Source organism: Hyperoodon ampullatus (assembly GCF_949752795.1).
Source record: "Hyperoodon ampullatus genome assembly, chromosome: 9".
Lineage (NCBI taxonomy): Eukaryota > Metazoa > Chordata > Mammalia > Artiodactyla > Ziphiidae > Hyperoodon > Hyperoodon ampullatus.
In genome coordinates, this window is record NC_136922.1 from 49,909,909 (window position 1) to 50,038,795 (window position 128,887).

A 128,887-nucleotide genomic window follows, 5' to 3' on the forward strand; every position below is an offset into this window, starting at 1 on the left:
CCTTTTCTCCACACCCTCTCCAGCATTTATTATTTGTAGTCTTTTTGATGATGGCCATTCTGACTGGTGTGAAGTGATAACTCATCATAGTTTTGATGTGCATTTCTCTAATAATTAGTGATGATGAGCATCTTTTCATGTGCCTGCTGGCCATCTGTATGTCTTATTTGGAGAAATGTCTATTTAGGTCTTCTGTCCATTTTTTGATTGTTTTTTTTTTTTTGATATTGAGCTGTTTGTATATTTTGGAAACTAATCCCTTGTTGGTTGCATCATTTATAAATACTTTCTCCCAGTCTGTAGGTCGTCTTTTTGTTTTGTTTATGGTTTCCTTTGCTGTACAAAAGTTTATAAGTTTGATTAGGTCCCATTTGTTTATTTTTGCTTTTATTTCTTTCGTTTTGTGAGACTGACCTAAGAACACATTGCTACAATTTACATCAGAGAATATTTTGCATATGTTCTCTCCTAGGAGTTTTATGGTGTCATGTCTTGTATTTAAGTCTTCAAGTCATTTTGAATTTATTTTTAGAACTGAGAGCTGCTGGTAGTTCCACTGCTCTGATTCATGGCAGGGAGAAAACTCTCCTACACTGCCTCCTTCAGGCCAAACAGCCAAGAGCAGAGAACCTTTAACGAAGTCAGCCTGGAACAGTTTGCCTCAGAGAGTTTGTACCACAGGAAAAAAATCATTGCAGTTAAAATGCAATTAAAAGCCCATGGTCCATGCCATGCATGTCTTAGAAACTCTATATGTCCTCAGACGTATTCCACACAATGTCTCCCACCCAGCAGACGCATGTACCATCTGAGCATTTATTAAGGTTCAACTATACACAAGACACTTTAGATGCTTTACATGCATCATTTCATTTAGTTCCCAAATCAGGTAGTTAATCACTACTATCCAAATAAAGAAATTGACACGTGGGTTAAGAAACTGGCCCAAGTTCACACAGTTAAGTGGCACAATCAAGATTAAAACCCAACTACTGAATTCCAAAATTCAGATTCTTCCCCCCACCCCCACCCCGTGTCACACTGTATTGCTAATGCACAGGAGCAAAGCTTTGCAGTTTCTTTGTATGTATCTTTATCGTAGAATCAGCCAAAGTTACTTAGAAACAACGCTGCTGCCTAAGCTTTTCTCTGATGGATCATCCTAAGAAGAGGCCTTTCATTGTTCTTCTGACTTCAGCAATACTGGGAGTTCTGGGGCTCCTGAAGGACTGTAATTATGTCAATGCTTCTGTAAACAATCTATCCCTTGAACACTGCTGTGGCGAGAATTACAAACAGCGCTCGAACGCCAAATGTTGCCTCTGTCCCTTCATCCTCTTTTGTCCTGCAAGAAAGGTTTCCTCTTTTTTCTTTCATGCAATTAAAAAAATTCTTTAGTTTTTGTTTGTTTGTTTGTTTTTCTGTATGCGGGCCTCTCACTGCTGTGGCCTCTCCCGTTGCGGAGCACAGGCTCTGGATGCACAGGCTCAGCGGCCATGGCTCACGGGCCCAGCCGCTCCGCAGCATGTGGGATCTTCCCAGACCGGGGCACGAACCTGCGTCCCCTGCATCGGCAGGCGCACTCCCAACCACTGCGCCACCAGGGAAGCCCTCTTTAGCTTTTTGATATTAAAAAATGCAAGGCTATCATTCCTTTTTACTCAAGTAAATTATTTCATTTGATTGGAGTGTTTTACATGGGAAGAAAAGGAATTATTAATCTTTTGTTTAGATTTTTTTGACATCTAAATCTTCAGAATTGTATATATATATATTTTTGGCATGGAAGGAGAGTTGAGGTTAATGGTAAAGGCAGTTATCTGCATTAAGCCTCATAAGATGCTCTGAAAATCATATCATATAAATGTTATGTAGTTGTATCATAATTATTATTACTATAAAAGTTATAGGGTTGCAAAAGAATAATTATGGTAATAATAATATTCCATTGGTTTCCCATGCTGCTTCCCCATGGTTCAAAATGTTTCATAATTTTTTTTTTTTTTTTTTTTGCAGTACGCGGGCCTCTCACCGTTGTGGCCTCTCCCATTGCGGAGCACAGGCTCTGGATGCGCAGGCTCAGCGGCCATGGCTCACAGGCCTAGCCGCTCCGCCGCATGTGGGATCCTCCCGGACCGGGGCACGAACCCACGTCCCCTGCATCGGCAGGCGGACTCTCAACCACTGCACCACCAGGGAAGCCCAAGATGTTTCATAATTTGATCCCACCCAGCCCTGCCAACCTTATTCTCTACTCTCTACAACAGATGTTCATCTTCTACTTGTGTCAAACTTGTCTAATTGGTGACCGTGAATGCTCATTGTATGTTATAGCGTTAACCTTTCACTGAGGCTACTCACCTTAAACTCCACCCCTTCCGCTGTCCTACTTTTACTCAAATTATTACCCAACCCCACCCTTCTTCAGTTCACAGCTCAAGTCCACCTGCCTGACCACTGGTCCACAGTGACCCCTCTCTTCCCTCAACACTGACAGCACTTACTATAACCACCAACTGAGCTCTCATTGACTTATCACAGTCTTATGTGTTTGTGCATTTGTCAAAATCCCTATAGGAAATAAACTGCGTACTCAATAGGGGTGATTGAAGAGAATTTCACCAAGGAATATTTATAGAAATGTAGATAGCAAGGAATGATGAAGCACCTGGGACAGAGGCAACAAGAAGAAGCCTTGACTACCCTAGGTCTGAAGGAAAAAAGTGGAGAACAGTAGCTTAGGAGAAGGGCTCATAACAGGAGCTGAGGCCTTGAGGAAGGAATTCAGCCACCATCAAGAGAAGGCTCATGCATGAGGGAAGGGATGTGGGAACAGATATATATGTATGACTGATTCACTTTGTTATAAAGCAGAAACTAATAAAAAATAAATAAATAAAAGGAAAAAAAAAAAAAAGAGAAGGCTCAGCAGGGAAGGAGCCTGGAAGTGTCCCCATCTCTGTCTCCTCCTGCTCTTTAGTCTACGGCTGGTTTTCCCACTGAACCCACTAAGAAGCCAGGGGAAAGGAGTTTGGCTCATGCAGCCCATGAAAGTCATCCTGCCAGGACCCTGAACAGGGGAGAGAGAGAGAGTTTGTGTTCTGAAAGGCAGCTATGTGTTTTTGTCTTTCTTCCTGAACTAAATTGATTATAATCTCCATTGGTTCCCACCTCTTCTCAATTAAACAGGTTCCCTGAAATCTGATATGGGGCAGTGAATAAATGTCTTCCCTTGTGACTCTGGGCAACGTCTGGGCTCCTGGACCTTAGGAAGACCCCTGGTACCTAACTTCTACTTCAAAATCACCTTAAATGCCCCACGATGATAGTTCTGTTTTGTCAATTCTTCTGTGCTTGATTAAGCACTAAGAACGAATCCACTGGTGTCTTTAATTTAAAAAGTACAAGGTAGCATCATTATTATATTTCCTTAGCTGGATTAGCATATATTTGCATAGTTGTTATACAATATCATTGAGGCATACCTCTATCTGAGAAAACCAATTACTAAAGAAGAAATTTCAGCACACCTAATCTACTTAGTGTCACTAAAATTTAAAAAAAAAAGAAAAAGGAAAAAATAAGAAAAGAAAGAGAATAATCAACTGCCTCTTGAAGGATGTTTTTGCATATTTCATGCATTGATTCTCATCAGTGACAAGTGTGACCAAACACAGGAAGAAGGCAATTTATCAATGAAATACAAATTTTGAAAATCTTTTTTTGTGTGTGTGTGTGGTACGCGGGTCTCACTGCCGCGGCGTCTCCCATTGCGGAGCACAGGCTCCGGACGCGCAGGCTCAGCGGCCATGGCTCACGGGCCCAGCCACTCCGGGGCATGTGGGATCTTCCCGGACCGGGGCACGAACTCGTGTCCCCTGCATCGGCAGGCAGACTCTCAACCACTGCGCCACCAGGGAAGCCCTGAAAATCATTTCTAATCAACCATTTTATGGCAGGCTGACAGAAAAATAGCTCAGTTAGATAGCATCTAATTTTAAAAACCCACTGTATACCTTTTTTTTTTAACATCTTTAATGGAGTATGACTGCTTTACAATGTTGTTAGTTTCTGCTGTATAACAAAATGAATCAGCTATACGTATACATATATCCCCATATCCCTTCCCTCTTATGTCTCCCTCCCACCCTCCCTATCCCACCCCTCTAGGTGGTCACAAAGCACCGAGCTGATCTCTCTCTGCTATGCGGCTGCTTCCCACTAGCTATTTTACATTTTGTAGTGTATATATGTCAGTGCTACTCTCTCACTTCATCCCAGCTTACCCTGCCTCCTCCCTGTGTCCTCAAGTCCATTCTCTAGTACGTCTGTGTCTTTATTCCTGTCTACCCCTAGGTTCATCAGAACCTTTTTTTTTTTTTAGATTCCATATATATGTTAGCATACGGTATTTGTTTTTCTCTTTCTGACTTTCTTCATTCTGCATGACAGACTCTAGGTCCATCCACCTCACTACAAATAATTCAATTTTGTTTCTTTTTATGGCTGACTAATATTCCATTGTATATATGTGCCACATCTTCTTTACCCATTCCTCTGTTGATGGACACTTCGGTTGCTTCCATGTCCTGGCTATTGTAAATAGATGTGCAATGAACATTGTGGTACATGACTCTTTTTGAACTATGGTTTTCTCAGGGTATATGCCCAGTAGTGGGATTGCTGGGTCCTATGGTAGTTCTATTTGTAGTTTTTTAAGGAACCTCCGTACTGTTCTCCATAGTGGCTGTATCAATTTACATTCCCACCAACAGTGCAAGAGCGTTCCCTTTTCTCCACACCCTCTCCAGCATTTATTGTTTCTAGATTTTTTATGATGGTCATTCTGACTGGTGTGAGGTGATACCTCATTGTAGTTTTGATTTGCATTTATCTAATGATTAGTGATGTTGAACATTCTTTCATGTGTTTGTTGGCAATCTGCATATCTTCTTTGGAGAAATGTCTATTTAGGTCTTCTGCCCATTTTTGGGTTGGGTTGTTTGTGTTTTTGATATTGAGCTACATGAGCTGCTTGTAAATTTTGGAGATTAATCCTTTGTCAGTTGCTTCGTTTGCAAATATTTTCTCCCATTCTGAGGGTTGTATTTTGGTCTTTTTTATGTTTTCCTTTGCTGTGCAGAAGCTTTGAAGTTTCATTAGGTCCCATTTGTTTATTTTTGTTTTTATTTCCATTTCTCTAGGAGGTGGGTCAAAAAGGATCTTGCTGTAATTTATGTCAAAGAGTGTTCTTCCTGTGTTTTCCACTGTTACCTTTTATTCTTACTACATAGTAAAAAACAAACAAGCAAACAAAAACTTTGAGCTACTGAAAGTGAATCTTGCCATGAATTGGTACCAACACTCCCCTCTTCCTTCCACATTTTGCACAGAACCACACACATATTAGTACTGAATAAATTATTGAAAGTGAAAGAATAATTAAATGAAATCCGCCAATCCCCCCTGTTCATTCATTCTGATATGCGGTAACCCTCACTGCTGGGAATCTCATTGCCAATCTATACTCCTCCTGCTACAAAGTTAACCTTCACCTACTCTTCCCTCCATGAAGATGGAAACAGCTGATCAACCCTCTTTATCCACAGGATACATTTTCAAGTGACTCCACCGCCTTCATTAAATAGTAAAAGGAGTGATTGCATCCTTGATATACCCACTTACAGAAGGGCAAAGTTTCACAAATTAATCAATTTGCCTCTTTGCTAATCCTCCACATCAATGTTATTTCCATCTCCATCCTCCACCTCAAAAAAGCCCAGGAAGGTCAGGGACCTGGTTTACCTTGTTCCCCCTTTGATTCCCAGCAGCCAACAAAGTGCCTGGCACATAGAAGAAGCTCAAAAAGTATTTCCCAAAGTGAACAGAAATCCACCACACATCACCTTCAGCTGTAGCTTCACTCTAAGAAAATATTACTCACTGGTAGAAAGCTCTCCCTAAATAATAACGATTATGACAATAACAAAGACAATAATAATATTAAAACGCTTACTGAATGTCATGCTCTGTTCTGTGTGCTTTAATGTACTAACAATTTAACCCTCTGATGGGGTTCCAGACACACTGTTCCCACAGACAGCACCTTGGCATAGTGACTAATTTAAGCTGAAGGAGTTTAAGAAAACAGCAGAAGCAGGAAGATCACTCTGACCATCCCCTCCCCTTCTTCCCTGAAACAAATCATAAAACCCTCCCGTGGGAGGTGCCCTACCTAAATCTGGAGGAAAGGCGCATCCTTATCTTCTAAGACAAAGGAACACCAAGAAGAATCCTAACGAATAGGTCCCAGTTTCCCCCAGTTTACCACACTGACCTCATACTCCTTAACCTATCATATTGCTACACAACTGTCCACTCATCATCAAACCTAGCATAAAAATACTCAAGTCTGTTTCTTCGGGGTCTTCATTTCCTTATGACGGCTCCCATGTCATGTGAAACTTATATTAAGTAAATTTGTATGCTTTCCTCCTGTTAATCTGTCTTTGACCCAGCCAAGGACCCTAAAAGAGTCAAGTAAAACTTCTTCCTCCCCTGCACCTCAAAACAATCGTATAAAAGTTTTATGAAGTAGGTACCATTATCATTCCCAAAATGAGGAAATTGAGGCATGGAGCAAGCATGTCATTTTCTCTAGATAATGGGTCAAATAAGGATGAGAGTCAGGATATAAACCCGGATAGACAGGCACCAGAGCCAAAATTCTTAACATCTAACTGTAATGAATCTGTTTATACTCCAGAGGAAGTGACAATGAATTCCTTCCATATACTAGCTATGGTGTCTGTATTTCAAAGAAAATAAGTCAGTAATTGGATTTTTCACAAAAGTTTTGAAAGTGTGCCGTTTGAAACTTCAAGAGTTCTTCATAAACAATCGGATGAGTAACAAAAATATAAAGCTCAGCTGTTTTTTCCAACATTGATAAGCCACTGCAAATAGTTTGTTACTTTTCTCATCCTTACAATCAGCTTTTTACTGCTGTGTTTTTTATTAGAGGCCGCTGGGTTCAGGATGGAAGGACAAAGTGACAATGTAACACTAGGTGATTAAAAAAATAGAACTCAAGTGTGTCTACCTCCTGAGAAGGGAGAAAACTGGATGGGTGGTCTTTCCCTCATATCAAAGATCCTTCTTCCCATGTAATCTACAGTCATTAAGTGACTATTTACAAAAAGTAACAATGGTATCATGAGGATATAATTTCCTCTGTTTCTCCTGCCCATGGTTGCTTGAATGGTGAGAATGAAAAGAAATTAGAAACCCAGGAGGACAGAGATGGTGACAGATGGAAGAGTAGGATTCAGTACAATTTATTATTATTAAAATACTCTTGTTCCTATAGCAATAGCCTGTGTTTTATTTGTGTTTACCCTTTACTTTCTTTTGAAAGTATTACTTATTTACAGGCACATTTCCTCATTCTCTTTTTCTTTCCCAATGTTGAATAAAGCAATGAATCATGAAGAGTTCTTCAGTCTAACTGCTGAAAAGTCAGCTAGGAAAAAGTCTTATCGGCAAATAACTCACAAAGATGAAAGGAAAGAGAAGAGCTTTATTTAAGTCCTCTAAATGAAAGTTCAAAGATGAGAAGAAATAACTTTAAATCCACAAATAAACCATTCAAAGCAAGTAGTCCTGTATCATATGCTAGATTAACACAGAATGTTTAAGCACAGCAGGCCAACTGAGATATGTTACTTCCCCATGCAAGGAACATCCTCTCCCAGCACCTCTGACTGGCATTCTAGAATGTGTTCTAACACCACTTGCTGCAAGCAAACTGTTTTTTGAAGGATCATACTTTATATGAATAGTTCATACAAATACAGTGTTCTATTCCATAATACAGATCTTATTTTAGTATAAAATATTTCTTCCAAAATATCTGAGTAGAACTGATACTTCAGAAAGATTATTGTATCCACTTATGATTTTTCCTACACGGCACCAGGAATATGCAAATCCCAGTATGGGAAGCAGAGTCTAGGTGTCAGGCTAGTGGAATATTTGACATCATCTCTACTCCAAACTCAAGCATCTAAGGTTAAACAAGATGGAGAACCACACACACACCACAAAAACAACAACAACAATAACAACAACAAAACCCTGCTCATAACTGTCAAATAGATTTGTTTGTGCTTAATTACTTCTGCTGTAACCTCTAAAAGGCAATGCTAAGAGCCAATGAGCTTATCTAAAAGTGATTAGCAAGGACAAAAAGTGAAGCGAAGTTGGCCTCATAAACCATGAGGTCCAGGGGTTAATCGTCTACGTTTCTCTTTCTGCAAACTGCTAACAAACCTGATTAACACACTAGTCTTTCCAAGTTTCTCAAACTTTTACCATTTTCAAAAAGTCTTTCCATGTGCTTTCTGCAGCTGGCCATCGCCAGCAAAGTGCCCCTTATCTTCTAGCTAAAATGCTCTGAAATGTCAGTCTGTTACATAAAAAGACCAAAGTCATCAACCTAAGTCTTTCCCTTCGCACGTTTCCTTGCACACATTTTCCTAAACTTCCTTGTCACACACACATGGGAGCCACTGAGTGTGCAATATTTTCCCCAGGGAGTCTGGGAAAGCACTACACACAAAATCATTCTGAAATAAAAATAAGTACATGTGCCTGGAAACTTAAAATGCATCCATTTACATTTACACTCATAGCAGCCGGAGATCTCTCTACTACACACAATCCCTTCACTCTTTATCATCATGCTTCAAAGAAAACCACACTTCATGTCAGAAACATGACTTTCAAAGGCAAGCACTAAGAATGAATCTGCACCTCTACTCTTGCCCCTGACATCTGACACTGCAGTTCCCTGCTTATATGTCCGGATCCTCTGCTAAATGGTGAGATCCTGGAGGGCAGGAGTCCTCGCTTTGGACTCATCTTTGCATCTCCAGTCTTTGGTTCAATGAGAGTGTTAAAATGTCCATTTTGACTTTCAAGTGGACTGATCTTTGTTTTTCATTTCTAATTTGACTCAAAGATTTCTTTGTTTTGAGTATGCTTGTGCTTTCTTCACTAAAAGTAAGTTGAGGAGCTTAGTATATGGAAAGGAGTTTGCAAAACTAGCCACAGTAATTTCTGCTAAGTGGGAGTGGGTGGAGGACACCAAGATTAAGAGGCCCATCCTAAAGCCTAGCATTTTGCCAACTGAACGGTAATGTAAACTTATTACTGATAAGGGAGAGAATGAAATTGGTTGTAAGAAAACCTGGGTCCCATTTCAAATGAGATAACATATGAAAAATCTTACAAAATTATAGCAGGCACCAAGTAAGAGCACTATACATATTAATTATTATTGTTATGTCAGGATCTTCTGGATATGCTCTTGTTTTTGAGACTACCTTAACTTTACCTCTTGTTTATTTCCCCTCACCGTGATACTCTAGGATTAATGACATAGTGTTTGTAAAGTGTTTTTAAATCCCTGAAGTGTTATAATCAACCCAAGTACCATTTTATTTATGCAAACTGTGTCTACTCAGCGAGTCCACTTAAACATCTAGGATTGGGATCTTCTGTCTCATAAGGCTTAATAAATGATTCCCTCTGGCTCTAAAAGCAAATACTTTTTCAATGACAATGGGAGGGAAAGCAAAGGAATTACTCTGTGACATCTGCTGTGTAACGTTCTTCGAATGGCACATCTTGTTAAATGCATGAGAGTCCTTGGAGAGTTACTGCACACAGTGAAGAGAGAGTGGTAAAAATCCCAGTATCTCTGAAAAGGAAGGCAAGACATGTTAAAGTCAGAAAAGCCTCAGAGTTTACATCAACAGAAATCAATAGTGATGTGTTTAGTCCCTACTTTATACATATGGCAGCTTTCCACGGTCTGTGATGGGGAGGCAAAATTAAACATGAATAATGAAGCTAAGGCAGGTTAAGTGACTTTTTAAAGCTAAGATAGCTAATAACTAGCAGAATAAGGTTGCACCTAAGCCATTAGCCTCTAGGCCCAGCGAGCTTTGTACTCTGTGCCCGACATCTCTCCCGTGCTGGGGACAGCCTGTGACAGCTAAAACCAAGAACATGAGGCTAGGTGGAAGGGCTGGTTCACAGAGGCAGCAAAGTCCATATGCAGCATGAGGACTCAGCTTTGCCAATGGCTTTCTGCATGACTCATCACAAAGTTGTTAATACTCTGTTACCTGCCTATTACAGACTTCAGGTTATTTAAAAGTGAATGAAATAATCTATATAATTAATTAATCTATGTAATTATTAATATTAATTAATCTCTATAAATAATAATAAAGCAATTTTTTAAAGTGAGTGACATAATCTACACAAAACAATTTAATCTTCTGATAAAAATGCTATATGAACAATCCCAAATATTCTTCTTCTTATTAAATTCATCTATATTGATGGGAAGAAAGTAAAACTGTCACCTTTATATAACTGTTCAACTTGCCCTTAGATGGAGAAACTCCCAAGATGCTCCTAAGCACTACCTACTTATTTATTTATTTATTTATTTATTTATTTATTCTCACACCTGCATTTTATAACCCTTTGTCTTGTTGTATTTGAGTAGCATCCTCAAATTCTTAAAAGCATTCTCAAAACCCATTTTTCGAATTAGAATTTCCTGCACTTCCATTGCAGTATGGAAGCACTTTAGAGCAAAACCCACAGGAAGTGAATTGATGCTTTACCTCCAAGTCATCATCAGGGATAGCTCTTTTCCACTTGACGTTCCACCTGATATGTTCATAGGCATTGACGACAACTTCGATTGCTCTGGGACAAGAATGGCAAGCCTGTATCACCTGCAGAGACACCATGGAGTTTCATCTGTTCAATGCACATATGTGATTCATCTTTTCCACGCACAGAGACATCAAGACTTCATGGACCGATAAGCCTCTTTGGAGCCCTGAAATGCTTTTGAGAAGTCTCATGCCTTTGAGTATTCAAACACACTGTCAGCCCCCATGGTGGATGGGAGGATTAATAACATAAGACTAATTTCCTTCATCATCCAGGAGCAAGTGAAAAAGAGGTGCTAACAAAGAGGGTGGGGGCCTGATGAAATGCATCCCCTGCTCGTAAAAGCAATTTTGAGAGAGGCTGGTCTCAAAATACACTTCCAGCTGTCTGGGAAATTCTCCTAGTTCTATAGAAAATTTTATTAGCAAAAAGCTGAATGTTAGTAATCCAAGAATTCAAGCCTACTGGTGACTATGAGGTAAAACAAACTATAGAGTAACATGAACGTTAACCAAAGCTGTCTTCCCAGTGCAGTGCCTGAAGAGGACTAATGTCACGTACCAAATCACCCTCACTGGTATTTTAACCTTCATCAGCAATAAAAGTTCACATGAAGATTAGTTACTTCATTAGCACACTCCGTTCAACAGTTCATTGACCAACCAAAAAAAAACTGGAAAGCCGAGTCAAGGTGGCCAGCATTTCCATCAGGAGGCAGAAAGATTTAGCTTTAGGTTTTAGACTAAACTGGATATTTAGCCAACCTTTGATGTTACCATGAAATCTGGACATATCTGATTAATCAATCATGCAGCCTTTATTAAGTGACAATGGAGGAATATATGAGACATACCCCAAAGTAAAACACACTGGTTTCTGGTGAGAGGCTTACTCTAAGAATGAGAAGCAAAAACACGTAAATGAAACAAGAGAAGATCAATGGAGATGTATGGTTGGTTCACATACATAAGTGTTAGATTATAGGGTTTGAAAAAGAAGAATTATAGAAATTCCAAGAGGGAGAGCTGAGAGAGTTGCGCTAACCAGGAATGATTTCTTGGAGGAGATGAGTTCAACTGTAGATCCTAAATGGTAGAAAGGTGCGTGCGTGTGTGTGTGTTGTGTGCCTGCCCTCATACACTTATAGGCCTGTCTACATGTGCAGCATCAGCAAATGTAACAGTTGTGTTGAAAGAGAGGTACTTCAAAGGGTAAAACAAAAACACAGCTTCATTATCGCTTTCTCCTGCTCACATAAACCCACTGCCTGGAACCCTTCTCCACTCCTGACATGATACCTCAGGCAGGACTCACACCTGTTTCCACTTAATTTTTAATAATAAAAGGTACTCCGGTCACTCTAGATAGGAGAAAAATGTCAGTTCAGTAATAAAAACGTCCATTTTAGTTGAATAATTTTATTTAAAAGTTTCTCCTCTCCCATAGCCTAGGCTTGTTTCAAGCTGCAGTTGAAAAGGAGGTATTTGTGGGTGTGGTATAATAAGAAATACATGTTTGGTCTTTGCCTCTGTTCTTGACAAAGAGCTCCTTTCCACCATTTCAATTATGCTAATGAAGTGAGTCTTAATGGGGCTCCTAGAGAGCTTCAATAGGTGGACTGGTTACTGGAAAGACCAATCCTTCATTAGAGGACTGGAGCTTTTACACACCTTGCCTCCTACCTCCAGGGAAAGAGTTTGACTGAACTCAAACTCCAACATCCAGGGTTGGAGTTTGAGTTCAAACACCAATGGCCAATGATTTCATTAGTCATATCTACATAATAAAAGTCCCTAAAAGATGGGGTTTGGGCAGCTTCTAGGTGGGTGAGCTCATCAAAGTACTAGGAGGGTGACATGCTCCGAAAGGGCATGGAAGCTCTGTGCACCCTCCCCATGCCTTGCCCTATGCATCTCTTTTAATTGTCTATTCCTGAGTTTTATCCGTTATAATAAACCAGTATGCCTACCACTAGAAAGGAGGCATGCCTCCACACTTACACAACTTTCTCCCAAGAAATTTTCTTCCTAATTTCCTGGTCCTTCTCAACCTCCAACCTCCACCTATTGGTATCAGGCAAAAAGTCACAAAACTGGTTTTCCCCACCTCCTTTACAAGTTCTTCTTAGGTGGTCTAGCATTGCATTTTTCAATGTGAGGTGGTAAGTACCCAATGTCTTGGGACTTCAGGCAAAACTGAGACAGAAGGATGAGTATTTTAATACCCAGTTGTGTGTATGTGTGTGTGTGTACCAAGGTCACCTGAATGAAGGGCCCATGTCAGGAAAGAACTAAAGTTAAGAGCAGGTAAGATGGAGTCAGCTGACAGTACACCTGGAAGGCCAGTCTGAAGAGCCTGGGATTAGGCAATAGAAAGCTACTATGTATTCTTAATAAGAAAGGGTTATATTCAATCAATTTATTCCATTGGGAAACCTTTATTGAGCACTGTGTTTAGCACTGTGACAGTAATTCTGAGTTTATGCCCTGCTTTTGTCTTCAAGGAATTTACAACCTAGTTGAAGTTGTAGAACTTCAACCTAGTTGAAGAAAAAAGACATAGGTATTTCAGAGTTCGAGAGCAATATAATTCAGTAAATAATAAGAGGCTACCTTAAAGATCATCAGTGTCCCTTGAGCACCATGAGCAAAAGCACAAAGGGAAAAACAAAGGATATCAAGGGCAGAGAGCCCTGAGGAGGCTGAATGGGAGTGCACCAAACGGCTTCTCAGCTAGCTTCACCATTAGTCACGAGAACTGAAGCTGCAAGAAATAAGTAGGGTTTAATGACTAATCAGATATAGGGAGTAAAGACTGCAACTTTGAAGCCTAAGATCAAGTACAAACAGGGGTACCACGGATGGAAATGAGGAAGTAGGAAGGGCATACTAATTTGAGGATGGTCAGAAAATGAGCAGGAGGATATTTCCTATGTTATGTCCTAATGTCAGTTAAAAATGTGCATGATCGGGGCTTCCCTGGTGGCGCAGTGGTTGAGAGTCCGCCTGCCGATTCAGGGGACACGGGTTTGTGCCCTGGTCCGGGAAGATCCCACATGGCGCACAGCGGCTGGGCCCGTGAGCCATGGCCGCTGAGCCTGCGTGTCCGGAGCCTATGCTGCACAACAAGGAGAGGCCACAACAGTGAGAGGCCCGCATACAGGAAAAAAAAAAATGTGCATGATGGATGCTCTAATGAGAAGGTCAAGATGGAGACGGAGATTTGTGCATCATCAAGGAATGTGCTGGTTAGGGTCAATCATACTCTAAATGGATATAAACAGAAAAGGTAGAGAACCATGGTCTGAAGCTTGATGCATCCTAATGGGCAGGAGAGAGGATGAAGGAAAAAAATTACAGCTACCATTTTTTGAGAACTTATCATGTGCCAGGGCCTATGTTAAATCTTTGTATGTTTAGCTTGCTAAATCTTCAGACAACCTATGAGGTTATTCCTATAATTATCTCCACTTTACAGATTTAAAATCAAAGGGTGAGAGAATTTAAACAAGGGTATTTAGTTAGTAAATGACAGAGATAGGATTCAAACTCAGGACTGTGTGACTCCAAAAGTCAAAAATATGTTGAATAAAAATGGTGAGGGGCTTCCCTGGTGGTGCAGTGGTTAAGAAACCACCTGCCAATGCAGGGGACACAGGTTCGAGCCCTGGTCCAGGAAGATCCCACATGCCATGGAGCAACTAAGCCCATGCGCTACAACTACTGAGCCTGTGCTCTAGAGCCCACCAGCCACAACTACTGAAGCCCGTGTGCCTAGAGCCCATGCTCCGCAACAAGAGAAGCCACCACAATGAGAAGCCCGCGCACCACAACAAAGAGTAGCCCCCGCTTGCCACAGCTAGAGAAAGCCTGCTCACAGCAATGAAGACCCAACACAGCCATAAATAAATAAATAAATAATTTTTTTTAAAAAATGGTGAGAGTGGGCATCCTTCTCTTGTTCCTGATCTTATAGGAAATGCTTTCAGCTTTTCACTGTTGAGTATGATGTTAGCTGTGGGTTTGCCGTATATGGCCTTTATTATGTTGTGGTATGTTCCCACTATGCCCTCTTTCTGGAGAGTTTTTACCATAAATGGATGTTCAATTTTATCAAAGGCTTTTCCTGCATCTATTGAGATGATCATATGGCCTGGCCTCAGGAGACATGGCCTCACCTCAGGAGGCATGGCCTCACCTCAGGAGGCATGGCCTCACCTGAGGACTGTGTCAGCCCCAACAAATAGAGCAAACAGAAGGGGCTCTACCGAATAGAGGTTTGAGTCAATGGTGTACTAGAAAATGTTCAACAAGAGGCATTTTGTAAAAAAAAAAAAAAGACTGTATATATATATATATATGTTTATAAGTTTATTATAAGTTTTGCTAATATAAAGAATGTGAGGCCCACAATTTACAAATAATAAAATACCCAATATAATTTATTTCCTATTCTGTATAGCCAGTTAGTACTCTAAGAATGCTATCACTGATTTTTATATCAATTTTGTATAGATATGAGTTGTATTCATAGCCAACCTGTGTCTGCAACTGAAGCGTGCATGTAGTTCCTATGTTTACGTTGGTTGACATTTTTATTACATTAAGGAGTAACTGTTTCAGAAATGTGAAACAATGAAGACATATATTGGAAATTCACTCACTCATCAATGACGTAAGTGACTTCTATGTGGAAGCGCTTAATAGTTTTTTGAATATTGGAAGCATATTTCTCAATTTTTTGCACTATTCACAATGTAAGAGCTACAGACACCACACACTACAAATATTTAAGTTTAATCTACATTAGTAACATTCTCTCCATCAATTTCTGAAGTCTAGACATCAACAAAGCAATAAGTTAAGGTCTGATTGGTAGCATTTGCTGATTTCTGTGGTGTAAACACTTGCATCATGGCCTATTTGAGGTCCCTGAACGTATGGTGGGGAAGAGATGTATAGTAACATCATTATATAGTGTTTCCACCATATAGATCCAATATATGCAAATAATATCAGGAGCATAGATATGTAGAGTAAAATAATTGGGAGGTAGTGTGTTTTGAATATTTATTAACTTTTTTTTTTTTTCCCGGTATGTGGGCCTCTCACTGTTGTGGCCTCTCCAGTTGCGGAGCACAGGCTCCGGACACGCAGGCTCAGCGGCCATGGCTCACGGGCCCAGCCTCTCCACGGCATGTGGGATCTTCCCGGACCGGGGCACGAACCCGTGTCCCCTGCATCGGCAGGTGGACTCTCAACCACTGCGCCACCAGGGAAGCCCTATTTGACTTAATTTTTAAAAATCGTTGCATTTAACAATCAGCTCACAAAATTCCTGATAATTTAACAATCAGCTCTCGTGAGCTACTGTGAGCCAAATTCTAGCACACAGCTCCTTTTAATTGTCCCCGAATTTAAAAAGTGCAGTCATAAGCCATTGCAGACTAAATGTGTATATTGAAGCTCCAAACCAGTGAAGGTATCAGAACCATCCTGCCCAGTGGCTAGGTCCAAATGGGCACAACATAAATACCTGTTTAAAGAGACGATCCATTCACACACATAGTCTGGGTACAGTGCACAAAGCTGACCTGCTGACAAAGGCTTTTTCAGCCAGGTCTACTTAAATAGAGAGTAATCCCTAAGGGGATAAGCAGGTGGGCTAGAGTTAGACATCCATTGTTGTGGGACCTCTGAAGAGTCAGCATTTCTGAGTATATGGAAAGCATAACGAGAAGGATTTCTCCATGGGTACAAGATTGTCAAGGTGGGCAGGTAATTTTTCCAGGACCTTGGTCTTGGGAAATTGAGGCAAATGGGGCTGCTCTTTTCTCTGCAGTTGGGATGAGGATGGCAGATATGTAGCTCTATGCAAAAGAGACAGACAAAGCCTGAGGCTGACTAATTGCTCTGAACACTAGTTTATAAACTACCATAACAGCATCATAGACTGTTAGGGTTGCAAAGGACCCTAGGAATTATCTAATCCACCTAACTTGGAGATGAGGAAATTGAAACCCAGAGAGGCACACAGTAAGAGAAAGCATGGTTTTAGGTCTTCATCTGAGTTTAGTGCTCTTTCAAATATATTCTGATGATCTTATTTTAATCCTTAAGTAAGGACCAGTGAAATGAATGGTTTAAAGACACAGATCCTATTGTACAGATATTTAGAACAAGAAACACTCTTTACGAAGATATACAGATTGCCAACAAACACATGAAAGAATGCTCAACATCATTAATCATTAGAGAAATGCAAATCAAAACTACAATGAGATATCATCTCACACTGGTCAGAATGGCCATCATCAAAAAATCTAGAAACAATAAATGCTGGAGAGGGTGTGGAGAAAAGGGAACACTCTTGCACTGTTGGTGGGAATGTAAATTGATACAGCTACTATGGAGAACAGTATGGAGGTTCCTTAAAAAACTACAAATAGAACTACCATAGGACCCAGCAATCCCACTACTGGGCATATACCCTGAGAAAACCATAATTCAATAAGAGTCATGTACCACAATGTTCATTGCACATCTATTTACAATAGCCAGGACATGGAAGCAACCAAAGTGTCCATCGACAGATGAATGGATAAAGAAGATGTGGTACATATATACAATGGAATATTACTCAGCCATAAAAAGAAACAAAATTGAGTTATTTGTAGTGAGGTGGATGGACCTAGAGTCTGTCATACAGAGTGAAGTAAGTCAGAAAGAGAAAAACAAATACTGTATGCTAACACATATATATGGAATCTAAGAAAAAAAAAAAGGTCATGAAGAACCTAGGGGTAAGACAGGAATAAAGACACAGACCTACTAGAGCATGGACTTGAGGATATGGGGAGGGGGAAGGGTAAACTGTGACAAAGTGAGAGAGTAGCATGGACATATGTACACTACCAAACGTAAAATAGATAGCTAGTGGGAAGTAGCCGCATAGCACAGGGAGATCAGCTAGGTGGTTTGTGACCACCTAGAGGGGTGGGATAGGGAGGGTGGGAGGGAGAGAGACACAAGAGGGAAGAGATATGGGAACATATGTATATGTATAACTGATTCACTTTGTTATAAAGCAGAAACTAACACACCATTGTAAAGCAATTATACTCCAATTAAGATGTTAAAAAAACACTCTTTACTATAATCATTATAGTAATTATACGCTGGATTTTGTTGAAAGTTTGAAATAATTCCCTTTTTAATGCAAAGATGTTGCTAATAATATGAAAATAGCATCCATCAGACCTCTATACACATCCTTCTCTAAAGACCTCCAGATACATTCTTTCTAGAAGGATGAGCCATGTTGAAAAGTATGCTGGTAATCAGATGAGTAATCCAAAATGAAGATTTAAATTTAAGAGTTACCAGGACAGAGATGACAGCTGACATTAATCCAAGGCCTGAATCAAGAATATACTTGCACTGGAGTTTTGAAAACAGAGAGCATGGGGAAGTCAGAAGCTTGTAATGAGGCTCTGCACATGGTTTAAGTGTCCACTCAGAAAACTGACCTGTGCTCTGCATTAATTCCCGGGCTACACTCACTCTCCATGGAAACCACACTGGTTATGTTTAAAGACACATTGCCCGCCTACCCAATACAGGTAATCTGTCCCAAGGTATTCCTTACCTCCCCCTTCCTGCCAAAGCCTTGTACACAGAGATGTGGCTAAAAGTTACTCTCCTCCTGTAACACATTACTCACCTCTCAACTAGGGTTTCCAGGTTTAGCAAATAATAATAATGTAGGTTACCAGGTAAATTCGAATTTCAGACAGACAACAAATACTTTTTAGTATAAATATGGCCCCAATATTGCATGGGACATATTTATACTAAAAATTACTTATTAGTGATGAATTTCAAATTTAATAGAGCATCCTGTATTTTGTTTGGCAACCCTATTCCCAGCCCCTATTCAGAAACAGTTCAAACTAAGTTATGTATACAGGAATATAATTCATTCATAGTTCAGGAGCCCAACTTCACACATTTGGTGCTTCAATTTGCACCTGGCACACTCCCATATATCACCTGGAGATAACCTTTCATTAGGATAAAAAAAATTGAGTAGTTCTTAACCTTCAGTCTTTAGATGCACAAAGTCCAAAGCTCCCACTGCCACATTAGGTTTTTCTGACACTGACTAGCAAATTTTCTGCTGACAGAAGATGGTTCTCACAGCAGGAAAGGCTCCTTTTAGCCTGACACTCCCAGCTCTCTTAACTGACACGCCTAGCTTCCAGAATGAAGACAGCTGATCACGCCTTCTTTCAGGCCTCAGTAATTATTTCACCAGGCAACAACAAAAAGAGATCCCTTAAGAGAGAGCAAACTCTAAATAATCACTCTATGATGACTCCCAGGAACCTTGACCATCAAATGAGGAAGGACTGGTGGACCCAGAAGGCAGAAGCTTCTGCTTCTTCTTTGTAAACCTGGGAAACAGAAAAGGCTCAGTGACCTTCCTCTGTGCGTCTCTGGGGTCTCTATTCTCCCTTCCTAGAAGAACAATTGGACAAAAGGTAGTGGTGGCAACTGGAGAGACCTTAAGACCCTTCCCCATCATCTGACCCCTAAAAGCATAAATTAGAAAACAGATTCAAGATAAATCTCCCTGCCACCCTTCCAGTACAAGTGCCACCTGTAAGCCACTTCACCAGAGAAAATCTAAAGCTACCTCTGCCCTTTTATATTGATATATTTGTGTGCAGAAAGGTACTTAATGATCAAAGAGACTGCTTATACCCTGGGCTTCATATACAGAACTGTTTAACGGCAGAAATCATCTTTACCTCCCCCGAACTTTCACATACCTTTCCCTCCCCTAGAAAAATGTCTTTCTTGTCCTACAAGAAAACCCAATCTTGGCTCCCTGGGGTGTCACTTCCTTCTGAATTATGCTGAGAGAAAAAAAGTCAAATGTCCTTTTGTACCTTGGAAAGCAATTGCAGACCCTATAATTCTTTTTTTCCCCTTATGTAATTTATACATCAGCTTTCAGTGAAATACACCCTCTACAAATTTGCTTTGTATTTGGAAGACAGCATCTTCAGCTCTGACCTTGTTCCTTGTAAATAAGGAAACTGAATTCCCCATCCACAAGAGAACAAATCACTTTATCTTCTGGATAAATGAGTCAGTCATTTACTTGCGTAAAGATGACTTTCTCTTTGGAAAGTCGGGTTGTGAAGTAGTTGTTCTAAATCACTTTATAGCATCTGCATAGTAAATTGAATAGTTTTTCTTTAGTTTTCCTTTGGAAGGGGGCCAGTTCTGTTATATAGTCTATTGGGTAGCAACAAAAATCTTTAAAGGACCAACCATCCACCAGTAGCCAACTGAATCCTAAATCTCTTTAGCATACAGCCAACCTAGAGGAGCTCAGAGGAGCAAAACAGAACTGAATAAGAAGATGGTAACTGTGGAGAGAGTGTTCCCTGGAACACATAATTGTATACTATTCTACAGGTGAGTAGAGCCACCAAAGTAAGTCTGGTAGGAAAGACTCCTATAACGGACCAAGAGTACATTTTGGGAGGAGGAGGAAAGGAAATGATTTTGTTGAGCACCTACTAGTCTCAATGATTTACATGTCTTACTCACTCCTCAGACAATCCTGAAAAGTTGATATTTTTCTCTTCATTTTCTCTTGGATCTGAGAGATTAAGGGACTTCAAAATCTCACAGCAAGTAAACGGCCAAGCTAGGATTCATATCCATGGTTACTAAGCCCCTCCTTAGGGGCTACCCTAACCCTCCTCGCTGTTATCTCTCAGAGAACTGCCTTTGTGAACAGGACCTGGGACCTTCCTCACATTTGCAAGACTTCTTGCAGGAGAACAGAAAATCCATTTAAAGGCCTATTGCCCCTAGTCTGACACTTCTTTAAAAAGCACTAACTTCAGCTTCAATGCAGTTTTTCATCATAATTGTCCTACAAACCTCAAGAAGTTGCATCTCCAGGGGAGGGGTGTTCTGCTGCCCAGAGCCACAGGGAGGCCAGAATAGCTACCAATCCTTTCTGCACAATAAACTGCAGGGGTTCCAGAAGGCAATGTCTCTAGTTCAGTGCTTTTAGTGAAGTTACATTCCCCAGCTCCACAGATAACATTTTGATAGGATTTCTTTCTAAAAGTAAAATTTTCAAATGCTTGTGCTCTCCGATCCCAGAAGGAAGTGTTTTCATTCTATTATACCAGAGGTCTAGCCAAGTAAGTTTGGCAGTAAGTGAAAGAAATCTTTAGGAATCAGGCAGAGGGCATGTCTTTGAAGAAGCAATTGTTTGAGGTTGGGAACTTTAAAGATCCTTCCTGATTGGTGAAGACCACTTTGACTCTAAAATGGATGAGGAAGAAACGATGAACACCCTTGGGAACGTCTTCGGAAGGGGAGGCAAGTGTGCTCCCAGCCTGACCACTGCTGCTCTCCAGATTGGCAACCCCACGCGGAACCTTGTAGGAGCCACTTCCCTTCACCTGTGAGCCAGGAGGAAGCAATCCTCCGGGACCAGGCTCAGCCTCCACAGTCTGGAGCCACCTGTGGCTCCACCCCACTAGCACCACGCTCCTGGGGAGGATAGCAGCAGCCCAAACCCTAAAGTGGCTCTTACAGGGGAATGGGGAGAAGGTCTTTTACTTACTTTTGCAGAGACCTGTTTCATCCACAGTCAACCACCAGGGGGTTTCAGAGTAAAACTCAACATTTAATCTCTGGGCATTCTCACACATTGTCTCTCCTGGTTGGAAAGGCCCCTGTGGGTAAACCAGGCCCAGGAGCACGGATTCTACTGCTCAACAGATATGTAATGATAACAGTTATAGTCATCTTTTGTTTAAAGGTTGCCATGACCAGAAATGATAAACACTTTCTTTTTTTTTTAAGATTTTTTTTATGTGGACCATTTTTAAAGTCTTTATTGAATTTGTTACAATATTGCTTCTGTTTTATGTTTTTATATTGCTTCTGTTTTATGTTTTGGTTTTTTGGCCATGAGGCATGTGGGATCTTAGCTCCCCAACCAGGGATTGAATCCGCACCCCCTGTGTTGGAAGGTGAAGTCTTAACAACTGGACAGCCAGGGAAGTCATGGTAAACACTTCTTAAATATTATCTTGTTTCATTCTCAAAACAACCTTAGGAGAAGGATATTATTATCTATGCCCTCTGTCCCTCTCTATCCTCTTCCCTGGAAGGAAGGTAGCCTTACAGCATAAATATACACAAAAGTATGCATTATGAAGTGAGCTGTATTAGAAAGAGATCGATTGTTTGTCTTCTAGAAGTCCCACTATGAAGAATGACCACTCTAGTGAGATGTGGGTAGAGAAAAAAGTGGGAGGTAGTCCAAGGAAGAGATATTTATAGATGCAGGATGAAGGCTGGGGTGAGGAATTGGGGGAGAGACTTTGTGAGGACTGACAATGACTCCAGAAAGAGTAAGAAAATGTTTGGCACCATCCTCTGGGCTCTGAGTATATTCGTGGTGTGCTGTAAGATTAATTTCTTTCTAGTGAAGGACTTGGTCTGCATATTATTGCCAAGGCATAAGAGTATAACCATTTCACAGGGCAGGAAATTTAGGCTCAAGAAGCAAGTAATTTATTCAAAATCACACTCTTAGGTGAGTGGCAGGACCCAAATTTGTTTGACAACCCCCCTCCAAATTCCATGCTTCTTTATTCTTGACAGCATAGCATGACATGTCTAGAATGAATGAGTTATGAGTGATAAAGCAGAGGTAAAATTTTTAAATAGGAACCATTTCATATGTAATTTAAAATGCTGGGTTGTATACTCACTCTAGAGATTGTTAATATCTATTGTTTTAGCCAAATCTAGATACCAGTGTGTATGATCCAGAAAATGGATGCAAACTAAGCAGTAGATATTCATAGCTAAAAGCTATGGATCACTGTACTTTAAATAAAAGTTGCTGAATTTTTCATAGAATATAACCATTTGATTTTATTTCTAAGGCTGAAATATGTATAACAGTTCAAGTAAGAAAATATTCCTTCGATCCAGCCTTAGCATGAAAAAGTATTTTAAAATTCCAAAGCCTACTGATCAATGAGAAAATTGCAAGGAAGATGAGAATTAACAACTGAGGTCAAACAACTACCTTCAACAGCAGATTTCATGAATATTTTTTCAGGCCATTTAGGTAGCAGTCTTTCCTCAAAATTCATAGAAAAATTATAAGGGTTAAGCGTTGTCCTAATTCTCGACCTTTTCAGACATACCTTGACCAAGATCCAGAGGCAAAAACAAGTAACAGCTAAAAAAGAAGCCTTAGGTACAAACTGATACAAAGATTTAAGGATTTAATAGGATGCATATGAGTTATTCCAGGTCAGGAATAAGAAGTAGAGGATTAGTTTCGAATATTTACCAAAAAGAAAAAAAAGTGGGAGGGACTCAGGAGGGACTCAGGGGTGGGAGGGGGCGGTGTTCCAAAATCAAAGAGACACCCAAGGAAGGGAGTGCTGTAGAATCTGCCTTCATGGAGATTTGCAAATACAACAAGAGCACTATTTCTGCCTAGAGCCTTGAGAATTAAACAAAATGACCTCTTTAGGTCTTTTCTTGTGTTGTGATCCTTTAGGTTTAAATACATTTCCTGGGCAATATCATAAAACACAGCAGAAACTGCTAAATCTAAGGGCTTAGGTTCAGGAGTCAGACAGACGGCATTCTGAATCAAACATATGACTATTAACTTTTAATGGGCTTGAGCCACCCAGCAATCCTATTACATTTCCCAAGTCCATCTGCTCCCCAAGGTAAACATCTCACACCTTCACCTTTGCCCTTAAGTCTTCAAACCTCTTCTCCAACCACTTCTCATTCTAAATGAGAAAATAGAAGCAATCGTAAGAGTACTTATATAAACTCTTATTAACATATCTACCAACATCCCTGCATCTGGGCACACAGGCGCTGCCTTCCCTCCTGCTATGATGGATGAACTGTCTGTGTTACTAAGACCAACACCTCCATTTGTGCACTAGATCCCATCTTCAAGATGGTGCTCCAGTAATTACCTGCAGCAAATTTTCTCCCCTTCCTAGAACACTCCCATCAGCCAACAAACATATCAGCTATCATTCCCTTCTAGCTACTCTTGCATTACAAGAAAATGCCTCAAAGGCCTCACTGTTTTCACTTGCTTTTATCCCTTTTTCCTTTGAATCCACTTTAACTAACCTTTTCTCACCAGCGATCCACCAAAATAACCCTTGTTGAGGTCCCCAATAAAATCCATGTTGTGTAGTCCAACGGCAACTTCTTAGCCCTCATCTTATTTGAAATGCCACCTATATTCAATACAGCTGATTCCATATCTTCCTTTCTCATGTTCTATCTTGGATTCCAGGAAAACATTCCATCTTGATTCTCCTCCTAGCTCAAGGACTTTCTACGGTTTCCTTCGCTGATTCCTTTTCATCTACCCAAACTCTAATCGGAGTGCCCCATAGCCCAGTCCTCTGGCCACTTCTCCTCTCTCTCTACCCCCATGCTCTGGTTGACCTCATCTGTCCTCATGGGTTTATACATCATATTCACGATGAAGACTCCCAAATTTGTATCTCTGGCCAGGACCTCTCCCTGAACACCAGGGTTATATATCAAACTGCCTACTTGACATCTCCACCTGGATGACTAACAGGCATCTGAAGCACAGCAGAACCCCTGATCTTCTCTTCAAAAGCAGCTCCACCTGCACAGTTACTTTCTCAAGACATGGCTCTTTTATTCTTTCTATTCCCTGGGCAGAAATCCTCAAAGTTATCCTTGATCCCTCTCTTCTTCTCACAGGTCACAAATAATCCATCAGGAAACCTATGGACTCCCTTTCCAGAGCTTGCCCCAAATCTCACCACTTCTCACTACTTTCCCCACTTCCACTGTGGGTCTAAGCCACCCTTATCTCTTATCTAGATAACTGCACTACCTTTGCCCCTCTCCCCCGTAGAGTTATTCTCCAAAAGGCGGTCAAAAGGAACTTTCTGGAACACAAATCAGACATGGTTTTTTTTTTTTTTTTTTTTTTTTTTTGCGGCACGTGGGCCTCTCACTGCTGTGGCCTCTCCCGTCGCAGAGCACAGGCTCCGGACGTGCAGGCTCAGCGGCCATGGCTCACGGGCCCAGCCACTCCGCGGCATGTGGGATCTTCCCGGACTGGGGCACGAACCCGCGTCCCCTGCATCGGCAGGCGGACTCTCAACCACTGCGCCACCAGGGAAGCCCACAAATCAGACATTTTTTTTTCCCTCACTCAAAATCCTTCAGTGACTTACTCTCTCATTCAGAACAAAAAACCAGGGATATCAGCACAGTCTACAGGGTCATATATATGGTCTGCAAATCACCCTCTTATGCTTCTCTGACTTCTCCTCCTCCTTTCTCACCCCACTTCAGGCACTCTGGCTTCCTCAGACATGTTTAGTCCTCTCCTACCTCAGGATCTTTGCACCTGGTTTTCCTTATATCTAGAATGCTCCCCCCACCACCACCCCTGCCCACCCCCAGCTATTCACATGACTTGCTCCTTCACATCCTCATTTTCTCTAATCAGCCTTTGCAAAACAGCACATACATAAACACCAAAGAAAGCCCACATTCTATTATTATCTTTACCTTGCTTTACTTGTCTCCATAGCACTTAACATATCAGAGTATATTTATTAGTTTGTTTTTTTTTTTTTTTTCCTGTCTCCCACTAGAAAGTATCTTCCATGAAGGCCTTTGTTTGGTTCATTGCTCTATCTCCAACTCCTAGAACAGTTCCTGGCACAAAGTAGTGCTCAGTGAATACTTGTTAAATAAATGAATGAATGAACTTGACCACTTACTCTGTGTGACTTTAGGAAAATATCTGAATTCTATCACCTTTTAAATGAGGATAATGCCAGCGCCTACCTCAGAGATTATTATAAAATAAAATTAAATAATATGTATAAGCCTATTTAGAGCTCAACAAAGGACATTATTGTAACATTATTATTTGTTATCCTATTCCTAATCAACATAATCTTTTGAAATTTTCTATAAAATTAAAGTTCCAGGACGTTATGAGTATTACATAAAATTTTAAGGAAAAAGATTACTTGATCTTCCATTAAAACACTGACAACCAAGAGAAAATTCCTTACTGAGATCACATAAATCATTGAACTCATCATGTCTACATTGGAACTTTCTGTGGGTTGTCTATCTGGAATTTTCTGAGTGCACTCCCCTTAAATTCTTTAGTGGAACTTTTCTTTCAACTAAACTTCACACTGCAGGACTTCAGACAAGTCTCTGACATTTTACCAAGGTAGGAGGTAGAACTTGTCCGTGAATTTAGTAAAACTTCTATCAACTAGCTTTCTGTGACCCTACATTAGTTAGCTAGTTTATATATAAAACTCCTCTACTGCGTGTTAATTAATTTTTTTTAAATAAGTGAGATCCTAGGTAAATTATCATTTGATTTCTTTATTTAAGGTGAAATGCATTTTGCTTTTCAAATTAATGACCGTCATCAACCTAATGCAAAACTCTCTCTCTTCCATGTGCCTAGAGAACCCTTTATTCCTCTACCTTGTCATTTACCACAGAATATTAAAGTTATCTCTTTATGTGTTTGCCTCTCTCACTAGATCCTAAGCTAATTGAGGATAGTTACCATGTCTTAGTCATGCTAGTATTGGTAATATCTGATCCCTGCTAGCCCATTATAGATTATCATTAAATACTGTTTAAAATAAAAGCTGTGCAGTGTCATACTATAAAGCTAAACACTAGCACCAAATGAACCAAGGTTGAATACTGGCACTGCCTCTGTGTGAGATCAGACAAATTACTTAACTACTCTGTGCCTCAGTTTCCTCCTCTATAGAATAGGGATGATGATATTATTTACCTTATCAGATTGTTATAGAATTAAATAAATTAAATTAAGAAGTGTAAAATGCTTATAACAGTGTGCTTAATAAATAGAATTCATTATAATAAATATGACTATTAGTTCTTAATAAATGTTAGCTTTCATTAAACTAGAAAACTGAGTGGCCCTTTCATGTCTACAAACTAATTCCAAAGCAGGCTCAATCATCTTTAGAGAAGACATTCTGCTTAAGAGACGGCAGGAGGGTGCCTGTGTCCACACCATTCACCTCTCCTGCAGACGTAAAGTGGCCTTCTGATCTTTTTCACTCAGTCCCCCAGGAAGCCACTACCAGTTCACTGACGTTCACACAAGACATGGAAAATTATCTACTATCTTGCTCTCCTTCTTTGCTCTCAGCCCCAAATTTCAAACAAACTTGGACTAGGACGAGATAGCTAGGATTATATGTGTAAATGGAATGTCAGATTGAGGATCAGAGGCAGCCCAAAGACTCAAGCCTCAAACAAGCTTGAGTTACTTGGAGATTTCAGACCAAGCCACCCTTTGAGTCCCCATTACCCTGCTGACGACCCAGTTCTCCACTTGGCACCCTAGGACTCAGCCTCACCTTGTGGAATTGTGGAGGGTATATTCGAGCTGCCCCATGGTTCAACAGCAGCTGGTAGCAGATCTCAGGCTGGGCGTTAGGTCGCACAGAGGTGACCTTCAGCACATACTGGATGGCAGCACAGCCATTGATATCCATGAGATTGGCTTCTGCGCCAGCTTCCAGCATCATGTGCATGAGCACGTGGTCACAGTTCCAGGCTGCCTTGTGGAGCGGAGTTTTAAAGTCGTCATCCCGGGCGTTGACCTCGGCCTTGTAGTCCAACAGCATGCGGCAGATGAGGTGATGCTCCCTGCTGAACTCCTGCTCTTTAAAGCGGAGGGCCCAGTAGGTGGCGATAGCCAGTGGGGTCTCCATGTGGGCGTTCACACTGTCCACTATGGCCCCGTGCTCCACGTAGAAGGCCACCAGCTCCGGGAGGCCGAAGTGAGCAGCCGTGTGCAAGGGCGTCTCCTCATCCTGATTGTTGGTCTTCATGTTCACGTTCGCCCCTAGAAAGGGAGAATGAGGAAGACAATTATTTAAACACATTTTGTCATTTTCCACAAGATTCATTAAACAGGCCTTTTCTCGCTGCTTCCCCTTCAACCTCTCCTGCTGTATACCACCCATTTTTCCAAGTTCCATTTCTAGACCCCATGGATGCCACTGCTTTGAAACAACAGCGCCACCTCCTGGACAACCAGCAAATGTACTGAGGTGATGGGAGAGTGGGCCTGAGAGCAAAGGATTTCGGCTGGGAGGCTGGAGCACTGTCAGTTGAGTTATAGTTCCTACTCCTAGGTGGATTTGGAAATACAAAGTGATTCCGATAACCAAATAGCTTTTATCAATAGAATAGCAAATATCATTAAAAATGAAGGTTATATCACAATCTTTGAGGTTCATACATGTGGCTTTAAAAGTCTTCAGTTTCTTGATGAGATTTCTTCAAAATCATCTTTTTCTTTTCTTTCAAGGGAACTAAACCTAAATGTTTGGTCCAAGGAACTTCAGTGGTATGGAAATTGCTCAGCCCTCTGACTGAACACTGACAATATTAAGCTGCCGAAGTCTGTGAGGTTCCTTTGGAATACAACTGGGGCAAAAACAAAAAACAAAAAACACTTTGACCACCAAACTAGACTAAGGGTCATATTTTGAAAGGAAAGGGATAGAAGCTAGTAAAATAAAATACTCATTAAAAGAAAGACAATTAAAGACTGTATGTAACATGTCCAATTTATGGTTGACAAATGCTGTTTAGAAATACAGATTGTTAGTGCTTGGAAATCTTAGAAATTATTTAATCCAACCCACTTATCTAACAGACAAGGAAACTGAGTGTATTTTATTTTTTGATAGGGAAGTTAAGTACTAGAATGGTCAACTTGAGAAGCTGAAATTTTCCTTCTCAGCCTAGTTTAATTAGGGTGAGCTAAGTGACCCCAGGGGGCCTATTCTGTGATCAATTTTACTGGAAATTTTTATAGTTACTTCAAGAATAAATCTGGAAATACTTATTATTATTATTATTATTATTATTATGCCAGCAACTAATATTTATTAAGCACTTGCCATGTACAACATTCTGAGCTAAATGCTTTTCACATATTGCCTCATGGAATCTTCCTAGCAACCCTTGGCAGGAGGTGCATTTTTTTCCTAATTTTACAGATGAAGAAATTTGTTTTTAGACTAATAGCTATACCAAGCTAAGAAGCAATAGAACAGAGGTTTGAAAGCAGACAGCCTGGCTTCAAAATCTCTCACCACTGTGCTATTCTACGTCATTATTTTTCTAAAAAAATTTTTTCTGTACTTTGCTCTCGTTGGATATTTGAAAACTTGAAAGTAACAGAAATCATGTTGCATTTTGTTAATTTAAAAAATCTGTTCTCTGTGTGTTGCTCCTTTATGCCCTTTTTTATGGCACCCTCTGATCATATGGAACACATTTAAGAAAGGCAATACTCCTACAAACTTACTCGGTGTCATAAAAAAGCCACCCCTCAGTGAGGTTTCTGAAAGCACATTGCTCTGTAAATTCAGCGACTATCTCTGCTCCTAACTTTCAGGAAGCAGAATTATAAGTAAAAATCATCCCTCACAACAATCTGCCATCTGTGTTCATCAGTATTCTGCCCTGGAGAAGTTCTGGGTCAGATCTCCCTTCAGGTCAGCTCTTCTTTGCTCTGGAGTGAAATGGAATGAATAAGAATGTCTTCCCAGAAGCTAATGCAGGGTCACTTCAGATGCTGGATAATTTCCAGTAAGAAAGGGAATCAAAGGGTCAGGATGAAAATTTTATAGGCTAACTTGGAAGTAACCACGTCCTTTATTTTTTAATGTACTTGGACATTTACAACGGATCCCTGACCTCTTGCTACAACTAGATATACTGCATAGTTTCCTTTTCTGAATAGGAGAGACTTATTTTTTATTTGGATTGTGATTTTGAGTGTAACTTGTCCAGGGACTACATAAAGTAGGATGATTTGACTACTTTTCTATTTTAGATTTTGTGATTCATTCAAGAAATTAGAGACCATAAACATAAATCCTTGGGAACTTAAAAAAATATTTTTTTAATGTGAAAATGCTATGTATTAGTTTCCTAGAGCTGCTGTAACAAAGTACTGCAAAGTAGTACCGCAAACAACAGAAATTTGTTCACGGTTCTAGAGATTGGAAGTGAAATTACAGTGTTGATGAGAGTGGCTACTTCTGAGGGTTTTAAAGGAGAATCTGTCTCATGCCTGCCTCCTAGCTTCTGGTGATGTCCATCAATCCTTGGTGTTCCTTGGCTTGTAGATGTATCACTCCAAGGACTGCCTCTATCTTCACATGGTTCTCTCTGTGTCTCTGTGTCTTCACATGGCTGCCTTCTTATGACACCAATCATACTGCATTAGGGGCCCATCCTGCTCTACTCATCTTAACTAATTACATCTGCAACAACCCTATATCCAAACAAAGTCACATGCTGAGTTGCAGGGGATTAGGACTTCAACATATCTTCTTTTGGGGGGAAGGGAGGGTATACAATTCAACCCATAGTATATAACATGCATTACATAATATATAAAAATATATATGTGCAGTTTAAAAAATATTGTAAAGCCATCACCAATGTAATCACATCCCAGGTCCAGAAATCAAACAATCCCTGACCCGGAAAAGCCCTCTACTGTCCAATCTATCCTTCCACCTCACAACTCCACCATCCTGCTGGAGGTAATATTATTCTGACTTTTATGATAATCATGTCCTTGAATTTCTTTATAGTTTTACCACACTTGTATATACCTCTAAACAAGATAGTTTAGTTTCACTTATTTTTGAACTTTATATAAATGGAATAATCAACACATATTCTTTCATGACTTGCTTCTTTCACTCAACACTATGTTTGTGAAAATGATCTATGTTGCGATGTTTAGCTCTTGTTTGTTCATTTTATTGTGTTCTGTCTCACAGTACAAGTAATACTACTAGTGACAGACATTTACAGTTCAGGCTATTCCAAACACTGCTGCCATGAGTATTCTTGTACATTCTTGTACCCTGGTGCTCATGAGCAGGGTTCACGGGGTTCTATACCTATGAGTGGAATTGCTGGCTCACCGGGTGTGCTTATCTTCAGCGTCATTAGATGGTATCAAATAGGTGTTGTACCAGTCTACACTCCCATAAGCCATGTGTGAGGGTTCTTATTGACATTTGGTATTTTCATTCTATTTAATTTTAGTCAGTCAGATGGGTGCACAGTGATATCTCATTGTTTGAATATTTAGTTCCCTAATTAACAATTAGGTTAGACATATTTTAATATTTTTATTAAACAAATACTGCTTTTTATTTACTATTATAAAGCATTTCCATATTGTTATATTATCATTTAAAATATCATTTAAAAATAACGACATAATATTCCATAGTGAGTTTACCCTCCTGATGGATGTGAAGATTTTTTTCCAAAGTTTTGATCTTATGACTAATGCTACAATTGATACATTTGTGTGTAAATCTTTGGATTATTTCCTTAGCATAAATTCCCCCAAAATAGAGTCATTAAGCTGAAATATCTGAGCTATTTTAAGGGTCTTTATGAATAATTGAGGAAAGTTATATTTATCTATATCTCTATATTTATATACATCTCTCATTGATGTATGAGTGCTATTTTACTCACCAGTATGTAGTTACACAATTTTAAAAAAATCTTTGCTATTTGGAAGTAAAAAATGGTCTTTTTCTTTTCATTTGAATTGATTTGTTTATTAGAGTTTGAACACTTTGTCTGTAATTATTAACTAGTGGCATTTCTTCTTTAGTTATTGTCCAAATTTTTGTCCTTTTATACTTTGAACCCTTTCTGCTTTGTTTACATTTATATGGGTCATTCATTAAAATAATATTTAAGCCTATGCTCTCAGAATTGGTATACATTTTTTAACTAGTTTATTTTGATTTTTAATACATTAATGTTAACTTTATATGGTCAAATTCTCCCTTTGTTTTTTTGTTTTTGCTTTTGTTTTTGGTATTAGAATGTCCTACTCCTGTCAGAGGTTTCATAACTTACCCAGATTAATTATAATTGGATTTTTAATAGATTTTAAGAAATGTTTAACATTTAATTCATGTGGAACTTATTGTGGTGTACTTACCGATTTAGGAAGAATTGATATTCCTATAGCATAGAGTTTTTTCTTGTAGGAACATGGTCTGTTTCTCTAAAAAGTTTTCTTTATATTTCTGTAAACTATGCCCCCACAAAATTTGTAGCAATTTTCATTTTAGGGAAGACGGGTAAATTATTTCTGGGGTAAAGTAAATTTTAGTGAGAGAAGGCCCTTCATGAACCTTCTAATTTATGCAAGATGGACTCCAGAACTAGCCTGAAATGGTTGCAAATTAGATGGAGAAAAATTTGCATTTTCATTGCCTGATAAAGAACAAGAACTTTTCAGATTTAATCTGTGGGCAAAGGAGACAGAGATTTGATTGCACTGAGAATATGATGAAAAGGGGACATAGGATAAGAATTGCACAGAAAGAGTGGATGCTGGCCACAGAAATGGTACTGTGATACTCCGGAAGCCAGGAATATAGGGACACAGTGCCACAGGAGGGACACAGTGCCAGTCAACATTCAATTTTTTCTGTTCTTCCATACTGTATGATAGTATCCATTCATTACCCTCCAACAGAGAGAATCAATTTCATGAATCCTAGTTATGAGACCTCACATTTCCTTACTTTTTTTCCCAAATAAAATTAAACTGCTTCCAAGTGCCTATTTGTTGGCTTGGCTGATCATCCGAGATCAGTCATCATGTGGCTCCCTCTGCTGGGCTTTGTTACTCCCTACATTCTAAGAGTTGGCCCTCAGAGGCATCCTCTCCAAAGTATCCACATTCCCTCACAGTTCTGTCACCTCAAAAGCTACGTGAGAGTGGGGGCAGGTCTCTGTAGAAACTGTCACCTCTCCATCTTCCCAGACTCAAGGAATCCACATCTTTACTTCATCCCTAAGTCCGCCCTGCCTCCCTCCCTGTCCTAATGAACTTGATTTCTCACAGAGCCTGTGTGTAAGTGGGGAGATCAGTGGGGAGATGGAGGACGAGGCCAGGACAGTGCTCTCAACCCTTTCAGGCATGCCCTTCCTATTCCGCAATGAAGTCGAGAAACAATATCATCTACTTCATACACAATCTTTTAAAAATAAACCCAATGCCTAGCTAACATGTAAAGGCAGAATGAAAGTAGTTTCTAATAATTTTAGCTACAGTTATGATTGCCACAAATAATATAAATTGCAATGACATAGTGTACATTTTAATGTGTTATTGACTATACTAGATGACGCAATGAAATGCTTATTTGCTTGAACCCATATGTAGACTCCAAGCAGCTACATCATTGAACTGACACAGGTGTTTTGTATTGTAATTCAAATACCACAGATGTCATTGCCATAATGAATGGTATTCCAAAATGAGGAAATAAATCTTGGTCTGGTTTTGCCTTGATTTGTAGCATAGTTGCATTTCTGGAAATTTCCATATTTATTTACAATTCAAAAGTATTTTGCGTTTATATGTAAAATGCAGTTAGGTTAGAAATCTACTGTGTTACTACATCTAAATATCTGTTATTACATCAGCACTAAATCTAAGATTTTTTACAAATTATGAAAGAATTAAAAAATACAGAAAACCTCAGAAAATATAACAGACATCTATATACGAGTACCCATATTTGACAGATATTAATCTTTGACATATTCTCTTTGGTTTTCTTTTTTCCAAGATAAAATTTTACAGAAAAAAACCAGCCCATTTCTCTTTCCTTCCCTCACTTTCTTTCTCCTCAGACATAATTATTATTCTAAAGTTGACTTTGTCATTCCCTTTAAATTTTTGTTCTTTTATTACTCACATATGCATCCATAAGCAACGTATATACCATTATTTTGTGTTCTTAAAAACCATGTAAGTTGTACTCACTTTTGCAACCTGTTTTTACCAGCCACATTATGTTTTTGAGCAGAGAGCTGATTTTTTCATTTCAACTGCTGAACAGAATTACATTGCATAATTAAACTACAGTTTAGCCGTTCCTCTACTAAAGACAGTTAAGTTATTTTAGCTTTTTCATAATAACAAATACCTTTCAAATCGTGCAGGAGTTTCTTTAGAGAGAGAAACCGAATTAGTGGGTAGTAGTATACAAACATTTTCAATTATATTAAATTATACTCATCAGTGGTTGTGTCAATTCAAATGTCCATTGGTACAGTTTAAAGGTTCAGCATCATTTCCAACACTTTGTATTGTCACACTGTTTAATGTTTGCCAATTAGATGGTATGAAATGATATTGTGATTTAATCTGCATTCCCCTGGTTATCAGTAATGTTTTCTCATATGTCTATATGGGCAACAAGATTTCCACTTGTATGAATTGCCTATTCATAGCCTCTGCCCATTTTTCATTAAATTGTTTGTGTTTTCCATATTTATTTTTTAGGATATAAACAAGATCTTTGTGGAGAAAATGATAAAAACTTTACTGAAGGCAAAGGACTTAAATGGAAAGTTCTGCTATGTTTGTGGATAGAAAGATTCAATAGTATAAGGATGGCAATTCTTCCTGAATTAACCTATAAATTCAATGTAATTCAAACATTTTTTACATAATTTTCAAAGAGTAAAGAACAAATCAATTTTGTAAAAAAAAAAAAGTAAAAGAATGAGAAGGAAAGAAGAATGATGAAGAAGGTGTACTTAGCTTACCCGATATCCAAGCAAACTATAATTAACACCATTGGTGGGAAGGTAAATTGGTTCAGACTTTATGGAAAACAGTACGGAGGTTCCTCAAAAAAGTAAAAATAGAACTACCATATGATCCAGTAATTCCACTCCTGGGTATATATCCAAAGAAAATGAAAACACTAATTTGAAGAGATACATGAGGTCCAATATTCATAGCAGCACTATTTACAATAGCCAGGACATGGAAACAACCTAAATGTCCAACGACAGATGAATGGATAAAGACTGTGGTACATATATACAATGGAATATTACTCAGCCAAAAAAAGGAACGAAATTGGGTCATTTGTAGAGATGTGGATACACCCAGCATCTGTCATACAGAGTGAAGTAAGCCAGAAAGAGAAAAACAAATATCGTATATTAATGCACATATGTGGAATCTAGAAAAATGGTACAGATGAACCTATTTGCAGGGCAGGAATAGAGACGTAGATGTAGAGAATGGACATGTGGACACGTGGAGGGGGAAAGGGAGGGGGGATGAATTGGGAGATTAGGATTGACATATATACTCTACCATGTGTAAAACAGATAGCTAGTGGGAACCTGCTATAAAGCACAGGAAGCTTAGGTTGGTGCTCTGTGACGACCTAGATGGGTGGGATGGGGTGGGGGAGGGAGGTCCAAGAGGGAGGGGATACAGGTATACAGACAGCTGATTGACTTCACTGTACAGCAGAAACTAACACAACATTTTAAAGCAATTATACTCCAATTAAAAAAAGTTTGAATTATTAGCCCTGAATGTTCAACTTTTGAATTGAGACTGACTTGTGAGACTTAAAGTGACTATGTAACTTTTTTTGTACCTAAGAATTACCAGAGAAGACACAGACCCACTTGAGTTTTCCTCCCACAGTAGGGGAGAAACTAGACCCTCTGAATAATTTTAAAAGGCACTGGAAAACAAAAATAACATTGTTTTATGAATACATCCCATGATCCAGTTAATAGTCATGTGTCTAGCAAGTTTTTTAGACAGGGCACCTTTTAGCATATTTTCTAAGAACTCAAATATTGGATACTATTTTTAATTGTCATCACACATTAAAAATAATATTCTTGGGTAGTTTTCTCCAAAATATTCCATACGTCCATTCTACTCTTTTTCTAACACTGAACATCATGGAGAAATGGGAGCCCACCAAGTTTTTTGTTCCTTTATAAGCAATCTACTTTTTGTTTGTTTGTTTTGTTAGTGATAGTGTTAAGTTTCCTTCCTTCCTTTATTTATTGAGGTATACTTGACTTACTATATTATATTAGTTTCAGGTGTACAACGGTGATTCGATATTTCCATAGATTACACACCATACAAAGTTATTATAAAATATTGACCATATTCCCTTTGGTAAACATTACGTCTCTGTGGCTTATTTATTTTATAACTGCAAGCTTGCACCTCTTAATCCCCTTCACCTATTTCGCCCCTTCTCCCCTCCCTCCCCTGTGGTAACCACAAGCTTGTTCTCTGTATCTGTGAGTCTGTTTCTATTTTGTTATATTTGTTTGTTTTGTTTTTTAGATTCCACATGTAAATGAAAGCATACAGTATTTGTCTTTCTCTGTCTGGCTTATTTCACTAAGCATCTCTCTCCCTCTCTTTCTCTCTCTCACACACACACAAACACACACACACACAAAAGAATACTAGTCTGCCATAAAAAATAATGAAATCTTGCCATTTGTGAAAATATGAATGGACCTGGAGGATATTATGCTTAATAAAACAAGCAATCTACTTTTTATTTATTCACCTATTTGTATACTTTTACTATTTTTATTGTTGAAAGTTGATGTCTTATTAAAGATATACCTAGGCTCAGTTTTTTTTTATTGATTTTACCAGGAACCGAACCGACCCATTTCATCTCCACATAATTATCTGTTTTTTTATACAGGAAATTTTTTCTTTATCCTGTTTTTAAGTTTTGGTCATATTCAAAAAGGAAACATTTCTTTATGTATTGAAAGCTATAAAATATTTTTTTGCTTAAAATTTTCATCACCCACTAACTATCAAGTTACAGTCATTGATGAGAAAGCCCCCCTCACAATTTTTTTTTTTGCGGTACGCGGGCCTCTCACTGTTGTGGCCTCTCCCGTTGCGGAGCACAGGCTCCGGACGCGCAGGCTCAGCGGCCATGGCTCACGGGCCCAGCCACTCCACGGCATGTGGGATCTTCCCGGACCGGGGCACGAACCCGTGTCCCCTGCGTTGGCAGGTGGAGTCTCAACCACTGCGCCAGGGAAGCCCCTCCTTCACAATTTTTTTTTTTTTTTTTTTTTTTGCGGTACGCGGGCCTCTCACTGCCGTGGCCTCTCCCGTTGCGGAGCACAGGCTCCGGACGCGCAGGCTCAGCGGCCATGGCTCACGGGCCCAGCCGCTCCGCGGCATGTGGGATCCTCCCGGACTGGGGCACGAACCCATGTCCCCTGCATCGGCAGGCGGACTCTCAACCACCACGCCACAAGGGAAGCCCCCCTCACAATTTTTTAAACCCCAATCCTCAAGTGCATGAGTGAAAAAATGGTAAATTACTTATGGCATTCTTTTTAACATTGCCTTTAAAAATTACACTTTTCTTAGAAAAAGTGCTAAACAGGGTGAACAGTAGTTAGGCTCGCTGATTATAGTGGCCTGCAGTATGCATGAGAACAGAAGGAAACATGGAGAAAACATTATCATGGGTTATAATAGTAAGGATTTAAGATGGAATTTTCTTCAGTTTAACTTCAGGTAGAAATTTAGAATCCTCAGTAGCTACTTGTTTTGTCTGAAATTCCATCACCTCCATCAGCTTAAACTTCACCTGCCTCAGTTCAAAATAATGCTAAGGTTTGCACAGGCTTTTGTGCAGTAAAATCACAGTTGTTCAGTGTTCTTTTATGAAAATATTAATAATGCCTGCTATTTTTCAAGCACTCACTAGGAGTTTTACATATATTGTCTCACTTATGATTAACAGTAAGCATTCTTTAGAAACATCTGTTATTCAAAGATTAGACTTCTTTTTTCATATTCAGGACTTTTTTTTTCCTGCAAGTTCTGCAACTGTTTCTCAAGTCTGCTTCTTTGTCAAGGATGCAATTTTGTGCAGTGTCAAGTTTGTTATTAACTGTCACCAAAGTAGCCTGCTTTGTTCTAGTTTCAATTTTGCCCTTTCAATCTACAATCTTTGGCAAATATATTTTCCTGTATCTTTCATAGTCTTATCTTAAATGAAATCTTAAATGAAACACCATTTCCCCTAAGGCCCCATTCCTATACACCCACATTCTCAAGGTCTGGAGTTGAGGACTACCTTCTAGACCAACAGCGGTGCTTCTGAACCATTACTCTCTCAGTCTTGTGTACAACTCCTCATCAGTTAAGGTTTATGTCACCCAATGAAGTTACTCTTTATCCCTTTTCATCTGTGATCTCACAAATTCCCAGTCACTCTTCCATTTTCAACAAAGACATAGGTATCTGGCTCAGTCTTTATTTTATCTCTGTCCTGACATCACCCTGCAATACCGTCGCAGATGACGCATTCAACACAATTGCACTCACAATTCCTAAATCTTCTGGGGCAGATTGCATTACCGTTACCAAATATCTTATTGGTCCTTCTTGCAGTGGCTTCCCTGCTGAAGGTTCATACACCTCTACCCTGTTGAACTCAGTTTGAAATACTGGTTCTTGTTGCCCAGTTGCATCTCTAGCCTTCCCTTAGTGAAGTTTTTCAACTCTTTCTTGATTGCCCATATATTCTAAATTTTCCTTAGGCTAGGATTTAATCAGGATAGACTAAATTATGGTGGTGTAACAACACTCAAATCTCAGTGGCTGAATGCAATAAAAGTTTATTTCTCACTCTCACACTGTCTACTGTCGTTCCAGAACCAATGTCCTCTATTTGACCTCTCAGAATCCAAGCTACCTTGATCTTCTGCCTTCACCATCTCTACCTGGGGTTTCCTCCAGTATCACAACAGCATGGGGAGAAACAGATTTTAAATATCCTATGTGGGCTTTACATTGCCTAAACCTGGAAGTGGCTCATTTCTTCTGTTCACACTACATTAGGCAGAAAGGATATATGATCCTGCTGAACTGCAAGGGGACTAGACTAGAAAGTCTTCCATGAGCCTGGAGGGGAAGAAAACTAGATATTGATGAGCACTAGTTATTTCTACCGCTGCTGACTTGAGTTTCCGTGAGTAACAGTAAGACAAACAAACAACAGTTCTGACTGATTCAATAGCAATGTTTACCTTCTCCCTTTCACGTTAGGGAAGAGGGATCTCTGCTCAGTTCAAGACAAATAACTCCATCTTTGCGACTGATCATCTTCCCAACAGTCAAATGTTGCTCCACAAATAATATCTCTTTACTCTATATCAAACAGCTCTCTCTCCATCAACTTTTGGTCCTCCTCTTATAAGCATACTTAAGTTTCTCCCAATCCTTTTCTCCTGTTTAACTACCTTCCAATTTCTTTTGATCTCTTTTTAGCCAGACGTCTTGAAAGTGTGGTCTCTGCTTCCTGCACCCACTTCCTTACTACCTGTGATCCCCTCGGTCCATCACAACTTGCCTTCTGTCCCCACCACTACACTGGAACTGCTCTGACAAAGGTCACCAGTGGCTTCCAATTGATCATTCCTATCTACAGTTTTCAATCTTCATCTTACTACACTCCTCTGCTGCATCCAATGGTGTTGACAACTCACTTCTTAAATTCTATTTTTTCAACTTCCCTGGGATGCTTTCTCCTCCCTCTCTGGCTATTCCTTCATTATATTTCTATGATTTCTCTTCTCCTCAATTCCTAAATTGTGTTGTTTCACCTGGGTATCATTCAGTTTCTGCACTTCTTACTGTATGTAACTTCCTTGAGCAGTCATAACTACTCTTTCCACTTTATTTATGAACAGATGACTCTCAAAATTATATGAACAGGGCTCCCCTGGCGGCGCAGTGATTGAGAGTCCACCTGCCGATGCAGGGGACACGGGTTCGTGCCCCGGTCCGGGAAGATCCCACACACCGCGGAGCGGCTAGGCCCATGAGCCATGGCCACTGAGCCTGCGCGTCCGGAGCCTGTGCTCTGCAACGGGAGAGGCCACAACAGTGAGAGGCCCGCGTACCGCAAAAAAAAAAAAAAAAAAAAAAAAAAAATTATATGAACAATCATATATATAACGGACTTGTATGTGGAATATATAACTTACATCTCAATAATAAAAAGAGAAATAACCCAATTTAAAAATAGGCAAAGTATATAAATAGTCATCTCTACAAAGAAGATATATAAATGGTCAATAACCACATGAAAAGATGCTCAGTGTCATTAGCCATCAGGGAAATGCAAATCAAAACCAGAGTTTGATACTACCTTATGCCCACCAGGATGGCTATGATCAGAAAAACAGATAGTATAAGGGGGAGGGGCAATATAAGTGTAGGGGAGTAAGAGGTACAAACTATTAGGTGTAAAATAAGCTACGAGGATATATTGTACAGTATAGGGAATATAGCCAATATTTTATAATAACTATAAAAGAAGTATAACTTTAATAAACTGTGAATCACTATATTATATACCTGTAACATATAATATTGTATAGCAACTATACGTCAATGAAACAAGCAAAAAAGATAGTACCAAGTGTTCGCCAGGATGTGGAGAAATGGGAATTCTCGTACACTGATGGTAGGAATGTAAAATGGTACAGCCACTTTGGAAAACAGTATGGCAGTTCCTCAAAAAGTTAAACACAGAGTTATTACCACATGACACTGCAATTGCATTCCTGGGTATTTACTCAAAGGAAATGAAAACATATGTCCACACAAACATTTGTATGTAACTGTTCATAGCAGCATTATTCATAATAACCAAAACATGGAAACAATCCACACGTCCAGCAACTGGTAAATGGATGAACAAAATGTGGTATATAAATACAATGTAATATCATTCAGCAATAAAAAGGAACAAAGTACTAATACATTGTTTCATTTCATCACTTCAAAAATCATTGAAAACACTATGCTAAGTGAAAGAAGCCAGATATAGAAGACCACATATTGCGTGAAAGAAGCCAGATATAGAAGACCACATATTGCATGATTCCATTTATATGAAAAGTCTAGAATAGGCAAGTTCATAGAAACAGAAAGTAAATTAGTGGTTGCCTAGGACTGAGGTGGTGGGGAATGGGAGTTGAAGGAAAATGGAGGGTGATTGCTAAGGTACAGTTTTCTTGTTGGGTGATGAAATGTTCTAAAACTGTGGTGGTGGTTGCATAATTCTGTGAAAATACTAAAAGCCACTGAATTGCACACTTTAAAATGGATAAATTTTATGTAAGCGAATTATACCACAATAAAGCTGCTAAAAAATATATGACCTGTCTTGGGCTGACCCCTGAGTTTCAGATCTATATCTACAACTGCATTTTGAACAAATTCAGTTGGAGGTCCATTGAGCGCTAAAACTTACCATGTCTTAAACTAAACTCTTTTCCTTCTTATTCCTGTTACTCATATAAGCTATATTTCAATAAATAGCAATGCTATGGCTCCAGCAAATCAAACTGAAAGTCAGAAATTCACCTTCCATTCCTCCTCCTTTCTCATTCCCCTACCCCTTTTCATCAGTCACCAAGTGTTGACACTATAAATTCCTATCCTATTACTACTGCCTAGTTTGTACATTTGTATTTCCCCCATAGGCTACCACATGCACAGATTCATCTTCCAAAATTCTGACAGTAATGTATTTATTTATTTATTTATTTATTTATTTTGACAGTAATGTATTTAAAATGCATACCTGACCATATTGCTCTGTGTCTTAAAATCCTGTAATGGCTTTCCATTTTCTATATGATACAGTCTAAGCTTTTCGCCATGAGAGATAAAGCCATTCAAAATCCAGCTCCTACCTCTCCAGGCTTCTATCCTGCTGTCCTTTGTCTCACACTTTGCTTTAATTACTGAGCATCCCGTAGTTCTGTGCAAACACCTACGTGCCTTTGCTTATGTTGTTTCCTTGACCTGAAATGACTTGAATTTCTTCTTTGACTAATTAACTTTACTCCTCCTTCAAGGTCCTGTGCCATGTCTTCTAGAAAACCTTCCCTTACCCCCCGGCTGTGCTACTTGTCCCTCCTCTGTAAAAAATTTTATCTAGAGTGCTAAGGAACAAGTTTGGGTGTCTTGTTCCTCGATTTAAGATCCGTGAGAACTGATGCAATTTTTACTTGTTTTTGTGTTCCTAGAGCTTGGTACGTTCATTCATTCAGCAAATATTTGTTGAGACACTACTATGTACCAGCTTCTGTTAGAGGCTCTGGGAAGACCATAGTAGATACGACAGTGTCCCTAACTTCATGTACTTTACATGCTAGCGAAGAAGATAGACAAAAAAGTTAACTCATATATATATATGTATATATGTATATATATATATGATAAAATTATAGGTAGTGATATGTTGTGAAGAAAAATAAAGCTGGGTAAAGTGATGGAGAATGATGAGGGAAGAAGGTGAAGCTTTTCACGTAAAGGTTCTGACTTTTGTGCAGCAAAGAAGTAAGCCACCTGAAGATCATGAAGAAAAGCTTTCCTGGCAAAGGGAAAACAGCAAGGGAAAAGGCTCTGAGGTAGGTAAAAACAACCTTGATTTGTTCAGAAAATGCAAAGACAAGCATCAAAAGAGGCGAGTAACGGAGCGGTAGGAACTAGCATTGGTGAGGCAAGCAGGCACAGAAGGTCACAGGAAAGACTTTAACTTACATTCTAAATGTGGGAGGAAGCACTGGGGGTGAAATGATCTGATTCACCTTTTGTAAAGATTACTCAGGCAGGCTGTGTGGAGGGTAGACTATAAAAAAGGAAAATGTAAAAGCAGGAAAATTATTGGAAGTCTGCTACTGTAGCCAAGAAGAAATAATGTGGCTTGGGTTAAGGTGGTCCCATCGTGGGTGGTTTGAAGTGGAGATACCACTTCAGTGGTCAGACCAGAGATATATTTTGATAGCACCAACAGGTCTTCTGGGGTGTGGGGTGTGAGGGAAAGTGAGGCAACACAGATCCCTTCTAGGCTTTTGGCTTGAGCAACTGATAGAACAGAGTTGCCATTTATTAAGACAGAGAGCATTAAGGTGGACTGGAAACACAGTTACAGTCTGGACATGGTCAGCTTGAGATGCTTATTCAATATCCAGTGGAGATGGATTATATATAGTCAGATAGGTGAGCTGACGTTCAGAGGAGCGGGTCAGGCTGGGAGATACAAACCTGGGAGTGAGCACCATTCAATGATCTTATCTAGATAAGATAAGATCACCAAGGTGAGTTTTGATGGGAAAAGTGTGTCTGACTGAGCCCTGGGGCCCCCCAGCTTTTTAAATGTGGAAAGGAGAAACAAATCCAGGAAACAAGACTGAAGAAAGGGCAGTGAAGGAGTAGAAAAACAGCGTGACTTTATAAATGGTCATTAAACCAAGCTATTTATCACACAGTCTGTTCTCATCACGTTTCTTCTTCTTTAACAGCTACCTGTCTTTTTTTAAAAACATACTGAAAACAGGAAGCAAATATCACAAACTATTTCCTTCTGTCTCCTGAAGCGAATCTTCTTCATATCAAAGCTTATCAGCCAACTCCTCCGATTACTGCTTCTCATCCCGTGGGATGCAGACTTCTTTTCATAGAGCCCATGTTTATTTATTCTTCTGTTTATTTTTAATTTACTCAGCCTTAAGGAAAAGATACCTTTCTAGACGTGAACAATCCACCTGCAGGCACTGAGCTCAGTCACCTTATTTTTATTTTGTTTTTTATCTTTTTGATTCCAAGAAAAACATTGATTAAGATTTAGCAAAGTAACCATAGATAAGACTGAATAACTCAGACTTTGAAAAACATACTATTATCATATTATTTTGCTCTAATCTTGTTGTGCTCCTGAAATCAGACCGTATCTTATGATTGGGATAGTGTTTTCACCGAAGGAAATGAATGCTGCTATTGTCATTCAACTGACAAAGAGATTAATCTTGGGGAAGACTGTTGAGGTTTTGCGGGTTTTTTTTTTTAAAGGAGAAAGTGAACAATGACTTCTTCCTCTGTCCAAAGACAAAATTCTGTTTGCTCTGGCCTCAGAACAAGGGGAGGCCTGGATCAGCCTCAGGGGTGGAGGTGAATGGCCCTGGCTACATGGAGGCAGGACTGGAATGAGAAAGGGAGATGGTGATGTATTGATGGGAGTGGTACCCCCACTCCCGAGGCAGAATAAGGTTGGGGGACAGCAAGTGGTGGGTTAGGTTAGCAGAAACCAACTGCATGAGAAAGAATTAGTCAAGAACAATGGGCCTTCCCTTTGCAGTGGCTGCAGGGCAACAAAGCAATGGTGATGAAGCCCTCTCTGGAGCAGCCAGCATACTGGACCATGAGTGAGGATTCCTTTAGTCCAGAGGGAACACCTTTCTACATCCAGTGGCTTACAGAAAGAACAACTGCTTGAACAGAGGTAAGTCACTGCTGGGGAGTCGTACCAGGAGAGGGTATTCAAGGGAGAGACTTCCTGCTAATACAGTCTGTAATGGATTAGAGTTGTTTTACCCTGAGTACATATGTGTGATATTGTCTGTATCCAAGCTGGTGAAACTGGAGGTATGACTACATAAAGGTTTGGAACAGCCCCTGCGGTTGATGGATGGGGGAAATTATTGCCCCCAGCTCCCTTTGCATTTCTGCCTTTATCTCTGCTTAGGTTTCTTAGAGGCCATGTCCCCTTCAAACTTTGGATGGAATTAAGCAGAGGGCTTCAATCTTTCTGTTTCTTGCAGGAAGGCAGTTGCAGAATTATCTTTTCCTGAGTTGTCAGGGTAACGTTCCTTCCCTGTGGGGCAGTGTATTTTTCATAGACCCCCAGTTGGATTCTTGTTACCATCTTCACACTTGAGAGGTCTGTAAGACAGGTAGTGACTAATCATCTGAGAATACAAGATCTTCTCTAATTCCTGACATGTTACATGCTGTGAGTTGCATTCTCAATGGTTACAGACTGATGAAGAAGTTAAGGGGGGAGGAATTTGTGAAGCCAGGTACTGAACATTAGAGTCAACTTCTTTCCCTAACTCTTGGGGGGCCACCTATCCTATTTTGTTTAAGAAGGTATACTATGTAGCATCTCCACAAAAATGTATATCCCAATCCAGTCCCTCTGATGATGTAATTAGTAGAAATTTCATTCATTCTTTGGTTTATAGTTTGCTGTTATATTTAATTTACATAGCTGTGGCTAAATGGTTTTTTGTTTGTTTGTTTTTCTGATAAAAATCATGATTTATTTTACAATCATAGCCCATGAAAGGAAGACAATAGATGTATTTTTCCTAACTCCAAGAGAATCTGAAGAGTCCTTTATACTTGTTGAATTAATTACAGTAAGATCAGTTACAGTTTGATGAGTTAATTCAAATTGAACTTCCTGTAACAAACAATGAGGAAATAAAATTTCTCAAAGCAAACAAGTAAAGCAAGCAGCATTGTCTCAAAATTAAGGATAATATAACAATAAACTATTGTAGTTAAAAATCAAGATGTAACTGATGGGGACTTCTCTGGTGGTCCAGTGGTTAAGACTTCGCCTTCCAATGCAGGGGGTATGGGTTCGATCCCTGGTTGGGGAGCTAAGATTCCCACATGGCTCATGGCCAAAATATCAAGACATAAAAAAAAACAAAAAACAGAAGCAATATTGTAACAAATTCAGTAGAGACTTTAAAAATGGTCCACATCAAAAAGAAATCTTTAAAAAAAAAATGATGTAACTGGTGAACTTTTTTTTTAACATCTTTATTGGAGTATAATTGCTTTACAATGGTGTGTTAGTTTCTTCTTTATAACAAAGTGAATCAGCTATACATATACATATGTTCCCATATCTCCTCCCTCTTGCGTCTCCCTCCCTCCCACCCTCCCTATCCCACCCCTCTAGGTGGTCACAAAGCACCGAGCTGATCTCCCTGTGCTATGCGGCTGCTTCCCACTAGCTATCTATTTTACATTTGGTAGTGTATATATGTCCATGCCACTTTCTGTGTTTTTTTAACTTTATATTTTTTGTAGATAGTTACCAGTAAGCAGGAATTAGGTGTATTAGCTCAGGTCTGTGTTAGCGCAGAAGAACCCTGCTGTGTCAAAGAAGTAATAACGTTGGTGATACAGTAGTACCAGTCATCAACCAGGATGCCCAGTGTGAGGAGGGAAAAAAATGAAGTGAGGAGGGGTTGGGACATCTGGATTGAGAGAGGTGTAAGGACCTGGAGTCACTATGTCAATGAAGATCTGGTAAGGTGTAACTGAGGGGATGACGGCTGAAAAGATAGGAAGTGAAAATAATGGAGCAATGTCAAAAGCCAGGATGCGATAATGAGTGGATGGCTGAACCGGAATGAGATGAAGGTTGTTAGCGTTGAGGAGGTCCAGGAGCTGCGGCTGAGTTTGGCCTGGTAATCTATGTCAGAATTGGAATCCATCCCTGATGATGGAACTAGGGAAATGCACCAGAACTGCAGGACAGATGACCAAGTCCTCAATAGGAAATGACTAGCATTACAGTTGATGGCAATCCTTATAATGGGTAGAAGGTGAATGCATTAGTTCCTGATTGCTACAGTAACAAATTACCACAAATTTAGTGGCCTAAAACAACACAGATTTATTATCTATGGCTCTGTAGGTCAGAAATCTAACATAGGTCTTAGTGGGTAGGATGGTTAATTTTATGTGACAACTTGGTTTGGCCACAGTGCTCAGGTATCTGATCAAACATTATTCTGGATGTTTCTGTGAAGGTGTTTTTTGGGTGAGATTAATCAGTAGACTTTGAGTAAAGCAGGTTACTCTCCACAATGTAGGTGGGCCTCATCCAATCAGCAGAAGGCTTAAGAGAAAGGACTGCAATCCCTAAAGAAGAAGGAATTCTGCTCCAGACTGCCTTTGTCTCAAACTGCAACTTTCCTGTACTTCTGCAATCTCATGAGCCAATTCCTTAAAACAAATCTCTCCTCTCCCTCTCTCTCTCTGTTGGTTCAGTTTTTTTGAAAACTAATACAAGTGTGCAAAGATCAGGAGTCATTGTGATTCTCTTTAGGAGAATCTGCTTTCTTGGGCTTTCCAGCTTCTAGAGCCCAGCCACATTCCTTGGCTCATGCCTCTTCCTCCATCTTCAAAGGCAGCAATGGTGGGTGTAATCTTTTTCACATGAAATCTTTCTGACCTTCCTACCATACTCACATTTCCTCGGACCACAGCCAAAAAAGATTCTCCAGTTTTAAGGAGATGGGCCGATTCAGACAGTCCAATACCATCTCCCCATCTCAAGGTTTTTAATTTTTAATTTAATTTTTTTTTTTTTTTTTTTTTGCAGTACGCGGGCCTCTCAGTGCTGTGGCCTCTCCCGCTGCAGAGCACAGGCTCCGGACACGCAGGCTCAGCGGCCATGGCTCACGGGCCCAGCCGCTCCGCAGCATGTGGGATCCTCCCAGACCGGGGCACGAACCCGTGTCCCCTGCATCAGCAGGCGGACTCTCAACCACTGCGCCACCAGGGAAGCCCTCAAGGTTTTTAATTTAATCACATCTTCAAAATCCCTTTTGCCATATAAGGTAACATATTCATAGATTCCAGGGATTAGCATGTGGACCTCTTTGGAAGGTCATTATTCTGCCTACTGTAGTGAAATAGAATTTGCCCTCAGATGGGAAACTAGAGGGAAGACTGATGTACACAAGGTTAAGTGCAATGCCTGATGCACCAAATGCGAGCTCCCCTTCTAGCTATAAACCCCAATCTCATTCTTCTAAGCCATTATTTCCCAAAGCCTGTGCTGTGGCATATTAGTACTGTAATATTCATTAAAAATAAAAGCTCTGGGGGCTTCCCTGGTGGCGCAGTGGTTGGGGGCCCGCCTGCCGATGCAGGGGGCACGGGTTCGTGCCCCAGTCCGGGAGGATCCCACATGCCGCGGAGCGGCTGGGCCCGTGGGCCGTGGCCGCTGAGCCTGCGCGTCCGGAGCCTGTGCTCCGCAGTGGGAGAGGCCACGGCAGTGCGAGGCCCACATACCCGCAAAAAAAAAAAATAAATAAAATAAAATAAAATAAAATAAAAGCTCTGTAGTTAAATAAATTTGTAAAATTTGTGTCCCTTGGTGTAGTCACAATTCACATTAGCATATGAAGGATTCTGAAAAGTCCTATGGTGAGGAAATCTGTCTAATTTAACATGCATTTTCCCAAACTTATTTGACCTAGAATCAGCTTGGATTATTATCAATATCCCCATTTGGTAAATGAGGGCTGAGATTCAAAGAGGTGAAATCTTGCCCTCCCTCACGTAGGTAGTGAATGGGGAAGGGGGTCAGAATTTGAACCCAGGCGATCTTACCCAAGAACCTACACTCTTAAGACTATACTTGAGTTCATATTTTCGTATCAAGTCATATTTGAGCCCCTTGGCTCGAATACCACCTCTGGTCTAATGGGCTGTGGTGGGGAAGGATCCAGTGCTACAGAACTTAACAACTTAAGCCTTCCCTTCATCAGGGGCTGTGAACAAGGCAGTTCTAGAAGGAGCTGAGGAAGCAGCTGGTTTATTGACTGACATGTCCAGCCTACAGCGGAGAGAGATTCACAGAACTGGGCAACTGGGCAGTCTCAAGATTAAGTTACATTATTGGCAGGATTCTGAGTAGCAAAGGAGAGGCAGCCCCACCTAGTGGAAAAAGCAGTTGCTCTGCATTGAGGTCAACCTGCATTCAAAACCCGGTCTTACCAGTAAGCAACTCGCCTAAAGCTCAGTGCTTTAACCTGCAAATGGAAATAATAGTATTGCTCTCATAGGATAGTTGTGAGGATTAAATGAGAATATGATAAAATGCCAGGCACGCAACAGAAATGCCATATCCAGCTGTTGTTACTATTATTATTACGCTCAAGCGGACCTTCCCCCAGGGCTCTTATTCAGTCTTTTCCTCCTGCCCCAACCCAGGTTAATTCAACTCTGCTTGCAAGAAGTGGATTTACTTCCTGCCTTTACCACTTGGTTCTTTGCTTGGCATGGCCCTCTTAACTGAAGAGAGTTTCAGAGGGCTGCTGGTACTTCTAAGGCACAAGGAACCAAGGCAAAGGACGCTCTAGGGGCCTCCCCGCAAGTATTCAGCCCTCAGTGGCTCTCAGTGGGGGTTGGCTAATACCTCTTCTGACTGCCAGGGAGATGTTTTATCTCAGAAAAGAGGGGATCCACTTTATTCTCTTCCCATTAGCTTTCTAATTAGTAGAAACTTTTTCAGGAAGCTGGCATATGCTAGAATCTTAGCCTCCAGTTCTGATGCTTTTGCCACTTCATCTATTTGGGTGTTTTCTTCGTTAATTTAATAGAAAACTGAGATGGAGGCCCTAGGCTCTTGTTTGACTTAACCATTTTACCTCCAAATCGGCCCTGGGAGTCTCTTATTAATATTGTTTAGATTATCTTCCATAAATTATTACTTATGGAGATTACAAAGAAAACACTTACATTTCTGTTTATAAAGCTGATATCTTTTGCTAAATGGTGTTTAAACTGTTCAGAAGATAATAAGATCCAGCCTCCTCTAAGTAAGAACAAATTAGAGAAGTGATGATAGAAAAAAAATAAAGCAGTGCAAGCCCAAGGAAATTTCATCCTTCAATTTCTGGTTTCAGATGCTGCTAGTTATAAAACAAAGATAAAATATCCAGGCTGAAAACTTACAACTCAGGTCACATATGGCCTTTGATAGGAGAATTTAAAGTAGAGAGAGCCAGTCGGAGAAGGAAACCTATAACACTAATGGGAGAGAGGGCTGGAATTAACACTTTCCTGCTGAAGAAACACTTGGAAATTGTCTGGGGCAGCAGTAAGCAACGCAAATTTAAGAAAATAGACTTAGGATATTCATGTTCATATAGTTGAGACCAAAACAATTAGTATTTGAATTAAAAGAAATTGCTAACAGCTAAGTTTAGTGACAGGGATATTTAACTTGGACCCAGTTGTTTCCATATATTTTAAACCTTGCTATATTAGAAGCAGGAATTAGAAACTGATCAAATTAGAAATTGATCAAATTGCTGTATTAGAAGCAGGAATTAGAAATTTATCTTTTTAATTAAAGAATTTAATTTTAAGGAAAATGAATTAATGGATTTTTAATATATCTTTTTCTATCACTTATCTACACCTTTGTTGGAGCAAAGCCAGAAAACCCAAATAAAGGCATTATACTTAGAAGAAAAATATCAGCTTCTGTGTTAAGGATCTGCTTTGCAACTCTAAACCTTCTTTTTTAAATTTATTTTTTAGCATATATGTAAACATGTATATGCGCATGTACCTTGTATATACTTGCAAATAGCCAGTTTTCTTCTTCACGTCTTTTAATTAAACACACGTTTAATATACCCAGCTATCTTCTCGGGGTTTTTTTCCAAGAAGAGCCTTTAAAATCATCTTGTGATGGTGAAATTTTTTTAAGCTAATGGAATTCTAATACAGCATTTAAACTGCTCTTTTATATAGGTAGTATCACCTTAGCACAATTTTTTCTCCTAATTTTTCAATTAGCCAAAAGTCCCAGAAGAATAAGCAGTATGCAATTTTCAGCAAGGCATTGTAGGACCACCCTGGAGCCCAATTGGTTAGAACGGGGCCTGGTTAAATTCTACCAATTGTGTTAGCTGGGGCCTTATTTAACTACTGAGTTTCCAATTCCTCATCTATAAAATGAAGAGAATAATATGAATAATAAGAACAATCTCACATGGTGGTTGTGAGGATTAAATGAGACATTTTATTTTAAAGTACCTGACATTCCACATCGCAGACACTTATATGTTTCCTTCCTTTCCATTTTCCCCTTCATATGCATATATACCAGCGACATCAATTTCCTTTATATGTAAAGCCAATGCTGTTAACTTTATTAGGCTAGATTTTCCATTAAGCATTTATTCTTATTCATTAGCTAGGAGGACTGATGCACAAAGATATTAAATTATTTACTCAAGTTTAATGAATGAAATTTAAAACCTTTCTCCCCTGCTTAACATGAATGTGCCCTTTTCAGTATGCAGAGCTTTGTTGCGTTTATTCAGAAGCTATTGCTAAGTGCTTAGTTTGGAACACAGGATTCATGAGCCCAGAGACATGGCACTGGTCACCATGACAACCAAAGTAGCTTTGCCCTATTCCAAGCTGAAAGAAGTGATGCGGGATGCTTAACTCTGGCCTGCAGTATACAGCTGGGTGTTCTTTTTTATATCTCTGACTCACCATTGATGCTTCCAATTTTTCCCTAATTCTCTTGAAAAAAAGAAAAAATAAAAAGAATATCATTGCTTCTTTGGGGCTCTGCTTTTTCATCGATACCACCTACCTTCCTTCCTGAATACATTTATCTCCCCATCAGTTTCTGAAGACTTCGGCACCTGACTCACATGATCCCTCTCCACACAAATTCTGGGTGGCTTTAACAATCACTCAGATGACCACTTAATGCCCTGTCTCTCAGTTTCTCGATCTCATTCTCTCCTGTGACTTTCTCCTCCTTTCTGATCTGGTGACTCCCACTTATAGACATACCTGGACTGAGTCATTACCCTGAAACTGATCAGTCTCCAGAAATCACGAATTCCCAAATCCAACTCTCTGAACAAAACTGCCTATCTTTGTACCTTGGTTTCATTAGAACCCCTCTCCGTGATCTCTTTGTCCATTAGACGGTCCTTATACTCCTCCCTTCCCCTTCCTATCCAGCTGAGTTCCATTCTCCATCATTTCAATCACTCTTTTGCCAAAACTTTAAACTATCTCCAACTCTTCATAGCGCCTGCCTAGTGCTATGAATGAACTTAATCCTGAGTGAACCCAATTATCTACTGTCTCAGCACCTGCACCTAAGCAGCTGAGAGCTATATGGCAAAAATCACTACAGATGCAGTGCCACCTGTACAAGACCGGTACCACCATAAAATCAAACATAAAAACTCCATTGGGGGCTTCCCTGGTGGCGCAGTGGTTGAGAGTCTGCCTGCTGATGCAGGGGACACGGGTTCGTGCCCCGGTCCGGGAAGATCCCACATGCCGCGGAGCGGCTGGGCCCGTGAGCCATGGCCGCTGAGCCTGCGCGTCTGGAGCCTGTGCTCCGCAACGGAAGAGGCCACAGCAGTGACAGGCCCGCGTACTGCAAAAAACAAACAAACAAATAAACTCCATTGGGTCCTTGAGACTGCTCAGCAAGCCAATGTTTCTCTACTCAACTTATTTCCCCACCCTCCATAATAATAACTTAAAACCCTTTTAACTTCCTCAATCTTTTAACCCTTTTCCCTCTCTTTTCACTCTCAGATCTCCTCACCTCTACTTTACATAGAAAATACCTTTCAGAGGGAAACTTCCCTAAAGTCTGACTACCCAGTGTCAACTCCCATCCTCTCTCTTTTTTTGCCTCCAACTACAATAGAACAGGTGTTCTTCTCTCTAGAGTCAATCCCTCTGCCTCGTTCTAGATCTCATTCCCCAAACTTCTCAGAATCCTCATACCATAAACTATCTCTCCTCTACACTCTGTCCTCAATGTCTGCCTCACTAGTGAGTTCTGTCATCAGTTTCTTAAATGCTCAGGTTTCTGTTATCTAGAAGAAAAAATTTCTCAGCACCATTTCCCTCTTCATCTGCCTTCTTGCCTCATCTTCACAAACTTTAAGTCTTGTTCACACTCAGACTATCTCTTTTTCATTATCAATCCCCTCTGTTCTGATTTCTGCATCTTCACTCAATTGATTGCTACAGCCTCCTTCCACGTCACTGAATCCAATGGAAAATTTTTAACTCTCAATGTACTAGATTTCTCAGTAGTATTTGACACTTCTGACTTCTCCCTCCATCCCAGCTTGCTCTCTTCATATGGGAAAAGAATAACCCAGAGTTATTTTGACAGTAACAGTCATGGAATTGCCCTGGTTCAAGCACACTTGTCCTCCCTAGTTCTAGTACTTGTTCTTTATTGAACATTCAATAAACATTCAACAATCAACAACCAATATGTATTATGCACGGGCTATGCTGAGAAAAACTCTGTTCTTATGAAACAGAGTTTAGTGAGGGGTGTAACACTAATAAAAGGATTAAGCAAATAAAATATAGGGGCCACAAAGGAAAATTACAATGTGCTATGAGAATACAGAATAACATAGGGACCTAACTTAGTTTAAGGGAATTCAGGAAGAATGATCTTTGGAACTGATGTCTGAACTAAAGCCTTAAGTGGTCTAGAAGTTAGCTCAGCCAGGCAGAGCATTCTAGAATGCATGTATACCACATTTGCATTCCAAGTCCTCTTCCCCACCTGGGAGCCTAGAATACTGGCATCCAGGCCTTGGCCCTCCAGAAAGAAGCCAGGTGGAGATTTCTTTGGAGAATCTGACCAGCCTAAGAAAAAAGATATGAAGATACGATGTCACCAAGTCCTCAAATTACAGGTCCCATTAGATCCCCTAGAGTGAAGTCAACAGTCAACTAACCCCACTCATACACATAGATTCCAAATCAGTGTTTAGTCACTCAATTTTAAATATCAGCAGACAGCCAAAGATTACAAAACATCTAAGGAAAGCCTTTAAGATGGTAGAGACAATAAGCAACTAAGAAAAATAATTGGGAGTAAATCTCCTAGAAAGTAGAGCATTAAGATAAAGCAAAGTAAAACAGGAGAGACAATATAAGACAATTAGAAGAACAGTCCAGAAGGTACAATATCCAAATAATAGCAATTCAAGGAAGAGAGCATACAGGAAACAAAAGAAAAGAATTCAGGTAAGAAATAATTATGGAAGATTTCTCAAAACTGAGAGACCTGCACATTTTGGGGTTGAAAGAACCCAGTACAACAGGTGAAAATCAATCCATCAAGGCACATCATCATGGAATTTCAGAACATCAAAAAACAAAAAGAAAATCCTAAACCTCTCAGAGAGGAAGACAATAAGTCACAAAGAAACCATGAGGAAATAAAATGGTCATGGAGAAATGCCTTCATCATTCTAAAGGAAAATGATTATCAATCTAGAATTCTGTGCCAAGTCAGGGTAAAATAAATGCATGAGCAGTTTCTTGTGCCCCTTCTCAGAAATAACTAATGGAGGCCCAAACAGGCAACAAACCAAGATCTAGAAAGACCCAGGATCCAGGAACAGGAAATCTAACATAGGGAGAGGCAAAGGGACTCTCCAGGATGATGAGAGAATGGAGATTTCAGGATGACAGTGGTTGGAATAGAACTGAAGTCTCCAGAAGGGACTTTTTTCAAGAAAATAAAACTGATTAGATACCTGTTAAATTGAAATATTTTCAGAAAAGATTAAAACTATTGGCAAAAGTTTTGGGGTTAAAATAGTGGTTAAAATAAGTTAAAATAGTGATTCATTAAAAAAATAAGCAAATTAATAAAATAAGACAATTAGCTCCAGGGAAAACAAAATGTTGTACAAAGAAGGAATGGTTATCCTAGTTTAGTACAAGCCTCATAGTTATAATGTCATTATATTGTGAGGATGGAGGATAGGAAAGATACTTGTATGGGGAGGGCAGGGAAGAAAAGGAGCCAGATCCATCTTCCATTATGATAAATCAATAGATTATCAGAAAACTGTTTATGTTGCTACTTATTCTTTTCAATTTTATGCATAAATAAATGGTATTTATTTAGCAATATGGAGATAAATATCCAACTAATCAGCTAAAAGAAATGAAAGTGGTTGCCTCTGAGGAGCAAGTAATCAAGAAATACATTTTTTGTAATAAACCTTGAATGTGGTATCCTCTTAATGTCTTTTAATCAATTTTTATATTTCTTCCACCCTTTGCTGAATACATTTTCTAAGTCCCTTAAATTTCTTGTGGTTTTGTAAATACATCTTTTCTTATTATAATTTCTCACTGCTTGTTTCTGGTATATAGAAATACCAGATTTTTGATTTTTTGATTTTTGTATATTGATCTCAAATGCAGTACCTCTTCTGAATTCAGTTATGAATTCTAACCATTTGACCTTAAATTTTCTTGTTTTTTTTAATCTAGACAAACATATAGTGTGAAATAATGGCTGTTTTGCTTCCTGCTTTCTAATCTTCTTACATCTTATTTTTCTTTTCTCTTTGTGTCAGCTAGGACCTCCAGGACAAAGGTGTGAGATGTGAGAGCAGCAAACTTATTCCACTCCTGATTCTCAAGGGGAGGCTTCTAAAATTCACTACTAAATAGACCATCAACTTTACAAAGCCCTGCTTAAGGCAATGCCTTCCCAAGTGTGCTATGATTTTACATGGGACATTCTTTACTGGGCTGGAGCGCCTGCTGCTTGACTGGACGTGGGAGATGACCTGCAAACAAACTTCAAGTTCATTCATTCAGAGCAGATGAATTGAAGATAATGCTTCTAGAAAAAATAGCAACCAAAAGACGAGGATTTTTAAAGTCATTCTCTGCCATTTGAGAAAAGAAGGTCTCTGGGTTGACAGAGGTCAAGAATTTGATTGCTCATTATTTACTGTTACTATTACCTTCTATGTACAGCAAGGGATTTTGGCCTTTTTTTTTTTTTTTTTTTTTTGGCGGTACGCAGGCCTCTCACTGTTGTGGCCTCTCCCATTGCGGAGCACAGGCTCCGGACGCGCAGGCTCAGTGGCCATGGCTCATGGGCCCAGCCGCTCCGCGGCATGTGGGATCCTCCCGGACCGGGGCACGAACCCGCGTCCCCCGCATCGGCAGGCAGACTCTCAACCACTGCGCCACCAGGGAAGCCCTGCCATATTTTTTATAGTGATGAATTAATTTTTATAGTGATATAAAAGTTCCTTTAAAATTAAATTTAATAAGTAATGTCAATTTAAAGAAAATATTAAATTCTTATTGTACAAGTGTATGTCCCATACAGCATATGGGACAAAAATCCCCAAGGTTATTTGCAAGTGACTAGGAGGGTCAGACTTGTACTATTACAATATATAACCTAAGAGATGGAAAGACAGAGGGTGATGGACTGGTGAGAGAGGTGTCTGTCAAGCAGGCATATCTATTTCTTGGCTAAAGTGAAGTCCAATGACATCTTGCCTTACTGTGTTCACATCATTGAATAGGGAATTTCCTAACGTGCAGGTAACTCGTGCCACTGTCACACCAAGTAGCAGGGGACAGTCTTTTAAAAGCCATGGTCTCCTTTACATTGCCCTCATGCTACATTCTGCTAGGAAACATTTGAATTTTTATGGCTTTCCTGCAGTAACAAATTTTCCTCCAACTGTCAGGATTTGCTTCATGCAGAGAAAAGCAAGCAGCTTTCATTTTCCTCTTACGAAAGGGAGTAGGTAGAAATAATATGCTGCTTTTCGGACAGCTAAACCTGACCTGACTCTCTTTATTTGTAGGGAAATGCAGGATTCACCGAAAGGACATTTTCACTGAGGTAAATAAGCCTTCTCAACTGATGAACACTATTATACTAATACCAAAGGAAACAAAGGCCAGAAGATGGGGGGCATTAAGTAGAAAGGCAAACAAAAAAATAGCAGACAAAATCCAGCCTGAGGACAAAGCAGGCTCTGCAACATTGAAAAAATAGGGGGAAATCCTTTAAGAGAAAATTGCATGCAATTTTTTGGCCTCAATTAGCCTTTTCCACAAAGAGCACTTTTCCACAAAGAGCCCATTAAATAGCAAATGAAATTACATCGGTTTTCAGTTGCCATGGCATTGGTTTTCCTCTAATGGACTTCTCTGGTCCTGAGTTTAATGTTAGCCTGACTTATTTTCCTTGTCTGTGTGCTGTCTCAATTCCCTCTGTCCAGCTACAAAGTGATGTATGTAACTTCTCAAAGTGTCTATCACATAATCCTGGAGAGAGAAAATTCATCCCTCAGCTATCTCCCTAGAGACTGAGAGAGTAAAACTGACCAACAGCAGCATTTAATTAACTGTGAACATAACAGTTTCCATTTACTAGATGGCAGTAGTTCCCTTCCATGCACTCAGGGCTCCTGGAGTCATTCCCAGATCAGTCAGAGACCATTTATTGAGTACTTCCTATGTGCCAAGCACTGTCTAAGAAACTGAAGACATAAAAATGCAAAAGAAAGGCTGCAAGATGCTGACAGTTTTCTAGAATTTCCAGACTAGAAGATTACCTCCAAGCACTTCTCTTCTCCTTTTCTCTTTTTCTCCAATCATAAAATGGGTGAAATTTTACCCAATTACCTGATTTACAGTTTTATTTTGTTTTGAAATATTTTCTAGGTACCACACTTAAAAAAAACACTTATTCTAAGAGTAAGGATCCGACATAACAAATTTGCTTTTTTGAAGTTACTTAGCTACAGCTAAATATTACTTATGCTATCAAGTTTGACTCATAATTCAGATATTATTTTCTGATATGCATAATAATATATAATTTTTAGAAAAATAAGTTTATGCAGTTCATACACTCCTATGAACTTATTTGTAAAAAATCTTTCTATGTCAATAAACATTCTTTTACAATATCATTTTTGACGTCTGTATGGTATGGAGGTAACAGCTTAAATTTTTCTATTATATATAAAAATATTTTTAAGTATTTCAGTAATATAAATGACTCTGAGGGCAAAAAGAAATCAAGCAACTTTTTTGAGACTCTAGGTACATTAAAAAATTAAAAATGCCAATATATATCTTTTAAAATTGTGGTATATTTTAAATGTATTCCTTAACCAAAGCTTTTATTGCAAAAATATAAAACAAAACACACTATAACTACACTATTTTGAAGATTCTCATAGAATTAGGAGAAGTCTCAATTTCTAGTGTACTACAGATCACGTGACCAAGCACAATTCTGTTACATGATAAAAGTCTTTCTTTCTCATCAGTTATCTCTGACTCAGTGTATAACCTTGTTTAGAGATATATCCAAAGTCTGAATTTGAGGCCCTACATCAATGAGAACCCTGAGTCAAAAGGTGCTGAATTAGTCCCTAATCCTAGAGGCAGAATTTCTGAGTTTAAAAAGGTTTTAAGCTTTTGATATTCCCCTCAATCGTATGCATTTTCACTCCATTAAGCCTGTGTGAGAGCACTGCCCCACGTGTTTGTCAACATATGTATTATCATCTTTGATATCTTTGTTAATGTAATAAACACAACAAAACATCTAATTCTTATTTTTAATTGACACTTTACTGATTACAATACAAGTGATCATTATGTTACCTTTATTTGTCGTTTATATGCTCGCCTGTTTTTTTCTGAAATACCTATTCCTGTTCTTGGTCCCTTTGTGCTTTTTTTTCCCTCTTAGCTGTTACCCTCCTAACTTTAATTTTTAAAGTTTCTTTACACAGTAAGGATATGAGCCCTTTGTCATATAGTCCCAAATATTTTTCCCTGTTTTATGACTGCTTTTTTTTTTTTTTTTTTCGGTACGCAGGCCTCTCACTGTTGTGGCCTCTCCCGTTGCGGAGCACAGGTTCCGGACGCACAGGCTCAGCAGCCATGGCTCACGGGCCCAGCCACTCCGCGGCATGTGGGATCCTCCCGGACCGGGGCACGAACCCGCGTCCCCTGCATCGGCAGGTGGGCTCTCAACCACTGCACCACCAGGGAAGCCCTATGACTGCTTTTTAATTTTATAATCTGTTTGCCACACAGATGTTGAAACAAACGTTTTTGTGTTCTCTAATTTATCTTTCTTGTTATGGCTTCAGTCTTTGATGACGTGGTGCTAAAGGGTCAGTTATCTTTAACAGACTTCCTTCTACTCTTCCTCTCCGGTTATCAGTCCAATTCCTTGTGTCAGCCTACAAGGGGTGTTGCTCAGTCTCCTCCTACCTCTTTACTCCTCCCTCTCTAGGTAGGTCTCCCTCTGTCGGCAGGGATAAAGCACATGGGGAATAACTCTGGGAAAGCTGTGTGGTAACACCTCTGAGGAAAGACGAGGTCGGGAGCTCACTGTTAGTCCATGGTTGATGAAAAGGCAGCAATATAAAAGATCAATAACTAAACAAATATATAATTTCTTAACTTTCCAAAAATTTTGAAGATAAACAGCTTAAAAGTTTAAATTAATTAGTTAAAATGTAGATTAAAAAAAACTAAATCTAAAAATAAATGTATAAGTAAATATGAAAGGTGGTGATAGCCCCATGCAGGAAGGTAAAGTGGATAAGCTCCAATGGATGCCTGTCCTTCTCCAAGCATCTCTGCACTAGGCCCTTCCTCCCAGGGCAGGCAAGAAGGAGAAAAAGCTGGGGTGATTTTTTTTTCCCTTTAGTTCTCACAGGTTGAGAAGACCATAGCATCTTCAAGCATGTCCTCCCATTCTTTCCCCATGACCTTTCCATATCTTCCCCTCTCTCATCCAATTTCCAGTCTTTCTGCTCTCATTTTGGCTGATGATTTTGTACCGGATAAGGACTCCCTCATCTTACCACAACCAAATCTACAAGTGCTTTGGCATTAAAACCATCTTTTACTTTGGCTCACCTGCTGAAAAGGAGGATGTGTCTCAAGGTCTCTGGATTTCATCCCATCTCAGCTTCTCTAAGATTTGGACCTTTCAGTCATCCTGTTTCATGCATCTTCAACTGTTTGCTTTCCATAAATCATTTCCTTCAGCGTACAAACATTTCCTTTTTTTTTTTTTTGGTTGCACTGGGTCTTCGTTGCTGCGCAGGGGCCTTCTCTAGTTGCGGCAGGTGGGGGCTACTCTTCGTTGTGGTGCGCGGGCTTCTCATTGCGGTTGCTTCTCTTGTTGCAGAGCACGGGCTCTAGGCGCGCGGGCTTCAGTAGTTGTGGCACACGGGCTCAGTAGTTGTAGCTCACGGGCTCTAGAGCGCAGGCTCAGTAGCTGTGGCGCACGGGCTTAGTTACTCCACGGCACGTGGGATCTTCCTGGACCAGGGCTCGAACCCATGTCCCCTGCATTGGCAGGCGGATTCTTAACCACTGTGCCACCAGAGAAGTCCCCAAACATTTCCTTTTATCTTCAACTGTAGATAATAGTCTCCTGTGACAAACGCCCCCCCCACCCCCAAACCCCCTTCAGCAATCATGCTACTCTTATGTTCACATTTGCAGCCAAATTTCTTTTAACAGTTGTCAGCATATGCCATCTCTAGTTTCTAACCTCCCATTCACATCTTCTGATCTGGCTTCTACACCTACCATTTCACCAAAACTACTTTTGTCAGTGGTAACTCTGTCACTTAATCTAATGAACATCTGATTAAACCTCTCAGTAGCTATCAATACAACTGACCACTCCCCCATTCTTGAACCTGCCTTTTTCTTAGTTTCTCTGATGCCAAAATTGCTCTTGGATTTTCTCCAACTTCATTTATCAATCCATTTCACTCTTTATTTTTTTTTTAGTGTGGAGTATATTTTAACACATTCTTAGAAATAAAGAATTATAGAGGAAAGTGGTTATCACAAGGAAGAGAAATCAAAACCCTAGAATAATTTCACTCTCTTTTATTGCCTCCTCTCCATCCTGCTAACATCGAAACATAAGAATTTGTCAGAGCTTGGTCCTAAGTTCTCTTTTATCTCTCTACACTGTTTATCCAGGTGAGTTAATTGATTTCCTTGGCTTCAAATACAATCTATAGGCCAATGGCTCCTAAACTTACTGCTTTAGTTCAGAGCTCTTTTCTGAAATATATACTTTTATATCAAGTGCATCCTTGACTTACTCACTTTGATGTCTCAAAGAGGTCTGAAACCTCTCATGTTTAAAACTAACCTAGAAGGACTCACCCTATGTGCTTTTGAGACTTGATATAAAGCAACCAAGGCAGTGGAGGATTAGCAAAAAATAGATATATAGATCAATGGACCCATACTTATTTGGCCAATTGACTTTTTTTTAAAGATTTTTTTAATGTAGATCATTTTTAAAGTATTTATTGAATTTGTTACAATACTGCTTCTGCTTTATGTTTTGGTTATTTGGCTGTGAGGCGTGTGGGATCTTAGCTCCCCGACCAGGGATCAAACCTGCACCCTTGGAAGGTGAAGTCTCAACCACTGGACCACCAGGGAAGTCCTGGCCAATTGACTTTTGAGAAAAATATCAAAACAATTCAATGGTGAAAGAATATTCTTTTCAACAAATGATGTTGAAACAACTGGCCATCCATACACGAAAAAGATGAACTTCAACCCGTACCTCACACCATATGCAAGAAATAACTCAAAATGAATCAAAGACATAAAAGTAAAACCTGAAATTATAAAACTTCTAGAAGAAAAACGTAGGAGAAAACCTTTGTTACTTGGGTTAATCAAACATTTCTTAGCTAGAACACAGAAAGCACAAACCATAAGAGGTAAAAATTGATAAACTGAATTTATCAAAATTAAATACTTCTGCTCTTTGTTTTTGTTTTTTTTCTGTGGTGCGCGGGCCACTTACCGCTGTGGCCCCTCCCGTTGCCGAGCACAGGCTCCAGATGCGCAGGCTCAGCGGCCATGGCTCACGGGCCCAGCCGCTCCGCGGCATGTGGGATCCCGGACCAGGGCACGAACCCACGTCCCCTGCATCGGCAGGTGGACTCTCAACCACTGTGCCACCAGGGAAGCCCAATACTTCTGCTCTTTTAAAAACACCGTTAGAAAAATGAAAATCCAAAGAATGAATTAAAATATTTGCAAAACACATATTTGACAAAGGGCTAGTATCCAAAATATATTAAGAACTCTCACAGATCAATAACAAGAAAACAACCATTTAAAAAAAAAACCAAAAAGCAGCAAAAGAATGAACAGATATTTCACCAAAGTGAACACACAGCTGGCAGATAAATACATGAAAACATACTCAATGTCTTTGGTCATTAGAGGAATTCAAATTAAAATCATAATGAGATGCTATTAATACTTATTATAATGGCTAAAACAATTTTTAAAAATCTGACATTACGAAGTTCTCACAAGGATGGAGGATAACAGGAACTCTTACACACTGCTGGCGGAAATGCAAAAGGGTACAAGCACTTTGGAAAACAGTTTGGCAGTTTCTTATAAACTTACCATACAACCCATCTTCCCATTCCTAGGTGTTTACCCATGTGAAATGAAACATGTCCATACAAGAACGTGTATGCAAATGTGTATAGCAGCTTTTTTCAAAATTGTCAAAAACTAGAAGCAATCCAAATGCCCCTCTACTAGGGAGTGAATAAGCTGTGTTACATCTATACACGGAATACTATTCAGCAGTAAAAAGGTCTGATTTACCAGTGAGTGCAGTCACATTGATGAATCTCAAATGCATTATGCTAAACTGGAGAAACCAGCCTCAAAAGGTTACATATTGTATAATTTAATTAATATGACATTCTGAAAAGATGAAACTAAAGGGACAGAAAACAGATCAACAGTTGCCAGGGGTGGGGGGCGAGTGAGGGAATTAACTACCAAGGGCATCGGGGGATTTTTTGAGATAAGTGTGGTGAATGGTTTCATGACTATCTATTACTCAAAAACAGTGAATTTATGGTATATAAATTATACCTCTGTAAACCCAACTTAAAAAAAAATGGTATAATGATCTTCCCCACATACATGCTTTTCCCCCAAGTTTTCCCATCTTAAAAAATGGCATCACTGGGCTTCCCTGGTGGCGCAGTGGTTGAGAGTCCGCCTGCCGATGCAGGGGACGTGGGTTCGTGCCCCGGTCTGGGAGGATCCCACATGCCGCGGAGCGGCTAGGCCCGTGAGCCATGGCCACTGAGCCTGCGCGTCCGGAGCCTGTGCTCCGCAACGGGAGGGGCCACAACAGTGAGAGGCCCGCGTACCGCAAAAAAAAAAAAAAAAAAAAAAAAAAAAAAAAAGGCATCACTATCCAGCCATTTTCTAAAGCCAGAAACCTGGCAATGATTTTTGAAACTTTCTTTTCTGTCACCCAGCCCCACCCCCACCTATATCAAATCCATCTCCAAGTCCCACCAATTCTGCTTCTAAAACATATTGAAAAGCCATTTTCTAATTTTCCTATCCAAGCTTTCCCCTTAGTGCAAATCATCATCCCCCTCACCTACACTATTGCAGGAGTTTCCCTGCTGGTCTCCCTGCTTCCATTCTTGGCCTTCTCCAACCTAGCTTATGAATGACCCCATATTGATGATCTTAAGTGAAAATTAAACCGTGTCATTGCCTTGCTTTAAACTTTTCAGTGGCTCCATTTCTAAACCCCACACTCGGCACCCATCAGGCCATATATGATCTGACACATCCAATGTAATCTGGCGGCACTACCCTCTACCCTCTTATCACTCCCACCCCTCCCCCATGATATTCTGGCCATACTGGCCTTCTTCCATGTGTTGGATATTCCAAGTTTTTTGCTCCCCTAGCAACTTTGCACATGCTATTCCCTATCCCTAGACTCTTCTCGTTTGCTCTTGTTTTTAATGGCCAGCTCCTTCTCATTATAAAGCTTCAGCTTAAATATCGTTATCTTTAGAGAAGTTTTATACATTTTATAATAGTTTACTCCTGACGTTCTCTTTCATAGCACCTTATTTTGCTCCTTTCCCAATTTACAGTTATGTATTTATAATTTATTTCCTCAATATTTATCTCCCCTACTAGAATATAAGCTCCTAGAAGTCAGAAACTATTTTCTCTTTTTACTTTCTTAGCACATTACCTGACATCAGAGAAGCTAATAAATATTTGTTAAATAAATGTGTTAATTACGAGACTCCTGCAATTAAAACAGTAATAAGAATTCAATGTGATCATCACTGAATGACTGGGGCCAACATAACTATCTCTCTACATATGTTTAGGGCCCCCTGAATTAGGCTTAATGAATAGAGATACATACTACATTGCTGGAGGTAAGTAAGGGTCACCATTTTTCAAAACCATGACTGGGCAAGTAGATGACAATGTCAGCCACCCAGAAAGGCTAAACCAATTGCTTGGCACAGAGGATGGAGCTTGGAGTCGTACAGAAGTGTAAAGCTGTGTGTCCACTTAAGGAGTAGCAATTGAGCTTTGCTCCACGGTCACAGAGGATCTTAACACAATCCAAGTTGGCCATTTCACAAGCCACATGAAGAGGGGTTTTCCCATTAGGTCTACAGTTGATTGTAGCATTGTGGTCCAGTAGCACCAGAAGACATTCCACGTGACCAAACAAGACAGAAAGATGCAGGCCCGTGGCCCAGGAAGACTTTAATTTGTAACTAGGCAACCAATAACCTGAAAAAAGAAAGGGAGAGAAAGTTTAACTTCTTGGCCTAGGATTTCTCCCTGTGAGAATTAGTGAGGATTTTTACAAAATATTTTACTTTCGTCACATTTATAAAATTGGGGGATGATTTGGAAGTTGTAAACTAGTGGCTGATGGATCTGCAAATGTTTAGCTTAGTGGTGTATTTGGATTACTTAAATGGGACAGGGGCTCTCTACTATTCTGTATTATCTTGGTCCTTCATTTACTTTACCTTCCTGGCTGTCCAAGGCATTTGTGTTTGAGACCTTCATTTATGTGATTGCATTTTATTTTACGTGATGATTTACATGACATTCTTATTAAAGAATTTTTTTAACTCCCAATCATTGTCTTGAATGATTCCAAAGCTGTTACTTACAAGCTTATAATTTTCATTCCATCACAGTTCTTTTTCCCTCTAGTTGTTGCTATTGTCAAGCTAAGGTATGAATGTATTTGATGTCTTTAGAAAATTTGTCACACCAAGATTTTATTTGCCTATCAGTTTATACAACACCTCTTTCCGAAGAAGAATTAAGAAGAATTTATAGCAGCTTATAAATTTTACACAAGATTTTTTTAATGATCTAGAAAATAAGGGCAAAGGAAAAAATAAGGAAGGAAAATAAAAAGAGGTCCAGGGTCAGATAGATACCCAAAATATAAACTGTGTTGTATATATGCTAGAACCACACTGTAAATTTGCCTTTGAACTTCCCAGCAGCCAAAATAAACAGGAAAACATGATATGCTGCACAATTAACTATGCCCACAAGCTATACACAAATTAATTGGTCAGGAGAAGCATAATTGTTCCTAGAACTGAGATCTTAAATAAAATTTTTCCATTAGTTGTTGGAAATCTCTCTCTCTCCTCCCACCCTCCCTCCCTCTCACCCTCTCTCTTTCTCTTTCCTTTTCCCCTCTTACCTCTGACTTCTAAACACTGAACTAGTCCTTTTTTCCCAAGTGTCCAATGATTGCCATTTTGACAAGCTATAACAAAGATAACTTTATAAATATTTTTTTCAATGTCAATACCCAGAGCCAAGACATTAAGCTCACTATGAGTGGAGAATGGAAACTAGGTTCAGAAAGATGAAATATTTAATGGCAAGATGAAGATGCAGATATAGCTCAACAGCTTAGAAGAGACTCTAGGGTGGAAACAACAATATAAATTTTAACATGGATAAGTCAGAAGTTTGTTTTTACAATAGGTTGTAAAAATTCCACTACGTGAGTACAAAGTAAGCAGATTATGAGTTTCTTTTTTTAGATTTTTTTTTTGAAAGATCGTCTTTATTTATTTATTTATTTAAAATTTTGGCCGCACCGTGTGGGATATGGGATCTTCGTTCCCCAACCAGGGATCGAACACACGTCCCCTGCATTGGAAGTGCGGAGTCTTAACCACTGAACCACCGGGGAAGTCCCAGCAGATTATGATTTAATGGTAATTTATTTGAGGAAAAACCTAAGTATTTGAGTTGACAATAATCTAGAAATGAGCCAACAGTAAGATGAAGCTGCCCAAATGCTGATACAATCTTTAGCTACATTAATAGGGTATAGCACCCAGAACAAGAGAAATAAAAGTTGTATTCTTCACTGATTAGATGAGGTCAGAAAAATCTAAAATATTGTGAATACTTCTGGGCAACAAAAATGAGCATCTGGAGGGCACTCAGAGGATGATGACCACGTTAAAGGTGGGCCTGGTGATCAGGTATTAAAAGTCTCTCATTTAAGTGAAAAGAACTACCTACGCACCACTCCTGGGTATTTATCCTACAAGTACATTCACTCATGTGTGAAATGCCATATAAGGGCCACTGTATTACACAACTCCCAGGAACACTATTTGCACTGAACTCTTTATGAAGAGTATGAAGTTCCCGGGAGTTATAAATCCTGGTAACCTGGCCCAGGACAACAACATGCACTACACTACAGCATTGTTCTTAATGGTTAGTGATTGGAAACAACCTCAATCTTCATCAATAGGAGACTATTTAAATAAAGTATGTACATCCGTACAGTGGAACACTATACAGCCATTACAAAAAAGGGGGCAGTTCTGTGTATACTGGTATGGAAAAAAATCTCAAGATATATTATTGAGTGAGAGAAGCAGGGAGGTGAAGAGTGTGCATAAAGGCTAACATGTAAGAAAATATTTATAAACACCTAACACAAGAAACTGGTTGCACTGGTGGGGACTGGGGGACAAGAACATAGATCTACTTACCCTTCAATGCTCCCCTTGAGCTTTTAAATTTAGTACCCTGTGCATGTATTACTATTTATAAAAATAAATAAAATTAAAATAAACTGTTGTGCTCCTGGCCAGGGGGAAAATAATTTAGTTTTACAAAGGCCATTTAGGGCTTCCCTGGTGTGCAGTGGTTGAGAATCTGTCTGCCAGTGCAGGGGACACGGGTTCAAGCCCTGGTCCAGGAAGATGCCACATGCTGTGGAGCAACTAAGCCTGTGCGCCACAACTACTGAACCTGCATTCTAGAGCCTACAAGCCGCAACTACTGAAGCCCGCGCGTCTAGAGCCTGTGCTCCGCAACAAGAGAAGCTACTGCAATGAGAAACCCGTGCACTGCCAACGAAGAGTAGCCCCCGCTCACCGCAACTAGAGAAAGCCCATGCACAGCAACGAAGACCCAATGCAGCCAAAAATAAATTTATATTTTTTTAAAAAGAGGTTATTTATAGGGTTATGCACAATGCTGATTAATCCTGAGGGAATGAATGCTCCCAACCAGAAGTTTGTTTTTCTATGGCTCACCCTCCAACCTAGACAGACAGACAGACAGACAGACACACACACACACACACACACACTCACACACACTTTAATCTCTTTTCATCTCACTCAGAATTCTAGGGCCATTTTGCTTTCTCGTCCTCCCAACTCTCCCCTTATCCAAAGTTGTTCTTTAAAAAGAAATCCAAAGTTAATTTACACTAAGGTCTAATAGACTGAGGATTATTTAAAGTGTGACCCTCTTAGGATTATCTGAATTTATGTAGGAATCTGTATTCATACAATAGAATTAAGTTCTAAGATACTAATTCCAGACTTCAGACACTGAAAAGGGAAGGTATTTGGTGATATGGATTTTCCCTGGTAGAGACAAATAGTTTCACAGACAGTCTGGACTGGGGAGGATCAACCCTGTGCCTGTGTGTGTGTGTGTGAGTGTGTGTGTAAATAGATATGCACAAACAATACATTTGTATATATCCATATATACATTTCCATTTAGCTGTGCACATTGAATCTGTGTTCCAAGCATAGTTTTTAAGCTATATGGTATGCAACCTGCTTTTGATAAGGAATGAATCACTTAACACCAATACTTAGTCATCTTAATACTCAAATTTCCTCTACAAGCAATTTGCAAAGACAGCCTCTTCTAACTCTCTTGCAAAGAAGCTGGTTCCAGATCTGAAAACTGGAGTGTGTTTTGCTTGCCAATTAACGGCAAAGATTAGGCAGCTCTATGCAGCAACTGATTGGAAACTCAAGTCTGCTTCTGCAGTGGTAAGAAAAATGATTTCAGAAAGGAAGCAGCAGAGAGCTGATTAAGAAAACACCATTTTGATGTAAAATCAAAGAAACACAGAATGTTAGCGCTGGAGGGAAGATTATCCAGTCCAAGCCTTTCATTTTCCAGATGAGAAAACTGCCACTTTTTCAGCCTGTTAGAGCCATAAGTCGTCTGCCTCAGTCCAAGCTAATGGACTCAGAGTATCTGCAATGCAGGGTTTCCATCTGTCTCTGTCTTTGTGGAAGTAGAATAGGTTTAGCGCCAAGCCTGCTTCACAAATCATAAGGAAAGAAAGAAGATCCCGAATTCATCTATGTGTCACATCTCTGATATGGAGATACATTTGCTGGTTGATTTTTTTTTCTTCCTCCTAAATTCCCAGTAGCACTTAGAGAATCTATCCTGCCTGTTTATTACATGAATCGGTTATCCTTGACCTCTCATTCAGTTTCATCTCCATGTCCTATAATCACAATCATTAACCAGCAAATTGGGCTCAGAGATGGCCAGGTGTTGGAATTCAGCCAACCTCATAAATGGAATTGTGCCTACAACTCACCTCTCCTAGAAAGGAATGTGGGTGGTAGGAACGTAGATGGGTGGGTGGCAGCAAGACCCCTTAGCTGGTGCCCCTAGGAAGCTGAGTGGAGAGATAGGAAGAGAATAGATAGTCGATACAGATCAGGGTCTGTCGCAATGTATCTTGAAGCTGCATTGCAGAACTTTGGTGGGGGGTAGTGGGGAGGAGTTTCTGGATAATTCAAGCCCTTGCAAAGCAGGAAAGCCCACTGCAGAGACAGAAGCAGTCCACAGCAAACAGGCCACACACATACAGTCACCACCTTTAAATGACGATACGGCCACAGGTCACTGTGTACCAAGTGTGGAAACAAGCAGGAGTGTCCTTTCCACCACACCTACCCTCACTGAGAACCAAACCTGAGGTAATGCCATTGCCAAAAAACCACAGTGATGCAGCAGCCATTAACACACTTGTGTTGATGCTGGTATGTCAAGAGATCAAAATTTGTCCTGCAAAATGTAACCCCCAATGATCACAGCATGACAGAAATACAGTTAACTAATCAGGCAGATTCATTTTGTACACTCTCCCTTCTTTCCACAGCAATATTGTCCCAGGGCTTCAGAACTCAAAATGTGATTTATTCTTCGCATTTGTCTTTCAAAGGGCCCCCCTCTGCTCACTTCTGCAGAGTCCAGGATGCCCTTTGACTGTGTGCTCAGACTGCACAAAGGACTGTGGGGAGGGAGTAAAACCCCAGAACAAAGCCCTTGATGGGGCCAGAGGTGAGGAAGGCACTGCTTCCCCTAATGTAAACTACTTGGTTCTCACCCCGGGTCTGCAGTTTGTGGGCAGTGATGCCTTCTGCTTGAGCTCTGCTTGAGCAATGAGCTTAACTGAGAAGAAAATACAGATTCTTTCTCCTAGGAAAAAATCCCAGAGAGAACTCTCAAATATAGGCCACACCCATGTGGATTTATAGCATCTACCATTACTTTTTACCTTCCCCAGACCATGACACTTAATCTGTTTATATAATTTCTCCTTCAAAACACTGAAGATTATCAGCATGCAGGAGATCTAGAGGGGGTCTTGACAAAGCCTCCACTTTACAAATGAGGATAAATATCTTGTAGAGATTAAGTAGCAGGAAGTGCCCATGTTTGTATACCTAGTCTCCCCCAAATCTCTAAATAGCCATCAATGATCTGAAAGCTACATGCAGTCCACCTCCAAACCAATATCAATTCTCCACAAAGTTCTAAAGGAATTTAGGAGTTATGCCCCTACAAAAATACACAGACCAACCGTGTGTGTGTGTGTGTGTGTGTGTGTGTGTGTGTGTGTGTGTTTAATTTAAATCTGAATCCAGAGATATGCCTGAGTCACTGAGTAGAAAACCCCCGGCTCAGGAAATATAGTAAGGAGCGAAGTGTTTGGGCCACCTTTTGGAAGAAGGGTTGACTCTGCTCCAGTGTTTGGGGGGATATACACATCTCTGATAAATCTTCAGCTAAGCTCGGCTCTGCCACAGTTATCAGCTGTAATGTTATCTGAGTCCAAAGAACGCCACACACAAGAAGCCTCTGTTATTACAGCCAAAGGTTACACACACTGCTCGTGGCTGGATAAGCAGACATTTGCTCTGCTGTGTCCACGTATTTACACAGTTCTGAAGGATTACATGCTGGAGCACAATTCTTGCCTATTTTTTAATAGCTAATATTTTCAGGATAAATCTCAGAGTTTCCCCAGGAGAGAGGGAAAAAAAAAAAAAAAGCTTGAAATGTAAAATTTTAAAGAAAAAAATTTGAACTAGGAAAGGAAAAGAACCCTGGGATGGCAATAGGAAAGTAGGAGAGTGAATTTCTGGCAAAGAGGAAAATTAGGTGATAACAAGATGACTCATTAAGAGAGTGAAAATAAGAGCTTTCAAGATATTTGGAAGGCAGTTGCTACTTAGTAAAGTAGATAGAGTACCTGCCAGAAAGTTTTCCAGTGAAATCATTCATTGGTTATTTTAATTAAAAATATGACTATCAACCCAAAGAACCTGTGGCTGTGGGCCATAAACGAAGTACTTAAAGTGCATTACGCTGATTAATAAAAGGACTCTGATTAACCTTGCTGACTAGGGAATTCCATACAAAGAGATAAGTATGATATTCTGCCTGTAACATTAATGAGCAAGTATGATATTCTGCCTGTAACTTTAATGAGCCAAGGGTCATGCATCTGAAGGAGAATCAAATGTGTGGTTGAAAAACCTTTGGAAACAGCTTTATGGATATTCACGTTTCCCGTATGGAGATCGCCTAGTGAGAACCAATATGAATAACTTTGCGTTTTCTTAGAGACCCACTTTCACTATAAATACTGTGTGCTTGGCTCATAACAAACTTTATATCATTGACATCCCTTGACTATTCAACTGCTAATTGCATTTGGCAGTTAAAAGTTGTTCGTGTATTTAACTTTTCTTCACTTCATTCCCATTTTAAAGTGGTCAGCTGGTAGATGTAATTTTGCTTACTTGTTTTTACTTTTCAGACCCATGTATCTGCTATTCTCTAGGAGATAATGCAAATGCCAACCAGAATGCTTCTTTTTTTTTTTAAAGAGTGGCTTTCTTTTTTAAAATTTTTATTTTATTATTATTTGGATGCGTCGGGTCTTAGTTGCAGCACGTGGGGGCTTGTCTCTAGTTGTGGCTCGAGGGCTCTATAGTGCGCGGGTTTCGTTCCCCACGGCATGTGGGATCTTAGTTCCCCCACCAGGGACCAAACCTGCGTCCCCTGCATTGGAAGGTGGATTCTTAACCACTGGACCACCAGGGAAGTCCCAACCAGAATGTTTTTAATGTTTGCTTTACAAAGTGTGAGAGAAATATTTTTAATTGATAAAACATAATTTTATCTGAAGATTTGATTATGAAGTTTAAAATAACTTGAAAAAATAGAATGAGATGTCTCAAACTTTAAGAATCATTATTAGGTGCTGGGGCTAGGCAGGGCTTGCCATCTGAACCTGGATGCTGGCTTCTAAATCTGTTCTATGTCTCACAGGTGAGAGAAGTTACTCAATGAGATGGGGAAGCAGAAGTGAATTTCCAGACACTTTGTTTTACCTTCCTCACAAAGTCCATATTTTATATTTGCTTAGGAGGTCAACTTTTGATTATTAGTGTACCATTTAGATTGTGGATTGGGGGTTGCAATGTTTAGATTCCAAGTTGATTTCTTCACCAACAGACTTTTGAGTTGCCTTTACAAAAAGTATAAACTTGCATTCATACTGGCTTAAACATACCATAATTAGGGGAGAAAATGTGGTCACTTTAAAAAATCCTATGTCCTAAAAGAAACAAAAATTATTTGGGATTAAACGTACCACTGTTGATTTTCCACAGGACAATCAAATGTTGAATACAGATTACATTACTAACTACACAAGCAAATTTAAAGGTAGCATAGTATGTTCTAGATTTTACACATTGTCTTGCTTAGTAAGCCCAAAATTACTAAAATCTGAAGATTCCCACACTTTAAAAGTAAATAGGTAATGTTCTATTTCTTTTTCTGGATGCTGGTTGCATATGTTTGTTTATTTTGTGAAAATTAATCAAGCTTCACACTTATGATTTGTGAACTTTTCTGTTGTAGAGATTTTTAAAAGTGCTTAAAAAAATCAAAAACTAATGCATAGCAATTCAACAGCATTCAACATCCAAAAAGTCTGCTGTGATTTAATAAAGTCTCACAAAGTTTAATCTAGTCACATACCCTTCAAGACCACAAAGCGTCTCATTCCTTAGAATTATTCAGAAAGGAAGTAACTAATTCTAACTAACAAACAAATGACCAGTGTAGCCTGCTCAGCTCTACACTAGTCCCTGGGAATTCCTCTGTGACTTAGAAACTGATATAACCACTTAGGTCTACTTTGCTTGGCTAGCAACTAGGATTCTATGCATCACTTCCATTCCTGACTAAAATAAAAAGTTTGATAATTAGGCTGGAAGCCATGTGAAAATATCTGAAGAAACTGAAGAAAATGAGGCTTCAATCTGGGATTAAGATTGAAGAGACAGATTCTTATACCCATATTCATATTAAACAGAGAGTAAGTGTATTTTTTTCTATATGCACATGTGTACGTGCACACACACACACACACACACACACAGATTTCCTGCATAAACCCTGAAGATATGGCCACAAATCCTAACATTTCTTGCATTCATCCACCTAGCATGCATAAGAATGTTACTGTTCTCTTTTTTTTCCCCCAGATCCAGAGAGTGTAATTTGCTTTCTCCCTAATTGAAAGTCCCATCCCACAGTCCTATGAAAACACCCATTTGCATGAATGAAAATTTAGCTCTATGAAGACCATAGGGAGTTGGCTCATATTGACAGAAAGATTTTAAAATGCATTTTTTTCTCATTCAGGGATGATAACACCATTGGAAGCAAGAGAAACAGCACCCTTCTTCTCCAGAAACTGCCACTAAAACTTCCTTTCTCACAACCTCTGAACCTTCGCATGATCTACGCAATTTGGCATGCTCAGATGAGAAAAGGCAGTCTTCACAACTCAGGGTCAAATAAATTACCTGCTGACTTGGACACAAGTATTTTAAGCTAGGCACGAATATAAGTTTTAAAAAATACCTTAAAAATGTATTAAGCATTCAGGCAGTCTTTCACTGAACAAATCCATAAGATGAAAGTAATCTGATCATATAGTATACATTCTTTCTTCTTAACAGAATCTCCACCAACCACTTTTTAAAAAGCAGACCTCTTCTTTATTTCCCAATCAAGATAGCAATGCCAATTTATAATAAAACCCTGAAGTAAAAATCATAAACACAGTAACTGGCCTCAACTATTCCATCCTTCCTTCAGAACTGATAGTAAATTAATGTAGAAATATATACCATTAGTATTCATTTCTGAAAATTGATGGTGCTGATGATTTATATACAAATGGAAAGTATTTTAAACATAAAAAAATGATCTCTCTTTCTCAATGCTGTACACAAGACCTTATCACCTATTTTGTTTAAACAGAAGTGATGTTGAACGTGGTGTTTGTTTGCAGTCCGCTTACCAGATGGCCTCGCTACTCAAATTTCCCATTAACTAGCTGATTTGGGAAATCAGAATCTGCTCACTTCTAATTTATTTCTGACTTATTAAGCATGGGTTCCAGAAAATCCCGTGATAAAAAAAAAAAATTCAGTTCTAATTTTTGCTATCCTTAGTCCTTCATAAGGCAGATACTCTGTGTTAGGTAGATCTACAATTTTGATCTATCACTGTAGTCACGGGAAAAAGTTAACTTTTTGGCTTTTCTGGTTTCAGCTTTTCTGCCTGAACTGAAAACTCATTAAAATGACAAGGATCATAAAGGTGTATCACGGTACAGCCTTACCCATTTATTAACCCTTCAAATAGGGGCAAAAAATCCTCTTCTCCCTCCAGGTGGATGTAGAGATGATATATCTTTAAGTAGCCCTGTTAACAGAGGGCTGGCAGCCTGTTCCCAAGCCAGTCATACTGTCTGGATTAGATCTCAGCAATCTGTTTAGCCATAATCTAGAGATGGTTTCTTTATTCTATGTACTTATAAGAAGAAATAAAGTTAGAAATAGAAGAAAATTGCACTAATAAATATGATTATCCAGAATTTCAAATTCTAGGCACAGGGATACAGAAAGAAAAGAGAAGGAAAGTAAAGAGAAGAAAAAATATATTTATATATATATATACCAGCTCATGATTTTGTCTAGTTTAAAAAGAAAGAAATGATTACATTAGAAATATTTTAAAGTATATATTTAAAGAAATAATAAGAGCTACCAGTTTAGATTGGGTGACTAAGGCTGTGCATTAAAAAAACAAATCCATTTTCTATCGATTTTACAATTACACCTATAATTTTTACCTTGTTTATAAGATGCCAAAACCATATTCTCATCTTCAACTTCAAAAACTGTGTCCACATCTATTTGCCTTTGGATTAAAATGGCCTTCAATTTTCCGAAGTCATTTGACTTTAGAGCCTCAAGGAAATTTCTCTTAACTAACTTGGCAGCTGCAGATTTAGTGATAGGGGCAGCCGTGCTGTCCATCCTTCCTCTCCCTTTGGAAGCTGTGCTGTGGTTTATCAGGAGAGCGGCACCAAGCTAACAGGCACATGCTAGAGAGCCCACAAACTGTCAGCTAATTTTATCCCAAAGTTATGCTGATCCGTTCTATTTATATAGGGATCATTTCAAACTTCAAAATATCCTTCTTGGCTGTCACTGCACTCTCAGGTCTTTTAAACTGGTTCTATACTAACTAATTCATTGAATAACATAGTGTATCAATATGAAGGAAAACCCCCATAATACATTTCAGAGAATGAAATGTCACTATTATTTCTTATACAATCAAAGTAATAATGTAAGATTTAAAAGCTCTTAACTTTTATTTTTTTTCCCTCAGTAAAAACATCTGGTGCCCAACTGAAGATCCAATGTCTTGCTCTGATTAACCAATAGCCACAAATGAAAATTTGTTACAGTTGCTGATACATGTGCTTCTGAAAACCTATAAAATTCTGTAATAAGAGCGTGCAAAATCAAGCATGGTCATACACATTTGAAAACAAACAGAAGGTTATCAAGTGACTTAGACTTGAAAAATTTCAACATCATGAAAGAAAGCAGGGTAGGGTGATGGTGGTAGGGGACTATTTTAGGTAAAAAGAGACTAAAGAGACAAAACAGCTAAATGCAATGACTGAGTAAACTTTATTTAATCTTGTGTTTTAAAAAATCAGTTAGAAAAGACTATATTGGTACAGTTGTGGAAATATGAATATGGACTAGATATTACTTGATAATATAGAGTTATTGTTAATTTTTTAAGGTGTGGTAGAAGTATTGTGGTTATATAGAATAATATTCTTATTCTTAACGGGTAAACTGTCATGATGCCTAAAGCTTCTTTTCAAATAATTCAGAAATACAAAAATAAATGTGTATATATATATGTATACATATATACGTGTATAGATATGTGAGTGAGTGTGTGTGTGTGTGTAAATAGAGAGATAGAGAGAAAGCAAATGTGGCAAAAAATTAAAAGTTGGCAAATCTAATGAGGGATTTATGGATGACCATAAAATTATTTTTTCAGCTTTTCTGTAAGTTTGAAATTTTCCAAGAGAGAAAAATACTCAATTTTTCAATGTACAAATCATTACAAATTAAAAAAATTGTGATAGTAAATGTTAATTTGAACATAAAGAAATTACACTTTATATATTGTCTGTGGGAGTCAAAACTGGTGCAAACTTTCTGCAGAATAATTAGCAACATGAATTTTAAAAAACTAAAAATGATAATAGTATTCAATTCTTAGAATTTACATAAGCATATAGACATGGATGCAAATTGTAACATAGTATTTTAACTTATTTCATTGATGTGTAACACAAATACAAGAAAGTAGAAAGTGACAAGTCATAAGTATACGGCTTGTCCAATTTTTACAAAGTGAACACACCCCTGTAATGAACCCCCAGGTCGAACCACAGAGTAGTTCAGATACACTTGAAACCCCCTTTATGTCACTTTCCAATCCAAACACTCACCTGACCCCCAATGACAACGATTATCTTGACTTCTAATATGGAAGATTAACTTTTTTTAATGTTTAAGATTTTTGTTAATATTCTTAATTTTAAATCTTCAAGAAGATAAATTTTCAAGCTTAACATAGTGTAAAGTATTTGTCCTGAAATAATGGATGGATAAATGAATAAAAATGTATATATAGATGATTATATTGTTAACAATAGTAAAACACATGGAAGCAATCTAAGTGACAATAAAAAATTTGATAAACAAATTATGTCATATCCATGTAATGAAACACCCTTCAGTCATTATGACTAGGTAGATATATACTGATTTTAAAATATCTATGAGAAAGTAATTTATAAAATAGTATATGTAGTATAAATATTCTTTAAAAATACCTATACTTATATAATGTACAAATATATATGTATATATTTACATAATTTGTATCTATCTATATAATGTATAAATATGTGTACTAAATGCACACATAGGAAGAAAAATCTGTATGCATGCATCAATTCCCAAATATCATCAGCTTTTATCTCCTAGTGCTAAGATTACATCTGATTTCTTCTTTATCTCTTTCTTATTTTCTGAAGTCATCTACAATGAGCACAACTTACATTTGTGATAAAAATGTATTTCTGCACTGAACGTATTAATAACGATAACTTGGTAATGCAGCATAAGCACAGAACTGTAGATTCCATAAAGTAAGGAACTAAATCATTCTTCTGCCCTCAGTGCCCAGTATGAATGGATAAATGAATAATGAATGAATAAAGAATTATTCATTGATTATTTACAACGTCCTTAGCACTATGCTTGGTTGAGAATAAGATACTGTTCCTTTTATGTCCACATGCGTGACTCAAGTATAGCAACTATTGATTGATATGTTTTGGCCCTTTTTGACAAACCTAAGAGAAAGAAAGCATTCCCGGTAGAGGAAACAGACATAGAGGAGTTTTACTTTATTGAAGGATAATTAGTCCTGGAAAAGATAACCAAAATTCACACTACCTAAAATTAAGACTGAATTTCACAGTTGGGGGGTGGGGGTGGGGTTCTCTTAATTCATCTTGAAAAAGAAAAGCAAAAATTATAGGGAACATATTTTCATCTAATATTTAACTTGTAGGTTGACAGTTACTTGTATAATTCATAGAACCACAAAATACAATGTTTACTATTTTTGGAGAAAGATATTTAATTCTTCTGATTAAATTTCATAATAACATGAAGCAATATACTTTACCTTTTGAATGGTTTTTGTCAAACTAATATATAAAAAGAATCATATTTACCAACGTACTCAAGAGCTTCAACAGATTTGCCAAGGGCCTTTCTTCATCCTTTGATATTCCAATGACATACAAACTCAATGGCTGGAGTTCCCTCTAAAACACCAATCAAATCCTCATGCTCTCAAACTTTTCTTATTCAATTATTAACAGAAATAACACTGACAAATTGCCATTAGTAAATGGTTTTGTATGTGATTTGGGCAGTTCTCCAACGTTTTCATCAACCTCATGAAATCTTCGCTGATTTACAAAATTTGCAATTTCACTTTGTGATGGACATCAGGAAACCCAAGTGAGATATAGACCCAACAGTCAAGGGTATGTTCTCATATTTGAGTTTACCACCTTGTGACCTGAGGGACTAAGATAATGGGTGATCAGTTAATAGGCTCCATAATTCTTAACAGTAATAAAGTTTTTAATCTAACCTTACCATTCCAAATTTTACATTTTCTGCTTTCAAGGATAAACAATAAGTTGAGAGGGAGGGAGGCAAATACCAATGAATATTGAAAAGAAAATATCAGATAATACATAATTAAATCTCACATTGTGGTTCACAAAGCAATTCATTCCATTATTGGAAAGTAAAAGTCAGAGCTTCTTTGTTGTATTGAGTCAAAATCTGCCTATTCATAATTTCTTCCCATTAAGTCTAATTATGAACATGCAATTATACATTTACAATTATACTCTTTCTAACATTTGGAAATAGCATTCTCTCTCATTAATCACTTTTTTCCTCAGGTAGTGTCAACTGTTCCTTTTTGGGGTGATTTTCAGAATTCTCTTGTCCTGCCTGTTCTCTTCCAGATCCTCTTTAGTTGATTGATAAATGCCCCTCTTAAATTTTGGTGCCTAACATGGAACATAATATTCCTAGAGGGAGGTGAAAACAAAGGATTCTGATGGATGACACCAGGGACACTCTGTTTTTGTTGAAATTGTATTGAGATTCTTAGAGGGCACTTTGCAAGCTTGCCTCGTGTTACAGTTGTAATTCCTTCAATAAATACATACTCAGACCTTCAATATGCCAGACACTTATTCAGAGCACTGCAGTGGACAACAACAAAAAAAATCCCTGCCCATGTGGAATTAAGCTAATGGATTTAAGTAGTAATGAAGTCCCTGATCTTTCCAATCTCCTGTACACTAGAAACTGTCACAAAGTTGTAATTCACTGAATTTCATACAGAAATAATATAGTTTGTTTATATGCAATTAATTGATCTGGTCCCCCTTATGGGTTTTCTACATAACTTAGTGGCAAAGGGAAGGACAACTTAATTTGAGTCCAACTGGATATGCTTAGTCTGATCCAAATATTTAGCAGTCTCTTTAGGTAAATCCTCAGTCTCTTTGGATAAAAGTCTCTATCTTTGAGAATTTTGAATTTCCCTGTAATATGGTCATTTCTAATATGGCTTTCCCTCTGAAAATATGGGATATGTGTAGGAGCAATAATAATTCAAAATACTAATACTTAGCATCCAGAATCAATTAGAAGAGAATTTAGCCATAAATAACCAGTAATGACTAGACCAGTGTACACCAGGTGAAGATCAGTCAGGGGTAGGAATTCAGCTTATATGACCTCATGAGAGGAGAGGCAGTCCTAAGATGAACTCATTGTCCTCTAGACCCTCCCTGATCTTCATAGCAGAGTGGCTCCTCTAAATTGGTCTTGTCTGGGTATATTCAGGTTTCTGGAGTCCACCACTGGAGAATGTGATCCTAGTCATTTGCCTCCAATCTTGAGGTCCTCAAATACCACAGCCTCTGGCTATGTTAGTCCAATATATGCTCTGAAACTCTGTGTCCTCTCTCCAGGCACACTGCCACTCTCTCACACTTCATACAGAGACCATGAAGAACCAGCAGCTTTCTATAGCCACCTTCTTGCCATCTTTTTGGGGCCAAAATGGACATGGACCTAAGCTGAGGGTTGGGGTTGGGGTTGGGGTTCTCCAGGGGGTCTACATTCTCCCTGATGCTGAGCCACTGCTCTCAGCATCTTCAGACCTCCTCAGGCATATCTTGTTACCAAGTCCCCTCTGCTCTCAATGGCTCCACCAACCTTCAACTCTGAAACAAGTGTGTGACTAGGGATGAGAACGTGGCATCTAACCCCTCAATCAACCTGTATCTCTTCTCATAATCCCTCAAGACTTCCAGGCTTCCTGACTAAAAGGGTCCAGTTTTAGACTTCTTATTTCCTCTTTAACTTTTTCTTTGTCTCCCTAGGTCAGCAAGCTTGTTGACCTCCCTCCATAGGTGGAAGAGCTGTCATCCCCATTGTGGAAGAAACTTTGGATCCTGAATCCTTTGAGCATGGTTCTTGATATATTAAAGAAGGAGATACAATGATTTAGAAAACAATCCTCATTTTCTTAAAGCCTGATTTTCACAACTATTGCATTTCTAAAAGTCAGCGCTGAGATTTAAACCTTATCAAAGGCCAATGTATCCTAGGGTGTTCTCATACTTTCTTTCCTTGGGTTGATAAACATCAAGACTTGGCCCTGAAGGCTGAAGGCTACAAAGTACACAATTTAAGAATGAAAATTAAAAGCATTGATTTAATGTTTGGAAACAAATTTATAATTTTGACCTAAAGAAAGGACTTTAAATTTTCCCACAGAAGCTATTTCGGTCCCATCTCATAACTATAAAAATAAATAAATGTAAATTCTGCAGAATATTTTGAGAAAACAAAGCAAATTTCCATGAAGAAATGTAGAAAATTGAGAAAGTCATCTGGATTATTGTGCTAAAAAATCAATTATTGACCAATTTATCTGAGCGGCAGAGGAAAAAACGAAGAGATTATTATTTGCACTTAGAAAACAAATAGCAGCTTAATTAAAGTGCCCCCAAGGTCATTCTAATACATAGGAAGTAAAGTGACCAATGCTAATAAAACACATTTGAGAGCTTTCCACATTATCCAGACCACTGCTTCAAGCCACCATCTCTCTAGGCCTCAAGAGGCAAAATTACACAGAGACTATATTTCACTCTGTCTATTCAGGCGCATCAGAAATTCCTGTCTCCTCTGATCTTAAAAATAAAAATTCCCCACCCCGTAAGAAGAGTTTTTTATTAGCATTTCACAACATGCTCAGGACAGTGTCCTCTCCTCTTGGAGCAAAGTGAAGAACCTTCTAACAAGGTGATGATATTGTGCAAGGGGCCTGGAAGACCCTCTTGTACTCTCTGAGGACCTATAGGGGAGGCAGCAGGCACAGAAGCCCAGCTGCTTGTTTTCTTGATGTCTGTGTACATCATAATCTGACCACTTGGAGTATCTTCTCTGAAACACAAATAGCTCCTTGGTCCCTGAAGGCATTTAAACATGAATTTGATGCTACTAAGCCAGCAACTACCTATCAAAGGCAACCATAGAGAAGAAATCAGAAGCCAAGGCTTCTAAGATATACCTACAGAAACCAAAACTTCTGTGAAAACAGAACCCCTTGGGCCTCCCTGACTTTCCTAGGTAGATGAATTAGGATGTCCTTGCCATCAGCCCACAGAAATTGTTGATAAGGTGGTCTGATATCTTTTTCTTCTTAGCTGCTATATTTAAGTCTACCATGCAGCATCTTACTGATTACATGTCATCTTGTTTTGTTTGTTATTGTGTCATATATGTTAGTGTTAATGTTTTGTATAAAGACTGCTTTTGGTTATAGGTAACACCAACAACTGAAACTGACAAATAATAAAAAAGATTTATCGGTTTACAGAATGGATAATTCCAGTTAAAGTATGGGTTTCAGGAGAGCTCTGATCCAGGGATTTATAAAGTCATCAGGGCACTTTCAGGTTGCTGGTACTGTTAGTGGTATAATTACAATTGTCATCATTATTTCTAGTTTACAGATTAGGAAAACTAAGAACGCAAAGACTGTAAGTGAATTATACAAGGTTAAATGACAAATAAATGACAGATCCAAGATTCAAGCCTACTCCTTGAGACTCCAAACCAATGTTGCTATTGGAGCAAAGGCTTTTTATAGATTTTTGTGAGGCATTGTATTATGATCACTGAGTAACCTAGGAAAAAATCTGCTTAATTTACCTCTTCATTCAATAAACATTGATTAGGAACTTACTATGAGCCAGGCACTATATTAGTCATCTTTTGCTATATAACAAGTAACCCCAAAACGCATGACCTTAAAGCAATAATAATCACTTATTATCTCTCATGGTTTCTGTGGGTCAAGAATTCAGACAAGACACTATGGGAAAGGGATAGGCTTGTCTCTGCTACATGATATTGAGTCCTCTGCTGAAAGACTCAAAGGCTAGGTGTTAAAGGATCCTCTTTCAAAACGGTTTGGTCACTTAGCTAACAAGTTGGTGCAGGTAGTTTGGTTCCTGTCCATGTACTCCACGGGGCTGCTTCAATGTCCTCATGACATGGCAGCTGGCTTCCCCCAGAATGAAGAACCCGTGAGAGAAAGTTGGAAGCTGCAATGCCTTTTATTACCTGACTTAGGAAGTCATACACCACCACTTCCACCATATTTTTTTGGCCACACTGAGCTGCCCTGATTTGATGTGAGATGAAGATAAAAGAAAGGCATGGGGGACTTCCCTGGTGGCCTACTGGTTAGGATTCGGGCTTTCACTTCAGGGGCCCGGGTTATATCCCTGGTCAGGGAAGATCCCACAAGCCACACGGTGTGGCCAAAAAAAGGAAAAGAAAAAGAAAAAGAAAGGCATGAATACCAGGAAATGAGAGTCATTGGGGGTTCATCTTAGCCACTACTAGTGCTCTTCTTAAGCACTGTAAACACATGAAGAAAATTCCTACCTTTATGGAGCTTGTGTACTAGTGAAGGGATCACAGGGGAATCAGACAATTAAAAAAACAGTAAAAAACATAGTTTGTCAGGTGGTAATACATGGCATAGAGAATAATAAACTAGGGAAAGTCTAGGATCCCAGCCAGCCCATAAGTCACCCATGTACAGATCAGAAAAATGTATGTTCCTTTGGACCAATAAGTGAAAAAAAGCATCCTCCACTTCCGGGCTAGTCCTGGGAAGGTGTTATGGCCTTGGAAAGCACGGCAATTTCAAATATATGATCAGAGAAGTCCTCACTTTCCCTGAGCAAAAACTTGAAAGAAGTGTGAGAGCAAGGCATGCTGATATCTAGGGGAAGAGCTTTCTAGGTCATGGGAGCAGGAGATGCTAGTGCCCTGAGATAAGGAAAAGGAGGTGACCCTAAAAGGCCATCCTCATTCAGATACCTCTACCTCTTTTCAGGTATTTTTGAAGCTCAATAAAGTTTAACAGTGGAACTGATGTATGTCATTTATTTAATTTCTTATACTTCTTGAACCCAAGTCCAATTCTCTAAGTTAAGCCTAAAACAGCATTTTTGTATTTGCTGTGTGTCTGGTCTGGTAGTTAAGTTCTCAAAAATGGCTTATCATTGATGATAGTTTTATATTTTCCATAAATAAGCAGAAAAGTACATACTTTATTTTATTTGTGGATATTCAGTATTCAGTGGAGCAAACACAAAAATTTCTCAAACTATATTAGGGTTTCAATTCTCTGTTCTCCACGGTCCCTATATCACCCTTCATGTCGGGGCACGGCAGACGATTTATAACAGAGACCTCGCAAACTAGTACCATTACAGCTATACTTTTGTAACAATGCAGATCAAGTCTGTGTGCTAAGCATACTATTTCATAAGAACACTTTCCATGGTTGAAAGAATCAAACCAAACAATGTATATAAATGTGATTTGTACATTGTAAAGCATTCCAGAAGCATTACAGGATTACTGTTGCTGCCGTTCATATCAGTGAGAGCTAACAGAACATCACAACTCTCCTGAGAAAGAAAACTCTCCTGAGTAGCTCCTGGTGTTACTGTAAAAGAGCACTGGACTGGGAAACCTGGTTGTGTTCCCAGCTCTGGTGATAATTAGCTGTGTGTGTTTCAAATAATTCAAAATACCTCTCAGTGACTCAGTTTCCTCTAAATCAAAATGAGACTTACTAGACCCACTCCTCAGCCTTTAGTTTTTCTTTTTTTCTCTCATTGAATTCGGGGTCTCCTGGATATTGGCAAAGCTTGACAGTGTTTTACAAGGGCAGAAGTCCGTGCCCCATTCTCTGAATGGGCTGCCCATTGCCCTTGCCCGCAGAGAGGGTCAGTTTCTGTCTTCAACCAGTTGGGGGCGCTGGAAGAACTCTTAAAACCGTCTCAATTCTAAAGTTCTTGGTGGAATTACAAACTGGAAGCATGTGTTTAGCATAAAATCTGTTTTTAAAAATCCCACAAATGACTGAAATGATTGCTTTGTAAGCAACAGGGCTCAAAATCCTTCTCAAGCACATCTTCGCTTAGAACTCTATTTGTGGCCTGGCACCCTTCTCTTCGGAATGCTGAAGCCATTCTTTAGCCACTACTACACACTTGGAATTAATATCAGCGAACAAACCAGCTGTCTTCCATGTGAGAGTATTTAGACTGAATTTGTAGTGCATCACTTGGAGCTTTTCTAGAGCTTCTTGGTCGCTGGCACCATGTTACATTGTTCTCTTTCATTTGCTCCCTTAATGAGTGGTGGATGACAGAATGGCTGGATGGACACAAGCAATAACCAAGCTCTGGTCCACCTGAATTTTGACAGACTACATTTAATGTCATCGTTGACTGTGAAAGACAAGGTTTCTTGAGATAAAACATCCCTGCGCACACAGGGGGGCACTGATTCTGTGCTCCAGGTCTCCTAGCAACTGGCCTGCATTTACATGCCCTTCCAGCATGGTTCAAACGCCCAGCGCAGCTTGTATTTCCATCCCTCACCGTTACACCATCACAAAATCAACTCGAGGGAATCATTTACCACAATTTTGTCTCATCAGAACATACGCAGCATTTGCATCCGCTTTTTAATTTTGACAAATTTGCAAAGCAAGAGGGAAGAAAACTGCCCTTCCCTTTCAGGTGTTAAAGACATCAGACTGTTCTGAGTTGTCTTTTCTAACATTCTGGAACATCCGTTAAGACCTACAGCTCTCAGAAGCCAGTAAGCTGTTTACCAATTGCAAAGATTCCTCAACTTTATTTTATGTTTGTGGAGATACTAAGCTGTGAATGCCCACAAAATGCATGAAAGCTGTTTGTGCTGGAGCACTGCTGAACATAATACATAATCTCTGGGTTCTTACAGAGAAAATTTTGCATGATGAGTCATGCAGACAAAGCTTCAGTTACAGGAAAACCATAGGAAAATAATCTACCTAAAGAAAAACAGCATTCTTGCTTTTTCAAGAACTTATTTACTTGTCAAGTAGAATCACAGAATTTTAAACTAGAAAACAGTTTTGACTTAAGTGTATCAAACCTACTTATTTAAGGAAAAAAAGTACTGAGACCAGATAGCTTGTGTGACTTACTCAAGATTCTACAGTTAATCAGTGGCAAAGTGGAGACTCAGACTTAGGGTCAAGCTTCATACTTTAGTTTTTGATGCTGCCTCCCTACAGTTCTCATTTTATACCCCCTCTCGCCGAATGGACTTAGCAGTGTGAAGAAAAAAGAGGCAGCCACTTTAGTGCACACGAGAAAGTCATCCTACTCTCTTTAAAGTGGATAAATTTATGAAAACTTTACAAATTTGTAAAACAAGCAGTGTTCAATTATTATTTTATATATGTGATATTCTGTTGTGGTCGCTATGTATTCAGGGGATTCAAAAGCTGACACAGAGTTCATCCTTTGGCAGATATTTAAGAATGCTCTCTTAGAAAGAAATCCACAAATATAGCTTCTAACAACAAAGCACATTTAAAAGCTGCAAACATTTTTCTGGAGAGAGAATTAAAGCCATGCTGTTAGTTGTCATTTATGTGCTGTCTTTAACACACCAGGCCACATGATGGCAGTGTTCCTCGGTAAATGAACCTGGAAAAACAACTGCAGTATCCCCTGGAAAAAAAAAATCTACGCCAATGCAGATAAAACTTGATCCAGATTAAATCACAAATATGGGTTAAAAATTTGGGGGTTTTATCCACTTAAACCATATCTTTTATGATCATATTTTCCTACAATGAATTTCTCTGTTCAGGATTTGCCATGGGTCTATGATGTTATAGAATGAATTTCAAGATGTGAGTGCTTAGCAAATACATAAATATAAGTTAAACGTTGTTTGGAGGGGGAGGACGGTTGTCGGTCTACTGTTTGTTTTCACTGCGATGGTATTAAGGAGAGCACTTAAAATAATAAACTAAATATGTTTTGTACCGTGTGTCTTTAGATTCTTTCCAGACCGTTATTGTCTTATGAGTCTCTGTCTTTTGGTGTGGGAAAGCAAGGCAAGCTTGCTTCTCATGCTCAGAATTTTCCTCTTAGGCTGAAAATATTCCCTCTAAGACGAGAAGGAGATTTCCTGAGTCTCTTCTAAAAAGGCGTGAAGCCACAGATGGAGGTGAAAGCAGCAGCTACTGTCAGTCAAGGCCCCAGGCAAGACTGTGAAATCAAAGATTTGTTCCCGTTTCCCAGCCCCGGTCCTTTCTAGTGTCTCTTAGGCTGCCCCTTGATAGCGCCAGGGGGTAAAAGAGCTAGGCTTGTCCTCTAGATCTTTATTTCTTGATCCTTCCTAGGTGGATTTTGTATTTGAAACACGGGTTGTGAACTTTCTATAAATCTTACAAGAATGAATGTCAGTTACCTGCACGGGAATATCTGGGGACAGGCATGCAATGTACACCCAACTCATACAGCTAACAGACTTGGCCGGAAGCTGTCAGATGACTCTCTGGGCTTGACGGGCAGTCCGGCCACCGCATACCACAATTCAACAACTATTGACAGAGTTATTATTTATGTGTCTGACACTCTGGTAGAAGTGGCAGCAGGAAGAGTAGCAGGATGCAGCCCCCGATCTCAAGAACTTACAGGAGAATCAAAGAAATGAGAAGTACAGACTACACAACAGGGCAGAATAGAATATACTGTGAGAGTATTATGGAAGGAAGAGCTCACACCTTCTGCTTGAAGGCTCAAAAAGATTTCATAGAGGAAATGATATTTGACATAGGATTTTGATAGAAACCGAAAACATCAGGTGTTTGGTTATACTGTGGCACCACCTAGGAATGCGCTCTCCCCTAAATCTCCACTCACTGAAGGCCCTTCCCAGTCTTAACCTATGTCAACTATCCCTCATGGCAGGGAGTGAGGGCATAGGGAGAGAATGGTAATCCAATTTTACTAAAATAAAAAGAATCTCGGGGCTTCCCTGGTGGCGCAGAGGTTGAGAGTCCGCCTGACAATGCAGGGGACACGGGTTCAAGCCCTGGTCTGGGAAGATCCCACATGCCGCGGAGCAACTAGGCCCATGAGCCACAACTACTGAGCCTGCGCGTCTGGAGCCCGTGCTCCGCAACGAGAGGCCGAGATAGTGAGAGGCCCGTGCACCACGATGAAGAGTGGCCCCCGCTCGCCGCAACTAGAGAAAGCTCTCGCATAGAAACGAAGACCCAACACAGCCAAAAATAAATAAATAAATTTATATAAAAAGAATTTCAACCGGAGAAATAGAAGATAACACTGGACACCTGATTTGGGTCTATAACTATAGGAGGCCTTGAATGCAAATAGAGCATTTCATGTTAAACCCCACCAATAATGGGAATCACTGAGGAATGCCAATACTCTGGGTTGTAATTTTACGTCCAAATTCTGTATCCAGCTGGGCATAGGGAGAACTATGTAAGAAAAGATAGTCATTAAATCTAACTGATGACTTATTCTATTCTATTGGCAGCCTGAATTATGATAAGGGTTCTCAAACTTTAAGGTACTTCAGAATCATCTGGAAAGCTTGTTACATTGCAGACTGCTGGGCCCCAACTCTCAAAGTTCTGATTAAGTTTGGGTGAGACCTGAGAATTTGTTCAGTGCCAATGCTGCTGGTCTGGGAACCACACTTAAAGAACAATTCGTTTATGGGCTCTATAGAATATGTCGGGTTAGAGAAAGTTACCTCGTCCTAAGGATCATACCACAAAAATACCTCCTAAGCCCTTCCCTGATTATGGTTTCTATATTTCAATGATTGGGAACATCAGATAATTTTTATCTTAACCACCCACATGCCTGTTCTGAATTTAAAAAAAAAAATTGCTGTTGAAAACATGGTATGCATATAATATAAAAATGAGTTTTTAGAATTTGTTTTATTTCCATCACAGACCTCATTGATTTGAAACTGTATGTTAAGTGATCATAACCAGCTATTCGGGGCTACAGTAACTTAGAATGTGGAAGAAATATACAAAAACAAAGACCCAAGGAAAGAAATTTAAATGATAATGAGTGAGATGACTGACTATCCCATTTGATAAATCTTATTTCTTTAAAATATCAAAACATATAAGATACTATTAAGTGCTATAGTCTATGTATATCCTATTTTTATATTTTGGCCAAAAAAACAGAGAAAAATACAAATGGCCATTTATATATATAAACGGCTGGGGTAATCATTCAATTGAATAGCCAAGAAAAGCTAATGGGCTACAGTTCAGGACACATATGCTCTTGGGAGCTAACATGAGGTCAGGAAACTGTATCAACCTGATCATGTGATGTACAGTCTGGGCCCTATCTGTTATAGGTGTGCCTCTGCTTTTAGCAAATACCACACATAAAAAGCCAGCTTTACAGAAAAGGTCAGGATTCATTGAAGAATCCTAGAAGAGTCTTTGAGATAATTTATGGCTTTATTTTACAGTTGCTGAAGGTGAAGTATAAAGAGGAAATGTGTCCAAAGCCACCCAGTTTCTTCTTTCCATCCCCCATCCCATCTAACCTGATAGTCAGTGAGTAAACACCTTCCTTTCTTTGATTTCCCACACCCTTTGCTTCCACCAGCCCTTGAGTCTCTCACTATTGTTCCCCATCTGTTGGCTCTGTCTATCCAACAATGATTACAAATGCCTCAAAAACAGGAGCCGCTTCTTCATCCCTCTCCTGAATTCCCTATGGATACATTAAGGGGCTGATTATTCCATTTATTACAAAAAAAAAAAAAAGAAGAAGAAACCTCCAAATTACAAAAGCATTCACAATAGGATCTGTATTCTATAGGCTCTTTCAGGTTGCAAGAGCAATGGAGACCAATCGTGCTTCCCTCATTAATGGGGGTTTATTGTGAGGACAAACAGGACGCAGACTCAGCAGCTGCACACACAGCCGGCCCCACCAGGAACTCCTCACTGCCTGTTATTGTCCTGGATGAACCTGTGGCTCCTACGGCCGAGGCCGCGCAGCTGCTCTCCTGACTTAACTGCTTACCCTCTCTGTGCCTCGGGTCCTTCACCTTTAAAATGGACATCATCATAATACCTACCTCGTTGGCTTGTTGGGAGGATTAACTGGGTTGACATATGTAAAGCTCTTACAAGGGTATCTGGGGCATAGTAAATGCTAGAAGATGTTGGCCATCACTATTAATTCAGCCCCTCCCCAATATCTCCTTGAATATGAGGGTTCTGGCTCCTCTGAAAGATAGAGGCACAAAATTCTCTTTTTGTCTTCTGTGAGAAGTTGGCTTTCCCCCCCCACAGAATTTCTGCTCACTGGTATCATTACTGCCCTGGTGCAGAGAATCAGCTCACTGCCCTTCACTTCACAAAAGGCCTCAGGAGCGACTGATTCCATGGAAACTCGCCACTGGTGAGCAATCATTTATTCTAGTGCCAGACTGCTGGAGGGTTGAGAAAGGAAATGGAGGATTTATCAGATTAGCTTCCTTGTACTGAGGCGGTTTGAATTTTCTCTACAAGTTTTGGCAAATCTTGACTTAACTATAGCATGGCTAAATTCTACAAACACTGTGAGGTGGGAAATAGAAGTTTCCAGGAGGACCTGAGCTGAAACTGTAGAGTTGGACCTGTGTGAGTCTGCAGGAGCACTGCTTGGGGCCGGCTGCAAATCTAGCTGAGGTGTTAATGTTTTATCATTCTGCAAAGAGGCTCTCTTGTAGTTAGCCCCGCTGCTGAATGTGGAGTCTGTCCTGAGCCTTTCTGCTCAAGGCTATGCACGTGGACCTAGGCAGAACATCCTTAAAGGCCCTATTAGTGAGAGCTGACTGCTTTCCCCTGTGAAGACAAGCATTACATTGCAGTAAAATGCAAATCCACTGACAGGCAACTGCAGATTTATAGCACTGCAGTTCCAGAGGAATCACAGGAAATAGAACCTTGTCTCTCCTGGTAAATCGGAGGTACAAACTTCTCCAGATTGCTCAGGACTCCATACAGGAATGGCTACATAATTTGCAAGGCTCAGTGCATAGTGAAAATATGGGATCTCCTGTTTAGAAATTACTACGACTTTCAAGATGGTGACAATAGAGGATTAATACAAGTGCTGGATCTTTCAGAGCACAGGGCTCTGGGCAACTGCCCAAGTCACATGCCTATGAAGCTAGATCTGATTCCAGGTGTCATTGAAAAATGGCACTTACGGTTTAAACACATCATATGGCCTATGGGGGGAGAATATGAGTGCAGGGGTCAACCTTCTTTCCCCACCTCCTGCAGCCCTGGGGGCAGCCACCCCATCAGATGGGGGTAGAATCAAAACGGACCGCATTGCTGAGCCCCGCCTAGTTTTACTAGTGATATTGTGTCATGCTCCCACCACCACACACCACACACCACCCTTTGCTGTGAGTCTGAGGACACTCACACTCCCCCTCTGGTCCTTGTGGTTTCTGCTTTGCATTCAGTAAGAGATGGAGTAGCACAGTGCTTGAAAGTACAGACTCCGTACCATGGCTAGTTGTGCAACCTTGGGCAAGTTATTTAACCTTTCTGTGACTCAGTTTCTTCATGTATAAAAATGTGGATAACAGTAGTAGCTGTCTAAGAAAGCAAACTATGTTAGCACACATAAAATACTTAGAATTGTCCTGGGTACACAGTAAATGCTCTACGGTATTAGCTGTTATTAACCTGCCACCTTTGTCCCAACTGAAATCTTCTGTTGCTACCATCACTGTCCTCTGGACTCCTGAAGTTCATGTTGGGGTAGGGGCATTCCTCCACTGAGGCAAGAGGGTACTGGGCCAGGACTTCAAATTCATTACAGGCCAAAAATCAGACATTTGTTTATATTTCCAAATGAGGTTAGATACATATGTTCACAGAGATACATTAACAGCACTGGAGGGCCTCTGTTCCTCCTACAAAAGTAATTGCTAAGTGTAAATATTTTAAGTTCAGTACAACCCTACTTTGGCATGCCTTCATTTTTAAGTATACCAGAGGCTGTGGAAATAGAGGGGGCTTCCTCAGCGTGTCAAGCAAGGGTCCTTGACACGGCCACTCCTGACCTTCCTCCTCTTTCCAGTAGTTAGAAAAGCAGGAACTGGAATCCACATTATTTTGCAAATGAGGAAGCCCACAGGAAAGAGAAGGGAAAATAACATGGGCCCTGAAGCAGGAGCTCTGGGGATCAAAACTGACTCAAACTCCAGCCCTGTTTTCTGTGAGGCCAGCCACGTTAGTTGAAGGGAGCATCTGTTTCTCTGTAGAATAGATTAAATGTACCTTCTTCCCTAAGTCACAGGGCTGCTGGCATTCGGGCAGGACAGATACTTCAGAAAACACAGTAAGAATGGAGCCAAAGGGGAAAGGAAAAAAGGAGACATTTCAAAGAGGTCATCGAGAACCAAGTCACTCTGGTGTCAATGATGGCTGAAAATGGAAATATGGCATAAAACAGGAGTTGAATTTAAAGCTCTAGACGAAAACAAACAAAAGGTTGAGCTTATTTTGTAAGCAGGGTAATATACTATGAGTTATGTGTGAATTTCTTTCTCTTGTTTGGTGACAGATTAGAAAGGAATTTTAAATAAAACATAAATATCTTTCCTAATTGGGGGGGGGGTGGTGGAGAGGGAAGAAAACCCTACCTTTAGCTTCAAATGAATTAATGGATGGGGAAGTGCAAAAATTATCATCAGTCTTTCTTCTTACCGTCAGTCACCACAGCTGCAATGTCTGTCCACACAGCAAACAAGAAATGAGAAAGTAGCTGCCGATGCAGCCTCTGCAAGGCTTTACTGTCCTCCTGGCGGTGCAGGGGTAGACAGGGAATCTTGAGCAAATCTGTGTACTCTCTGCTTGATAGATAAAAAGAGAATTTTATTGCACAAGGCTTATAAATGTGGCCCTTGCTACACGTGTTTGTTCATTTTTTAAAATTTTTAATGGAAAAACAGTAATTTGCTTAGATCTATGCATTTTAAGAGTCTTAAAAATAAGCGTAAAAGAGCTTTTACTGCAACATAAAGATCAAAGAGAGTCGATTTCCTCCCACAGCTATTTCTTCAGGTGTTTTTTATTCTGAAATGTTATCTTCTTCTTTTCAAAATGGTGCCCAGAATGAAAAAGCGATCTGTATTTAAATATTTGCATTATATTTCCTTCGCTTTTCAAGAAACTGTGTGCGCAGACATTTAATGGTCAGATTACACTTATAACGAAACTAGAACAAAAATTCAGAAATTGTATACCTGTAATTTGGGGGAATGTGTTTAAAATTAAAAACAAAAACCAAAAACTTTTTCCAAGAAGAAGCTCTGTGCACTGTATTAGGATGGGCTACTCTGATTCAGAATCTGTTGCCATGGTGACCAATCTGGGTGCCTTGTGGGCTCTGTAAGACAGGCTAGTGTGGTAATTATATAAGCTGAAGTGCTGCTGAATAACCCCAGGAAGGCAGGACTGCCTCAGTGCAATTTCTAGGAAACCACTATTTTAAAATTCATACATCATAATGCCTTCTTCTTTTATATGGAAATCTACCATTTTGTATTTTTTGTATATAAATCTGATAAGACTGATAGAGTAGAAAATAAAATTTACTAACTTCTGAACATCAGAAATATGCCAAATTAACTGTATTTTATACTAATGAATTTATTTCCAACAATTCTATTTTTTTATGACTGGACAATGAACCAGCAATTAAATGGCCTACTGTTTGTCATAATATGCCATGTGTGACTTAGTTTTTTTAAAAATATGTAATATATAATAATTATAAAAGTATAAGTAGGTAATTGATTAGAACAATAAATCAATGCCATTTTTAACCTAAACAGACAAGTTAAATTAGTTAAGTGTGAAGTGCAATTAATACATAGATTTCAATAATTTCAATGAAAAATATATTTAAGAAGAAGATACATACAAATCTTATCAATCTTTTTCATATTTTACATTTCACATTGTCACACGTGGTCATACACCATGCTTGTAAGAGATAGATCATTACTTGGCACACAGGAAATTGGTTTCTGATGATGATGTAATGTTATTCCTTCATTCAGCAAACAGTTACTTAATGAGAAAGCTAGATATTTCACCTTAAACAAGTCTTTTCACCTCCTCGGGTCTTCAGTTTCCACACCTGTAAAATAAAAGTTCGTATTCAGGGCCTTTCCAGATCAAAAATTCCACAGTTCTAGAACTCACAAGATAAAATAGTCTTCATTATCAGTTGTCTAGTACTTTTACGTTGAAGTAAGAAAACTACTATTTATTCAATACTGACCATATCTTGACACTGTGTTTGACATTTTACTTAAATTGCCTGTGGTACTATAAGGTAGGTACTGTAATCCCACTTAACAAAGAAGAAAGAAGAAGAAACAGGGTATATAATTTGAATCTAACTAAAATTTCATGGACTTTGTATTACACCATGCACATTAGTGAAGAATCTTCAGCTATCTGTATGTATGGATGATTTTTTTGTGATGATAAAAAAATGTAAAGTACGATTGTATGACATGTCAGAACTCTGAAAGCATTGATTTTTTTAATTATTAAAGAACGCTGAAATCAATGTGACAAAAGACTAAATTGAACTGTCATGAAATAGGGACTTGCAGATTCTTCCAAAGGCAATGGGATGTAAGAAGTGGACACTACTTGGTGCAAGAACAATGCTAAAAATGGGACTTAGACATTCTCTTACTGTTTATTAGTACCCATTTTTATCTAGTCATACTTAGGTGATTAATCATGTAGGTCTGATGAATTGAATTTTATAAAAATTAAATGCTGGTAAAAATAACCATTGTAATGAGCACTTAAAATGACAGATATGACTTTTAGTATAGGCTTTCTTCATTAACCTGAGTGTTTTTTCTACTACTCCTCAGAAAGCACTTTCTCTCTCCCTGTATTTGAAGATGAGGCTGATAATCAAGCGGCTATTCAGGTGTCCACATTTATTTGCAAAATCACCGCGTATTCCACAAACTCCCTCCATTACGTACATGGTCTTCTGTTCAGTAGTTTTACATACTTTTTACTGAATCAATACTGGCCCTTTCCTGTTCTGTCCAAAGAAGAGGCCCCCCCCAAATGCTTTATAACTCAATGAATGCAGTTCTGGCTCTTTATCTTGGAGACTTTTTTGCCTCAAGTCCCAATGTTATACCCCATCTTGTTTTCTGTTGTATGAAAGAGTGGTCTGATGACAGATTTCATTTCCCAGAATTTATTACCTATTGTGTATATTGCGGTTCAGTCACAATGACCCCATCTGCATTTAGGTTGAATGGGGGGCCCCCACCCTGACCCAATTTAATAAAAAAATAATGAGGCCACTCAAAGCTCATAGATGTGTCAGCACTATGAAAAGGGTCTATAATCAATGCAAATGTGATGTTTTCCTGCTTTGTGGAGCACAGAGGTTTGACACCCATCTCTTTTACTGGATCAAATCAGACTCTCTCTTTGCTTTGAGAATCTAATGAAAGGTATGGACTTTCTTCTTCCCTCAAAAAAAAAAAAAAATGCATGTGGCTGGATAATTTATTGAAATGTTAATTGGTGGGTTGTTTCATGCTCTATTTTTTCCTTCCTCCTGTTTCAGGAATGTGGTCAAGCCTCTTGAGATGTGAATTGTCCCCCTGAGGTTGTACAGAGCACAACCTGCCAATCCATTCATGGGAGGCCTCCCGGAAAGTTCGGGAAGCTTTGTATTGTCCAAGGATGGGGCTGGGAGAGTATCGGTAATGACCGAGCTCGGATTTCCTGCCATCCAAGGCAGAATGGGGGCTTGAGGTCAAGTTTAACTTGATTTAAAGTTTATTGCATAATATGATGTTTTTGCACACTTGTGTGTAGATATAGGTTCCCATTCTCTCTATAATTCTATGTACCCACATATAATTTTACACAGTATTTCTGAGGGTTTGTGACCTCCATCCCCCAATTCATCCTACCCCACTCTCTGAGGTCAATAGTAAGAATTTTAACGTTTATTAAGCGGTTACTATTGAGTTTTAACACAGAATAATTCATGTATTTTTAATGAAAAGGAGTAAGGGTTAAGAGGTTAAATAACTTTCTTAAGGTCACACAAGCCGTATTGATGGAGGCAGGATTTGAATCCAGACACACATGGGGTAAAGTAAGCTATACTGTTGCACAAAAGCCATTGCTCTAGGATGCTATCCTCAGGACTTAATTTTATTTCTTTTATCTTCCTTAGTTTCCTAAAGACACACTTTAGTAATCCATGCCCCTGAACCTGGTCATAATGCAACAAATCCCCATACAGAGATCAGTCACCATTCACACTCTGACATATTAAATGAGGCCCCTGCTATGTGCCATTACCTGTTGGACCCAAGTCCCCACCATGCCATCCCCACATCTTAGAAGAACTCTGTGGCCTTGACTGGCTATTTCCCCTCTCCAAACTTCAGATTCCTTATCAATGAAATGGGGATGATAAAAATACCTATGACATGAGATTGTTGTGTGAATTATATCAAAAGCAGGGCATATTAATTACTTGGCATAGGATAGGGCCTAGTACATAAGAGTTCAATAAACGGCAGCTCATTGTTATAATTAAACTGCATTATTCTAACCATGAAGAATTGCCCTCAGTTGATACTTCTTTGAAAGCAGACAAGGCCAGGGATCTGGAAGGTCTTCTGTGACTCCTTCAGGCTTATAAATTCTTCCTTTGCACTACCATAGTTTTTTTTTGCGGTACGTGGTCCTCTCACTGTTGTGGCCTCTTCCGTTGCGGAGCACAGGCTCTGGACGCACAGGCTCAGCGGCCATGGCTCACGGGCCCAGCCGCTCCGCGGCATGTGGGCTCTTCCCGGACTGGGGCACGAACCCATGTCCCCTGCATCGGCAGGCGGACTCTCAACCACTGCGCCACCAGGGAAGCCCTACCATAGTATTTTGAACATACTTCATTGTTGCTTTTTGGATTCCATAAAAATTATGTTTTCACATATCTGTTTTCCATAACTGGACTGATAGCATCATATTGATTGCTGACATCTCAGTATCTAGCACAGGATCAAGCACTTAGGCCAGGAACTCCAGGAGTCCACCCCAGTTGTGCCTGGCTGTGACTGGGTATGGCCAGAATAAAATATGTCTATAATAATAATGATTTTGTATGTAGGAATACTAGGTATGAAATAATATTTGAAATGGAACAGAAAAGAATGAAGTACTATAGTTTCACATATTTTACCATTAGCATTTTCCCCCAGTTTTATTGATATATAATTGACACATACATATTACTATTTTTCTTATTCTTCTCAGGGACTGTTTAATTTTTTTACTGTAACAGAAAACACAGAATATAGCAATATTGTAAAGGTAACACACATCCAGCCTTCAAGTGAACTAAAGATTTTGTTAGATGTTCTTTATAGGATTTAAGTTAGAATTTAATATTGGAAAAAATAACTTATCATTGACAATAAATATACAACTTCTTACCTTTCCCTAGTCTGTGTAAATTGAGATCATTTTAAGTCAAGATTGGTAGCATAAAATGTCTTCAAAGCTGGTGCACAGAACTCCTGTACCAGTCATTTAAATGAGTTCTCAAAGAGTTGAAAAGAATCCTGATTTCATTCAATTTACTACTGATGTGTCTCATGGAGAGAAAGGTTGACTATTAACAAAATAGTCAGACTTGAGGAAAGGTTTTGAAGAAAGAAAATGAAAAGCATTTAAAATTTAAAATGTAAATCAAGTTTTTAGCTTTAGAATAGAATATTAATTCAAGCCAGACTAATTTCAAATTTATGATAATTTCATTAGCTGCATTGAAGCTTTCCTTGATCCAATCTGTAAAAGAGTAGTTTGCTAATTAATAATTACAAAATATGGGAGATATTTAAGGCATTGTTTTCAAGCACTATTTGCATTGGTTGTTTTCAAGCACCATTTGCTCACAAGCTACTAATTATAATTTAAATTCATTTATTAACTTAGATCCAACAGAATCTTTGGTAATGTTTTACTATTCATTACTAATGTTATTGTAATTACTTAAAAGTTATATAAATGCATTTATGTTCCAATAATATAATTCAGAATTTTTAAAGTAATTAAACTTCATTTTCTGGTATAGGTTACGTGTTAGTTTTTAATTTACTAAAAAAGATGTAATAGATAACCTCTAAATTAATACTCTCAACTATATAGTGAAGGACTGAACTGCTATGGAGAAGTAAATAAATAAAACATTCTTACAAGTATGTTGAAACCTGTCAATGTTTCTTTTTTTTTAACTAAGCTACAAAATTTTTATCCATCTGTCTTAAACTCACACTAATCAGATAAAATAATTTGTATAAGCTCTTTAATGCAATAGGGCATCTTTCCACTTTAATTAATATCCTTACATGCCCATAACGGTCATAGTTTACACCTTTGTTTCTCAAATAGTCCATGTTAATTTCTGTGGTAAAATTGTAAGTAATAGTAATTATTATAATGGATGATTAAGTTGAAGACAAATATCAATCCATGGTTCTTTTCAAAATGGTGCTTTTTTTTTTTTTTCTATCTCAGTAGTTATATAGAGCTCACCAATCCTCCAGTCTTCCTCTTAAACCTCTGACAAATCTTTTTAGAAGTCCCCCTGAGACCCTTCTTCTTTCTCTTTTCTCTGGGTTTTACTTGGGATTCTCACCTAAGTTCTTTCTCTTCCCCCTTTGTATTCACCTTTCATCTCAACTGTTGCCATGGAGTCAACCATAGCAACGATTCCCCAATCAATAGCTGTCTGATTTCTCAAAAGCAGCTCAATCCAATAGCTCACTTTGTCTCTGTGGTATTTCTTTATATATATAAAGCTAGAAAAAAATCCCAGTTTTAATCATTCAAATGCTTTATTAATTGATGCATATATTTTTGCTGAAATTAGTGTTTCTTTTCATGTAATTTTGTTATTCTCAATAAGCAGGATTTGTTAAGAGAGTTTTAAATAATTTAAATTTTATATTTTATAAGCCCTTTACATAAAATAAATTCACAGAAACAAATGTTCTTTATACTCTTGTTCTAGAGGACAAACTGATCCCATGTGGAAGCTCTCCCTTCTATAGTGATTAACTAGAAATAACAGAAAAGATGTGTGATTTTCAAATCCATTACCACAGAGGAAAACATAAATGGGTAACTTTGGGGGAATCCTAGAAAAATTTTAAAAATGGAATTAAATATGAGGAAAAAAAACCAAAGGGTGCTGCTCTGGAGACTGCTGGTTCCAGACAAAATGGTGTAAACACATTCCATTTTATTTCTCCCACTAATCACAACAACAACAACAACAAAAATCTTGGGAAAAAAAAAATGTAAGACACTTATAGAAGACTCTAAAGGAAGGAGAGAATAAAGTGGAATGGCTAGGGACCTTGGAACTTGAGGAACAACCTGGCAGTAAATTCTCTGAGTTTTTTCTTGCCTCATAAATACCTCAGCCTGAATGCTAGAGAACCTAGAAACATCAACAGTCACAGACAGAAAACAGCCCCAAGAAAAGTCTGCTTTCTCTAGCCAGAGGACCAGGAAAAGGTGATCCAACAAGACACAAACTCCTTAACCATACCTGCCTGTTCTGGGTGGGGGTGAACATTAGGAAAAGCACCACTCCTCTCCCCTACCACACTGGGCACTGCAGTGGCAGACCAAGGGGGCAGAGCTCTGTTTTCCACTCTTCCCACTGTAGTAACAAGGAGATGACCCTCGCCACATGAGTCAGAGGGTGAAACCGTGTCTTCCAAACTTGCCATGAAACAAAGAGGTGGTACCCTTCCATACACCCAGACAGTGCTGAGAGATTGTGGGATGTAGTACAGTCATCTGGGTAACCGAAGCAGAGCAGATCAGAATAGCATGGCAGAGCCTTGATAAACTAAACTGATATTTGAACTATAGTACACCAAAAGAGTAACAGGATATGCATTCTGAACCTAAATAGGTTGTTAAAGAAGATGACTTAATAGGAACCAAAGTCTCATAACAATACTCAAAGTGTCCAGGGTACAGTACACAATTGTCATACCAAGAACCAGGAAAGTCTAAACCTAATGAGAAAAGACAATCAATAGATGACAACATCTACATAACACAGATGTTGGAATTGTCTGAGCAGGATTTGCAAAAAGCTGTCTAAAATGCTTTAACAAGCAATTGTGAACAATTTTGAAACAAATTTTAAAAAACAGAAAATATTGCAAAGAAATACAAGATGTAAAGAAAAATTAAATGGAAATTCTAGAACTGAAAAATACAATAATCTAAATAAAAACCTCGCTGGACAGGCTCAATAACAGAATGGAGACACAAGGTAAGAATCAGTGAACTTTAAGATAGTTTAACAGAAATTATTTAATCAAAAATACATAGAGAAAATGTTTTTTGAATAAACTGAGCCCTAGGGACCTATAGAATAATAACAAGAGATCTTAGATTCATGTTATCAAAGTCCCAGAAAGAAAGAAAAAAAAATGCAGTATTGAAAACAATTCAAAGAAATAATGGCTAAAAACTTCACAAATTTGATGAAAGATATAAACCTACAGATTCATGAAGCTGAGCAAACCACAAACAGAATAAACTCTCCAAAATCTATACCTAAATACATCACAGTCACAGACAAGAGAAAAACTTTTGAAAGCAGTTAGGTAAAAATCAACACATTACCTACAGAGGAACAATGATTCAAATAACAGCTGGTTACTCATTAAAAATCATGAAGGTCAGAAGAAGTGATACAAAATTTTTCAAGTGCTGAAAGAAAAGAATTGTCAAACCCAGAATTATATATCCAGTAAAAATATGCTTCAGGAATAAGAAGAATTTGAGGATAAAAAAAAATTAAAGAGAAATTATCCCCAGCAGAATGAAAGAATAGCTAAAGGAAATTCTTCATACTGAAAGAAAATGGTAACAGAAAGAAACAAAGAACATCAAAAATGAAGAAAGAACAACTTAAAGGATAAAATATATGAGCAAGTCCAATAGATTATTTTTCCTTGCAATTTAAAAAAATCATGTTTAACAGTTATAACAGTGTCTGATATGGTTCTCAGTGTATGTAGAAGTAATATTTTAAGACAACTATATTATAAAGAGGGAGAATAAAGTGACCTAAATGATGGTGATGCATCCACATTACACTTGAAGTGGTAAAATACTGATGATAATAGACTACAATAAGCTGCATATACTTATTGTAACACCTAGAACAACCACTTAAAAAAACTGAATGAAGAGACAGACTCAAGAGATAATACTGTAGATAAATCAAAATGGAATACGAAAAAAAAAAATGCTCAAGCAACACCAAGAAAGACAAGAAAGGAAAAATCAGAAGAATGAAAAGAGAATAAACAAAGCACAAAATAAATGGCAGACATGAATTCTGAAATATCAATAATTACCTTAAGTATAAATAGCCTAAAACACATGAAAAAGGGAGCTGCAAAGTATATGAAGCAAAAACTTACAGAAATGAAAGAAGAAATAGAGAAATCCATAATCACAGTTGGGGACTTCAATACCCCTTTGTTAAAAGTTAGTAGAAATAGTAGAAAAAAATGTTAGGAAGGATTTAAGAGAATTAAACAATACCCAGCCAAAGAAATCTAACCGATATTTATAGGAACATTCTACCCAACAGCAGCAGAACACACCTTCTTTTTAAGTGTGCTTGGGACATCCACAAAAGACTATTTCTTAGATCATAAAATGAACCTTAAGAAATTAAAAGAATTGAGATCATATAAAGTATGTTCTCTGATCATAATGGAGTCAAACTAGAATTCAATAACAGAAAGAAAGGAAAAAAATCACTAAACACTTAGAAATCAAACAATCTACTTCTAAATAATCTATGTGTCAAATAAGTAGTCCCAAGGAAAAACTTTTTAAATCAACTGAATTAAAATGAAAATAGAGCACATCAGAACTGTAGAAAACCACAATGAGATATCTATCACTACATATTTACCAGAATGGCTAAAATAGAAAATAAAAATAATAATAATGACAACACCATACTCTGGCGAGGATCTGGAGAGACTGGATTTTTTCATACATTTCTGGTAGGGATGTAAAATAGTACAGCTACTTCAAGAAGCAGTTTGGCAGTTTCTCAAAAAACTAAACATGCAACTGTCACATGACCCAGCAATTGCATTCCTGGGCATTTATCTTAGAGAAATGAAAACTTATGCTCACACAAAGACCTATAGATGAGTGTTCATGGAAGCTTTTTTGTTATAATCAAAAACTGGAATCAGTCCAGATGTTCTTCAACAGGTGAATGGTTTAACAAACTTTTACACTGTTACAGTTACATTGACCATGGAAAACTACTCAGCAATTAATTTAAAATGAACTATTGATATATACAACAATTTGGATGAATCTCCAGGGAATTATGCTAAAAAGCCAATCCCCCAAAATTGCATACTGTATGATTCCACTTATGTGACATTTTTGAAATTGCAAAATTTTAGAAAAAGAAGACAGACTAGTGGTTGTGAGGAGGTGGGGAAAGGAAGGATGAGAAGGAGAGAGGTATGGCTGTAAAAGGGCAACATAAGGGACCCTTGTGGTGGTGGTAATGGAACTGCTCAGTGGTAGAGGATACATGAACCTACAAAGGTGATAAAATTGTATAGTACTTAATACACATACACATACAAATGAGTACAAGTAAAACTGGGGAAACCTGAATAAAATCAATGGGTTTCATCAATGTCAATAACCTAGTTGTGATATTATACTATAATTTTTCAAAATATTACCATTGAGGGAAACTGGGCAAAGTGTATGAGGGATCTCTCTGTATTATCTCTTACCACTGCATGTGAGTCTACAATTATCTCAATAAAAATTTCAATTAAAAATATCTGTGGGGCTTCCCTGGTGGCGCAGTGGTTGAGAGTCCGCCTGCCGATGCAGGGGACACGGGTTCGTGCCCCGGTCTGGGAGGATCCCACGTGCCGCGGAGCGGCTGGGCCCGTGAGCCATGGCCGCTGAGCCTGCGTGTCCGGAGACTGTGCTCCGCAACGGGAGAGGCCACAACAGTGGGAGGCCCGCGAACCGCAAAAAAAAAAAAAAAAAAAAAAAAATCTGTGGTATGTAGCTCAAGCAGTGATACAGGGAAATTTATGGGAATAAAATGCTTAAACTTTAGCCTGTGTTGCTAGTCATTTTTGCTCAGAAAGTCCTGATTATGCAGAAAGATGAAAATATTAGTTGCTTCTGGACAAATATATCACAGATTTAAATGTAAAATGTAATACTATAAAACTTTTAGAAGAAAACATGAAGAAAATCTTTGTGACCTAGAGTTGGGTAAAGAGTTCTTAGATATGACTCCAAAGGCATGATTCATAAAAGAAATAATCACTGAATTGGAGCTCATCAAAATGTGAAATGCTTGCTCTGCAAAATACCCTATTAAGAAGATAAAAACACAGAACAAAAACTGGGAGAAAATATTTGCAAATCATGTATTCAATGAAACATTCATATCCAGAACATGTAAAGAGTATTTTAACCTCAACAGTAAAGCAAACAATCTAATTAGAAATGGGTAAAAGATTTGAACATACACTTTACCAAAGGGAATAGAAAATATGTACACTTAAAATTTTTCAATACCATTAACGTGGTAGGCAGAATAATGGCCTCCAAATGGTGTCCACCTTCTAATTTCTGGAACCTGTGAATATATGATCTTACTTGGTGGAAGGGACTTTGCAGATGTGATTAAAGTTAAGGGCCTTGGGACTGCCCTGGCAGTCCAGTGGTTAAGACTTTGCCTTCCAGTGAACGGGGTTCGGGTCCAGTCCCTGGTCGGGGAGGTAAGATCCCACATGCCTCGGGGCCAAAAAAACCAAAGCATAAAACAGAAGCAACATTGTAACAAACTCAATGAAGACTTTAAAAATGTTCCATGTCAAAAAAAAAAAAACTAAAAAAAAAAAGTTAAGGACCTTGAGATAGGGAGATTATCCTGGGTTATCCAGATAGGCCCAGTTTTATCATATGAGTCCTTAAAAGGTGAAAATCTTTTCTGGCTATGGTCAGAGATACACAACAACAGAAGGGTCAAAGATATGTGATATTGCTGGCTTTGAAGATGGAAGGAGGGCCAGGAGCCTCTGGTGGCCTCTAGAAGCTAGAAAAGTCAAGGAAATAAATCTTCCAAAAAGGAATGAAGCCCTGCCTACACCACGATTTTAGCCTCATGGGACCTGTGTCAGACTTCTGAACTACAGAACTATAAAACAATAAACTTGTGCTGTTTTAAACTGCTAAAGTGGTGGTAAGTTGTTAGGGCAGCAATAGAAAACTAATACAATCAGTCATTACGGAAACGCAAATTAAAACCATGATGAGATACCAATACATGCCCATTAAAACAGCTAAAATAAAAAGTACTGACAGTAGCAAACACTGGAGAGGATGTGGAGAAACTGAATCCTCATAAATTGCTAGTGGGAGTGTAAAATGATACAGCTACTCTGGGAAGCAGTTTGGAATTTTCCTTAAAACCTAAACACGCAACTATCACATGAGCCAGAAATTGTACTCCTGGACATTTATCTTAGAGAAATGAAAACTAATGTTTACACAAAAACCTATAAAGTAATGTTCATAGAAGCTTTATTTGTAATAGCCCAAAACAGGCAACAATCCAAACGCCCTTTGATGGGTGAATCAATAAACAAACAGTGATATACCCATACTATGAAATAATTCTCAGCAATAAATAGAAACAAACTACAGATACATGCAACAACTTGGATGGATCCCAAGAGCATTATCTGAGTGAGAAAAAAAAAGTCAGTCTCAAGGAGTTGAATACTGTATGATTCCATTTGCATAACATTCTCAAAGTGACAAACTACAGTGATGGAGAACAGGTCAGTGGTAGCCAGGGGTTGGGGTTGGGGAAAGTGTGTGACTATTAAGAGATAAAATGAAGGACTTTATCTGCAATGATGGAACATTGCTGTATCCTGGTTGTGATGATAGTTATCTGAATCTATGTCATAAAATTTTATAGAACTACCCCCCCCAAAAAAAACACAGTATACAACAGCATCATTCATAATAGCCAAAAAGTGGAAACAACCCAAATGTCCAACAACTGATGAATGGATACACAAAATGTGGTACATCAATATAATGAAATGGTTTTTGGCAATAAAAAAGAATAAAGTACTGATACATGCTATAAAATGGATGAAAACATTAGGCAAATATACAGAGACAGAAGGTAAATTAGTGATTGCCTAGGACTGGAGGATAGAGAATCAAGAGTGACTGCTAATGGGTATGGGTTTTCTTTTTGGATGTAATGAAAATGTTCTAAAATTAGATTATGTTGATGGTTGTACAACTCTGAATTTATGACAAATCAGTGAATTGTACACTTTAAATGAGTGAATTTGTGGTATATGAATTGTATGGCATATGGTATATGAATCATAATTTCAGTAAAGCTATTTTTTAAAAAAAAGGAGTGCATGTCAAAACTGGTGAAATCTGAATGAGGCCTGCACCTGAGCTAATGGTATTGTGCCAAAAGGAGTTTCTTGGTTTTGACAACGTATTACATACATTGTACTGAGTGAAGGGTACATGGGAATCCTCTGTACTATTTGGCAACTTCTTGTGAGTCATAAATTATTTCAAAATTAAAAATATATTTTTAAGGAAAGTGTGCTGCTTCATGCACTTGGTTGAAAGACCTTTGAAGTAGGAGGGAGCCCTGGGGCAATGGACAGAAAGATGACAGGGTTACTACAGCGGGAGCAGTCAAGTATGCCAACCACTCCATGGTTCTCCCTGTGTAAAGAAACAAGCAAGAGTGGTGCCCACCGTCAGGCAGCAACAACACATGTAGAGGCCTCCACTGGAAAGGAAGTACTAGGATCTTGGAATAATGGTCACAAACAGGAGGAATGAAGAGTGTCCATCCCTCCTGTAGCTATAGGTACACCCCAATCAGTAGTCTATTCTGCCTCTCCCACAAGTGACTGCAAGCAGTCTGCCAGTCCACTCCCAGCATCATTTCATGAATCTCCCCCATATGTAGGCTGGAGTAAACTGATGGAGCTTTCCCAGGATAGCCAAACAGGGCAACACAAATACAAAGATACACACACGACCACTTAACAGTTGAGATTAGCCAGCATCATGAGAAAGAGGTACCATGCATGAAAGAATGCACACGTGAAGAAATAGTTAATAGAGCTGGCAACACTGGACTTTAGACACCATCACTACTTTATTTAACACATATTTCCTGAGCTTCCTTGTTATGTACCAGGTACTTTAACTTCTGGAGATACCACAGTAAACACAACAGGCAAGGTTGCTACCATCATGGACATTTCAATTTTTCCTGGTCGAGACAGACAACAAAAATATAAACAAAAGAAAATATCAGAGCACAAAACATGTTTTGGACAAAAATAAAGCAGAGTGGACCTTCCCTGGTGGCGCAGTTGTTAAGAATCTGCCTGCCAATGCAGGGGACACGGGTTCAAGTCCTGGTCCGGAAAGATCCCACATGCTGCAGAGCAACTAAGCCCGTGCACCACAACTACTGAGCCTGTGCTCTAGAGCTTGAATACCACAACTACTGAGCCCGCAGGCCACAACTACTGAAGCCCATGTGCCTAGAGCCCGTGCTCTGCAACAAGAGAAGCCACCACAATGAGAAGCCTGTGCACCGCATGAAGAGTAGCCCTGCTCACTGCAAATAGAGAAAGGCTGCACGCATCAACGAAGACCCAACGCAGCCAAAAATAAATAAATAAATAAATAATAAAGCAGAGTAAGAAAGGAGTAGAGGGAAGAGAGAATATGTCTTTGAGGGTATTAAGTACTGCTTTGGATAAGGTAGTCAGGGATTATCTCTCTGATGGGGAGGTATCCTTCAAGTGGAGATCTGAATAGTGGTGGGAGCAAGTCTTATAATGTCCGGCGGGGTGGAAATAGGGCAAGCAGGGGAGGGAAACAGGTATCTGTGTGTGGAGGGTTTGAAATTTTGACAATAGCAGGGAAACCAAAGTGTTTGGAGCAGAATGGGCAAGGGGGGAAAGTTCAGAGAATCCACAGGAGCCTGATCGTCGAGGACAATCGAGGCCATTTTAAGGACTTGTAATTTTATTCTAAGCTTAATTGATACAGTATATTCCAAGAGTATTTTAACCAGCAATTCTTTAAAAAGAATCAGCCAGCAATCGTGTGAATTAAAGGCTTCATCTTTGAAATGAATCATTCAATAGATGAGTAGAATAGCAGATGAGACACACAAAAAGAGCAAATTAGTGAGCTGGAGGAAAAACCCAAATATTTTTTTTCCAGAATACAGGACACACACACAATAAAAAAGATGTAAAGTAAGAAGAGGAAGACAGAATCTCAAACAATCCATCCAGAAGGTCCAAATTTTATCTAATAGAAGTTTTGGAAGATACTATTAGAAAAGTCCTTTTAGGAAAAATGGAGAAGAGACAATGTTCAGAGCAATACAAATATAAATATATGCTTAAATAATACCATTAAGAAGTTTCAATTTATATGAAACAGAGCAAATTCTGTACCTAATAAAGACATAAATATTTATCAAAAATCCATGGATCATTACAAAATATGACCATATACTACACAAGAAGACAGTTATTTTATAAGACTATTACAATCTCTAAATGTAAACAAGGCAAATCCTGCCCAAGAATAAAATTAGAGGTCAATTTCACTTAAGAACATAGAGGTAGAGTCCCAAATAAATATTAGCAAATCAAATCTGGCAGTGTATTTTTAAAAAATGATGAAGTAGAGTTCACTGTTTTTTAAAAAACTCTGTATGTAATTTATTGTGTTAACACATTAAAAGTTAAAGCAATATGATTATGTCAAATGACATAAGTAAAACTTTAGGTAGATTTCAACATTCATTTAAACTTTAATTTTTATTTTTTCAGCTACAAGAGATTTACTAAAGAAAGGCTTCCTAGAGACATTAAGCGAATGGGAAAAGGACAGGGAAAGGGAATAAGCCAAAAATGGATGTGATTTCATGTGAAGTCCCAGCCTGATTCCAAGGGGAACTCTGGAGCATAAATTACTCCTTAGACCATGTCCTTCCTTGAAGCAGGGAAAGAGGGCTTGGTATTCTCTGCACTTCCTGCAACTGTGGTTTGGTGTCTGACATTAATTTGGGGTAAATCTTCAGTCATTATTACTTCAAATATTGCTTTTGTTCCTTTCTCTCTTTCTTCTCCTTCTGGTATTCCCATTATGCATGTTAGATCTCTTGTAGATGTCTCACAGTTTCTGGTTATTCTGTTCTGTTTTCTTCAGTCTTTTTTTTTTCTTTGCTTCTCAGTTTTGGAAGTTTCCATTAAGACATCAAGTTCAGAGATTCTTCCCTCAGCTGTGTCTAGTCTACTAATGAACCCATCAAAGCCATTCTTCATTTCTGTTATGGTGATTTTGATCACTAGCAATTCTTTTTGATTCTTTCTTAGGATTGCCATCCCTCTGCTTACATTATCTGTCTGTTCTTGCATGTTATCTAGTTGTTCCATTAGATTCCTTAATATATTAGTCACAGTTGTTTTAAATTTCTGGTCTGATAATTCTAATATTCCTGCCATATCTGACTCTGGTTCTGATGCTTGTTCAGTCTCTTTAAACTGTGTTTTTGCCTTTTAGTATGCCTTCCAGCCTCTCTGGGAAACAGTGCCATGGTAGGAAAACTTGAACTGTAATCATTAAAGACTTGCTAGAGGATTAGTATGGACAAGCACGAAAGTTAAAAACTCCAAGGAGACCCAGTCATGGGGGGCAGTCCCACACTTGTAAATTTTATCACTAGGAGCTCCAACAGGTCCTCACAGTGAATATCAGAGAAAATTCCCCTTGTGCTTCTAGCAGCAGAGGGGAAAAATAACCTTTTTGAAATGTGTCATTGCATTCTATTCTTCTTAACAAAGGCTGCCCTCGGGGATAAACTATTTTACCAGAGAGTAACCTGGGGAAGGGAAACACTCAACTCCAGACTCCTGTAGCCATCCTCTCCCAGCTAAGAAAGGGGAGGGGGGGGGGGACTTAGAAGCACTGGTGAGGTTCACAGTGAAGGGGCAGAGGCTCACCAAAAGACTGAGACCTAATCATAGGACTATAGAACACCTCCTTTCCCACACCTCACCACCACATCACTAAAGGCCTACTTACAACTGTTCCTTTTACTTAGTATACCTAAATTAGTGGATAAATACCAAGTCCACGGAGGGTAAGATTTGCCATTTTAAAGATGTCAATTCTAGGGCTTCCCTGGTGGCGCAGTGGTTGGGAGTCCGCCTGCCGATGCAGGGGACACGGGTTCGTGCCCCGGTCTGCGAAGATCCCACATGCCGCGGAGCGGCTGGGCCCGTGACCCATGGCCACTGAGCCTGCGCGTCCGCAGCCTGTGCTCCGCAGTGGGAGGGGCCACAACAGTGAGAGGCCCGCGTACCGCAAAAAAAAAAAAAAAAAAAAAAAAGATGTCAATTCTCCAAAAATGAATCTATAAATTCAGTGTATCCCATATCTAAGGTCAATAGGATTTTTCATAAACTTTTACATGCTAATTATAAAATTTATATGGAGGTGTAAGATTTTAAGAACAATCAAGATATTTTTGCTTTAAAAAGGTAACTGGTTTGGGGCAATAGAATTTGTTCAATCTAATATGCAACTGTATTATAAATCTATAGTGATTTATTAAATTTTTAAAAAATTAATTAATTTATTTTTGGCTGCATTGGGTCTTTGTTGCTGCACGCGGGCTTTCTCTAGTTGTGGCGAGCAGGGGCTACTCTTTGTTGCGGTGCGTGGGCTTCTCATTGTGGTGGCTTCTCCTGTTGCAGAACACAGGCTCTAGGCATGCAGGCTTCAGTAGTTGTGGCACATGGGCTCAGTAGTTGTGGCTTGTGGGCTCTAGAGCGCAGGCTCAGTAGTTGTGGTGCACGGGCTTAGTTGCTCCGCAGCATGTGGGATTTTCCCGGACCAGGGCTCAAACCCGTGTCCCCTGCATTGGCAGGTGGATTCTTAACCACTGCGCCACCAGGGAAGCCCCTATAGTGATTTAAATAGCATTATTGGCACAATAAGAAAAAGAGATCAATTTTTTAAAGAATAAAAATTCTAGAAACAGACCCATGAATACATAAGAAAGTCAAATTGCAGAAGAATTACAAAGATAAATGAATATCCAAAAAGATACTTGGTCTCTCAAAGATTCAGAAGCATACAAATAAAAAGGAAAATGAAATACCTTTTTTTGTGCAACAGGCAAAAATAAAATGTCCAGTAACATCAATTGATTGGTAAGGATTAGAGGGAAAGGTATTTTCATATTGCTGTTGTGTTAACTTAGTATAGCCACTCTGGAGGACAATTAGGCAGTGTAGTAATCGATTAAAACTGAATATATGCATACTCTAAGACTCAGCAAATCTATTTCTAGGCATTTACCCTATAGAAACATTTTTACTTATGCACAAGAAATCACATGCAAGATTATTTATTGCATAATTATTTGTGATAGCAAAAAATTTGAATATCTATCAATTAGAGTCAGTTAAATAAACTAAAGCACATTCGTGCAGAGGAATATTATGCATCAAAGAATAAAGTACTCCTGTGAGAACTAGTAACATGGAAAATATACGTAGGTGACCTCAAGTTCAGAGATATAATTTAAATATTCATAAGAGTTTTATATGGGGCTTAATGATAAGCAATATTGATAGACAGCATATGAAAAGAATTCAGGTAGGATTCATGCAAGCTCAAAGATCTTTAGAGTTAAATGGAACTGCATTTACTTATTTTAGCCTTAGGAATGCAAGCTTTAATCAAGTGATGTTGCCCCCTGTGTAGGATTTCACAGTCTAATCTGATTTAAATCATGAGTAATTAAAAGGTTAATTTTGTGTCAATTTGGCTGGCCCAGATATTTGGTCAAACATTATTCTGGATGTTTCTGTGAAGGTGCTTTTGTGGGTTTTTCTTTTTTTTAGTTTATTTTTATTGGAGTATAGTTGATTTACAATGCATTAGTTTCTGCTGTACAGCAAAGTGAATCAGTTAAACATATACATATATCCACTCTTTTTTAGATTCTGTTCCCATATAGGTCATTATGGAGTATTGAGTAGAGTTCCCTGTGCTATACAGTAGGTTCTTATTAGTTATCTATTTTATATATAGTAGTATGTATATGTCAATCCCAATTTCTCAATTTATCCCTCTCCACCTTTCCCCCTTGGTAACTGTAAGTTTGTTTTCTACATCTGTGACTCCATCTCTGTTTTGTAAATAGGTTCATTTCTACTAATTTTTTAGATTCCACGTATAAGCGATATCATATGATATTTGTCTTTCTCTGTCTGACTTAACTTCACTCAGTATGACAATCTCTAGGTCCAACCATGTCACTGCAAATGGCATTATTTCTGTGAAGGTGTTTTTGAAATGAAACTAACTTGGTGGACTTTGAGTAAAGAAGATTACTCTCCATAATGTAGGTGGGCCTCATCCTATTAGTTTGAGGCCTTAATAAAACAAAGACTGACATCCCCTGAGCAATAAGGAATTCTTCCTGCAGACTGCCTTTGGACTCAAACTGCCCCCTCTTTCCTGGGTCTCCAGCCTGCTGGCCCACTCTGCAGATTTTTGGACTTACCAAGCCTCCACAATCACATGGGCCATTTCCTTAAAATAAATCTCTCTCTATGTAACTATGCATAGCCTATTGGCTCTGTTTCTCTGGAGAACCCTGACTAATCCAGTAATGACAGGACTCAAATCCAGGCATGTAAGCTATGTCTGTGGCCAGCTTACTCTTGAAGTTTTGGAGTCACTGGCTTTTCAATTTTTCATATAAGTAAGGACCAGTGCATAACATCATTGCCACAGTGATCCAATTATGCAAGTCTATAACCTCTGTTTGTTGCAAAACTCTATCAAGCAAAGAAAACAACTCCAAAATTATATAATAAAGTAACCCCAAAAATCATGTGAAATAACAAATTTTTCTTTAGTAGGTAAGCATCTTTCAACCCTAAGAGAATTTGAAGGTAAATATATAAATGTCAAGATAAACAAATCTGTGTTTTCAATAATTTAGTATTCAGAATTTTGCATAATTTTATATTCCATATACCTGTAATATTCAAAATTTGTTCTGATAGAATAATAGCTTATTAGAATAGCAATCTTGTGATTCTAATTTAAAATGTATTATATAATTTATTTAGGCTTGTGATTTTAATTTAATGTCTGTGCTTCATAAATATTAATGGAACATTAAGAGAATTTAAGAATCATCTATTTATAAATATAATTTATTTCATATATGAGCTATTTAACTACTCGGGAAAATTTTGTTTGTTAAATCAGACAATGTAGAACTTTAAAAGGAAACAGAATATTAGTTTCATGAATACAGTTTGGATAAAGAAGTTTAAATACCTAACTCTATAAATTGGTCTTAATATTAATCAAAGACCCCTTAAAGGGATTGTTGAAATTTGCTATGAATAGAATACTAAGATTTGTAATCTCTTCTTCAAGCATAAGATATAGGTTTCATAATCTATAACTAATAAATTATCAATTATTAAAAACAAAGATCACCTCTGAAGAGTGTTTTCTGTGCTAAAAAAGTCATCCTCAAGGCACCAGAAAAACTAGTTGACAATATCGCTTCATGAACACACAATCACACAATAATACCATATGTTTCTATAGGTACATATATAAGAAAATAATAGACAAAGAAAAGAATACATATGAAACTAAGAAAAGTATTTTCCCATGGACAAAGGGTAGGGAGATTTTAATTTTATCAGTAACATTTGAATATTTTGCACTGTGAAAGCATACATGTGCTGCTTGTGTAAGAAAAAATAAATTAAAGAAAATCCTTTGTCAGGTCATGTGTACCCATTCCGGGTTCAATAATCAGGGGTTGATATACTTCTGACTCTCTATGTTGTCTCAAAAGGAGTCTGTGTCAGGAGTTAACCTTGCTCCTTTCATACTAACACAAAGCCATTCTCCTAACACTACCATTTCCAACCACCTTCCTATTTGAGGGGCTTTATATAATGGGTAAAACTAAAAAATACAAATAAGACTCCAAATGTAATTTTGGTACTAATGTTGAGAGTTTTGTTGGATTTGTCAGTATCACCATGGCAAGAGGTGAAACATAATAGTTTAGGGAATATCAACGAAAGTAGGAGGGCATGCTTGTAAAAAGGCTCTGGGGTGGGGAGCTCCTGACATACAAGATCATATTTTCCAAGTGTAGCCTGGAGAAGAAACTTGTTATTTTCAAAGAAAATAAAGGTAGAATTCCTCTTGAGGTGCTAAGACTCTTGTTTTTTTGCTAGAAAAGAACCTGCAGCCAGGCTGGATGTGAAATGACAGGCTTTGAGACATGGTCTGGAAGAGAAGGCAGAACAGAGGGAAAGTGAAAATCCTTGGCATAAAGATTTCATTCTAGAGCAAAACTGGGAGGGCCCTAATATTGAAGTAGAGTGTCCTTGGGTCAGTGTCCTTTTAAAATTACCATGTAGGATCCTTTCTTGAAGAACAAATAGGCAAAATAAGGTGGCATTACTGGAGCTTGTATACAAAGGTTTTTGAAAGATGAGATATTTAATTAAAATTGCTGCTATCCATTAACAACTTGTGCTTAGAAAGTTTTTAGAAAAGTTTATTAGGTTTCAAAATTATAGGGTTTTAAATTTTATTTATTATTATTATTTTTCTTAAGAAATAGGTCAGTAATGCATATTGTCTTTCCTGGCTAAAGCTCTAGTAATATCTGACATGACCATAAAACTCCTTGCTGAAATCATGTGTAGAAATTTGCTCAGCACAGGAGATAGTTCCACCCTGACCTAGAAACCAGAGCCAGGAGCTGAATGATCTGATCCAACCTTCCTTTGCTCCTACATGTTAAGCCTCAGAAGAGGGAAAGTCCCCAGCTATCCAGGTGAGCTGCACAACTCCTGGGCAGAACTCAACTCTGAACTCTGCAGGACCCCCAGGTAAGCAGCGGCTCTCCTCTGCCACCCTGCTGGAGGACAGTGTCCAGGAATGGTGGCAATAAAGATCATTTCTGTTCCCACATAGTCAGGATGTTAATCATCAAAAGATCAGTTGGGATTATTACAGAGAAACACCCTTCAGTGCTCTCCTGGAGCAGTAAGAACACAAGAAGAATTTTGGTTTTACCCTTGGAAACCTGAGAGGGAGAGAGACGCTGGAGAAATGGACTGATGGCCCAGCAAAATGGTGAGACAACTGGGTGGAAGGAAGAATGAGGACAAGAAAGAAATGTCCAGTGAGGAAGGTGACTGGGAGTTAGAACAAGGAGAGGTGGAATAAGGCTACTTAATAATTACTTTTATACTGTTTATTTGGCTGTACTGTGAAGTGACTCTCCTCCATCCCCCAGCTACCTGAATCTTCAGTGCCAAATGTATTAATTGTCTTAACGGTTCTTTGTAGACCCTTAAAGGAAAGGGAAGGTAGTTGCATACTGCAGGGTGGAGGGAAGAGAAGAGACACAGGAAATAAGACACACAGCAAAGGTGGAGAATTTCAAGTAAGCAAGAAAGAAGGGTGATCCAAGCCCCTGAACTTCATGCCAAGGAATCTTTAGGGAGACTTAGAGCAACCCATTACATGAGATGGGGTTTGAGCAAGTTAAAAAACCTATTAAAGAGAAAGATAACTCCAAAGTTTGGAGGTGTGAGGACCACCCAGGAGGCTATCACATGTATTACACATCACTGACAGCAGACACGGAGAAATGAAGAGGTCAAAGGCTGGTTCTATGTATTCCAGTGGACTCTGAGATTCATTATCTACTTCTTTGTCCATGCATCTATCCACCCATCTATCTGTCACTGATTTTATCTATCAAGTTGTTCACTCCCAGTTTTCCTCAATATCACTCTCTATTTCCTTTCAGCTTTGAATGGTTTCTTCAGTATTGAAGGGAATTTCTTTTCTAGTTAATAACAGGGGTAGAATTAGCAAGCACAAATGCAGTCTGTGGCCACAACCTAAAACCAACAAAACACAAAGAAAAACACAAAGAAAAAAGTGCTTTTTCTTGCTATTTCCCTCTTTGGTGGCAAGAGTTTGCTTACTAAAGCTTTAGGAGATGGCCTAAGTGAGTTTCTCTGTAGCCCCCTGGGGGTGGGGGTGATGGGGACAACTTCCGGTCCCAGGTCAGCTCCACAGCCGCCCTTGGACTAGAGGAGTTCAGCTGTCAGCACTCATGGATGATCACCAGCCTGGAGTCTAGCAGAGACTGCTGCCCCACAAGCCCACTGTCCTCTTTCATCCCTTCTTCCTGTGTGCTCTTCACTGTTCAATTCTGTCCAATTTCCTCCACCAGGAATTTTCCATTATTCCAGTGGCCTGGACAAATTCCTGTGATTTCTCATGACCTATGGGCCTCTATGCAGTGCCTCATGTTGCTAGAATTGGCTTCATTTTTCACTTTTAAGATATTCAAGTAACTTCAATTTCTTCTCACTTAGAATAGTCACACGACTTACTTTCTAAATTTTGGAATGTAGGAGAGGTTACTTGAAATGAAATATAAGGTTACGAAGAATACTGAGGACTTAATTAAGCATCCCCCCTCCATCTCTGCAATTTAATCATATTTCATGTAAACAGTCATTATGTTTTCAAGTCATAAAATATTAAGTAAACATGGATGATAACCACTATCTGTGTTTGAAATGAGAAAGAGCCCTGCCCCTAACTCCCACACCAAAAGTGAGCTCATCTTCCCCCAAGGCAGCCAGGCAAATTCAAGCTCCAGAGATTCTGTGAAATATAAAATAATGAAAAGAAAATGCACAGGCTTAAAAAAAAATAATGATAATAATAATAAAACTCTGCTTGCAGGAAAAATAAATGAAAGGCAGAAAATGAAATAGGTCTCCAAAAGTAATTCCTTAAGACTCTATGTCAGTTCTCCTAAAATAAAACATACCAAATAAAATCTAAATTCCTCCTGCTTGCCTGTGCTGTACACACATAGTCCATTAGCAAAGGGGATGGGGTCCCTGGAAACGGAAGCATCAACCCAGTGAGCAGTGCCTTGGTCTTTATAACATTGCCTCTAGGGAGAAAGTTCTTGACCTCTCCCACCACCCATAATTGTCCCTTCTCTGACCCTAGAAATGAGTGCTTTCAATTTCCACTTGTTAAAATGCTGGCCTGTCTTCCCAAGCTGCAGTTAGGTTCATGATGTCCCCTACAATGTCAAGGGCTGGCCCCAGAATCTGATTATCTGCTAATCTTTACTTCTGTTCCTCAGATGTCTCCTTGAATGGGCTTTGAGTCTCTCGCCTAAAACTGTGATACTCTTCCTGTTTCCTGTGGCAGGCCCAGTTCTATCACTTGCACCCCTTTTTGTCAGCCTGCATGACAAAGCTGTTCACCAGAACAAAGAATAAATGGCAGGAAAAGGTACTCAAAGGAAGAAATCATGCATTTTTCAGAAAACTTACCAACTTGATGAAATTATCAAAATTGTTTTTCAGTAGTTCTTACTAGATACAAGTATATGGTAGCCCTCAGAACTTAGGAAAAACATATATACTTACAGTCTACTACACTGGATTTATATATAGCTATTTCAGTGAAAAAGCACACTGTAAAGAATCAGCACTATGCAAAGTAGGGTGTTTGGGGTGAAAGGCAACCATTTTAAAAAACAGTCAGGTATCAAACAAGGTCAAAGAATTTTTCAAAAAGTGGAGTACCAGAAGGAATGAGCTAAAAGATAAGAGACGGTAGCTGGAAAATGAAATCTTAAAAGTAAGATTTTAGAACTGTTGTGATTAGTGGTAATAGCAAAATCTTAAAGTATAACCATAGAAGTAGGCAGTGAAGTAGGGTAGAGACAAGGTCACTGGAGGAAAGGCAATTGTGGAACTGAAAATGTAAGTGTGGAAAGGTTACACACAAGGATGTTAAAATCACCGAGCATTTTGGCAGTAGAGTATAAAAGGGAGTGATTGTGAGCGGGGGCAGAACCATCTAGGACAGATGGGGAAGTATCCTGGGGTTGGGGGGTCAGTAGATAACACAGAAAGTTGAAAAGAGTATTTAGAGATGATGTTTCAGAACATAGGGGATTTTGTTAATGACTGACTATGGGTTTCAGAGGACACAACAAAAGTGTTTTGGAAGTTGGGGGTGGGGGAGGATAGGGAGATGGGAGAAAGTACCCTGCCATATGGGAAGAGTCTGCAGGATGAAGGCTGACTAGGAAGCCTGGGCTTCTCCACGTGACCACATAACATAGGGATAAAGGGCCTAATGAGATGAAACAGATATTGGAGGTGAGGAGGTGAGTTGCTCCAGGGCGCTCTTGTCACTCTTGTCCATGGAGGTACAGAGGCCAGGAGAGGGGCCGATTATGCCAAGCGCAGATAACTCTGGAGATTTCTTTCCAATCCTCTATCACCTCCACTGTCCACATTGTTCCCAGTCCGTATAAAGGGACAGATAGCAAATAGGCTGCATTCTCTATGGTCAGGGAAGGACTGCCTGGAGCACTGTGGTATAAAGAACTTCAAGGCCACATTCAGATTCAGGAGACAAGGAAAATGATCACCTCTATGCCAGTATCTGCCTTCCCTAGCTTAAGGTGATCCCTAAAGCTCAGTTCAATGTCTAATTCTCCATCCTACTTCCTACTTTTCAACCTGCCTCCTAGCCACTTAGGAATTTTACATATGTCACTTTGCTTCAGGCTACAACCTCAACCCTTCCTGAAGATCCTCTACACAACTTGCTGTGCTCTCTGCTAACGAACCCCCCGTTTCCATGTCCAGACAAGACCTCATTCCTAAGCACTAAAAACTTGTCTGCAATCTTCTCCTGGGCTTGGAGCACATCAAAGGTGCTCATCAATCTTCCCTGTCCATGCCACCCCAATCTGTTCCTCTCCCATCCCAGTTAGTGTATCCCCATTTACACATTTGAACAACCCAAGTCATCTTCAATTCTCCTTCTCCCCCACGTCTTATCAGTCACCCATTTCCATCCCTTCAATCTCTGAAATTCCTTAAATCTGCTCCTTGTCCTCCCTCCCCACGGCCTCAGCCTTGTTCACATCTTCTCTCAAGGAGACTTAGGAAGTAGACTCTACCCAACTCACCCTCCAACAGCCATCAGAGTGACCTTTGTGAAACACTGTTTCTCCCTTCCTTAAAAGGCTTTTGTAGTGTGCTCCAAAAACAAAGAAGAAGATAAACTCAAAGGGCCAATATTGCCAGAACAAAGAGTTACAGGACTCCTATCACTCTGTCACAACGTGACCACTGCAGTGTCCCAGAGCCCTCGCAAGCAGCATGCCCTGTCCCTTTCCCATCCCATATAAGGAAAGACATTTGCCCCGTTTTTCTCCCTCTCAGCACACTGAATGTATACATACTCTGCCCAGTCAGCAAATGACTTGCACATTCCCTGGCTATAAAAACAGACAAGCAACCCATGCTCATTGTCAACTTTCCCTGACTACCAGAAAGTCGGCCTGCTATTCTTGCAGTGACCCTTCTCTTTAATAAACTCTATCTTCCTTACATTCTGCCTTGTGTCTGGAAATTCTTTTCCAACCTGTGCTCCAACCACGACAGCTTTAGTGGCTTTGCAGCACATACAGGATAAAAATCAATGTTCTTAGCCCTTGACAGATAACATTGCACATGTTTGTTCAGGTGCCTCCTCTCCCACTAGGTTATGATCTCCACCAAGGCAGAAAGGTATGCCTCCTTTCTTTTGAGTTCCCAGTAACTTCTTAGAGATGCAGAACATAATAAATGTGAAGTGAAGTAGTGCAAGCAGGCACAGGAAAAGTATAAAAAGTAACACAATTTTAAAGATGCTCTTTCATGAGAGTTGACATGAGCGCATTTTCTATAACTCTTGCTATAGCTAATTCACTTCTGCTCTTCCATAAATAGCAAAGGAATAAATATTTTTTAATTTGACAATTAACAAAAAATATACCTGGGTGGAAATGAGGTGGGTTTTTTTGTTTTGTGTTTTGGAAATGAGGTGTTTTTTGTTCATTTGTTTTTGTTTAACTTTTTATTTTATATTGGAATATAGCCAAATAACAATGTTGTGACAGTTTCACATGCACAGCAAAGTGACTCAGCCATACATATACATGTATCCATTCTCCCCCAGACCCCTCTCCCATCTAGCCTGCCGCGTAACATTGAGCAGAGTTCCCTGTGCTATACAGCAGGTCCTTGTTGGTTATATGTTTTATTTTTATTATTGTTTTTATTTTTTTTAACATCTTTATTGGAGTATAATTGCTTTACATTGTTGTGTTAGTTGCTGCTGTATAAAAAAGTGAATCAGCTATACATATACATATACATATATCCCCATATCCCCTCCCTCTTGCATCTCCCTCCCACCCTCCCTATCCCACCCCTCTAGGTGGTCACAAAGCACCGAGCTGATCGCCCTGTGCTATGCGGCTGCTTCCCACTAGCTATCTGTTTGACATTTGGTAGTGCTTATATATCAATGCCACTCTCTCACTTCGTCTCAGCTTATCATTCCACCCCCGAGTCCTCAAGTCCATTATCTACGTCTATGTCTTTATTCCTGTCCTGCCCCTAGGTTCTTCAGAATTTTTTTTTTTTTTTAGATTCTATATATATGTGTTAGCATATCGTATTTGTTTTTCTCTTTCTGACTTACTTCATTCTGTATGACAGACTCTAGGTCCATCCACCTCACTACAAATAACTCAATTTTGTTTCTTTTTATGGTTGAGTAATATTCCATTGTATATATGTGCCATATCTTTTTTATCCATTCATCTGTCGATGGACACTTAGGTTGCTTCCACGTCCTGGCTATTGTAAATAAAGCTGCAATGAACATTGTGGTACATGACTCTTTTTGAATTATGGTTTACTCAGGGTATACGCCCAGTAGTGGGATTGCTTGATCATAGGGTAGTTCTATTTTTAGTTTTTTAAGGAACCTCCATACTGTTCTCCATAGTGGCTGTATCAAGTTACATTCCCACCAACAGTGCAAGAGGGTTCCCTTTTCTCCACATCCTCGCCAGCATTTATTGTTTGTAGATTTTTGGATGATGGCTATTCTGACCGGTATGAGGTGATACCTCACTGTAGTTTTTTTTTTTTTTTTTTTTTTCAGTATGCGGGCCTCTCACTGTTGTGGCCTCTCCCGTTGCGGAGCACAGGCTCCGGACGCGCAGGCTCAGCGGCCATGGCTCACGGGCCCAGCCGCTCCGCGGCATGTGGGATCTTCCCAGACCGGGGCACGAACCCGTGTCCCCTGCATCGGCAGGCGGACTCTCAACCACTGCGCCACCAGGGAAGCCCCTCACTGTAGTTTTGATTTGCATTTCTCTAATGATTAGTGATGTTGAACATCCTTTCATGTGTTTGTTGGCAATCTGTATATCTTCTTTGGAGAAATGTCTATTTAGGTCTTCTGCCCATTTTTGGATTGGGTTGTTTGTGTTTTTGATATTGAACAGCATGAGCTGCTTGTATATTTTGGAGATTAGTCTTTTGTCAGTAGCTTCGTTTGCAAATATTTTCTCCCATTCTGAGGGTTGTTTTTTAGTCTTGTTTATGGTTTCCTTTGCTGTGCAAAAGCTTTTAAGTTTCATTAGGTCCCATTTGTTTACTTTTCTTTTTATTTCCATTTCTCTAGGAGGTTGGTCAAAAAGGATCTTGCTGTGATTTATGTCATAGAGTGTCTGCCTATGTTTTCCTCTAAGAGTTTTATAGTGTCTGGCCTTACATTAAGGTCTTTAATCAATTTTGAGCTTATTTTTGTGTATGGTGTTAGGGAGTGTTCTAATTTCATTCATTTGCATGTAGCTGTCCAGTTTTCCCAGCACCACTTATTGAAGAGGCTGTCTTTTCTCCAGTGTATATTCTTGCCTCCTTTATCAAAGATAAGGTGACCATATGTGCATGGGTTTATCTCTGGGCTTTCTATCCTGTTCCATTTATCTATATTTCTGTTTTTCTGCCAGTACTATACTGTCTTGATTACTGTAGCTTTGTAGTATAGTCTGAAGTCAGGGAACCTGATTCCTCCAGCTTCATTTTTGTTTCTCAAGATTCCTTTGGCTATTCGGGGTCTTTTGTGTTTCCATACAAATTGTGAAATATTTTGTTCTAGTTCTGTGAAAAATGCCATTGGTAGTTTGATAGGGATTGCATTGAATCTGTAGATTGCTTTGGGGAGTATAGCCATTTTCACAATGTTGATTCTTCCAATCCAAGAACATGGTATATCTCGCCTTCTGTTTGTATCATCTTTAATTTCTTCCTCAGTGTCTTATAGTTTTCTGCATACAGATCTTTTGTTTCCTTAGGTAAGCTTATCCCTAGGTATTTTATCCTTTTTTGCAATGGTAAATGGGAGTGTTTCCTTAATTCTTCTTTCAGATTTTCCATCATTATCATATAGGAATGCAAGAGATTTCTGTGCATTAACTTTGTATCCTGCTACTTTACCAAATTCATTTATTAGCTCCAGTAGTTTTCTGGTAGCATCTTTAGGATTCTCTATGTATAGTATCATGTCATCTTCAAACAGTGACAGTGACAGTTTTACTTCTTCTTTTCCGATTTGGATTCCTTTTATTTCCTTTTCTTCTATGGCTGCTGTGGCTAAAACTTTCAAAACTATGTTGAGTAACAGTGGTAAGAGTGGGCAACCTTGTCTTGTTTCTGATCTTAGAGGAAATGGTTTCAGTTTTTCACCATTGAGAATGATGTTGACTGTGGCTTTGTCATATACGGCCTTTATTATGTTGAGGCAGGTTCCCTCTATGCCTACTTTCTGGAGAGTTTTTCTCATAAATGGGTGTTGAATTTTGTCAAAAGCTTTTTCTGCATCTATTGAGATTATCATGTGGTTTTTATCCTTCAGTTTGTTAATATGGTGTATCACATTGATTGATTTGCATATGTTGAAGAATCGTTGCATTCCTGGGATAAACCCCACTTGATCATGGTGTATGATCCTTTTATTGTGCTGCTGGATTCTGTTTGCTAGTTTTTTGCTGAGGATTTTTGCATCTATGTTCATCAGTGATATTGGCCTGTAGTTTTCATTTTTTGTGACATCTTTGCCTGGTTCTGGTATCAGGGTGATGGTGGCCTTGTAGAATGAGTTTGGGAGTGTTCCTCCCTCTGCTATATTTTGGAAGAGTTTGAGAAGGATAGGTGTTAGCTCTTCTCTAAATGTTTGAAAGAATTTGCCTGAGAATCCATCTGGTCCTGGGTTATTGTTTGTTGGAAGATTTTTAATCACAGTTTCAATTTCAGTGCTGTGATTGGTCGGTTTATATTTTCTATTTCTTCCTGGTTCAGTCTCGGAAGGTTGTGCTTTTCTAAGAATTTGTCCATTTCTTCCAGGTTGTCCATTTTATTGGTATATAGTTGCTTGTAGTAATCTCTCATGATCCTTTGTATTTCTGCAGTGTCAGTTGTGATTTCTCCTTTTTCATTTCTAATTCTATAGATTTGAGTCTTCTCCCTTTTTTTCTTAATGAGTCTGGCTAATGGTTTATCAATTTTGTTTATCTTCTCAAAGAACCAGCTTTTAGTTTTATTGATATTTGCTATCATTTTCTTCATTTCTTTTTCATTTATTTCTGATCTGATCTTTATGATTTCTTTCCTTCTGCTAACTTTGGGGATTTTTTGTTCCTCTTTCTCTACTTGCTTAAGGTGTAAGGTTAGGTTGTTTAATTGAGATTTTTCTTGTTTCTTGAGGTAGGATTGTATTGCTATAAACTTCCCTCTTAGAACTGCTTTTGCTGCATCCCATAGGTTTTGGTCATTGTGTTTTCCTTGTCATTTGTTTCTAGGCATTTTTTTATTTCCTCTTTGATTTCTTCAGTGATCTCTTGCTTATTAAGTAGTGTACTGTTTAGCCTCCATGTGTTTGTATTTTTTACAGACTTTTTCCTGTAATTGATATATAGTCTCATAGCGCTGTGGTCATAAAAGATACTTGATATGATTTCAATTTTCTTAAATTTACCAAGGCTTGATTTGTGACCCAAGATATGATCTATCCTGGAGAATGTTCCATGAGCACTTGAGAAGGAAGTGTATTCTGTTGTTTTTGGATGGAATGTCCTATAAATATCAATTAAGTTCATCTTGTTTAACGTATCATTTAAAGATTGTGTTTCCTTATTTATTTTCATTTTGGATGATCTGTCCATTGGTGAAAGTGGGGTGTTAATGTCCCCTACTATGACTGTATTACTGTTGATTTCCCCTTTAATGGCTGTTAGCATTTGCCTTATGTACTGAGGTGCTGCTATGTTGTGTGCATAAAATTTACAATTGTTATATTCTTCTTCTTGGATTGATCCCTTAATCATTATGTAGTGTCCTTCTTTTCTTTTTTTTTTTTTTTTTGCGGTACGCGGGCCTCTCACTGTTGCGGCCTCTCCCTGTTGCAGAGCACAGGCTCCGGACGCCCAGGCTCAGCGGCCATGGCTCATGGGCCCAGCCGCTCCGCGGCACGTGGGATCTTCCTGGACCAGGGCACAAACCCATGTCCCCTGCATCAGCAGGCGGACTCCCAACCACTGTGCCACCAGGGAAGCCCTGTAGTGTCCTTCTTTGTCTCTTGTAATAGTCTTTATTTTAAAGTCTATTTTTTCTGATATGAGAATTGTTACTCCAGCTTTCTTTTGATTTCCATTTGCATGGAACATCTTTTTCTATCCCCTCACTTTCAGTCTGTATGTGTCCCTAGGTCTGAATTGGGTCTCTTGTAGACAGCATACATATGGGTCTTGTTTTTGTATCCATTCAGCCAGTCTATGTCTTTTGGTTGGAGCATTTAATCCATTTACATTTAAGATAATTATCGATATGTATGTTCCTATTACCATTTTCTTAATTGTTTTGGGTTTGTTATTGTAGGTCTTTCCCTCCTCTTGTGTTTCCTGCCTAGAGATTTCCTTTAGCATTTGTTGTAAAGCTGGTTTGGTGGTGTTGAATTTTTTTAGCTTTTGCTTGTCTGTAAAGGTTTTAATTTCTCCATCGAATCTGAATGAGATCCTTGGTTGGTTGTAGGTTTTTCCCTTTCATCACTTTAAATATGTCCTGCCAGTCCCTTCCGGCTTGCAGAGTTTCTGCTGAAAGATCTGCTGTTAACCTTATGGGGATCCCCTTGTATATTATTTGTTGCTTTTCCTTTGCTGCTTTTAATATTTTTCTTTGTATTTAATTTTTGATAGTTTGATTAATGTGTCTTGGCGTGTTTCTCCTTGGATTTATCCTGCATGAGACTCTCTGCACTTACTGGACTTGATTGACTATTTCCTTTCCCATGTTAGGGAAGTTTTCAAGTATAATCTCTTCAAATAGTTTTTCAGTCCCTTTCTTTTTCTCTTCTTCTTCTTGGACCCCTATAGTTCGAATGTTGGTGCATTTAATGTTGTCCCAGAGGTCTCTGAGACTGTCCTCAATTCTTTTCCTTCTTTTTTTCTTTATTCTGCTGTGCAGTAGTTATTTCCACTATTTTATCTTCCAGGTAACTTATCCGTTCTTCTGCTTCAGTTATTCTGCTGTTGATTCCTTCTAGAGAATTTTTCATTTCATTTAGTGTGTTGTTCATCATTGTTTTCCTGCTCTTTAGTTTTTCTGGGTCCTTGTTAAACGTTTCTTGTATTTTCTCCATTCTATTTCCATGATTTGGGATCATCTTTACTATCATTACTCTGAATTCTTTTTCAGGTAGACTGCCTATTTCCTCTTCATCTGTTTGGTCTGGTGGGTTTTTACCTTGTTCCTTCATCTGCTGTGTATTTCTTTGTCTTCTCATTTTGCTTAACTTATTGTGTTTGGGGTCTCCTTTTTGCAGGCTGCAGGTTCGTAGTTCCTGTTGTTTTTGGTGTCTGCCTCCAGTGGGTAAGGTTGGTTCTGTAGGTTGTGTAGGCTTCCTGGTGGAGTGGACTGGTGCCTGTTTTCTGGTGGATGAGGCTGGATCTTGTCTTTCTGGTGGGCAGGACCGCATCCGGTGGTGTGTTTTAGGGTGTCTGTGAACTAGGTATGATTTTAGGCAGCCTCTCTGCTAATGGGTGGGGTTGTGTTCCTGTCTTGCTAGTTGTTTGGCATAGGATGTCCAGCCCTGGAGCTTGCTGGTCATTGAGTGGAGCTGGGTCTTAGCGTTGAGATGGAGATCTCTGGGAGAGCTCTCGCTGATTGATATTACGTGGGGCTGGGAAGTCTCTGGCAGATCAATGTCCTGAACTTGGCTCGCCCACCTATGAGGCTCAAGCCTGACACCCAGCTGGAGCACCAAGACCATTTCAGCCCCACGGCAGTGAATGTGGCAGTCTCCATTATGAAGTCAGATTATGAGGGTCTACAATAGCTGTTCAGCTAGAACAGGCTGACTTGGGAGCAATTTGTCTATGAGGCTGTCTCCAGCAGCTCGTGTCTGAAAGAGTAGGTCTCCACATGTGCTGCGAGAATCTTAAACGTTTATATAGAGGTCTTCACTTGGTTCAGTCACGGATTCAGTACAGATGGTCTCTGAAGAACACCTTACTCTCTCAAGGTTGTGTGCTTGAAACAGCTCCTAAGCCTGAGGGTCTACAAGCTGCGGGAAGACGAGACTGCCCGGGGCGGCCTGCAAGCCGTGATTCTTGCCACGAGCCTCGCTGCTGCTGTCGTGGAATCCGGCTTCCCCCACCACCCACCCTGTAGTGAGTTTTCAGTGAAGCTTTCTCTCTGTGCTGATGAGATTCAAGCTGCCTCAGTTGTGCAAAGCCACAGAGAGCATAAATGTTGGGGCGGGGGTACAAACCCAGCAAATCTGGCCCCAAGGTCTGTGTTACGTCACCCAACGAGAGTGGGGAGGCCATGCACCTAAACGCCTCAGCCCCGCGAGCCACCTCCTCAAACCCGGAACGCCACAGGTGGTTATCCTTTTTAAATATAGCAGCGTGTACATGTCAATCCCAAGCTCCCTAACTATCCCTTCCCTCCACCCTTCCCCCCTGGTAACCATAAGTTCATTTTCTAAGTCTGTGAGTCCATTTCTGTTTTGTAAGTACGTTCATTTGTATCATTTCTTTTTAGATTCCACATATAAGCGATATCAAACAATATTTCTCTTTCTCTGACTTACTTCACTCAGTATGACAATCTCTAGGTCCATCCATGTCACTGCAAATGGCATTATTTCTGTGAAGAAGATTACTCTCCATAATGTGGGTGGGCTTCACCTGTTAGTTTGAAGCCCTTAATAAAACAAAGACTGATGTCCCCTGAGAAAGAAGGAATTATTATTATTATTATTATTATTTTTGCAGTACGCGGGCCTCTCACTGTTGTGGCCTCTCCCATTGCGAAGCACAGGCTCCGGATGTGCAGGCTCAGCGGCCATGGCTCAGGGGCCCAGCCGCTCCGCAGCATGTGGGATCTTCCCAGAGCGGGGCACGAACCTGTGTCCCCTGCATCAGCAGGCGGACTCTCAATCACTGTGCCACCAGGGAAGCCTGGAATTTTTAACATGTATTTTCTTATATTGGATACTGGTTCCACCATTTTCTAGGTGTGTAACCCTGGGCAAGATACGTAACCCCTGGCCTCAGTTTCATAACTCACAAATTGGAGATAATAACAGTAACTAATCCAAATGGTTGTTATAGGAATTAAATGAGGTCATGTATGAAAAGCCTGTTGGAATGGGAAATGTTCAATAAGTAACAGCTGTGGTAGTTACTCTGAAAAAGGTTGCACATATGGTTTATTTATAGATAACTAGAAATATTATTGCTATTATAGACAATGGGAAACATGCATGTATTTACTAGAATGGACAGAACATACCTTAACTTTTTCCATAGAGTTCAGGTCATACTGAGTCAGCCTCTGAAGGAGATTGGGAGTTTTTGTTTCTGGTCTCCCCAACTTTTCTCTCTCCCAACATTTTCTACCCTCTGACCTCTCCATCTGGGGTCCAACTGCTCCTGGAAGAGAGGCAGCAAATCTGACAGCCCTCTGTAGAAAGAGGCTTGGGTCTAGTGGACCATCTGGTTAACTTTCAACTTTAACTCAAAATTGTTTATTCATCTTTTCTAGAGATACATTGACACAATTGAAAAAACTCATTTTTTTTTTTTTTTTGCTTTTGAACTTACACACTGCTCTTTTCCTCTTAGCATCTTACCTTAAGAAAGTTTAAAGTTATCCAGTATCTCTGCTGTCTTTCCACACATACAAGAACATTAGGATGATTTAACACAGGTTCCACTTCCTCTTTCTTGTTCTTATCCAGAATTTTAAAAACTCATTCATTTTACTGGGCCACTCCTCCTGTAATAAACCAGGAATATTTTTTACAAAATGCATAATTATTTTGTGAGTAGCACATAAAATTTTATTTTACGTTGTGTGTTTTTGACCTCTAAAAACAGCAAGTTCATATTGTTCAACCTAATATTTGAAGAATGTTAATTTGTTGACTATAAATATTTTAAAATATATACAATAATTTTCTGTTTCTGTTATGGCATTTCTTCACTTTTTAGTATACTGGAATTCTCAGAAAATGACTTGGTGGTGGGGAAGTCTCATTTACCCTCCAAGAAGCCCTAGTGTGAAGCCTCTACAAAGTATATCTTTCTTTTACTGATAATAATTATATTTTATATAACACCTTTTCCATGTATTTTTGTGTTAAAAGATCTAAAGAGCTGACTCCTTTAAAAAAAAAAAGAGGTAAGGAGAGGAAGGAAATAAAAAGGATGTGGAGGGACCAATGCCCCATCATATATTATGTAAAATGACAATAATCACAAGAAACCTATTTCACAAATTACCGGGAATATTACACGTGATAATATACTGCAAAGAACTTTAAAGAGTTAAAAGTACAATCATGAAAGGCAGTCCACTTATGTGTTTGAAGGACCATTTTTGGTCTGTGAATGCTTTGTTTCTGGTCCACGGTGACATAAGTATGAAAATTTGAGAGTAAGCATTTAGAAACTGTTATACAAATTTGACAAAGTAATTTTCCATCTGTTGAATCAAATAATAAAAGATTTGGGCTTGTATTTTGTATGCCTGAATTTTTACTTCATTTTCTAGTAATTCACTTTCATTTTACTTTACAAAGGCAAAGAAACCCTGTCCTTCACCACACATAGTTTGAGAAGCATCGATAAAAGCTATTATTATTTCTGAAATTTTGCTTAACAACCATTCATTTCTAATTACAAACTAGTTATACGTCATTATTTGAGAAATACTCTTTCAAACCAAGTGTAAGGATACAGCATACAAACAAGTTCCAAAACAAGTTTGTTTTGTATTGGGTAACATGGTTATTTGGGAGTCAGACACCATTTTTCCCATGAAATAACATTAGCCGGGGGTTAGGTTCTTGGTGTAGCCTATAAATCCCAGTTATCTCAAAAGATGGGTAAGCTATACAATAAAATGTAATCACCCGTATATACTATAAAATTTAATGACCAGGCTTCTCCACCCTCTTACAATGAAGAAATTAGGCTGCTGATTTCCAAATCAGAAAACATCTCTCTTCCCCACCCAGCCATGAGAAATGGTGATTCTTAGCTCTGGCAGGGTGGTAGGGATAGGGATAAGGATGGTTATAGGGTTACTTTTGCAGAAGTTGCTTCAAGAGCAACTCAGAAAGAGGAAGAATAATGGAGCTACAGTACTCTTCACACAGAGAATGGGGGAATTAGGAGATCAAGTTTGAGGGAACTCACTGGTGGAGTTAATAAAATTAAACTAAGGATTCTCCAAGATTCTCTGAGAATGAGGTTTGGTAGGTTTTGCTGGACTTGAAAGACTGGTTCTTTACCACAAATGCCTCCATCCTAAACCCCAGGGCATTGTGGTGGCCCAAGACGGTGAGTAGGCTTCATCCTGAATTGAAATCTGTTAGCAGCTACCTCAGAGATTTTTATTTTTCTTCTGTCGTTGTTTGCAAAGATGTGAGGACAAGTCTAGGCTTAGTGAGAAACATTGGTAGAATCAATTAGTGATATCTGCCACGGGCAAGAAGGGGAAGTAAGCACAAAAGCTGTATTTCGCTACCCTGAGTATATCCTGAAAGAAACAGACCTTTGGCCCTTTAATTTCAGCTGAAACCAGGATGAATTATTAAGCACATGACTTTTTTAAATGCCTGGGAATAGCAAAAGGGGAACAGCACACAACAAGGTAATCTTATTTACAATTTATAGTTTCCTCATTTTGTGATACATTTAAAAGACATAGGAGCCTAGCTCTTGACCTAGAGTCCAAGAGGAATAGTTTTATATACTAGCCACTATCCAGAAACCTTGGAACAAGACTCTCAGAACTAATACAGAAGCCCTGGCCACAGTCCCAGGCCTTCTTCTTTAGGTCCTCATTCTAAATTCTGATTTCATATATGAGATTCTTCTCTGTCCCTAAAGATTGACATTAAAAACGTCCCTAGAGAAGAGATCCCACCCCCACGTATCCAGTCATAGGGTAACTATGGTGAAATTCTTAACCAAAATGGTCCATGGGTAGAATCTGGGGGGTTCATGACCTCGAATGAAGGGGAAAAAATCTTGATTTCTAAAGGAATTTAACATTTCCTTCAATTATGAAAGTAGAAAACAAATCAAATCTCAGAAGCATTAGCAATACTTGTGACTTTGTTACTAATGTAAATAAGAGTTATGTTCATTATTTCATTATAGTGCTGCAGACATCTTGAAATAACATTTATGCGCATCGCTATTTGAGTGTTGCTAGATCTTGTTATTTAATGTGTTAATAATGTAGCACACATTACACTATTATATTACTATAGCACAAACTTTTAAAAGACTACTTTGATAATTGCATTTGAATGTAATTGGTCTCCTTTGCAATCTGCACCTTTTAAAAATAATTTTTGGAATTATTTATTTATTTTTGGCTGCATTGGGTCTTCGTTGCTGCGTGTGGGCTTCCTCTAGTTGCAGCAAGCGGGGGCTACTCTTTGTTGTGGTGCATGGGCTTCTCATTGCGGTGGCTTCTCTTGTTGCAGAGCGCGGGCTCTAGGGCACATGGGCTTCAGTAGCTGTGGCTCGCGGGCTCTAGAGTGCAGGCTCAGTAATTGTGGCACAGGGGTTTAGTTGCTCCGTGGCATGTGGCATCTTCTTGGACTAGGGGTCAAACCCGTGTCCCCTGCAGTGGCAGGCGGATTCTTAACCACTGCGCCACTAGGGAAGCCCCACGCCTTTTATTGTATGCATTTATGTTATTCTGTGAAGTATCTATAATTTCACTACCCAGAGGGGTCCATGACATAAAAAAAAGGTAAGCCTCCCGGACTTTCAAAGGACAACTATGTTGCT

The 128,887-nt window shown here is 39.0% G+C and overlaps 1 protein-coding gene across 1 annotated transcript; it reads right to left on the bottom strand.

Annotated features, from left to right (window-relative positions):
- Positions 1 to 9,574: 9,574 nt before the first annotated feature.
- ASB4 (ankyrin repeat and SOCS box containing 4) lies at positions 9,575 to 74,183 on the bottom strand (the record flags this gene model as incomplete). Its single annotated transcript, XM_079711826.1, has 7 exons — positions 9,575 to 9,763; positions 10,704 to 10,817; positions 27,284 to 28,062; positions 45,939 to 46,132; positions 63,120 to 63,190; positions 63,653 to 63,942; positions 73,997 to 74,183. The coding sequence occupies 7 exons, from the start codon at positions 74,181 to 74,183 to the stop codon at positions 9,575 to 9,577; spliced, it is 1,824 nt and encodes a 607-aa protein (XP_079567952.1).
- Between the last annotated feature and the right edge of the window lie 54,704 nt (positions 74,184 to 128,887).